The following is a 144,179-nucleotide window of genomic DNA, read 5'->3' as shown; positions in this document are numbered from 1 at the left end:
CTGATAGAACCAAGGAAAGAATCTGACGTCGACTTGATCAAGTCATTTACAGCGGTTGAAATAGAATTGGAATTTCGTATAACTGACACAATCATAATAAATAATAATCAATTATTCTTCCTGAATCCTCCAATTTATTAATGTATATCAAAAATATTCATGGCTGTGTGTGCAATCATGAATTAGTACTGTGTGTACTAATTTATAAAAAATATATTATAATGTAATTGAAAATTGTGACAGAGGGAAAAATAATAGATTACAGAGAAGCAAGTAGTAATTGTTATTAAATAGTATAAATGTTTACTGCAGTAAAACATATTATGCTTATTACATTTATTATGTTTATTACATATATATTTATTTATATATTATGTAATTTACATGAATCACCTTATCCAAGGTCAGCACAGATGAACTAACATTACTATAACTTCTTTCCATCATTTTTCATAATTCTTCACATCTCTAGTAATAACCCTTTTTCTTTCTTTATTATCTTTCTTTTCACTTCTCTAATATTCTTCTTTCTCTAGTCTATTATTCTTCATTCTTTCTCTAGTATTCCTCTTTCTTTCTTCCTTTCTCTAGTAGGCTATTCTTCTCTCTTTCTCTAGTGATCATCTTTCTTCTTTCTCTAGTCCAGTATTATTCTTTCTTTCTTTCTTTCTCTAGTATTCATCTTTCTTCTTTCACTAGTATTCTTCTTTCTCTGATATTCTTCTCTCTCTAGTCTAGTATTCTTCTTTCTCCAGTATTCTTCGTTCTCTAGTCTAGTATTTTTCTTTCTCTAGTCTTGTATTCTTCTTTCTTTCTCTCTCTAGTATTCTTCTTTCTTTCTCTCTCTAGTATTCTTCTCTCTGCAGTCCAGTATTCCTCTCTCTGCGGTCTAGTATTCTTCTTTCTCTAGTATTCTTCTATCTCTAGTCTAGTATTCTTCTTTCTCTAGTATTCTCCTTTCTCTAGTATTCTTCTTTCTCTAGTATTCTTCTTTCTCTAGTATTCTTCTTTCTTCTTTCTCTAGTCTAGTATTCTTCTTTCTCCTTTCTCTAGTATTCTTCTTTCTCCTTTCTCTAGTATTCTTCTTTCTCCTTTCTCTAGTATTCTTCTTTCTCCTTTCTCTAGTATTCTTCTTTCTCCTTTCTCTAGAATTCTTCTTTCTTCTTTCTCTAGTGTAGAATTCTTCTTTCTCTAGTCTAGTATTTTTCTTTCTCTAGTATTCTTCTTTCTTCTTTCTCTAGTGTAGCCTTATTCTTTCTCTAGTCTAGTATTCTTCTTTCTTTCTTCCTTTCTCTAGTATTCGTCTCTCTTTCTCTAGTAATCATCTTTCTTCTTTCTCTAGTCCAGTATTATTCTTTCTTTCCATCTTTCTCTCGTATTCATTTTTCTTCTTTATTTTTCTTTCTCTAGTATTCTTCTTTCTTCAGTATTCTTCGTTCTCTAGTCTAGTATTTTTCTTTCTCTAGTCTTGTATTCTTCTTTCTCTAGTATTCTTCTTTCTTTCTCTCTCTAGTATTCTTCTTTCTTTCTCTCTCTAGTATTCTTCTCTCTGCAGTCCAGTATTCCTCTCTCTGCAGTCTAGTATTCTTCTTTCTCTAGTATTCTTCTTTCTTTCCTTAACTAGTATTCTTCTAACTCTAGTCTAGTATTCTTATTTCTCTAGTCATGTATTCTTCTTTCGTTCTATCTCTAGTATTCTTCTACCTCTAGTATTCTTCTTTCTCTAGTACTCTTCTTTCTCTCTCTAGTATTCTTCTTGCTTTCTAGTATTCTTCTCTCTTTCTCTAGTATTCTTCTTTCTCCAGTCTAGTACTCTTCTTTCTTTCTAGTATTCTTCTCTTCTTCTCTAGTATTCTTCTTTCTCCAGTCTAGTACTCTTCTTTCTCAAGTAATCTTTCTTTCTTCCTTTCTCTAGTATTCGTATTCTTCTTTCCGTATTCTTCTTTCTCTAGTGTAGTATTCTTCTTTCTCTAGTATTCTTCTTTCTCTAGTCTAGTATTCTTCTTTCTTCCTCTAGTATTCCTCTTTCTTTCTTCCTTTCTCTAGTACTCTTCTCTCTTTCTCTAGTAATCATCTTTCTTCTTTTTCTAGTCCAGTATTATTCTTTCTTTCTATCTTTCTTTCTCTCTCTCTAGTATTCATCTTTCTTCATTCACTAGTATTCTTCTTTCTCTGATATTCTTCTCTCTCTAGTCTTGTATTCTTCTTTCTCTAGTATTCTTCAATCTTCTTTCTCTAGTATAGTATTCTTCTTTCTCTAGTATTCTTCTTTCTCCTTTCTCTAGTATTCTTCTTTCTCCAGTATTCTTCGTTCTCTAGTCTAGTATTTTTCTTTCTCTAGTCTTGTATTCTTCTTTCTCTAGTATTCTTCTTTCTTTCTTTAACTAGTATTCTTCTATCTCTAGTCTAGTATTCTTATTTCTCTAGTATTTTATTCTTCTTTCGTTCTATCTCTAGTATTCTTCTTCTCTAGTATTCTTCTTTCTCTAGTGTAGTATTCTTCTTTCTCTAGTATTCTTCTTTCTCTAGTATTCTCCTTTCTCTTGTTCTCCTTTCTCTAGTATTCTTCTTCTCTAGTATTCTTCTTTCTCTAGTATTTTTCTTTCTCTAGTCTTGTATTCTTCTTTCTCTAGTATTCTTCTTTCTTTCTCTCTCTAGTATTCTTCTTTCTTTCTCTCTCTAGTATTCTTCTCTCTGCAGTCCAGTATTCCTCTCTCTGCAGTCTAGTATTCTTCTTTCTCTAGTATTCTTCTTTCTTTCCTTAACTAGTATTCTTCTAACTCTAGTCTAGTATTCTTATTCTCTAGTCATGTATTCTTCTTTCGTTCTATCTCTAGTATTCTTCTACCTCTAGTATTCTTCTTTCTCTAGTACTCTTCTTTCTCTCTCTAGTATTCTTCTTTCTTCTCTAGTATTCTTCTTTCTCTCTCTCTAGTATTCTTCTTTCTCCAGTCTAGTACTCTTCTTTCTTTCTAGTATTCTTCTCTTCTTCTCTAGTATTCTTCTTTCTCCAGTCTAGTATTCTTCTTCTCTAGTATTCTTCTTTCTCCTTTCTCTAGTATTCGTATTCTTCTTTCCGTATTCTTCTTTCTCTAGTGTAGTATTCTTCTTTCTCTAGTATTCTTCTTTCTCTAGTCTAGTATTCTTCTTTCTTCCTCTAGTATTCTTCTTCCTCTAGTATTCTTCTTTCTCCTTTCTCTAGTACTCTTCTCTCTTTCTCTAGTAATCATCTTTCTTCTTTCTCTAGTATTCTCCTTTCTCTAGTATTCGTATTCTTCTTTCTCTATATTCTTCTTTCTTTCTCTCTCTCTAGTATTCTTCTTTCTCCAGTCTAGTATTCTTCTTTCTCTGATATTCTTCTCTCTCTAGTCTTGTATTCTTCTTTCTCTAGTATTCTTCAATCTTCTTTCTCTAGTATAGTATTCTTCTTTCTCTAGTATTCTTCTTTCTCCTTTCTCTAGTATTCTTCTTTCTCCAGTATTCTTCGTTCTCTAGTCTAGTATTTTTCTTTCTCTAGTCTTGTATTCTTCTTTCTCTAGTATTCTTCTTTCTTTCTTTAACTAGTATTCTTCTATCTCTAGTCTAGTATTCTTATTTCTCTAGTATTTTATTCTTCTTTCGTTCTATCTCTAGTATTCTTCTTCTCTAGTATTCTTCTTTCTCTAGTGTAGTATTCTTCTTTCTCTAGTATTCTTCTTTCTCTAGTATTCTCCTTTCTCTTGTTCTCCTTTCTCTAGTATTCTTCTTTCTCTAGTATTCTTCTTTCTCTAGTATTCTTCTTTCTCTAGTGTAGTAGTCTTCTTTCTCTAGTATTCTTCTTTCTCTAGTATTCTCCTTCTCTAGAATTCTTCTTTCTCTAGTATTCTCCTTTCTCTAGTATTCTTCTTTCTCTAGTATTCTTCTTTCTCTAGTATTCTTCTTTTTTCTTTCTCTAGTGTAGTATTATTCTTTCTCTAGTCTAGTATTCTTCTTTCTCTAGTATTCTTCTTTCTCTAGTGTAGTATTCTTCTTTCTCTAGTGTAGTATTCTTCTTTCTCTAGTATTCTCTTTCTCTAGTATTCTCTTTCTCTAGTCTAGTATTCTCTTTCTCTAGTCTAGTATTCTTCTTTCTCTAGTGTAGTATTCTTCTTCTTCTTTCTCTAGTGTAGTATTCTTTCTTTCTCTAGTATTCCTCTTTCTTTATTCCTTTCTCTAGTATTCGTATTCTTCGTTCTCTAGTCTAGTATTTTTCTTTCTCTAGTCTTGTATTCTTCTATCTCTAGTATTCTTCTCTCTTTCTTTAACTAGTATTCTTCTATCTCTAGTCTAGTATTCTTATTTCTCTAGTATTTTATTCTTCTTTCGTTCTATCTCTAGTATTCTTCTTCCTCTAGTATTCTTCTTTCTCTAGTGTAGTATTCTTCTTTCTCTAGTATTCTCCTTCTCTAGAATTCTTCTTTCTCTAGTATTCTCCTTTCTCTAGTATTCTTCTATCTCTAGTCTAGTATTCTTATTTCTCTAGTATTTTATTCTTCTTTCGTTCTATCTCTAGTATTCTTCTTTCTCTAGTATTCTCCTTTCTCTAGTATTCTCCTTTCTCTAGTATTCTTCTTTCTCTAGTATTCTTCTTTCTCTAGTATTCTTCTTTCTCTAGTATTCTTCTTTCTCTAGTCTAGTATTCTTCTTTCTCTAGTATTCTTCTTTCTTCTTTCTCTAGTGTAGTATTCTTCTTTCTCTAGTATTCTTCTTCTTCTTTCTCTAGTGTAGTATTCTTCTTTCTCCAGTCTAGTATTCTTCTTTCTCTAGTGTAGTATTCTTCTTTCTCTAGTCTAGTATTTTTCTTTCTCTAGTATTCTTCTTTCTCTAGTATTCTTCTTTCTCTAGTATTCTTCTTTCTTCTTTCTCTAGTGTAGTATTCTTCTTTCTCTAGTATTCTTCTTTTTCTAGTATTCTTCTTTCTCTAGTATTCTTCTTTTTCTAGTATTCTTCTTTCTCTAGTATTCTTCTTTCTCTAGTCTAGTATTCTTCTTTCTCTAGTATTCTTCTTTCTCTAGTCTAGTATTCTTCTTTCTCTAGTATTCTTCTTTCTCTAGTCTAGTATTCTTCTTTCTCTAGTATTCTTCTTTCTTCTTTCTCTAGTGTAGTATTCTTCTTTCTCCAGTCTAGTATTCTTCTTTCTCTAGTGTAGTATTCTTCTTTCTCTAGTGTAGTATTTTTCTTTCTCTAGTATTCTTCTTTCTCTAGTATTCTTCTTTCTCTAGTATTCTTCTTCTTCTTTCTCTAGTGTAGTATTCTTCTTTCTCTAGTATTCTTCTTTCTCTAGTATTCTTCTTTTTCTAGTATTCTTCTTTCTCTAGTATTCTTCTTTCTCTAGTCTAGTATTCTTCTTTCTTTCTCTAGTATTCCTCTTTCTCAATTCCTTTCTCTAGTATTCGTATTCTTCTTTCTCTAGTCTAGTATTCTTCTTTCTCTAGTCTAGTATTCTTCTTTCTTTCTCTAGTATTCCTCTTTCTCAATTCCTTTCTCTAGTATTCGTATTCTTCTTTCTCTAGTCTAGTATTCTTCTTTCTCTAGTATTCTCCTTTCTTCTTTCTCTAGTGTAGTATTCTCCTTTCTCTAGTATTCTTCTTTCTCTAGTGTAGTATTCTTCTTTCTCTAGTATACTTCTTTCTCTAGTCTAGTATTCTTCTTTCTCTAGTATTCTTCTTTCTTCTTTCTCTAGTGTAGTATTCTTCTTTCTCCAGTCTAGTATTCTTCTTTCTCTAGTGTAGTATTCTTCTTTCTCTAGTGTAGTATTTTTCTTTCTCTAGTATTCTTCTTTCTCTAGTATTCTTCTTTCTCTAGTATTCTTCTTTCTTCTTTCTCTAGTGTAGTATTCTTCTTTCTCTAGTATTCTTCTTTCTCTAGTATTCTTCTTTTTCTAGTATTCTTCTTTCTCTAGTATTCTTCTTTCTCTAGTCTAGTATTCTTCTTTCTTTCTCTAGTATTCCTCTTTCTCAATTCCTTTCTCTAGTATTCGTATTCTTCTTTCTCTAGTCTAGTATTCTTCTTTCTCTAGTCTAGTATTCTTCTTTCTTTCTCTAGTATTCCTCTTTCTCAATTCCTTTCTCTAGTATTCGTATTCTTCTTTCTCTAGTCTAGTATTCTTCTTTCTCTAGTATTCTCCTTTCTTCTTTCTCTAGTGTAGTATTCTCCTTTCTCTAGTATTCTTCTTTCTCTAGTGTAGTATTCTTCTTTCTCTAGTATACTTCTTTCTCTAGTCTAGTATTCTTCTTTCTCTAGTATTCTTCTTTCTTCTTTCTCTAGTGTAGTATTCTTCTTTCTCCAGTCTAGTATTCTTCTTTCTCTAGTGTAGTATTCTTCTTTCTCTAGTGTAGTATTTTTCTTTCTCTAGTATTCTTCTTTCTCTAGTATTCTTCTTTCTCTAGTATTCTTCTTTCTTCTTTCTCTAGTGTAGTATTCTCCTTTCTCTAGTATTCTTCTTTCTCTAGTGTAGTATTCTTCTTTCTCTAGTATTCCTTTCTCTAGTATTCTCCTTTCTTCTTTCTCTAGTGTAGTATTCTCCTTTCTCTAGTATTCTTCTTTCTCTAGTGTAGTATTCTTCTTTCTCTAGTATTCTCCTTTCTTCTTTCTCTAGTGTAGTATTCTTCTTTCTCTAGTATTCCTCTTTCTTTATTCCTTTCTCTAGTATTCGTAATTCTTCTTTCTCTAGTCTAGTATTCTTCTTTCTCTAGTATTCTTCTTTCTTCTTTCTCTAGGTCTAGTATTCTCCTTTCTCTAGTATTCTTCTTTCTCTAGTCTAGTATTTTTCTTTCTCTAGTATTCTTCTTTCTCTTGTGTAGTATTCTTTTTCTCTAGTCTAGTATTCCTCTTTCTTTCTTCCTTTCTCTAGTATTCTTCTCTCTTTTTCTCTTTCCCCTTTCTCTAGTATTCTCTAGGATATAGGTAGCAATAAGTACATATAAATATATATTATTATTATATTAGTATAAATATATATTTATTTTGCATATTGTATATGAAAGACCAATAAAGATTGCTTTTAATATTATACATTGCTTTTTATTTCTAAAAAATTCTAAATAATTTCTAAAAAAATTTCTAAATAATATATATATATATTATTTATACATTTACCATATATATTTAGCCAACCAAAATCCCAATTTTTTTTTTTTTTTTTATTTTCCCTTCTTGTTCTAGATTCAGGTTTACAGTGAAACGTTCACTGTCGGATAGGCCCACAAAAAAAACCGGGCACTAACCTCAACGTCCAATACTGGCACCTGGTTCCTGTGGTCCTGGCCCCCCCCAATGTAGCGAGTGGTCCCACCCACGCCAAAGGGCGCATTGAGCCTTCACTGGACCACTGGAGCCAGGTGACAGTTTTCCCTCCCCAGAAGGGAGAGGGACAAATCCCCCAAAGGGGGCTTTCCTTCCCCCTCGAAAGGGAGAGGGACAGTTCCCCTGAGGGGGCAAAAAAGAGTGGTTCCCCCACTAGTGGGGGGGGGTCCAAGCGAGAAGGGTGATTGCAAGTCTAGACTACTGGCCAAAAATTGGGGAAGAAAAAAATTAATTCTAAAAAATCCAATCCTAATGCAAGAGTGCTGTCACACACAAAAGTATTGCTGTTGCATCTGTCAAAATACGTCTGCATTCCAATTACCAAAAATAATTTTACAAAATGTGTCTAATTGTCTCATGAATCTAAGGGGATCATTTCTATATTGAATAATCAAGTAGCCTAGTCCTATGGAAATTTCATTAGAAAATCACAGAAATTTGTAAAAAAGAAACAAAAACAGGTAATGTATGAGAGAGAGAGAGAGAGAGAGAGAGAGAGAGAGAGAGAGAGAGAGAGAGAGAGAGAGAGAGAGAGAGAGAGAGAGAGTGATAGTGAGTGAGAATGAAATGGTGTGTTTGTGTGTGTATGTGTGAGAGAGAAAGAGACTGAAATGGTGTGTGTGTGAGAAAAGGAGAGAGTGACTGAAAATATGTGTGTATAAGAGAGAGAGAGAGAGAGAGAAAAGGTGTGTGCATGAGAGAAAGAGAGAGAGTGACTGAAAAGGTGTGTGTATAAGAGAGAGAGAGAGTGATTGAAGGTATGTGTGAGAGAGCGAGAGTGATTGAAAAGGTGTGTGTGATAGAGAGAAAGAGTGAGAGCGGCTGAAAAGGTGTGTGTATGAGAGAGAGAGTGATTGAAAAGGTGTGTGTGTGAGAGAGTGTGATTGAATTGTGTGTTTGTGTGTGTAAGAGAGAGAGAGACTGAAATGGGGGTGTGTGTGAGAGAAAGATTAAAAGTTACTGAAGAGGTGTGTGTGTGTGAGAAAGAGAGTGAGTGACTGAAAATGTGTGTGTATGTGTGTGTGTGTGTGTGAGAGAGAGAGATACCATAGGAAGTGATAAGATGGTAAGAGATCATCATAATAGATTGAAATTGTGTGTGTGTGTGTGTGTGTAAGAGTAGAGAGAGAGAGACTGAAATGGTGTGTGTGTGTGTGAGAGTAGGATTGAAAGCTACTGGAGAGGTGTGTGTGTGAGAGAAAGAGAGTGAGTGACTGAAAATGTGTGTGTGAGAGAGAGAGATACCATAGGAAGTGATAAGATAGTAAGAGATCATCATAATAGATTGAAATTGTGTGTTTGTGTGTGTGTGTGTGTGTGTAAGAGGAGAGAGAGAGCGACTGCAATGGTGTGTGTGTGTGTGTGTGTGAGAAGATTAAAAGTTACTGAAGAGGTGTGTGTGTGAGAGAAGGAGAGTGAGTGACTGAAAATGTGTGTGTGAGAAAGAGAGATACCATAGGAAGTGATAAGATGGTAAGAGATCATCATAATAGATTGAAATTGTGTGTTTGTGTGTGTGTGTGTGTGTAAAAGGAGAGAGAGAGTGACTGAAATGGTGTGTGTATTAGAGAAAGATTAAAAGTTACTGAGGAGGTGTGTGTGAGAGATAAAGAGAGTGAGTGACTGAAAATGTGTGTGAGAGAGAGAGATACCATAGGAAGTGATAAGATGGTAAGAGATCATCATAATAGCAAGGAGCTAGAAGAGAAGAAGAATAAGTGAAGAGAAGAAGAATTCATGGAAAGAAGGCGTGATACGTAATCTATGAGGAATAAGAATAGTGCTGGGAGTAATGGAGGTTATAAAGAATAATAAGAGCTAGAAGATTCTGGAAAACAGTGATGTTAAAATAAACAGAGAATAAAGTCAAAATTTCACTTTATTAGTGAACATGTCAGATAGTGAGAATATAATCCCCATAAGTTCCAATTGGACTCTTCATACTAGCTCGGCTGGGCTGAGTGAGAACTGTCCCATTACAACTTATGGGAATTATATTTTCACTGTACCGGATATGTTCACTTATACTGATATGTGGGAACGAGTCTTGAAAAAGAATTTCGGACAAAAACTATTGAGTGAAAAAATGATAAGGAAGATGATGAACAAAGCGCCGGTTGCACAACAGCCGGTTAAATTTTAACTGTCTTTAATTCTACGAGAACCATTCAGAGAAGCCGTCTTTTCAAAAACGCCTTCTCTGATTGGTTCTCGTGAAATTGATCACGGTTAAAATTTAACCGGCTGTTGTGCCACCGGGCCAAAGAGTGATAAAGATGGTGAATTGGAGCAACCGGAGAAGCTACAAAATGATTTAATAACAGCAATTACAAGAAAATATGCAGAGAATTGATGAAAAATTAGTGAAAAAAGAGATAGGAATAAATGAAGATGAGAATGATTGATAGGAATGAAAAAGATGAGGATACTTCAAAAAGTAAGTGTATTATTATTTATTTTTACCTAGGAGGGCAGAGTTAGGGCGCAGCCGGCCCTCTCTTACACTCAACCCTCCAAACCAGTGAGAGAGAGAGAGAGAGAGAGAGAGTGAGAGAGAGGGAAGGAGAGAGAGTGAGAGGGTGACTGGACAGGTGTGTGTGTGTGTGTAAGAGAAAGAGAGTGTGACTAGAAAGGTGTGTGTGTGTGTGTATAAAAGAGAGAGAGAGAGAGAGAGAGAGAGGGGGAGTGAGACTGGAAAGGTGTGTGTGTGTGTGTGTGTGTGTGAAAGAGAGAGAGTGACTGGAAAGGTGTGTGTGTGAAAGAGAGAGAGTGACTGGAAAGGTGTGTGTGTGAAAGAGAGAGAGACAGAGTGACTTGACAAGTCTGAGTGTGTGTGTATGTGTAAAAGAGAGAGATAGAGTAAATGACACTGGAAAGGTGTGTGTGTGTGAAAGAGAGAGAGAGAGACTGGAAAGGTGTGTGTGTGTGAGAAAGAGAGAGAATGAGAGGGTGAGAGAGTGTGACTGGAAAGGTGTAAGTGTGTGTGTGAAAGAGAAAGAAAGGTGTGTGTGTGAAAGATAGAGAGAGAGGACTGGAAAGGTGTGTGAGTAAGAGAGAGAGAGAGAAAAAATATTTTGTGAAGACAAATAAAAATGAAAAGATAGTGAGTGACTACAGAGGTGTGTGTGTGTGAGAGAGAGAGAGAGAAAGCGACTGAAAAGGAGTGTGAGTAAGAGAGAGAGTGAGAAAGTATTTCGCTAAGAGAAATAAAAATGAAAGGAGTGGACTGAAGAGGTTTAAGAGAGAGTGAGAAAGTATTTTGTGAAGACAAATTAATAGAAAAGAAAGGAGTGATGTATAGATAGGGAATGCAGTACATATTCAATATTTGAAGTTAGGTTACAATACATTTGACAATAATTGAAAAATCTAGCCCTAAAAAATAACAGTACTAAGACAATAAAATATCCAAAACTTCGCTAACAATATTTTGAGAAATGCAACAACACACAATAAACAAGACACAAGAATAATACACAAAAATAAAACAATTTCCTCCTGAAAAACAATAAACAATACACAAAAATAAAACAATTTCCACCTGAAAAAGAAAATAAAAGTGGGACAGCACTCATAAAAAGTTAATAATTCTCAATATTATGGTACTATTAATCATCTACATCGTAACTGTAATAATATGAATAATATTGGGAAAAATTTATTAATTGAAAATTATTATTATTTCATTGTATAAAATACTATAATCATAATACAATTATGACATTGGAGGAAAAACTAGGCTGAGCCTGTACTATTTCTCTCAAAAAATTTTGATAAAATGTTAATGTTGTCCAAAAGATAATTCAGTATTGAATTTGAACTGAAGGTCCGGTTCTAAAGCTAGTAATAAACGTAATAAATTTGTAATCAAGTAAATAGAAAGTAATAACAAATTTAAAAGACAATCAAATAAACAAAATTAACTATATACTTCAAGAAAAACATTTCTAAGAGAAGAAGAGAGGTGGCCTATAGTCTAGTTATGCAATCATACATCTTACTTGGAGTAGCCCAGGACCAAATTAAACAGTTCAACAAGACATTATTAAAAAACGTGACAATTTGATATAATTGTTTTCAATTATTAATAATGATTTTTCACTAAACTTAGAATAAAACTAGTCAAGTACAACCAACAAAGCTATAAAGTTTTCAGGTTACATCAAAAGATGCTACCTGTGAGGAGAGATAGAATTAAAATTATTACTCAATAAAAATTATGAAATTATTATAAGTGAATTAACCATTTAAAATCAAAATGGAGAATGAAATCGAGTTAGAAACTTGGAAAAGAGAACTTAATTGAACTGTTGAAATCGGTCCTAAGCTATTTTACCTTGATTGAAGTTCTGCGAAGTCCATCCGTCCAGCTGCCTCCGTTGTCTCTACCCTCCCACCCCATGAGCATTTATTATTTACAGCAAAACATGAACATTATCAACAACATCACAAACAAAATATGAATCAATTCAACGTCTTTTGAGAATGAAAGTAAATTCGAGTCCTTTCACTATCACTTCACATCAATAATTCACTGTTTTCAATGTCTATGTTTGTAGTTTTCACGAAACCTGAAAATACCCCAAATAGGACACCCACCCCATGCTCATTTATTATTCACAATTTACAACAAAATTCACAAAAGTAAACAATGAAAAATCAGTAAATCAATTCAATGTCCTTAGTGATTGAAACCAGATGGAAGTCCTTTCTAAATCTCACTGTATACTTAACACTAGTCAAGTCCATTATCACTAACACTTAACACTAGTCAAGTCCTAACCTTATCACTTATCAAGTTAACATGAAAACTTGGACTTCAAGTTTACATTAAACTTATCACTAGTCAAGTCTATTATTTTTTGAGTGAAACCGATTTGAGTCCTTTCATCTCACTTTTCACTTAAAATCACTTGTTTTTTATATTCTCAACAGATCTTCTTTCTTCTTTTTGCTCCAATTGAGTGGCTAGTGTGAGGCGATGTATCGTTCCTCCAAATCCTGAAAAAAAGAAAATAAAATTTATTATGACAGTCCCAATTAAACAAGGTTCATCATCAGCTTCACTTCAGGGATTAGGTTTATCAATTTATTAGGTTATATTATCAGGTTATAATTTATTGATTTATTTCGTTATTATTAAACACAGATAAACATAAATCATAATCATTTTATTATGATTCTTTGCAATCATAATTTGCAATGCCAAACAAGTTCAGTAAAGAGTAAAGACATTGGCTGGCCAATAACGGTAGAACATGCATAGGTTGGAACATCAGCAAGAGGCTTCTAATATATACTATAATCAAAGACCTTAAAGAGATATAGACCCACAATGCCTATGCATTCCCAATGATAGTTGTTACTTGAAATTGAAGGCCGCCATTGGGGTATTTTAGCAAGAGATATTTTATACATATATTCTATAGATTATAGAAAGGTAATGTAATAATCTTATGGGTTGCCCCCTCAATGGCCGATTTCAATTCCAAGTAAGACACTAGCGCTGCATGTGAGTCTATGCATCTTTAAGTTCTGATTTCTATTGTGTTACGGTACCTTCATTGTATGTTGTTCCTTGTCATAGTATATTTGTGTGTTGTGAATAAATTGAATGGATGGAAACTACTGAGATATTGCAATTATTCAAATGCTAATAATGAATTACTAATAATGCTCATTATTACTAGTAGTTCTGTGAACAGTAGACCTCGCGCAGTTATAAACCACAGCCTCTTCTTATACTGTCGATCAGAATAAATCCTGTCTGTACGTCGTGTCGGCGAGATGGCTGTTGGGGTTGGTGTATCAAAAATGCTAACATCAAAAGCTAATCTCCTTCAAGACATACTGGCAACAGGACAGCCCGAGTTCAAAGCAGAGAAAGGTCGAGAGACAATACTTTGTTATTTTGGTTATTAATTGCTTGCGTTATTGCATACAATCAATAGTTCATTTAATAGTGCATAAAAATTGCATTCAATGAGGCATGCAATTAATAGTCCACACAGCAGCTGATTTTTCAAGTTACATTGAGATATTGAATTGCATGCGTATGGCATGCAATTTATAATCCACTCGACAGCTGATTTATGATGAATAATTCTATAGTCTGTAATATTCATAAGAAGACATATAATTCTATAGTCTGATATTTACTCTAATATTGGCGTATGAAGGAGGCTTCTTTTCCTTTTATATTAATTATTTATATTATACACATTGAGTGTATAATGTGAGTGTGAGCGCTGTTATCAGGTCTGGCTGCAACTGTCTACAACGTTGATGGAAAGATACATTTTCAAGATGTTCGATGTTTTTGAACGGGTAGTAATATAGTCAACTGTCGTCTACTAACGTTGATGGAAAGATACATTTTTAAGATGTTCGATGTTTTTGAACGGGTAGTATTATAGTCCACTAAACAGCTGATTTATGATGAATAATAAATTATATAGTCTGATTTTTACTCTAATATTGGCGTATGAAGGAGGCTTCTTTTTCCTTGAAATGCAAAATTTCCAAAAACCTCATATATACGTCGACGCGCAATTTAAGAAGGAACATACCTGTCAAATTTCATGAAAATCTATTACCGCGTTTCGCCGTAAATGCGCAACATATAAACAATTAAGCATTAAGATAAATGCCAAACCGTCGACTTGAATCTTAGACCTCACTTCACTTGGTCAATTAAACGAAAATCCAAATTAAATGCATTTCTGATTTATAGCATTTAATTTGGAGTTTGGTTTAATAATAATTATTAAATTGAATGGAAATGAATTAGAAGAGTGATAAATTTGAAACACTCACCACATACAGTAGTACAGTCCTCAACGTTGAACAGCGAGCGGAAAAATGATCCAAGGAATGAGCCTCATTCTCCTCCTCCTCCTCCACCGAATCAAGCCTCCTCCTCTTTATCCCACTCATCTCTCTGCTTTTCGTTGATCCTCTCCAGTAGCACAGTCTGCAAATAAATAAGACAATATCAAAACATTGTCAATAATACACAAAATCTACAATAAACACACAATATAATTTTAGAAAATTGAAATCATATTATTATTATTTCGGAAACTATTTATCAAAATTTGGGAGAGAGACAGTTTGATCACAACTTGTTGAGTTCGCCCGATCATTATTATTGTAAAATATTATGATTTATAGCTCTGGTAATCTATGATATAATAAAGGAAAGAACTGGCTTATACACGTACGGGATAGGAGAATTATGTTTGACGCATCATCACGTCTGAACTACTGGACTGATCAACTTGAAATTTTGCAAATAGATTCTTATAATTAACCGGGGATGGTTATAGGCATATTTTCAATTCTTCAAGATTTCATTACGTCAAGTTTTCAGTTTGTCAAGTTTCAAAATAGGCCCTTGCGGAGCACGGGTTACCTGCTAGTCTACAATGAACACACAATATAATTTTATAAAAGTGAAATCATATTTTTATTGTTTTGGATACTATATATATTTACCTCATAGAATTGTTTGAATATAAATGTTACCAAAACCAAGGTTCTACATATATAACCACATCCTACATGAATTGAATTGAATCGCTGCCTTTATTAAAAACCTAGGAGGGTGAAGTTAGGGCGCAGCCGGCCCTCTCTTACACTCAACCCTCCATACAATTCTAAGTTACAAACTTACAACTGAAACAAACATCATAAGAGACTTGGAGAAGCCAAAATTAAGCACCATTGCAAGAGCAAGAAATTTTCTTATGTACAAGAGATTGTCGTCAGCTCATATCAAATTGTATAAATTATAAGTATATTTAGGAGTAACAGAGTCGACAGTCATTTTGTAAGCAAGATGTGACACTTCTACTAATTATGTAAAAGGGGAATGAAAAATGATAACAAAAAGAGAACAGAATAACTAGTATATCAATTAATTGGTACTTTCGGTTAAATATGATAATATTAATTTTGACTATTCAAAAATTGAAATATAAATATATAAAAAAACACAGTATTAAAATGCAATAAATAGGGAAGCTACTCGCTTGCTGCTAATGATTCAATCTTTGTGGTTATGAAAATTAAAAAAAAAGATCTTATCCAATAAACAGCTACCTTCCGAAGATGGCTTCCCCCTTGGCATTCACTGGTTGAAACGCGACTTTACAGTTAGTATTAAGAAACAAAATCAACTGAACCAATGAATAGGTTCAGAACCTGTCTCCCTTAATTTTAAACTGCCCGATCTGTGACAGAACAACTGTATTATAAAACGAAACAAGTCTATCCTCTTTCACTGGATCAGCCGGACTTTACTCACAGTCCTAACGAACAAGCTCTCCCCAAAAGATACATTTTGGGTATTAATATGAACTCAGTCAATGCCAAACATGAAAGTAAATATTTCTATCTATCGCACAAGCGCACGTTTGTTATTAAAAATAGAAAGATGCTAACGTTAATATTGTGAACAAATAAAACAAACAATCTTTCTGTCGATGACAAAAGATTGTTCAAAGACAAAATACTGTTCATTGAATTTTTAATCAAAAATACTCTAAAATCCTGATCAATATGAGATATGATTAATATAATATATGTCCTCAGTCATCGATACAAATAAATAGAGACAACTTATATTTACTCAATGATATTACTAAGCCGTCTTTGCATTCCTTCACATTTATTTTTAACCAATAATCAGGTGTCAATTTAGGCGGATTCCCAGATATCAGTATCAGTGAAGATGTCCGGTACAGTGAGAATATAATTCCCATAAGTTCAAATGGGACTATTCATACTCGCTCGACCGGACTGAGTGTGAATACTCCCATCAGAACTAATGGCAATTATATTTTCACTGTACCGGACACGTTCAATGATAAATGGAGTCCAGATTCATACTTTCACCATGAACACAAAAATTTCAGCAAAAAATATTTAGTCCAGCCTGTTTACGAGCTGAAAGACCCAAACCTTTGTCCAAACATACTTGGAATTCAATGAAATTTAATCATTTATTTATTAAGTCAAGACACTATAATCATAATAATATTATTTATGATCATGGAGAAAAAACTAGGCTGATCCTATACAATTTCAAATTCAGTTATTTGAAATGGTAAAGGCTTATTATTTCCCATTTATTACCCCATCTATTTTTGAGGCTCATTCATTTCTCATAAAAGTAATTCTATACAATTATTTATTAATATAATATAATTATAGTACCCTTTAAAATTGTTAAAATATAAAAAAACAAGAATACAAATTGTAACGTAACTACTAGTTTCGGTGATCACACCATCGTCAGGTTATAAAAATAAATCTATAATTATTTCTAAATAAATATAGATTTTATTTATTTATTTTAATATTCATTTTTAAATAAATATAGATTTATTTAAAAATAAATCTATAATTATTTCTAAATAAATATAGATTTTATTTATTTATTTTAATATTCATTTTTAAATAAATATAGATTTATTTAAAAATAAATCTATAATTATTTCTAAATAAATATAGATTTTATTTATTTATTTTAATATTCATTTTTAAATAAATATAGATTTATTTTTATAACCTGACGATGGTGTGATCACCGAAACTAGTAGTTACGTTACAATTTGTATTCTTGTTTTTTTATATTTTAACAATATTTTAAAGGGTAATATAATTCTATTTTATAAATACAAAAAAGTAGCCCTGAATTCATGTACATTTTAAAAAATATATACAAATTAATAAAATAAATGTTTTCAATTAAAATATGACACTTTATTCATTCATTTATTATTTATACAATAAGTAGCCTACATCATCAAAATGATAGGGAGAGGAAAAATAAGGTAACCTACTTGTGCTATTCCTCTCCCAATCCGAAATGATATTGATTTTTCCTCTCCCTATCATTTTGATGATGTAGGCTACTTATTGTATAAATCATAAATGGATGAATAAAGTGTCATATTTTAATTGAAAACATTTATTTTATTAATTTGTAAATATTTTTTTAAATGTATGAATTCAGGGCTACTTTTTTGTATTTATAAAATAGAATTATATTACCCTAACTTTGCAAATTCACAAAAAAATTATATCATACGTCTATTAAACTATATTTAATGCTGTACCTGAGAGAGATAATTAGACATTTTCCACTATTTATTTAACTAGTTTTGCCCATGTAGACCATTTCCTAAAGATTTATTTGGCTTAGTGCATTCATAAGGTTTGTTTGTATTCTTTGTTGTTGTTTTATATTGAAAATGAGTACCTACATAAGATTTTTACATTGTAAATTGCACTTTTTTTAATAAATATCTTTTGTCTGTCTGTCATTGTGAATGCGGTACCTGAGAGAATTAGACATTTGTCACTAAATTAATTTTTGAGAACAATTAAAAACTTTCTGTAGTTGAATCATTATTATGAGGTGAAAGAATTTAAAGGAAATGTTAATACTGTGACAATTTAGTCCATTTTGATTTCTATTTATTAACTGTCAGTGATTTTTTAACTATTTAATGTTTTGAATGTACCGTAGTTGAATTTCAACTATTTTTATACTCTTGACGATCTCAAAACTTTTCTGCAATAAAATGATTTGATTTGTCTATGACTATGGAGAAATATTATAATAAACTACCAAAATTATCTCAATTATGATTTCTTATTAGATCTAGGGAAAATATATTTTATTGACTAATATTATAATAATAAGAAATAGGATTGATCATTATTGACAATAATTAACAATAAATATTAGACCGGATCTAATTAGCTTCAATCACAGCTATGTACCTTAGAAGGCGGTGGAAACGAGAAAGTCGCAACAATGCCTTCATATTATTTCAACTGATTCCATAACGTGAATAGGATTGGCTACCGGGCTGGCGACCCTATAACGTGCTAAAAAATCAGTGAAAATAATAGGGCGGCATGGTTGCCAATTCTTTTTTTCCACCGCTTTCAATAGTTGATGGCTGTGATTCAAGTCAACGCGGTGTATCTGGTATAATAATAATTGTTTATTCATGTTAATTAATAAAGAACAATCATATCTAAAATAGGGTAATCTACATTCTATAGACCAGGAAGATATATTTTTCATGATTTGATAGCCTAAAATTTTTTTTTCATAATATTGAGATCAGATAGTTTATTATATTAATTTCTTCATAGTAAACAAACTATTATTCAGCCTATTACATTGGAAACCATAGTTGACTAGGGTTTTTCCTCCTCTCTTTCTTTTCAGCACACCCCACCATGAAGCTTGTTCAAGTATTTTTTCTAGAAATTTGTAATTTGATGGTGTTGCATTTGTATATCTTGTGTTGATTTGAATAAAATTATTGATTAATTCAGCAACAATGTAGAGCTAGGAAATGATTGAGCTATCTTCTTTTTCTAATGACAGTCAAGTATATTGTACCATTGTTAATTAAGAGCTGACTTTACAACTTGAATCTTATTATAAATTGAATGCTATAGTAGTGACATTTCAACTGTAGCTCTGTGGTCGCGCTGAGTCATTCAGACAAGTTAAGAGAAATGCATTTGTAACCCTCGTCGGACGGGTGACCATTTGTTGAGTAGACTCCGCTAAATACAGGGTGGAGCAAAGCCGACGATTGACGAGTTTGGAAGGGTTATAAGTAATAACTTGGAAAAAAATTATTCAATGAGTTCAATTCAGTTTGAAATGTGGTTTTTATTGTTAATATTTGAAAATTTTATCAGTTAAATGGCGGCCATCAGAAGCAATACACTGATGTAGCGTATTTTTGAAGATTTAAAACGCATTTTGGCACACTGCGATCTCTTTAAGGCCTGGATATCTTCTCTGATTCGCTCCTTTAGTTCTTCCAAGGTGTGTGGGCGAAGTTTAATAACTTTATTTTTGAATTAATAATTATTATTAAACGAAAATCCAAATTAAATGCTGTAATTCACCCCGAAGACTTCTGCTACTGCAAATATTGACAACATGGTAAACAGCTAGATGGAAATTCGATAAGGTAACCCCATAGAGAAATATCGCATATGCTTAAATCGGGTGAGTAGTTCTTTGAGAATGGCAACATCACCGTCAATGTCACCTCCCAGCATTAGGTGACAATGCTACAAACGTTTCTGCGCCCCAAATTGGAAGAACATGCTGAGGAACATGACTTGGGAGAAATATGGTTTCAACAGGATGAAGCTACAGCCCACACAGGGCGCATTTCAATGAATGTGTTGGGACTAATGTTCCCAGGGCGGCTTATCTCACTAAGGGTGGACTTGAGGTGGCCGGCACGCTTACCCTATTTAAGCTTATGCGATATTTTCCTATGGAGTTACCCCAGAAATAAAGTTTTTAAAGATCGCCCACACACCTTTGAAGAACTGAAGGAGCGAATCAGAGAAGAGATCCACGCCTTAAAGAGATCGCAGTGTGCCAAAATGCGTTTTAAAACTTCAAAAATACGCTACATCAGTGTATTGCTTCCGATGGCCGCCATTCAACTGATATAAATTTTCAAATATTAACAATAAAAACTATATTTCAAACTGAATTGAACCCATTAGAGATTTTTTCCAAGTTGAACGGTTCATTACTCTTATAACCCTTCCAAACTCGTCAATCGGCTCTGCCCCATTCTGTAGATAGAAAAATGAGATATAAATGTTTATATTACACCGGCTAAGAGCGTTGATTCAGCGTCAATGACTGTCAACGTCACGTCAACAGTTCCCCGGAATCGTTTCTAAAAACGAACCAACTGAAAACTGCAACAGAGCAGTTTTGTACAATCATGGAAAGAAGTCACTTGTCAACAGAGTGAAGAGAGAGAAAGAATGAATAAGCGGAAAAGGAGTTGGAGAGTGCAGGTTGGAGATCAATCAGCTGAAGAGATGTTTTCTTCAGCATCTTCAACAACACAGAAGATTAAATCATCAGCTTCAAATACAATGCAACCAGCATCGTCTATAAGTAGCAATAAAAGTATTCACCACCGAATTGGGAGGAAGAAGAGAAAATGGTGGCATCAGAGACTGCATGGATTCTCCCTAAACAAAAGAAGAGAAAAATCCGTGACTCACCAGAAAAAATAAGGCCTGCAACTGAGTCTACAAGTATGAAACCGACAGAAAAGAAAAACAAGCTCCACCAGTCATATAAGCAATGTTCAAGAGTATTCGAAGATTAAAGAGGCATTGAAATCAAAAAATCTCAATTTCAGTGCCAACATGATGAACAACAACCAGCTAAAATTGAATGTTGAAACTGAACAAGAATAAGAGATTTAACTAAGATGTTGAATGAAGCTAAATATGAATGGCACACGTACGAAAACAAACAAACTCGTCCAATTCGTATCATGCTAAAGAGCTTCATCCATCATGCGATCCAGAGGATAAAGAACGATCTTCTAAGCAGAGGCTTTCAAATAATCAGTGCTGTCAACAAAATGAAAAAAGTGAAGAAGGATGGAAAAGAACACATATCAGACTCCCAATGTTCATGTAACATTCAAGAATACTGAAGATACAAAAAAATATGAATTAAACATATTTGCTATATGAAAGTGAAAATTGAATCAATTGGAAGCAATAAAATGATTCCGCAGTGTAAACGTTGTCAGCGGTTTGGTCATACTCAGGCATACTGTCAACATGAACCTGTGTGTGTAAAGTGTGCTAAAACATGGACGATATCGTGTACTAAGGCTAAAGAAACCCCAGCCAAATGTTTCAATTGTGCTGAGGCTCACCCAGCTAACTACAGAGGCTGTCTTATCGCTAAAGACTTCAGAGAAGAAGAACTGAAAAGACAACATAGTTAGAAGAAGTAGCGGAGTACACATACAACCCAACAGAGGAAATTCACTTCTAGAAAGTACACTGGAGAAATATCCTATTCTCAAGACAACATTGAAAAACACTGAAAAAACATTGAAAAACCTTGAGAAACATGACACAACACTAAAAAACATTGAAAATTATCAAAAAACACAGGAAAAACATTGAAAAACATCGAAAAACATTAAGAAACATCGAGAAACATTGGAGAAACATTGAAAAACACTGAAAAACATTGGAAAACATCGAAAAACATTGAAAAACATTGAAAAACACTGAAAAACATTGAAAAACACTGAAAAACATTGAAAAACATTGAAAAACATTGAAGAACATCAGAAAAACATTGAAAAACACTGAAAAAACATTGAAAAACGTTGAAAAACATTGAAAAACACTAGAAAACATTGAAAACATTGAAAAACCTTGGGAAACATTGAAAAACACTGAAAAACATTGAAAAACACTGAAAACATTGAAAAACACTGAATAATCATTGAAAAACATTGAAAAACATTGAAAAACATCGAAAAACATTGAAAACCCTTGAAAAACATTGAAAAACACTGAAAAACACTAAAAAACATTGAGAAACACTGAAAAAACATTGAAAAACACTGAAAAACATTGAAAAACATTGAAAAACCTTGAAAAACACTGAAAAACATTGAAAAACACTGAAAAAACATTGAAAAATTAAAAAAAAAACACTGAAAAAACATTGAAATTTATCGAAAAACACTGAAAAACATTGAAAAACACTAAGAAACATCAAGAAACATCGGAAAAACAATGAAAAACACTGAAAACATCGGAAAACATCAAAAAATTTGAGAAACCTTGAAAACATCAAAAAACACTGAAAAACTTGAAAGACACTGAAAAAACATTGAAAAAACACTGAAAAACATGAAAAACATTGAAAAACATTGAAAAACATGAAAAACATTGAAGAACATCAGAAAAACATTGAAAAACACTGAAAAAAACATTGAAAAACGTTGAAAAACATTGAAAAAACACTAGAAAACATGAAAAACATTGAAAAAACATTGAAAAACATTGAAAACATCGAAAAACATTGAAGAACATTGGAAAAATATTGAAAAACATTGAAAAACATTGAAAAAACACTGAAAAAACATTAAAAACCTTGAAAAATATGAAAAACACTGAAAAAACAATGAAAAAATCAAAAAACACTGAAAAAACAATAAAAAACATTGAAAATTATTGAAAAACACTGAAAAAACATTGAAAAACATTGGAAAACACTGAAAAAACATTGAAAAACAATGAAAAACATTAAAAATTATTGAAAAACACTGAAAAAAAATTGAAAAACATCGAAGAACATTGAAAAACATTGAAAAACGTTGAAAAACATTGAAAAAATCGAAAAACATGAAAAACATCGAAAAAACAATGAAAACATTGAAAATTATGAAAACCACTGAAAAGACTTGAAAAACATTGAAAAGCACTGAAAAAACATTAAAAACATTGAAAAACACTGAAAAAACATTAAAAAACTTCGAAAATGATTGAAAAAACACTAAAAAACATTGAAAGACATCGAAAAACATTGAAAATAGTTATTTGTGCATCTAGGGACTAAAGTGCAACTTTTTTCCCTGAGGGAACTGTTGTCGCCCGATGGCATAGCCGAGGGCGACAATTTCCCTGAGGGAGAATAAGTACTTTAGTCCCGTGATGCACACAACATTTTTCCTCCACCTACACCAATACCTATAACAATGAATATTTTACTACATCTTCACGCTTTCACACTATTTCAGCTCTATTTCGATTGTTAGGTTATGTTCAACCGTTGGTGGATATGAAAAAGTACACACCTCTAACGTCATTAGAGGTGTGTACTTTTCATATCCACCAAAGGTTGAACATAACCTAACAATTGAAATAGAGCTACTTATTTTAGAGCTAAAATATTCCAAAGATCGAAATAGAGCTTTTACTTTTCCTCTACCGACCACGACAGTGTTGCCACATTCCTCATTCTTCAATCGCGGCGTTGTCGGACTTCTTCCCATGTTAATCTTATGGGTTATTTTACTCCTTGGGAGTAAAAGTGATCACTTTTCCCGCTGGGAATTATTTTAGTCCCATGGGAGGAAAAGTAGTACTTTAGTATTCGATTCCAGGGTGTAAAATGAGACTTTGATAGTAGGTGGAGGAAAAAACAATTTTTCAATGTTATTGATGTATCTCGATTTTTCAATGTTTTTCAGTGTTTTTTAATGTTTTTCGATGTTTTTCAATGTTTTTCAATGTTTTTCGATGTTTTTCAATGTTTTTCGATGTTTTTCAATGTTTTTTCAGTGTTTTACAATCATTTCGAAGTTTTCAATGTTTTTTCAGTGTTTTTCAATGTTTTTTAATGTTTTTTTCAGTGCTTTTCAATGTTTTTCAATTTTTTTCGATTTTTCCCGATGTTTTTCAATTTTTTCCAGTTTTTCAATGTTTTTCAATGTTTTTCATGTTTATCGATGTATCTCGATGTTTTTCAAAGTTTTCAATGTTTTTTCAGTGTTTTTTAATGTTTTTCAATGTTTTTCGATGTTTTTCAATGTTTTTCAATGTTTTGGTTTTTTTTTTCAATGTTTTTCAGTGTTTTTCAATAATTTTTGAAGTTTTTTAATGTTTTTCAATGTTTTTTTAGTGTTTTTCAATGTTTTTTTCTATGTTTCTCGATGTTTTCTAGTGTTTTTCGATGTTTTTCAATGTTTTTCAATTTTCTTCAGTGTTCTTCAATGTTTTTCAATGTTTTTTAATGTTTTTCGATGTTTCTCGATGTTTATCAATGTTTTTCAATGTTTTTTAATGTTTTTCAATGTCTTTTCAATGTTTTTCAATGTTTTTTAATGTTTTTCAATGTTTTTTCTGTGTTTTTCTTTGTATTTCAATGTTTTTTTTCGATGTTTTCCTATGTTTTTTTCATGTTTTTCCATGTTTTTCACTGTTTTCCAATTTATTTCAATGTTTTTCCAATGTTTTTCAATGTTTTCCAATGTTTTTCAATGTTTTTTCAATGTTGTTCAATGTTTTCCAATGTTTTTCAATGTTTTTCCAAGTTTTCCTTGTCTTCCAATGTTTTTCTATGTTTTTCAACGTTTTCTCTATGTTTTTCAATGTTTTTCAATGTATTTCTATGTTTTTTATGGTCTTCCATGTTTTTCTATGTTTTTTCTATGTTTTCTCTATGTTTTTTCTATGTTTTTCTACTTTTTCCTATTTTTTCTGTTTTTTTCATGTTTCTCCATGTTTTTCTATGTTTTCTGTGTTTTTCTATGTTTTTCTATGTTTCTCTATGTTTTTCTATGTGTTTCCCATGTTTTTCTACGTTTTTCTACAACTTATTGAGTGAACACGGTTTGAAGAACTGCATTAAAAAGGCTACCAGCGTAACAGCGGGAACGTCTTCTTGTTTGGATCATATGTTGACCAACTGTAAAAGTAAAATCCATCCAATCGTATATCACTTGAGTATCACAGACCACTTCATTACAATTCTTGGACTGGAAGAACATCAGTTAGACAGAACAAATGGGGATGAACAGAGCTCAACTAACTGTCAACTCTCAACTAACTGTAAATCTGTCAACTTGAACGGCTTGAGGAGAGGACTGCGAGTGGAACAATGGAAGGAGGTTTTTGAGTCAAATAACACAGACTCAGCTTGCTTACGAAAAATTCCTAGAAATTCTACAAAAACATATGGAGAGCAATACACATCATTACATACAAAAGAAGAGGATCAAGAGCATAAAACCATGGATAACACGAGGACTTATCTCAGCTATAAGAACAAGGGATTCTCTAAATAGAAGAAGGAAGCTGGACCCAGAGAACGGAGAACTTGCTAACTACTACCGAAGATACAGAAATACACTGACATCACTCATCCAAACTACAAAAGAAAACTATTTCAAGATGCAACTAAATGAAGCGAACAATGATGTAAGGAAGACATGGAAAATAATCAAGGATGCTACAGATTCAAATCAGAAAAAGGATATACAACTGAATGCTTTGAAAATTAATGGTGACATAGTCACACTGTAATATAATCCTAGAGAACTATTGAGTCATGTAAATAATTTCTTTGTTAATATTGGAGTATGGCTAACAAAATATCTGAGAGTCTGAATAAAAATATTAACCAAATTATAGCAGATAATGTACCAGAATTGCATGTACCAAATAATATGTTTCTTTTCCCCATAGATGAGAAGGAAATAATAAACACAATTGATTCTTTACACAGCAATAGTGCACCAGGCCTAGATGGATTAGATAACAGGACCTTGAATGGAATAAAAGATTTAATTTCTAAACCTTTAACTCATATTTTCAATCTGAGCTTGTTATATATGGTACTTTTCCAAGAGCAATGAAGCAAATCTGTGTCAGACCTATACATAAAGCAGGCGATAAACTAATTATTAGTAATTATATACCTATTTCACTGATTAGCAATGTATCAAAAATTTTAGAAAAACTAGTTAAATCAAGATTAATAAGCTTTTTAGAAATTAATAGTATTCTTTCTCCTAACCAATTTGGCTTCCGCAAAGGTATAAGTACAGAATTAGCTGTACTAGAATTATCAAAATTTGTAACTAGCAATTTAGAGGAAAAGAATAAATGTCTAGCAGTATTTTTAGATTAAGCAAAGGCCTTCGACTCTGTTTCCCATGACTTATTAATAAAAAAGCTTGAGGCAATAGGTATAAGAGGAGTGCCACTTGAATGGTTCAGATCCTACCTCAGCAATTGACAGCAAAAAACAAAGGTTGAAAACCAAATGAGTGCAGAGGGTTCCATGAAGTTTGGAATACCCCAAGGAACAGTTTTAGGACCAATTTTGTATTCGATCTTTGCAAATGAGTTGTGCTCCATTCAAATTCAAGGTAGAGTTATAGCCTTTGCTGACGATACAGCACTCCTTTTTCAAGGAAAAACTGGGAAGAAGTGTCCAAACAGCAGAGATAGAACTCAAAAATCACTAGTTGGTTAAGAAATAACTTATTGTCATTAAATTCAGAAAAAAACAAAATGTTTAGCTTTTTCTTTAACAAATAGCACAAAACCACACATGACAACAATGAAGCTTCATAATTGTGATAGAAATAGTAACCTAACAATAATTGTAATTGCCCACTAATAGAACGCTCTGACAATATAAAGTATTTAGGAATAATAGTAGATGATTCATTGAAATGGAACAAGCACATAACATATACAACTGCCAAAATAAGGAAGCTTATATACAAATTCTATCAATTAAGGCGTATCATAGACAAAGAAATGTTAAAAACTGTATACTTAACAAAAGTATTTGTTGAATCTCGTTTAAGGTACGGTCTGTTAGTTTGGGGTGCAGCTAACTTCAGTTTTATAGATCCATTATTTAAAACTCAAAAACGCAATTTGAAAATAATGGGAAACAGGGAAATCCGGTTTCCAACTGTAGAATTATTTATATAAAATACAGTACTCAGCGTTAGGCAATTGTATATATTGTTGTTATTAGGGTATATGATAAAAACATCAAAATAGGAACCATATCATAAATCATAGCCATAATACTAGAATAAGAGAACGTTACAATCAAGAAGTACCAAGAATGAATACAGCATTTTGGCAAAGATCACTAGGATATTTAGGGCCTACAATATCTAATAGAATACCATTAGAAATCAAAGGAGAGGAAAATTTCAATAGCTTCAAAAGAAAAATTAGACATTGGTTATTTATTGTGATATGTTATACAATAGTGAGGAACTAATAGTAAGTAGGATTTAGATTTAAGTAGTATTCTTTTTAAATAAGGTAATTTATAGGTAGAAAATAGTACCTCGGTTTAGTATCTTTGTACTAGGTGATGCTTAGGGTAATAGATATAGTTTTAGATTTTTTGGAATTTTTGTATTATCTGTTGTAGCATAAATTAGTATTAATTTGATGATAACCTCGACACATATATATTATATGAGGTATCATTTTGTAAACCTTGAATATTGTTATATATTATTGAAAATGTATGAAAAAATATGTAATGTATGAATTATGAATAAACTCCTCTGGATGTGTCGTCCAACATCCAGAGAAAATTAATTCTCGTTAGCTGAAAATTGGTTCAAGTGATAAAACTATTCTAATCAGTCTAATACTCTAAAAATACGGGCAGGCTTTTTAAATTGAAGAGTGACCTCAGAAACATACAACGAAATGAGAGAAGAAACATTTGAAATGAAGAATGATAAACGTATTAAATGTCTTGAAATGTACTGCAAATGTTTAAAAAATAAAGTAACATGAATTGATATTTATTAAGATTAAAGTAACATTAAACGGCGTTTTTTTAAGCGTTTCAGAGTCGGCAGGCCAGGAAGCTCTCCAATTTGCAGATTTGTTGGCGCCTGGAAAACGCCCAATATGGTCTCGCCCTGAGGCGAACACACACAGCAGCCGTTTTCCCCTCCTCTATGCTGCTGTTGTGTTTCGCCTCAGGCGAGACCATATTGGGCGTTTTCCAGGCGCCAACCAAATCTGCAAATTGGAGAGCTTCCTGGCCTGCCGACTCTGAAAACGCTTAAAAAAACGCCGTTTAATGTTACTTTAATCTTATAAATATCAATTCATGTTACTTTATTTTTTAAACATTTGCAGTACATTTCAAGACATTTAATACGTTATCATTCTTCATTTCAATGTTTCTTCTCTCATTCGTTGTATGTTTCTGAGGTCACTCTTCATTTAAAAGCCTGCCCGTATTTTTAGAGTATTAGACTTGATTTAGAATTAGTTTTATCACTTGAACCAATTTTTCAGCTAACGAAATTAATTTTCTCTGGATGTTGGACGACACATCCAGAGGAGTTTATTCATAAATTCATACATTACATATTTTTTCATACATTTTCAATAATATAACAATATTCAAGGTTTACAAAATGATACCTCACTATATAATATGTATGTGTCGAGGTTATCATCAATTAATACTAATTTATGCTACAACAGATAATACAAAAATTCCAAAAAATCTAAAACTTTATCTATTACCCTAAGCATCACCTAGTACAAAGATACTAAACCGAGGTACTATTTTCTACCTATAATTACCTTATTTAAAAAGAATACTACTTAAATCTAAATCCTACTTACTATTATTCCCCTACTTTGTAGTAACATTGGTTATCAGCAATATTGAATAAAAAAATAAATATATTCTCATATAAAAGTCTTTCTTGATGTCTATCCTAGTTGTAATTGTAATAATAAAAAATACTGTTCAAATACAAAATAAGTAGTTTGCCTAACACAAAAATGATCAAACTTAACATACTTTTAACACAAGAAATGTATTTTATTAATACTACTAACAATATTCATTTCTGATTAGTACAACCAGATTAACAAATGTTCAACTATTATTGAATTTATATACTAATAGAAACACTAAAATACCAGCTACATCATTTATTGCATGACTAAAATAATTAAATTAAATAAAGCGGCATAAAGGTAGGGTGTATAACAGATTCAATAAAAGCAAATTATTTGTATTTCCATATACAAGTTAAAAAATCATAATACTGTAAAGTAATAAATTTCTATTAGCAATTTTACACTATTATGCAATGTTACGGATTTAACACTAGTTAAACATTTAGAGAACTGGACAAACTCTCATATTTTCCAATATTCTAGTCTCATTTGAGACTTCAGGCACATCACAGATTTTACCAATTCTATTCACAGAAATTGGAATTTCCTCAATCTATAAATTATTGCAAGAACAAATATTATTGAATTGAATTTGCAAAGAAAAAAAATTGATAAACTGAGGAGATATCAAATATATAGACAGATTTTGTATCAACTACGGTATCGTATCTTATCCGTTCATAAATAATTAAGATAGTTAAAAGTGTATAAAATGAATATGGTACTTATGATTTACATTACAGAAGATATTATCAATCTACAGATGCAAAAGTGCAAAGTATAAAAGGTTAAAAAAGTAAAAAAATCCATAAATTTCGGACCAATAGAACGACAAATTCAAAATTTAATTTTGAATTCAATTAAAACCGAATACATTTAGGCCGGCACAAAAAAAATCGCCTAATTCACAGCACTACTAGTTACACAGAGATAGACAAATTTATCCTCAATCCAACTAGAATCCATAGCAATTTATGTGATTGTTAGAGATTGTAATTACGTCTAGAGGAAAAGCTCATTGGTGTGATTAACGAATAACTTTAGTTCTTCTCTATGTTTAATCTTAAGTTCGAATTCCATTAGTTTTTTTATACCTCTAAGACGCTACTCTCGACACACTTACTCAGATTTATTAAAAATAGTTTACTTTTAATTATTTCAGGGCTCAAATTTTTATACAAAAATCACTCAATTACTTTCAGATTAATTTATCATTCATACCTGGTTCGATAAACATTTGACAGCTTTCAATCAAAGTTCAGATATTCTTTCAAAGATCAACAGTAACGCCTAGTTGTACAAACGCCGATCAAAGTTAAAGTTAATTGATAAATTGTTGTATATTTGGCCGGTTGATAAGAGTACAGATCAATAATTATTCAAGACTCCTTGGATTCGATAAATTATAAAAACAATAGTTTAAATAACAGTTCTTATAGTAAATCTGGAACAGAATTGTAGTGAGATAATACATTCAGTAATATTGTGCTGGCTTTATATAGCTGAAATCTAATTATTTAGAAACGTCAATTGCTATTGAGACTATATATCATACAATAAGCTTATTATTAGTCTTATCTCATCAATGCGTCTATGAGCTTCTCGATAATGTTTTCTCAATCTGACAGTCTTTACAATTTTATTTGATTATTTTCTGATGAATGTAAGTTCTGCTCTCAACTTTTGGGCACAATTTTACTCTATTGCCTTGAATGTAATGAACATAGTAATGAACATAGTGTTGTAATGATCATCTATTAGCAATAGATAACACTTGGAAATAAATCTAGAGTTCGAAAAAAAAGCGTTATTATATTATCTATTGCATTTGGTTAACTGTAGTATTTTTACCTTACAAAATATTTTCATCAAGCCATATTAGATAGGAAAATTGACTGAAAATACTGAAATCACAGAGAAAATAAAACCAAAAGCTGTAAGCAGAACTATGACAATTCGAAAAAGTGAAATAATAACGTACATTTTCAATGAGATTACCTTCTACATTTTTAGTGATAAAATGTAAATCGTATTCCAATCTACACCGGGATCAGTTTGCTTATCTTCAAAATACATTTCTTCTAAAGAAGAATTAATAGAATGCATTCACACACGTGATGAAAATCCTTTCATTAAAAATAAAAAGGTTTTCGTTTGAATGGCAATCAGTATTGCTAATGATGAGATTGCTTATTGCTAATTATAATTGAAAATTCCTAGTTACTTGTCTAGCAAGACTAGAAGATATGCATGGAGTATCAGTTTTCATGTCAAACGAATTCGACTATTTCAGATCATTTACAGAGCTATTATAAATTGATAGATGAGTCAGTAACGTTAAAAATGATATGAGTTGATATTAATGCTCAAGTGTTGCAAAAGTAACTTGAAATTGAAAAATCATAAAAGTTGAAGTTTCTTTTAAAGGATTCACTGAAAAAATGAGTTTTCACATCTTTCCTTTGGAAAATAAATATCACTAGAAACTTCCAAGATAGAGCATGATTATTCTCAAGTTTATTCAAGATTTCCTTGAAAATTAATGAGATTTTCAAATTTTTTAACCAAGATTTCAAGGTTTTTGAGATTCAAATTCTACAGAATCGATCTAATAGAACAATTTTGCAGACACATCTGCTGAATATTAATTATTGGATTTAATAAAATCCATTAAATAAATATTATTCCACACCTATCCATCATGTTTTCTTCTTATTCTCTGCAATGAAAAATTCCTATTTATGATCATTTCAAAATAAAGTTTACTTAGATGCATGATTCTTGTACAACTCATTGAGAAAATCTCTAGATGAAATGGAGAATATGAAATACCAAGTGCCAGTTGCACAAAAGCCGGTTAAATTTTAACCGTGACTAATTTCATAAGAACCAATCAGAGAACATCTTTATGATGAGACGGCTTCTCTGGTTGGTTCTCTTAGAATTAATCACGATATAAATTTAACCCGCTTTTGTGCAACTGGCACTTACAGCTATATTATATGTATTCAGAAACTGTATATTACAGAAACCAATTTCATTAGTTTACCACGAACAATGATGTTTCACAATTTTCTTAGTCAACTAATGAATACAATAAAATTAGTTCTTATTAAAACAAATTATTTTAAATGAAGTAAATAAATAATATTTCTAATTAACTAGACTATTATCTCTAGATATTGTCTATTGTTAACTCATATCATTTCCAATACTACTGGCCTCCATTAAATAATACATTCAAGTGTAAATTTTCAGTTTCTAAATCAGTTCTGCGTTGTAGATTTTACCAAAAATTAGAGATAATTAAAACGAGCGGCTATAAGGTGAGACTCTGATACGTTAACACTGAACACATCAATATTCAATTAAAATTTTAATTGAGAATAAATAGATTTTGAGCCGCTGACATCATTAGCGATAATTCGAATAACGTACTTACAATAATAATTGCTTAGTTTAGTAGCCGAGAGCTTTAAAACCGAACATGAAAATTGCACTGAGAAGAGCGGTGGCAGGCACGGTCACCACCCAAGCGTAGATTATATTTCTGAAAAATACAAGAAAATTGCAAGTTTCAATAATTTAAACAAAACTAATACTAAAGAATAGAATGTATTAGATAACTGTATGGAAGAAAGAAAGAAAAAGAGAGCATGGGTCATTTGGATGGAATCAACATGAAAACGGCAACAGTGTGCTCCTTTTCTATAGTGAGGTCCACGTTATAATGGCAGTGTTTGATTAGCAATTGTATTGCTATCCTTGTCTGTCAATCAACAAAGCGGATAGCGCTATCTCTTAGCTCTATTGTCAGATAGTTTTTTAACAATGTAAACATCTAATTATTTAACAAAATATTTAATCTTGATTATGAAATCAATGAGAAATATAATTTCTTGTTTGATAAAATGTAACTGATTATTTTAAATGAGAATGAACAGTTAATATTACATCAATAAACCGGTATCAGCTACCCTCGAAAGAAGGTATTGACAAGACAGAGGATCGGCAACGTTGTTTTCCTATCTGTCTCCACTGCCATAATAACGTGGACCTAACTATAGTGAGAAATAACATTGACCACTAAGCCCCGTGCTGCAAACTAAGGGCGAGACCATATTAGGCGGTTTTTCAGGCTATTTCAGAGTCGGCAGGCCATGAAGCTCTCCGATTGGCTGATTGGGTTCCAATAGTACAAAAATATCTCGTTCAGAAACCATACAGAATTACATGGCACTAATTTTGTGTAGAAAAATAGACCCACAAATGGGTGAAAGTACCCAATGAAACCTACTATCAAATTATTCTTTTAAATTAATAATAATCTGTTTCCATAATTTTCACCAATTCTGTATATACCAGTTCGTAATCGATAAAGAAATAGAAGACTTGAAAACATTGTCATTTTTTATTATTTTCAAGTGATTTTGATGAGTAATTTAACCATACAAACGATCAATTGTATGGAATTATTTGTATTGTAAAGTACATTTGGACTGTAAGTTTTTGTGTTTTTGAAAAAAGTGTTTACATAACCTCTTTTGACTATTTTCATCAAGATTAGGGAGAGAAACCGTTTTGGGTTTACCCTGTTGATTCTCTCACAATCTCTCCCAATTTGATATTGTGGTTGTGGAAAAAATAATATGACTTGCCTGTTGCTCTTGCATCCTCAAAATGGATCTTAAATCTTATATCTTGAATCTTCTATCTTCAATCTTTAATTTTCTATCTTCAATCTTCTTGAACATAAAATCTTAAATCTTCTTGAATATAAAATCTTCAATCTTCTTGAATATAAAATCTTCAATTTTGAAATTTGATAAAAATTTAGAACCGTGATGTAACTTGAAAAATGTATGGGTTAGCGAGACCTGAAGTGGCCCTACCTCCATGACGCGGACAAACGGTTTGAACTTACAGTTAAAGGTTTTCAGAGCACACCACACAATATACTGGCATACTAATTCTACCAAGCTAAGTGTACTCTATTATTTGGTTGAGTAACTGTTTTCACTACAATTGAGAATAGTAGGTAAAGTGTGTTGTCTAGTGACCAGAACTAACCTTAAAATGTCAATACTTTTTAATAAATTAACACTTTTAAATAAATAACACTACTTCATAAATTTGATAGCCTACAGCACGACTCTACCCCACTAGCAGGAAACTGTTTTCATTAGCATAGTAGTGGTAGAGTACAGTGAGCAGGATTGGTGGGGGAAGGCAAGTGGTAGAGTACTCTCCCACGGTGCTATCCCACTCTACTCTACTAAAAACTAGAACTTTACCATGACCGTTTACATTGGGAGAGTTCACAAAATAGTTAGTACCTGCCCAGGGAGCTCCACCACTAACTCTACTAATGAAAACCAGGCTATAGTCCCATTTGCACCATCTCAGTTTAAATGGAGATGAATCAGCTGTTCGTTTAAACCAGGTAAATAAAACACTAGAATAAAAGCGACAATATCAACAAGTAGATGTAGTTTAGCGATCAACCATACAGAAAAGATGGCATTTTAAGCTATCAACTCTCTATCAAACATGCAATATATGTTCTCCTGTTTTAACATAGATAATGCATATGGAGTTAGAGAAAGAAAGCATAAGAAGATATCCCATGGTATAAGTCGTTCATGTTCCAAATTTCAAGCCGATTTTTGTTAACTGAAGCCGATTAATGTCTATTGGTACTGGTTAGGCCGTGTAAGAGTGTAAGAACGGCACAGTATGAGAGACAACTACCAGCATCACATAGCTGCACCAAAAACAACTGCTAGAACTATCGGCTTGTGTTAACAGTAAAATTTGTAACATAAACGGGAATGATTTAGATCTCCAAATTTTGCATTTCAGATTCTAAAAATATCAATCTCTTGCAACTCGTAGCCCAAATTTCGATTATCCTTCTAGATTTTCCAGAATTAATGTTCAAATTTCATTCATGGGACATGAATACATACCATATTATGTTAATAATAGAGAGACTACCTCTTTGAAACAGATGGTTAAAATTGGTAACTAAATTAATAACCAGTCCAATTTTGTCAGGTTGGCATTAAGTTGAGGAAGGTTTCTAAACAAGATTTGAGTTCTGTGACTTTATTATGTTAGTACCAAGTTGAAGAACTTATTTATACTGTAATAAAGGAAAGAACTGGCTTATACACGTAAGGGATAGGAAAATTATGTTTGACACATCATCACGTCTAAAATACTGGACTGAAATTAACATGAAATTTTGCATATAGATTCTTAATTAATTAACCGAGAATGTTTCTAGGCCTACTTCAAACTCTTCAAGAATACACTTGGTCAAGTTTTCAGTTTGTCAAGTTTTAAAATAGAAATCCTAGCGGAGCACGGGTTACCTGCTAGTAAAGATGGCAAAACCGTCGACTTGAATGTTGGACCTCACTTCGCTCAGCCAACTAATGGCTAGAGATAATTAAAACGAGCGGCTATAAGGTGAGACTCTGATACGTTAACACTGAACACATCAATATTCAATTAAAATTTTAATTGAGAATAAATAGATTTTGAGCCGCTGACATCATTAGCGATAATTCGAATAACGTACTTACAATAATAATTGCTTAGTTTAGTAGCCGAGAGCTTTAAAACCGAACATGAAAATTGCACTGAGAAGAGCGGTGGCAGGCACGGTCACCACCCAAGCGTAGATTATTTTCTGAAAAATAAAAAATTGCAAGTTTCAATAATTTAAAACAAACTAATACTAAAGAATAGAATGTATTAGTAACTGTTTGGAAAAAGAAAGAAAAAGAGCATGGGTCATTTGGATGGAATCAACATGAAAACGGCAACAGTGTGCTCCTTTTCTATAGTGAGGTCCACGTTATAATGGCAGTGTTTGATTAGCAATTGTATTGCTATCCTTGTCTGTCAATCAACAAAGCGGATAGCGCTATCTCTTAGCTCTATTGTCAGATAGTTTTTTAACAATGTAAATTTAATTATTTAACAAAATATTTAATCTTGATTATGAAATCAATGAGAAATATAATTTCTTGTTTGATAAAATGTAACTGATTATTTTAAATGAGAATGAACAGTTAATATTACATCAATAACCGTATCAGCTACCCTCGAAAGAAGTATTGACAAACAGAGGATCGGCAACGTTGTTTTCCTATCTGTCTCCACTGCCATAATACGTGGACCTAACTATAGTGAGAAATAACATTGACCACTAAGCCCCGTGCTGCAAACTAAAGGCGAGACCATATTAGGCGGTTTTTCAGGCTATTTCAGAGTCGGCAGGCCATGAAGCTCTCCGATTGGCTGATTGGGTTCCAATAGTACAAAAATATCTCGTTCAGAAACCATACAGAATTACATGGCACTAATTTTGTGTAGAAAAATAGACCCACAAATGGGTGAAAGTACCCAATGAAACCTACTATCAAATTATTCTTGTAAAATAATTATTAAGCTGTTTCCATAATTTTCACCAATTCTGTATATACCAGTTCGTAATCGATAAAGAAATACAAGACTTGAAAACATTGTCATTTTTTTATTATTTTCAAGTGATTTTGATGAGTATTTAACCATACAAACGATCAATTGTATGGAAAATTATTTGTATTGTAAAGTACATTTGGACTGTAAGTTTTTGTGTTTTTGAAAAAAGTGTTTAAATAACCTCTTTTGACTATTTTCATCAAGATTAGGGAGAGAAACCGTTTTGGGTTTACCCTGTTGATTCTCTCCCAATCTCTCCCAATTTGATATTGTGGTTGTGGAAAAAAATAATATGACTTGCCTGTTGCTCTTGCATCCTCAAAATGGATCTTAAATCTTATATCTTCAATCTTTAATTTTCTATCTTCAATCTTCTTGAACATAAAATCTTAAATCTTCTTGAATATAAAATCTTTAATCTTCTTGAATATAAAATCTTCAATTTTGAAATTTGATAAAAATTTAGAACCGTGATGTAACTTGAAAAATGTATGGATGGGTTAGCGAGCACGGGTTACCGCTAGTAAAGATGGCAAAACCGTCGACTTGAATGTTGGACCTCACTTCGCTCAGCCAACTAATGGCTAATTTTTATCGAATCACCCATTATCGTTTTCATTTCAGGTTTTTTCGTTGTAATTGTTTGCAACTGACCTGAAGAGCTTCCTCGACGCCCGACTTGCTGGATCGTGTGAATCCGACAAACACGACCGATCCGACTTTGCAGTGGGTCGTACTGATGGGCAATCCGATCTTGGAAGCCAACAACACTGTCAGCGCAGCGCCTATCTCGATCGTGAACCCACTAACACAAAACAAAACACAAACAATTAATACAAAATAGAATCAACTAAAGCACAACACACTAATAAATACACATCTGAACCCACTATACTAGTAGTTCTGTGAACAGTAGACCTCACGCAGTATTCTCATCCACAAGTACCTGATTGAAACTATAGACCCCTTATGAAAATACCAAAGACCTTAAAGATGCAAAGACTCACATGCAGCGCTAGTGTCGTACTTGGAATTGAAATCGGCCATTAAGGGGGCAACCTATAAGATTATTATATACCAATGCCTTTGTAATCTATAGTATTACAATTATATAGATATAATATCTCGTGCTAAAATACCCCAATGGCGGACTTCAATTTCAAGTAAGAGCTATCATTGGGAAGGCCTAGGCATTGTGGGTCTATATCCCTTTAAGGTCTTTGGAAAATACAGCAACAGACTGGCTTCTCCACACATCTGTGTAATCACTTGTCAGCTGATTTATGATGAATAATTCTATAGTCTGATTTTTACTTTCCTTGCCCTATTACCATGGGTAAGGAAAGTAATGCTATCCGAAAAAAATTAAGGTACCCCAATTTCTAAATTTCTATACGTTTCAAGGTCCCCTGAGTCCAAAAAAGTGGTTTTTGGGATTGGTGTCTGTAGTGTGTGTGTGTGTGTGTGTGTGTGTGTATGTGCGTCTGTGTACACGATATCTCATCTCCAATCAACGGATTGAATTGAAATTGGAACGTAAGGTCCTTACAATATAAGGATCCAACACGAACAATTTCAATCAAATGCGATTCAAGATGGCGGCTGAAATGGCGAAAATGTTGTCAAAAACAGGGTTTTCGCGATTTTCTCGAAAACAGCTCCAACGATTTTGATTTAAGTTAGGGGGAAAGTGAGAGTACTGAAGGCTGCCCCAAAGCTGCCCCCAAATCTACCCCAAAGCTGATTTTATATTATCCTTGAAATGCAAAATTTCCAAGAACCTTGTATATACGTCGACAGGTATTAAAAAAGGAAAATACCTGTCAAATTTCATGAAAATCTATTACCGCGTTTCGCCGTAAATGCGCAACATATAAACATTTAAACGTTAAGAGAAATGCCAACCGTCGACTTGAATCTTAGACCTCACTTCGCTCGGTCAAAAACAGAACCACACCAATAAAACAAAGACAAGACATTCACTTTTGTAATAAATACAATGTGGAATAACATTGAGATGAACTATTCAATAGAGCTATAGTGAGGTCCACGTTATAATGGCAGTGGAGGAAGATAGGAGAACAACGTTGCCGATCCTCTGTCTTGTCAATGCCGTCTTTAGACGGAAGCTGATACAGGTTTATTGATGTAATATTGACTGTTCATTCTCGTTTAAAATAATCAATTATATTTTATCATGCAAGAAATTTTATTTTTCAATAATTTCATAATTAGGATAGAATATTTTGTTAATTAATTATTAATTCTACATTATTAGAAGACGATCTAGCAACAGAGCAATACGAGAAAGAGATAGCGCTATCCGCTTTGTTGAATAATAGACAAGGATAGCGATACAATTGCTAATCAAACACTGCCATTATGATGCGGACCTCACTATAGATTCCAGCGTGAACCTGTCCGGTACTGTGAGAATATTATATTCCATAATTTTTAATGGAACTATTCACACTTTCTCGGCCGGCGAGTATGAATTGTCCGATCAGAACTCATGAAAATAATGTTGTCAATGTACCGGTCACTGATATGTGGGTAATCCAGCTTGAAAGTACGTTGCAACAAAAAACACACAATCCATGCAATTTGCAGTCAACCAACTATTCAATAACAAATAGCTAACAAATTATAATAATGCTATTTTATATACAAAATATCAGCGGCATTTCAAGTGAGTTCTCCAGTGTGATGAGATGATCAAACGTCCATGCCTACCGGCGGGATTCGAGCCCACGACCAGGTAGTGCTAGCATACTGAAGGATGACACGACAACACCTTAGTCGTCACTGCTAACTAGGCCGGCACTATACTATAATAAGGTACTGGCCTTACTATAGCTGTTTTTCAAGAAATTCAACATTTATTCATTGCCATATCATCATCAAAATGATTACTGTATGATTTTGCGTGTGTAGAGTAGAGTTACCAACTTGGTGCGACAAAACAGTATTTTCCTTCATTAGAAAGAAATTGCCGCATACTTTGTCCCGGCTACACGAAAACTTTTAAAGAAGACTTAATAAAAAAACGGCTTCTCTGATAGGTTCTTGAGGAATTAATCACAATTAAAATTTAACCGGCTTTTGTGAAACCGGGCCTTAAAATTTGGTAACAGGACTAAAAAATCACACTGTTTGATATTGACTACTACATAGTTCATCAATTTATTCTGTGTGATACGTTTTTGTCTCGATGATGTCACTAATAACTGTCTTTCTGTTGAATTATACTACACTATGGAATTGATTGATATTTTAATCATATTATTTCTCTGTAGATTGATAGGTATTATCGCTCTTTTTCTACAAATAGGTGTAATTTATAATGGTAAATGATATTAAAAATCCTTGTTTTGTAGGTATGTGCGAGCTTGCACTCAATCATCTTCATTACATCATACTTAAATTTCTAAATCTTTCTTCTTGCCAACACCTTTTCCTAGACCTACTAAATCTTCAACTATATCAAGTTATAAAATGAATAATCTTACTTATAACACTTTGGATCTGATTCCTATTCGCGGACAAAGTCCAGTAACATACTGTACTTTTTGTGAGTAGTATCTTGTTCACTTGTAACTTGTCGTGTTATACTTTTGCTAATTTGTTGTATGAATTTCGAGTGAATAAAATTTGATTTGATTTTTCGTTATTGTTATGTATGACTATTGTCAATTTAGTTGTGTTACTATTTATTTGATAAATAATTGGATTGAGGTGACTGACGTGGAAGCAGTGATCTTAGTGAGATCCTCTCCGATGGTCTGAATGACGCGACGTCCCCACAGCCAGAGTCCCAATGATATTCCCACTCCGCCGTACAGCAGAATATAGAGGGGCGTCTCAGATTTCTGCAGCACTGAGCCCTCAGTGAAGATCAGCCAAACTGCTATCAACGGCCCTATTGCATTGCTGAAAACAAAACAATTACAAATCAAATTTTAATTAAAAATTAACCATCATCAAACGCTGATTAATTAAGTCATTGCATTGTGTTCACTTAAGGGTGTGATCACATTGAATGCGTATATTAGATATTTTTGATAATTGTTTCTAATTCTGTGAGATTTGGTTATTCATGATATCTATTTTTTATTAAAGATTTGTTAGTTTTTTCAAGTGTAGATTGTCATTTTAATATGTGATAGTAGCTTAAACTATAAATATCGAATATCGGGGACCGAGCTTCGCTCTGGAGTACAAAAGCATAAAAAATTGATTACGAAAGAAGAAATTATAATAATATTTATAGTTCGTACAGAAATGTTCTATCTAATCACAGTGAATTGAGATAAATTCCCAGAGGAATGAAAAAATTTCCCTCACAAAGACCCGGTTGCACAAAAGCCGGTTAAATTTCAATCCTTATTAATTTCACGTGAACCAGATCAGGGAAGACCATTTCAAAAAGATGGTTCTACTGGAATCAATCAGGATTGAAATTTAACCGGCTTTTTTGCAACTGGCACTAAGTACCTGATTGGATGATTACAACAGTTGAGTCATAATTTTGACACAGTCCCACACACATGAACTCGCTCACTCACTTCCATCATCAACAGACGACGAAATAATTATTATCAGCTGCTTTTCCAAGGATGAGATATAGTTATCCTTTTAATGTCCTTCAGCGAGTTTTCCAAGGGATGAGACCTAGTGCAATCGATTTTTTATATTATAAACCTACTATGTTCTGAATTTCGTGAGAATCGTTAGAGCCGTTTGCGAGATCCGGTGAAATACAAACATATAAATATATAAAAATAAATTGCTCGTTTAATAGTATAGGATTTAATTTGGACTGTAGTAAAAATTTGAGAAGGGACAGTTTTGGCCATAAGCATGTTGTTCCTTCTCACATAAGTGTAATAATTCTGCATTACTCAATAAATAAATGAATATGATCATGCATGAGCCGATAGACAAATCAGTAAAGTGCTATTCAAACACGTTGTGACTTGTCTGTTGTAGCTGCTCACACTGAAAATTTTTAAAATAATAAAATTGTTTGAATTGAGACATTTATTATTAACTAGCAGATAACTCGAGCTCCGCTAGGGTCTATTTTAAAACTTGACAAACTGTAAACTTGAAGTAATTAAATCTTGAAGAATTGAAAATAGGCCTATAACCATCCTCGGTCAATTTAAAATCTATATGCAAAATTTCATCATTCCAGTAGTTCAGACGTGATGAAGCGGAAATAGTTATTTGTGCAACTAGTGCGCAAAGTAACAGTTTGCTGCACCGAAAGAAACGTTTACGCCCGAGCCGTAGGCGAGGGATGAATGGTTTGTTGAGTGCAGCAGAGGAACTTTGCGCACGTATTTCACATTAAGTTTTTCCTACAGTTACCATTGAATATGAAAAGTGGGTAATTATGGGTAAAATTGCCTGAAATGCATCAAATGTTTTTCTGTGTAATTTTATTATTGATGAAAACCTTAATCCTAAAATCCTAAAGTCCTCGTTGTCCTTGGTTATAATATATTCTTAATAATTAGCGCGTTGTGCTTGGTTGCACCTCTGCTCACTATAGCAGCCACAGCAGTCACTGTTACCAACTTCATTTTGATTTTGCTGCACTGTTGCTCCATATAACCTACTAAGTATTTTTCGTTGTCATGTTGCAAATCTGGAGTGCAGAATAGTATATTTCGCACCTAGGGCCGAAAATGAGACTTTTCTGGCTCGAAATCGGTTTTCAAGTCCGAGGCCGTAGGCCGAGGACTAGAAAAGATTGAGAGCCGGAAAAACATTTTTGCCCATGGTGAGAACGTAATTTTTCGCCATACAGAAAAATAAACAATATATATATGAGAATAATAATTATTCTCATTGTCTATTATAAGCACTTCCGAAAGCAAAAGTGGAAGGTCATAGCTCTAGCAAATCTGAATATCAAGAAATTGTCCAAGTATTTTTATTTTTTATTCTGATTTGTCTAAATAACCTAAAAGATTATGTTCAATTATGTAAGAGGTTGAGTTTATACTTTTTATTCTTCCAAATGACAATAAGATGATATTATTATAAATGCTTTAATTATTGAATGATAAACACAAATAATGAAAAGTTTTTGATCAGCTGGTTTATCACACTTGAAAAAGTTTTTGATCAGCTGGTTTATCACACTTGAAAAAGTTTTTGATCAGCTGTTTTAGCACACTTGAAATTCGGCCAATCTGATGTGATCTGAATCTGAATGTCAATGGAAGTTAAGGTTAGAAGTTCTATTCTTCTATGAAAATCGAATTATTTGAATAGTTTATAATATATATCTTATCTGTATTTTATTCATTTAAATAAAATGATAGTATATTATTACAGAATACTTTCTTGAATTCTAGAAGCATAAATGATTCCGTTTATCCACCATGTTCCGTGATAAACGCTTTACTAGGAGGTTTGAGGTTAGATTCTATTATACTCTGAAAATTGAATTTGAATAGTTTATAATATCTCATTTGTATTTCATTCATCCAAATAAAATGATAGTATCTTATTGCAAAAACTTTATTCAATTCTAGAAGCATAAACTGATTCCGTTTCATAAACTATTTTGTAAACACGTTCACATCAAATCAGAATCAGCTGACTTCAAGGTTATTTTACAGCCCTAGGGCCGTAAAAATTTTACCGGCCTGGTCAGAAAACAATCACTTTCGGCCTCCATATGACGCACGTAAACCAGCTCATTACATCCAAGTGGGGCGAAAAAATTTTTCCCGCACTAGAGCGGAAAAGTGATTCTTTGCGTTCTGTAATCAGTGCAGCAATGGCCACTTCTCAAGGTAACTGTAGGAAAACAAAATTTTCCTATCCCGTACGTGTATAGGCAGGTTATTCCTATATTATAGAGATTACTCTGTATAGCCATAGAGAGAATATAGCATAAGATATCCCATGGTATAGGGCGTTTATGTTCCAATCTTCAATGTTAACTCAGACCGATAGTTCTAGTAGTTCTTTTTGGTGAAGCTATGAGAATGTGACAATGGGAAGTCTCTCATACCGTGCCGTTCTTACACTCTCACCCCAACAAAACAGTAATAATAGACAGTAATCGGCTAGAATTAAACAAAAATCGGCTTGAATTTACAACATGGACGACCTATACAATGGGATATCTACACTATGGTTATACAGAGTAATTCAAAATAAATGTCTCAATTTCAAACAATTTTATCTATTTCAAAAATCATGTTTTTGGACTCAGGGGACTTTGAAACGTATAGAAAACGAAGCACACAGACCAATTTCACATCAAATTACTTGAACAAGCATCAAGTATATGATGGTGTATTTTAGGTGGTATATATGTGCCTTCCTTTTCAGTCTTGATTTCTTTATGTTAAATCTGGGTGATTTGCATTTTTTCATGAAATCCTTGATTTTTGAAAAAATGGTCGAAAATTAAAATCGCTCAAACTCTCAGGAATAATAGTGCTTGACGAGAGGAACAATAAAATGTCATCACATTGGCGAAATTCACTCCTATTCTTGGATTATAAGCATTTGAAGATGAGTGATTTCTGTGATCTGTGAGTGGTGGAAAGATTCTATGTTTTAGTGAATAACTCGTCTTGTATTATTAACGAAATGTCTCATTTTATAGCACAAGGCCTGTTAGGTCAACCTCTATCCATAGCCCATAGTCCTATGATGAGAAAAATATGAGACTAATGTAATTAGATGATACCTGACATCATTGCCTCCATGTGCAAACGATCCAAAGCAAGCCGTGAGCACCTGAAGAATTGAAAAGATGCTGTTGATTTCTGGCTGCTCCTGTAATTCATCCCTCGCCAGAGTTGCTGGGTCGTTATGCTGCAATTTCAACAACCAATTAAAATTCATTAATTCATTTATTTATGTAGACAACAAGTAACACCATTTAATGGGGTTACCTGTATTTGTGTATATTTCGTATTTTAGTGATAATAATGTGAAAGATATCTTCTATGTTTGGTTTTGAAGCATCTAAATTGAGGACTAAAATTTTGTGGAATGAACAACTACAAGACTTAACGTATTTCGGACTATGTGTAACCTTATCAAAATTTGGGAGAGGAATAGTACAAGGTTACCTTATTTTTTCTCCCTAGCATTTTGATGATGTACTTATTGTATGAATCAATGGAGAATAAATATAAAATTGTTAATTCAATTTTAATTTGTCCACTTCACAAATACACTAGACAATTGAATACAAAATACGAAAAGGATACAGTCTTAAAAAGACTTTAAATAGTCTTTACAATCACACTTGACGAGTTAAATTCATTCATTTATTGGATGAAATTAAATTGAATAAATCATAGCCGGCCAGTAGGCCTACAGCCGAGACAACTAATGCGTTGCACCCTTCAGTCTGTCCACGTTATAATGACAGTATTTGAATAACATTGGTGTTGCTATCCTTGTCTATCATTCGACAAAGCAGATAGCGCTATCCTTTTCTAGCTGCTCAACACCAATGTTAATCAAATACTGACATTATAATGTGAAGCTCACTATAGTTGTAAGTTCGAATAGCGCCGATATTCGAAAGAAAAATGTAAGCTGAAAATCTTATTTAATTAAGAATACAGTCCCAAGAGCTCAGTAGAGATATGAAATAAAACAAAAGATTGTTTTATTTGTTGGTGAAAAATGAACAGTTTCTATAAATTAAATAGTATAAATCCAAATAATGATATACGTTACTGTTGAGTCAATGTTAGATAAACCTTAGAATAATATGAATAGATAAAAACTTACATTTGGCTCAACCGATCCGTCTTTGATCAGCGGGACAGCACTGCTATTTGGTGACAGACCTGCAAGTTGAAAATAATTCAATAATTTTCGGAAATAATCATAAATTTAATATTTAAACGTCGAATAGTAAAAAAAAAACTCTGGAGGAGCTTACTGAGTATTTGTTTGGAAGGCTTTCAAGGTTATTATACAAGGTAAATAATCAATGACTGAAAATGTTGTGAAGTGAACAGCTAAAAGACTCAAGCTACTTCGGACTATGAAATAGTCGTGTGAACGTCCTATAACATGGGATATCTACGCTATTGTTTCTCTATGGTTGAGGTTACAAATAAAATTTAACGCAACTTTATCTAAATTTGGGAGAGAAATAGCACAGGGTTACCTCTTTTTTTCTCTCCCTATCATTTTGATGATGTACTGATTGTATGAATCAATAAAAAAGTGAATATGCCTTCTATAGCCATTGATTAACATTACATCTAATTTGAAAAAGCGTGGTGACTGAGTTCAGGCATAGAGGAAAAATAGCATAGAATAGAATAACTTTTTATTTGAGCATAAGAAGATATCCTTATCCGTACAGGGCGTTCATGTTCTGAATTTCAATTGTCAACTCAAGCCGATAATCCTAGTAGTTGTTTTTAGTGAAGCTATGTGACGCTGGTAGTCTCTCATACTGTGCCATTCTTACACTCTCACCCCAACAAAACAGTAAAAATTGACAATAATCGGCTTGAGTTAACAGTAAAAGTTGCGACATAAACGTCCTATACCATGGGATATCTACGCTATTGTTTCTCTATGGTTGAGGTTACAAATAAAATTTAAGCGTGTGTGTACACAGAGAGCATATGTCTTAAGAGCATATGGATATATATATCTATATCTTCCTTAGACCGCTCTCTGTGTGCATACACCTTGAAAACTATCTCTAGAGATGACACTTCTATTTTTATCAGCGTACGTTGTTTCTCAATTCTAACTTCTACCGCATGAGGTTATAATAAAATAAAATCATATACACTGAAAAAAATGGAAAATAAAAATAAATAAATAATTACCAGCGGCAGGAGAAACCTGTCCATTAAGCTCAGGCAGAGGCAATCTCTCAGCTGTACCATTAGTTCCATTTTGGCCCACTCCGTTGTCTTTATTCTGAAAAATATTCATCAAAAATACAATATCATGCTGAAAATTCGGTTCTTGTAGTAAAAATTGACTGTGTTTACACAGAAAATTTATGATAACCAACAATAATGAAACCATAAATAATGATCAAAAATATAATTGACCGAGCGAAGTGAGGTCTAAGATTCAAGTCGACGGTTTGGCATTTCTCTTAATGTTTAAATGTTTGTATGTTTAAATGTTTGTATGTTTACATGTTTGTATGTTTAAATGTTTGTATGTTTAAATGTTTGTATGTTTAAATGTTTGTATGTTTAAATGTTTGTATGTTTAAATGTTCATATGTTTATATGTTGCGCATTTACGGCGAAACGCGGTAATAGATATTCATGAAATTTGACAGGTATGTTCCTTTTTAAATTGCGCGTCGACGTATATACAAGGTTTTTGGAAATTTTGCATTTCAAGGATAATATAAAAGGAAAAAGGAGCCTCCTTCATACGCCTATATTAGAGTAAAAATCAGACTATAGAATTGTTCATCATAAATCAGCTGTCTAGTGGACTACAATACTACCCGTTCAAAAACATCGAACATCTTGAAAATTGTAGACAGTTGCAGCCCGACCTGATAACAGCGCTCACACTCACATTCCGGGACGACACGTCACGGTACGATAGGACTAAAAGCTCTATGTTTATTTAGGATTTTTTCTAGATATTTTAAATTGATAAATTATTTATTAATTTTTGAGAAAACATAACAACAGGTCAACGTAACTTACTGAGCGCGAGGTCTACTGTTCACAGAATTACTAGTATAAAATTAATTGGTAACAACATAATGGAACAATCTAAAAGCAATTGTAAGGCCTGATAGCATGCTAGCACTGCCTGGTCGTGGGTTCGAGTCCCGATCCTTTCTCAAATGAATAGATAGTTACATAAAGTAAATAACTCACATGTGTGCCATTCTTAGCGTCGGCTCGAGTATCCTTGGCATCTTTGACCGGTTCGGATTCGGCTTGAAAGTGTTTGTTGAGAACACCTCCAGCACTTGATGACAACTCAGTTGAAGCCTTGCCTTTCTCGGCAGCACCGACAGCATCTCCAGCTCCACTCACCGTCACAACACCGGCACCCTTCAGGCTTTCTTCTTTCGATAGATCTGCACCACAAAACACACAACAAATTGTTTGTAATTCGTGTCAATTATTAACAGGAAAAAACTTATGTTCTCCTGACCGAAAACTGCACATCTCAAAGAATTTGGATATATACAGTGTATATCTAGGCATTTGAGACTCATGAGCTATATATTTGTTGTGTATCTGCCATACGCTAAATAAATTAACAGGAAACACATGATATTCAGAGTAGACTATTCTTTGAACTACACTATAACTTTATTCATTTGACTTTATTTGATCCTAACTTTAATTCTTTCTTTTTTGAACTAAAGTTGAATCTAAAAGTTTAATGTTTCATTTATAGTCGACTTGCTACTGGACCTCACGCACAGATTTGAAAATAAATCCTGTATCTACTGGTGTATTTTGGAAGTGAAACTTGAATAATCAATTTGAATCAACAAAACTTGAAGAAGCTATATTGGTATAGTGATTTGTCCTCAAGTTTGCAAAATAAATTCACTTCACACAAAACTTGAATTCAAGGAAACTTGACTAATGTAAACGCCCCTAACGCGACGACTGTAGCCGCGTTGTTCTAACCACTGTAGTATATTACTATATGCTACATGCTATTTGTAGTCTACAGAAGTAAATTACTGAGATATTGCAATTATTCAAATGCTAATGAATTAATTATTATTATTATTAAACGAAAATCCAAATTAAATGCTGTAATTCACCCCGAAGACTACTGCTATTGTAGCCTATAAAACCGCTAATACAGCACGGCTAGAGTCGTTACGTCGTCGCTTGGGAATTGCACATTGAATTGCAAAAGTGGAGCACTTATTTGATAAAAATGTTAATGAACACTAAGTCAATGAGTTGATGAATTAAGTTAAAGAATAAGTCAATACTAAAGTGATCCGTGATCTAGTGGATAGAGTGCTTAGAGATCCCGGGTTCAAACCCTCTCATTACCGAAAGTTTTTCAACCAGATCACTCCCGTGTTATCGGATGAACACGTTAAACTGTGGGTCCCGGCTGAAGTATGACAGTCGTAAGGCCCATTGACGGCTTAAATTATATATTCAGGCGGTGGGACCTTCCCGCAAGGGACTCCCCATCAACAAAAGCTATACGAATTTACTTTACTTTTCAGTCAACACTTATATGAATGACTAGCCGTCAGGCTCGCTTCGCTCGCAATATCCGTCTAGCCAGGGGGCTCCGCCCCCTGGACCCCCCACTGGATCGTCCAGGAGTGAGATAAGCAGGATCGCTTCGCTCGCCTGCATTTTTCATTTGAGCATTTTTATCATATGTTAGGACAATCCAATCAATTTTTCCGCGATAAATGCATTTAAATCTTCAACTTGGTGCCAACCTAACAAAGTCAACTCAACTTAATGCCAACCTGACAAAATTATTAATTTAGTTGCCAGTTAACAACTGTTTCGAAGAGGTACTCTATCTAGATTATAGTTCTATAGTAACATATGATATGGAAATTTCAACTATAATTAAGAGATTGAGAGAAGAATATACATGCTAAAAGACGAACTTTAAACCCTTAAAAATAACCCTTAGAGTTAAAATATTGCCAAAAGATTTCTTAGTGCGCCTCTATAGGGCCAACTGAACATACCTACCAAATTTGAACGTTTTTGGTCCGGTAGATTTTTAGTTCTGCGAGTGAGTGAGTGAGTGAGTCAGTCAGTCAGTCAGTGAGTGCCATTTCGCTTTTATATAGATTATGATAACAGATTCATCTACAGTAGTTCTATTGCCAAACGAGATTCCATTATTGAAACAATAATTATACCACCAAATTATCAATTATCATAACACCAGATTATTAATTAATATACCACATAATCATCAATTATACCACCAAAGAACAAGCACCGTCAACCATCATAAATCTCGCAAAATTGAGTTGATATTAGAGTAGAAAAAAGTGCTATCGAAAAATCGAAGTTTCAAAATGTTATTATAAGAAGAAATTCCCATTGAAATTATGATGGGAAAATTGTGTTCTAGAAAAATCAAATTAGAACGTGGATCATTCTTTAATATCAAAACGTTAAAACTGTAAGGCTGGATTCCCTTATAACAGAGACAGTGAAAATATAATTCCTTTAATTTGTAATTGGACTATTCACATTGAGTCTGACCGACCCGTATGAATAATCCCATTAGAACATATGGAAATTATATCTTCACTGTTCACTGTCGTGTGTGAATCAAGCTCAATACAGTAATGTCGATATCTAGGTATTACCTTGATTTTAATTTTCAAATGTTTTAGAGGAAAAACATTCAAATTGTAATACAATCTTCATTGAAAAGGTGTTTTAGCTGTGCTGACTACAGCCTTGAAATAATAATCTAATTTATCGTAAATTTAGACTCAACACATGCTCATTGCCAAAAAATGTTCTTTAAAATACTTCTAAATCTTTTTTATAGAAAGTTCACAAGAGCTTCTACATTGCCAGGAGCTTCTAAATGAGATTTTAAAAGAGCTTCTAAAATGTGCCAGACTAATATCTATGTGCGATTTAAGTATCATTGAAGTTTTTTGAGTGTATTCGAGTGAAAACTAACATTGAGTGAGTTTCAAGCACTGCACAGGTCGGGGAAACAAGCTTAGAGTATGTACTTCAGAGTACATATAATATGTATAAACTTCTTGAAGTAAGTATTTCATTAATAGAGAGTGCAAGTGAAAGTATAATTTTGTCTCTTGGTTCCGTTAAATTCCTCCAATTTCCTTCTATTTTCAAAAAAATACATACACGATTCTATTATTGGTTTCATGATTCGTTTGCATAACGGTACAGGTACCGTAGGCCTAAAGTGAGGTCCACGTTATAATCACAGTGGATAAATATAAAAGAACAGCGTTGCCGATTCCCTGCCTCGATTAATTATATTTCTACATTGTCGAAAACAGATCGTTGCGGAGCTAGAAAAGAATAGAATAGAATAGAAATGATTCAACAAAACAATTCAAACAGTTCTCAATCTAGAAAACAAAGAAACAAATTGAAATAATAGACCGTAAATCAGAAGCTAGAAAAGGATAGTGCTACCAGCTTTGTCGAAAGACAGACAAGGATAGCAACATCAATGTTAATCAAATACTGCCATTTTAACGTGGACCTCACTATAAACAAAAGACAAGCCAAGCTTTTCATAAGGAGCCGCTAACAATACTCCACAGTTTATATTTGCCTACATTTGCATTCCATTCTCTAAATACTGGATGTGATTCTAATCATGAATTTCGATAATTCGGAATTTTCTTCAACAGCTCAAGCAGTCAAAATGAAATCGAGATAACTGGGAAGAATTTATTTTTCTAAAGTCGAAAATAATATAGTAGGATACATAGATGAGTCTTTATTCATTATTTGTCCACATCTTGATTTTACATTCATTCAAGAGATTTTATGCTTTATTTGTCTGACATGGTGATTTTTGTACCATGGATGATTAATAATTATTACATTTTTTACCGAACTTTGTCATTAGTATATATATTCTAATTTTTCTCTACCGTAATTAACGATTGCTCGCCGTACTTCATTTTTACTGCAATAATTGAATATTTTTATCGTCCTTCTATCATATTTTATACAACAATAGTTTATTTATTCTCAGTTAGACTCTTACCTGAAGAGCTACCACAGGAGAATTGTACCATTATTCTAGGAGCCAAAGCTTCTTCTGAAAAAAATAAATAGAAATGCCGCCATCCATCCAGCGTTATTAGCAGTGGAAGAAAAAAGATCGTAACCCTCAAGATACATTTTACAAAAATTTAGCACTTTGGACTATAAACAAGCATTAAAAATTAGTTTTATGATGATTATATTTTATTCAATTTCTTTATTCTTCATGTAAATTTCTTTATTCTGCAATATGCCGGCTTAAATTCTTGTTTTTTTTTTAATATTTATTAGCAATGTAACTGGTTATTCAATGAATTTTACAAGGTATGAACTCTATAATTACTCAACAATAGATTATTATTAATGCAATTTGATAGTAGGTAATATAAATTTGTGTATTTGTTAAGGTGCGTACAGATATAGGCACCGCGAATATTAGCAATTCACTTTTAATCAGCTGACTATATCTGTATTTTTACAGAAACGCTAAGATACAGATATAAAAAGCTTGGCATCAGCTGATTAAAAGTGAATTGCTCATGTTCGCGGCGCGTATATCTGTACGCACCTTTATATCTACTTTAATAAATCGTAAGTGCCGGTTGCACAACAGCCGGTTGAATTTGAATCGACCAATCAGAGAAACTGTCTTATCAAAAAGGCCTTCTCTAAATTGGTTCTCGTGAAATTAATCACGGTTAAAATTTATGCAACCGGGCTAAAAAAGTTGGATCTCCATGAGGATGTCTTAAAATTAAACAGGTATTCTTAGTGCATGATTTGAAATTGTATTGATTCCCTACAAAATAATTTGTTAATCTGAAGGGACGTTTAGCACACTGTCAACCTAAATTGCTACTTACTAAAAACACCAGTTATCTTCTTCTACTTTTAATAATATTTTCTCATTCTTTTTAAATTTTCCTCATAAACAACATTCGAGTATGTCTTAATTTTTAACCACATTGATAAAAATACACAAACACTGAACAAACATTTGGTCATGGGCATGTTGTTATAATTTCTTAATTCACGATCATTAACACATAACCATGCTATTATTTATTTAAATGTTATGTACTAGTTATTCAAAACTATCACTTCATTTTTTCAAACGGGTATTAGACCTATGACGGTTTTTCAACATGTTTATGTTTATATTTTACGTTTAATTCAAACGATTGAGCACCGAATATAGTTCATATATAATTTAATTAAAGAGCACCGCAAAATCTGTTAGTCTATACTATAATAAAGGAAAGAAGTGGCTTACACGTACGGTACAGGAGAATTTTGTTTGACGCATCATCACGTCTGAACTACTGGACTGAATAGCTTAACATTTTGCATATAGATTCTTAATTTACCGAGGTTGGTTATAGGCCTATTTTCAATTCTTCAAGTTTTCAGTTAGTCGAGTTTTAAAATAGACCCTAGCGGAGCACGGGTTTCTTGCTAGTCGAGTTTTTATTGGTGATGCCCACAAAAGTCAAAGACTTGTGCATGCCATGTAATGGGAGGAACGCAGATGATGAAGAGATGTGATTGAATAATGACCCCAAAAACCCGTTTTTTGTTTGTAAAAATGGTTTTTCAAGAGAAGAACATGCATTTAATGAATTAATGTGAAAGCATAACTTTGATAAGTTAGCTGTCATGCAGTAAGGCCATTCGTTAGTAGATTTCAGCATAGAGCTAAATAGAGAACTGGAGGTAGCAGTGGCTATAGAGAGGTCCACGAGCTGATGTCGGTAAATCTGATGTTGAAAATACTTATAAAAAAAATAGCCAGTCAACTGTTCTCTCAATAAGTGCTACCTCCAGTTGAATATATTCAGCTCTATGGCTCTCTCCCTTGGGTTGAGGTCTCTTTCCACTTGGCTGAAATTCATCCTATCTCCCAATGGTAAATCGAAGCTACGAATCTGTGCCGTTCACATTCATAGCTTGCATTTAACATTGGGAGATGGGACATATTTCAGCAAAGTGTGAACAGACCCCAAGTTGAGAAGCTTCTATAGTGTGGTCCACGTTATAATAGCAGTTTGATTATAAATGGTAATGCTATCCTTGTCTATCATTCAACAAAGCGGATAGCGCTATCTCTTACTCGCTTTGCTCTGTTGCCAGATAGTCTTTTAACAATGTATACATCTAATTGATTAACAAAATATTTCATCTTGATTATCGAAAACTCATTAAAAAATATTATTGAAAAATAATGATCTCTTGCTTAATAAAATGAAATTGATTATTTTAAACGAGAATGAACAGTTAATATTACATCAATAAGCATGTATCCCCAATTACCCTTCATAGAGGGCATTGAAAAGACAGAGGATCGACAACGTTTTTCTCCTATCTTTCTCCACTGCTATTATTATAACGTGGACCTCACAATAGCTAAGCTACGCTGAAATACCTCCTGTCTTCCAATGTTAAATCCAAGCTACGAATCTGTCCCGTTCATTCATTCAAAGCTTGCATTTAACATTGGCAGAATTATTTATTTATTTATTCACAATCACAAATCATAATTAAAATATGATTGGGAGATGACAACAGGCATAGCCCAAAACTGACTTCTCCCAAATTTTTACAAATATAAGAATGAGGTTAGATTTCACTTTTCACTTCAAAAAGTCCAATTTACACTTCAAAACTAATGACTAAACTGAGATAGGACGTATTTCAGCAAGTTGAGCAAATTTCTATAGTAATATTCACTTAAAACTGTGAACATTGCTTGAATGGGAAGCATCTAAAACAAATCCTGACAGTTTAGAGTGAGCATAATTTATGTTAGTTGAAGTTGTAATGTAATGCACACCATGCTTTGGCCCATGCAGTTGTTTCACGTGATTTTTGTGATGATTTATTTTGTAAGTAAATTGACTGCAAACTCACCTAATATCTTCTTTCTGAGCATAGGAACCAGCAGGAACTGCACTAGGAGGGCACTGACTATACCAATCAGTATTGACAGAAGTATAGCGCCCCACAGCGGGATTCTATCGAAGGCCAACACTGTAAAACAAAAATTCAATATTGAAACAACAGACTTACATATTTAATGAGTAAATTCATTATAATCTATACTATAATAAAGGAAAGAACTGGCTTATACGGGATAGGACATTTATGTTTGACGCATCATCACGTCTGAACGACTCAAATGATTAACTTGAAATTTTGCATATTGATTGTTAACTAACCAAGGATGGTTCTAGGCCTACTTCAAACTCGGTCAAGTATTCAGAGCACAGGTTACCTGCTAGTCTATAATAAAGGAAAGAATTGGCTTATACATGTACGGGATAGAAGATTCACGAATGACGCATCATCGCGTCTCAACTACTCAACTGATCAACTTGAAATTTTCCATATAAATTCTTGAATTAAACGGGGATGATTGAAGGCCTATTAGAAATTCTTCAAGATTTCAGTAGGTCAAGTTTTCAATGAGACCCTTGCAGAGCTCGGGTTACATGCTATTAGACAGTAAGTATATTCACCATAAATCAATTATTGCAGTATCATTGATTATTCTAGTATCAATGATCTCAATAAAAGCTTAAAAATACTTCGGTAAATACAAAACGAGCAACTCCAGTATATTTACAACAAATTATTGAAATATTAGTAATAATAATATCGAGTGACATGGCTGGATCAACTCTGGTCTCAGTTTTTAGGTCGCAACTGATCAATTTCAGGGCCTCTGACATTAACTAACGACTGCTTTTCAGACAGCCGGGACCGACAGCTTAACGTGTATAAATAGTGCGACATGTATATTAGTGCGACAATATAATGTGCTGTATTGAGAAATGTTCCTTGGACATTTCTGAATAATTGTTGGATCAACTAGCATGAGATTTCATGTCTAAATAAATTTGATGATTGAAGCACAGGGAAAAATGAATATTTCCTATGTTTACACAAAAGATTAAAAAATTGGATTCAAGTGACTTGAGTATTACTCAGTGGTCAACTAGCCTATAAGTGGAATAAATTAATTTCTAAGCTCCAATTTTGTAGTGTCAATTTTAGAAGTCAGCGCTCTATGCACAAAGCAAAAACCTTGAATGTATGAACTTATGAAGTGTAAACATAACCTATTTTTGGACAATTTCTATCCAAATTTGGGAAAGGAACAGTTTACGGTTTTATGCCTGTTGTTCCTTTCCCAATCATTCATAGTTGAGAATTATATTGTATCTATCAATGTAGAAATAAATTTACACTTGCATTCAACGAGTGACTTGATAAAAAAGTTTGGTGATAACCGGGTTTGAACCCAGGATCTCTAGGTTGCTACCCTAATAAACAAAGTGAGATGTACTGACACTCGGACCCATCGTGCAGGATGGAGAATATGTTGACGATGACAGTGAGGCCGTAGATGTAGGGCAGAATGCGGAATCCGACGTGCAGTGGATCGGCGGCTCGCAGAATATAGTTCTTGATGAGCAGGAAAAGCACCACTGATATCAGACCCGACAGAATTGGCGAGACGAACCACGACAAAACTGCAAACATAAACAAAACTATCTCTGCAAATATACGAATATCTATCTATATCAGGATAGCAAAGATTAATGTAGGAAATTGTTCACAAATAGTTATTTGTGCAACTAGTGCGCAAAGTGTCAGTTTGCTGCACCGAAAGAAACGTTTACGCCCGAGCCGTAGGCGAGGGCGGAATGGTTTCTTAAGTGCAGCAGAGGAACTTTGCGCACGTATTTCACATTAAGTTTTTCCTACAGTTACCATTGAATATGAAAAGTGGGTAATTATGGGTAAAATTGCCTGAAATCTATCAAATGTTTTTCTGTGTAATTTTATTATTGATAAAAACCTTAATCCTAAAATCCTAAAGTCCTCGTTGTCCTTGGTTATAATATATAATGAATAATAATTAGCGCGTTGTGCTTGGTTGCACCTCTGCTCACTATAGCAGCCACATCAGTCACTGTTACCAACTTCATTTTGATTTTGCTGCACTGTTGCTCCATATAACCTACTAAGTATTTTGCGTTGCCATGTTGCAAATCTGGAGTGCAGAAAAATTTTTCCCGCACTAGAGCGGAAAAGTGATTCTTTGCGTTCTGTAATCAGTGCAGCAATGGCCACTTTTCAACGTAACTGTAGGAAAAATAAATAACCGTTTTCACACACAGAAATTAAGAGAACACTTATTAAGAAAATGAATGACTTTATTAAGGCTGTGCAAAGGCTAAAAATAAATTTTCTACTGGTGATATTCTTCCAAGTTATTCGATTTGTATATCATCAAGCTATTAAAATGGAAAAGTTTTCTTGGGAAAACATTTTTTTCCGATCATTACTTTTTGAGATATGAGCGCCTGAAGTTTGAATTTTTGGGACAGAGCATTTCAAATTCGGTAAATATATCTATGAGATTTAGAGGATAGATTCTTCATGGTATTGTTGATCTAGTAGAATAAAAATTTTCTGAAAATATCAATTTTTGTAAAAGTTATTCAATTTACCAAAAATAACTCAACTAAAAGTTATTTTTAGTAAATTGAATAACTATCTTGAAAATTGATATTTTCAGAAATTTTTTGTTTTACTAGATCAACAAGACCATGAAGAATCTATCCTCTAGATCTCATGGATTTATCTCTTACCGAATTTGAAATGTTCTGTCCCAAAAATTCAAACTTTAGGCGCTCATATCTCAAAAAGTAATGATCAGAAAAAAATGTTTTCCTGAGAAAACCTTTTCAATTTGATAGCTTGATGATATACAAATCGAAAAACTTTGAAAAATATCACCAGTAAAAAGTTATTTTTTAGCCTTTGCACAGCCTTTGTACAACAGGTACACACTTGGTATCCCAGTGCAACATTATAGGCAAGCCTGCACACTATAGTGAGGTCCACGTTATAATGACAGTGGAGAGAGATAGGAGAAAAAAGGTTGCCGATCCTCTGTCTTGTCAATGCCTTCTATAGATGGTAGCTGATACAGGTTTATTGATGTAATATTAGAACCGTTGATATTATGGAAAGCTACCAAGTTTCTCTATTTAACCACGCAAATGAATAAATAAAACACACAGAGATTCAACTATAGTGAGGTCCAAGTTATAATGACAGTGGAGAGAGATAGGAGAAAAAAGGTTGCCGATCCTCTGTCTTGTCAATGCCTCCTATACACGGTAGCTGATACAAGTTTATTGCTGTAATATTAACGGTTAATTCTCGTTTAAAATGATCAATTACATTTTATCATGCAAGAAATTATATTTTTCAATAATTGCATAATGAATTATCAAAATTAAGATAAAATATTTTGTTAATCAATTATTAATTCTACATTGTTAAAAGACGATCTGGCAACAGAGCAAACTGAGAAAGAAATAGCGCTATCAGCTTTGTTGAATGATAGACAAGGATAGCAATACCATTGCTAATCAAACACTGCCATTATAACATGGACCTCACTGTGGGACATTGGTAGCAGCTATGGGAACACGGAATTGGAAATGTACAAAATAGTTATTTGTGCAACTAGTGCGCAAAGTGACAGTTTACTGCACCGAAAGAAACGTTTACGCCCGAGCCGTAGGCGAGGGCGGAATGGTTTCTTAAGTGCAGCAGAGGAACTTTGCGCACGTATTTCACATTAAGTTTTTCCTACAGTTACCATTGAATATGAAAAGTGGGTAATTATGGGTAAAATTGCCTGAAATCTATCAAATGTTTTTCTGTGTAATTTTATTATTGATAAAAACCTTAATCCTAAAATCCTAAAGTCCTCGTTGTCCTTGGTTATAATATATAATGAATAATAATTAGCGCGTTGTGCTTGGTTGCACCTCTGCTCACTATAGCAGCCACATCAGTCACTGTTACCAACTTCATTTTGATTTTGCTGCACTGTTGCTCCATATAACCTACTAAGTATTTTGCGTTGCCATGTTGCAAATCTGGAGTGCAGAAAAATTTTTCCCGCACTAGAGCGGAAAAGTGATTCTTTGCGTTCTGTAATCAGTGCAGCAATGGCCACTTTTCAACGTAACTGTAGGAAAAATAAATAACCGTTTTCACACACAGAAATTAAGAGAACACTTATTAAGAAAATGAATGACTTTATTAAGGCTGTGCAAAGGCTAAAAATAAATTTTCTACTGGTGATATTCTTCCAAGTTATTCGATTTGTATATCATCAAGCTATTAAAATGGAAAAGTTTTCTTGGGAAAACATTTTTTTCCGATCATTACTTTTTGAGATATGAGCGCCTGAAGTTTGAATTTTTGGGACAGAGCATTTCAAATTCGGTAAATATATCTATGAGATTTAGAGGATAGATTCTTCATGGTATTGTTGATCTAGTAGAATAAAAATTTTCTGAAAATATCAATTTTGTAAAAGTTATTCAATTTACAAAAATAACTCAACTAAAAGTTATTTTTAGTAAATTGAATAACTATCTTGAAAATTGATATTTTCAGAAATTTTTTGTTTTACTAGATCAATAAGACCATGAAGAATCTATCCTCTAGATCTCATGGATTTATCTCTTACCGAATTTGTAATGTTCTGTCCCAAAAATTCAAACTTTAGGCGCTCATATCTCAAAAAGTAATGATCAGAAAAAAATGTTTTCCTGAGAAAACCTTTTCATTTTGATAGCTTGATGATATACAAATCAAAAAACTTTGAAAAATATCACCAGTAAAAAGTTCTATTTTAGCCTTTGCACAGCCTTTGTACAACAGGTACACACTTGGTGTCCCAGTGCAATATTATAGGGAAGCCTGCACACTATAGTGGGGTCCACGTTATAATGACAGTGGAGAGAGATAGGAGAAAAAAGGTTGCCGATCCTCTGTCTTGTCAATGCCTTCTATAGATGGTAGCTGATACAGGTTTATTGATGTAATATTAGAACCGTTGATATTATGGAAAGCTACCAAGTTTCTCTATTTAACCACGCAAATGAATAAATAAAACACACAGAGATTCAACTATAGTGAGGTCCAAGTTATAATGACAGTGGAGAGAGATAGGAGAAAAAAGGTTGCCGATCCTCTGTCTTGTCAATGCCTTCTATAGATGGTAGCTGATACAGGTTTATTGATGTAATATTAGAACCGTTGATATTATGGAAAGCTACCAAGTTTCTCTATTTAACCACGCAAATGAATAAATAAAACACACAGAGATTCAACTATAGTGAGGTCCAAGTTATAATGACAGTGGAGAGAGATAGGAGAAAAAAGGTTGCCGATCCTCTGTCTTGTCAATGCCTCCTATACACGGTAGCTGATACAAGTTTATTGCTGTAATATTAACGGTTAATTCTCGTTTAAAATGATCAATTACATTTTATCATGCAAGAAATTATATTTTTTAATAATTGCATAATGAATTATCAAATTTAAGATAAAATATTTTGTTAATAAATTATTATTAATTCTACATTGTTAAAAGACGATCTGGCAACAGAGCAAACTGAGAAAGAAATAGCGCTATCAGCTTTGTTGAATGATAGACAAGGATAGCAATACCATTGCTAATCAAACACTGCCATTATAACATGGACCTCACTGTGGGACATTGGTAGCAGCTATGGGAACACGGAGTTGGAAATGTACACAAAATTATTTCCGACTCCGTTTTGCCGCGACGCTTAGTAGACCTTAGTAGACATCAATTTTGGAAAAAATGTCACGTTTTTGGAAAAAATGTCACGTTTTTTGGAAAAAATGTCACGTTTTTGGAAAAAATGTCACGTTTTTGTCCCTGTGTGAAGGCCCCTGCCCCTGTCTATGAGTTCATGGATCCATTTACTGGATTTTCAATAGTAAAAGTATTTTTGGATAATAATTTGAGTGTATAACCATAGAGAAACAATAGTGTAAGTAGATATCCCATGGTATAGGGCATTTATGTCGCAACTTCTACTGTTATCTCAAGCCGATTATTGTTTATTATTGTCGAATTTTACTGTTTTGTTGGGGGTGAGAGTGTATGAACGGCACAATATGAGAGACTACCAGTGTCACACAGCTTCACGGGAAAGAGTATTACATGAACTATCGGCTTGAGATAACAGTAAAAGTTGCGACATAAATGCCCTATACCATGGGATATCTACTCATGTTATTGTTTCTCTATGGTATAACTTACTGATAAATTCGAGATAACCCCAGCCTGGTTTCCTAGTGTGAAGTTATAGTGAGGTATATATGTTATAATGGCAGTATTTTGATTAATATTGGTGTTGCTATCCTTGTCTATCATTCGACAATGCAGATAGCGCTATCCTTTCCCACCTCTACAACGTTCCAGATCGTTTTTCAAAAATGTAGAACATAATTCATTAAAAAAAAGTCAATCTCAATTATGAAAATTTATCATTTAATCATTCAAAAAAATATTTTTGTCATAGTCATTCAATTCCAGCTGTTTTCCATGCATGAAATCAATCCGGTAAACAGCTGTTTACAGAACAAATAAACATAAATGATTCTTATTACAGCATACTCTACTGTAATGAAACCATATGTTTTCTTTACAGTCGAGTATGGTACCTAGTTCCGAAATAGAAACAGCAAAACTGCTACAGAAAAACCACCATCAGGGCTCCAGGTGAAAGTTTTGTTAACTTTCGCAAAATTCCTGATTCGGAATTTGTAAACTAGATTATGTTTATAGAATGCATGTAGTAACTTCAGCAGAAGGAGGTAGGTAATGTTTTCTATTTCTCAATTATTCTTCTTTAGATTATTATGACAAAAAATAGTGTAAGTTACTTGCACGTGAATTTCTTTTGCAGTGCTCGAATGAAATTCAAGTCTCGGCTAACGCCTCGACTAGAAACATCATTCTCGCCTGCAAAAGGCCCCTTCCCGTCCTTGTGACGTAAGATACTATTCCTTAACGCATAAAATAAAATCGACTATTTCAACCAAGAATGAACAGTTAATATTACATCAATAAACCTGTATCAGCTACCGTCTATAGAAGGTATCGACAAGACAGAGGATCGGCAACGTTGTTCTTCTATCTTTCACCACTGCCATTATAACGTGGACCTCACTACAGTGTAATACGGACCAAAGTCTATGAGTTAATGGAAAAGTAAACAAGGGTTTTTAGAGTATTGAAATGATAATTTGAGCGAATATCTCACTGATAAATCCGAGAGTGCCCCATCTAAGTCCGGCAGCCCCCCTGCAGACAAGTGAGAAGCCGACGGTTGCACCAACTATGGAATGAGTCCCCGAAATCGGCAACTTCAGATAAGTTGCCACAATCAGCCACACAGCGCTGCCAGCTACAAACACAACAAATCCATTACATCAAACTGAAACTATTACAGTTTATAGGAAAATGATCATCTATAATCTATATAATTATTCTATCTTATCTATAAATATAAAAGCGAAATGGCACACACTCACTGACTGACTGACTCACTCACTCACTCACTCACTCACTCATTCGCAGAACTAAAAATCTACCGGACCTAAAACGTTCAAATTTGGCAGGTATGTTCAGTTGGCCCTTTAGAGGCGCACTAAGAAATCTTTTGGCGATATTTTAACTCTAAGGGTGGTTTTTAAGGGTTTAAAGTTCTTTTAGCATGTATATTCTTCTTATTCCAATATCTTAAAATTATAATTGAAATGTCCATACCATATGTTAATATAGAACTATAATCTAGAGAGAGTACCTCTTCGAAACAGTGGTTCTGGTAACTAAATTAAAAATTTTGTCAGGTTGGCATTAAGTTGAGTTGACTTTGTTAGGTTGGCACCAAGTTGAAAATTGAAATGCATTTATCCAGGACCTCCTAAATACCAATTTATCCAATTAGCCAAAATTAGCGTTTTCTCAGCTTTTCTGCGTTTCCTCACCTTTTCCAATAATTGATGGAAATATATTTAAAAAAAATTCAGTACACAGGTTTAGCTGAATTTTGTTCGCCAAAGATACGCCGATATAGTAACAGGTGTTTTTTGAGATCAAATCGACATAATACGTTCAAATTCGGTACAGAGGTTCCGCTGAGGTCTACATGCAGGCGAGCGAAGCGAGCCCGTTGATCTCATTCTTGGACGATCCAGCTGGCTAGACGGATATGGCGAGCGAAGCGAGCCTGACGGCTAGTAATATTATAAAGGAAACAATTGGCTTACACACGTACGGGATAGGAAATTCACGAATGACGCATCAAACACAACAAATCCATTACATCAAACTGAAATTATTACAGTTTATAGAAAAATGTTCATCTATAATCTATATATATTCTATAATATAATAAAGGAAACAAATGGCTTTCACACGTAGGGGATAGAAAATTCACGAATGACGCATCATCACGTCTGAACTACTATACTGATCAACTTTAAATTCTCCTCTTTCTTCACTGTCATTAAATATGGACTTCACTATAGCTTATTGCATTGCAATTATTATGTACTGAAATTCTCAAATGGGATATTCTGAACAGTGGGGAATCTTATCAAAATATTTATTCATAATAATTATTATATATTTTTTATGTATTTCAAACGCAAAATGCAACGAATTGGATGATAATGTATGATAATTTTCATGAATTGAAGAGATTCCGTGTAAGTAAATTTAAAAATCTACGTTGTGAAAATAATTAAGGACTGAACATTTTGTGAAGTGAAAAACTACAAGACTTGACCTATTTTGGACTATGTGTAGCCTTATCTAAATATGGCAGAGGAATAGCACAAGGTTACCTTATTTATTCATTCCCTATTATTTTGATAATGTAATTATTGTATCAATCAGCTGAGCTTTAGTGTTTACGAGTTTGTGTTTCTTGAATAGTTCCACATTTCTTAAATAACTCAATATTATTCGTTAAAAGTGGTAATTGAGTGGAATATTTCTAATTAATTAATCAATTTAAGCCATCTAAATTCAAAATTTATAGTTTTAATGTTTATTTTGGACCAAAATTTTATAAAAATTGTACACGTGAAATTCTAACCTTATCTTAGACTTAGTCATCTATAAATTTGGAAGAAAAATAGCACAAGGCGTACCTTATTATTTTATCTTTCAATGTTATTACATTATTGTTATTTGCATTGTAAATAAATCAGTTACGGTATTGTATCAATATTTGTTTCAGATAAAAATGGAATCTAAAATAATAGAATATTATCATTTGTTATCCTTCCATTCTCCTTCATTTTTTATCTTTCCTCTGAAAGAATTGTTTGGATTTGTCAAATCGTTAGTCGAATATAAAGTGAATTTATTCTCTTAAGGCTCGTAAGTTGGCCTCCAGTGTACTATTCGAGTATAACATTTTCTATTGTAGTTTATGGGAATTAAATTTCACTCGTTACTTATGAACAGAGGAGCATCAATTATTATAACATTTTTTTGTAATCTAATCAAAATATTCAACCTATCTTATCTATGATACACTTATATCCAGGAACTGAGTTGATAAGTGATAAGGTAATCACTCCAGTCGTCACCAATAAAATATTATTTGTGTTAATTAGAACATGAGTCAATAAGCTGATACAATATTTCTAGTAAAATATACACTGTACAGTTAAGCACTGGTTTCCAATGAGATTCCGCTCTGCTGTACAGAAAAAGAATTCCATTGGTTCTTATGGCAGTGTTCAAACATTGTCGGTGTGAAAGGTCCCATAAGAACTAATAGTATATATTTTTAGCAGAGCAGATTTTCATAAAAAAGCAGGGATTTACTCGTAAAAAAATTGTTATACTGTGATTTCCAACCGTTTTAGAGCATGATTCAATAGAAAACTAAACATTTCAATTCCGTTTAAAAGTTATTCTCATTTCATTACATTGATTAGATGCAGTATATTACCGTATGTATACCTGCAGATTTATTTTCAATTTTGTGAAAAATATTTATATTTATTTGGGATATCCTGTCCCTTCCTGTAATTTTATTCATTACTCTCTAATATCATAGAGAAAAAATAGCATAAAAAGATATCCCATGGTATAGGTAGTTTATGTTACAAATTTCAAGCCGATTACTGTCGACTACTGTCCATTGTTAGGGTGAGAGTGTAAGAACGGCACAATATGAGAGACTATCAGCGTCACATAGCTTCACCAAAAACAACTACTAGGACTATCAGCTTGAGTTAACAGTGGACTTTGCAACATAAACGCCCTATACCATGGAATATCTCCTTATGCTATCTTTTCTCTATGCTAATATCCTACTCCCTACTTTATTAGATGAATATGATAATTAATTTAATATGAATGGTTCTGCATAACATTCAATGTACACTCTCATCTTAAAACCTCAACTCATATCTATTTGAAGACCATACCGGTTATTGCATTACAATTCAGGGTTTTCCTTATACCTTTAACAGCATCATAGACTAAACAAGAATTCGTCCAATCTCTAGTTGATTTGTCAGAAGCTAAAAACATTTCTAAATGTTCTGGGTATTCCCCAATCTCTTCTAATTTCTGAGAAACATCTCATTACTTTTCATTCTACTCGGAACCAGTTTATGGGTGAATAATGACTCGTCAAGACCTTGAAATGATTATAGGTTTAGTTTTTACGATTGCTTTTTTCCTCAAGAGGATCGGCTTGGAAAATATAATCAACGATTTACAATCCTCTTACATTGAACGAAGGAATTTTGCAACACAAATTAAAGTTATTTCAAGGGTCATACGCAACATCTACGTTTATCTATAATATAATGAAGGAAAGAATTGGCTTATACACGTACAGGATAGGAAATTCACGAATGACACATCATCGCATCTGAACTACTGGACTGTTTAACTTGAAATTTTGCACATTGAATCGTAATTTACCGAGGAAAGTTATAGTCCTATTTTAAACTCTTCAAGATTTCAGTACGTCAAGTTTTCAATCAGATCCTTGCTGAGCACGGGTTATCATGATTTCATGTTTAAAGATTAGGCTGAAAGATGTTATCCTTTCTCTATGATAAAGTTAAGCTTGAGATGAACTGATAATGTGGACACAGGTTAAATATAAACGTTTTATTTTCACTGAATTTACCTTTAAATTATCTTTTTCCCCTAAAAGAGTACTTCAACATAACCTACATAATTTATACCTCTGCTTTTCAGAGAATTTCTGCTCTGCTAGTTGAGAAAAACCATTGATTCTTATGGCAGCGTTCACACTACGTATGTGTGAACCCTCTCATAAGAATGCATCAGTTTTATTTAATTGTTAATGCTTACCTAAGCAACAGAAGCAACCAGCCATTAGTTCTTCCTCTGCTCCTTCATACAGCGACACATCTAGAATGCCTTTTCTCATAGTATCAGAGACTCGGAAACCTGAAAAAAGAGGAAAAAACTAAATTAGTAAATGAATAAACATAATTTTATTGCAAAGAAACAATACATGTCATAAGGAACGTCAGAGCAATTCACAAGTTGTATTATAATCTCAAATGAATTTATATTATTACCTAACAATTTAATGTTTTCACCAAATATTCCATCTAAATGGAATTTCCAAATTATTTTCTAAGAAACAATTTATACTTCAACTTGAGAATTATATATATTTTGTATGAACATCTTTGGTGATGAATTCAAGTAATACAAATTCATTCTTACAAGTCAAACAAATTCTAATAATAAATAAATAAATAAAATGTTTATTTCCCAAAAAAACTAAAACTACAACATCAATTACACAAAATATTAGATAAATTACAATATTGCATACAATAGTTAGTTACAAAAAAAATTTTATAATGTGTCCTCTACTTGTTTAGTTTTCTGTGTGGAAATTGACCTACTCCACTATGGCGTAACATGTTCTAGAGTAGGTTTTGTTAGTTTTTTTGTGCGTATTATTAATTGGTTAGTGTTTGGTAAGTCATTAGGCGGTTAGTTGTTATTTGAAATAATGTTTTCTATGTTCTGTCTTCCTTTGCTCATCAACCAATTGTGTACTATTGTTTTGAACTTTCTAGGATGATTAATCTGTTTAAAGTTTGCAGGAAGTAGATTATATAATTTTGGTGCTAAATGATTGAAATTAATAGAAAAGGCCTTCTTTCAAGCAGACCAATTTCATGCTGTCTTTATTTCCAAGTACAAAAGAAAACATTCTTGCCGAATAAAGTATAATTGATTATCTTTAACAAGAATGAACAGTTAATATTACATCAGCTATATTCTATAGAAGGCAGTGGCAAGCCAGAGAATCGGCAAAGCTGTTCTCGTATCTTTCTCCACTGCCATTATAACGTGGACCTCACTATTTAGTGCCTAATAAAGCGAATGTGAACGTGATTTATATGAGTCAATCTAGTTTTATATGGGTCAATAAGATTGCTCTCAAATCTGTACTCAATTTTTATGGCTTGTAGTTTCATTAAAAAGGCATGCATGAATCATCTGTCAATTTATTGAGGCAGCGAATTTATTTGAACAATACTCGGTACCATAAGAAGCTTTACTTCAGAGAAATTTTTATACTTAAACAGTTAAACAATGAATACTGTTTTTATCCTGAATAATGATAAAATTTCACAGAACTTCTTATAAGGTTCTCATTTTAATGAATAATTACTGCGTTTCCTTGAATCTAAATGAATAACCATAGGTCAGACTATTTTAATGATGAAAATCTACTCTGTTAAAATAATATTGAGGACTGAAAATGTTGTTACGTGAACAATTACAAGACTGAACCTATTTCAAACTATGTGTAACCTTATCTAAATTTGGGAGAGGAATAGCACAAGGTTACCTTATTTTTTCTCACCCTATCATTTCGATGATGTACTTATTGTGTGAATCAAAAAACAAAAATAATGGATTCCTTACTGATAAGATTAATTTATTTATTCCAATACTTGAAATATTAAACACTATTTAATAGTATTTCGCCTTAGATAATAGGGCGGAATTATACCTATACTTCACTTAGACAATATTTTTAATATTTTGTGGTTTCATTAGGTTTAGAGAATGTTAAGATTGTTAGCAAAATTTGCCAAGGTTGGAGAATGTGATCAAATTTTGATTTCTTCTGCTGAATCATCAAACAACCAAATACGCTTCGGGATTCGAACCCACAGCCTCGTGAAACGATAACAGACAGAAGATAACCACCTGACTACAAATAAGTTGGGAGATAATAATTTTGTAGTTGCAGGTTACAGACATACAGTTATAAGTTCTTGTAACTTGTATTACTATGGTTATAGATTATACAGTAGTTAAAGTCTTCATCTCTTCCATCTCCCATCCGACTCTCCCTCTCACTCACTCACTCACTCTTACTCTCACACACTACCAATATTCTCTCTTGCTCCCTCTTTATCGACTGAATTTCTGCAACAGGCTCGATAGTCTCTAACAAAACTCTAGCAGTTTTGCAAAAGACGCGCCAATCCGGTTATCCTTTTATTCTTCTTCTTCTTCTCTTCTTCTTCTTCTTCTTCTTCTTCTTCTTCATCATCGTTGCCTTTTCTCCTTCTTCTTCCTTCTCCTTCGTCTACTTTTTCTTCTTTTTCTTCTTCTTCTCTTCTGTAGACATTCTTTTTGCAACTCTTTGTGAACTCCAAGGTATTTTCTTCCTTCCCCACTTCTGCCGCCTTCTACTTCATCACTTGTCCACTCCTTCACCGCTCTTATTCTTCTTCTCCTTCTTCTTCTTCTTCTTCTTCTTCTTCTTCCTTTCCTTCGTCTACTTTTTCTTCGCCTTCTCTTCAGTAAATACTCTTTTGCTACTCCTCTTGTGATCTTCCCCACTTCAGCCATCTTCTTTCCTCTCCTTCTCTTTCTTACTTTCCTTCTTGTTATTAATCTCACTGTAGATTGAATGAGAAGCATTTGATGTCCTTTATAAGGAACGCTGCAAATTCCAAGTGAATGTAGCTAGAGATAAATGGTAGAACCACTATGATAGGACTACTTTTAGTCAGCACTGGCCTATGACTATACACTTTCCATTAGGCTAGCCCCACAACAATCTTCTAAAGAAAATGCAGGATTTGGCCTTTGCGAGAAAGTAGTCTAGAATGGCGAAATAAAATGTGGAACAAGATGGATAACTATTATTATTTCAAACACGCTCACTGCCCTACCTTCAAATAGATGTCTGCTCTGCTGGAGACAAAAGTAACATCATTGGTTCTTATGGAAGTGTTCACACATTTGCATCCTGCCAATGTGTGGACACTCCCGTAAGAATTAATAGTATTCTTTTTCTATCCAGCAGAGATGAAATTCATCAGAGAGCAAGGGCATTAGGGACAACAAAAAAATACGAAAAAATAATAATATTAGAAATATATGTATAAAAATACAAATTATCAAATCAAATCAATCAAATAGTTTTATTATTTGTTCTTGAGCAAGTAGGCTACTCATACAAATAGGAGTTGCTATCCTAATCAGATACGTAATACATTCTTGATAAAAATTACTGATAGTACATGACCGATAATCTAATAAATCGATCGACTCCAGTAGATTATTCAGTTTTTTATCGGGCACTATCATTGACCAGTATTATTCATTCATTTATTTATTATAAGCACCAGAGGAGAGGTGAATGAAAATGCAAAGAAGAGCAGCATATTCTCGTGACTGGCAACATTTTCTAGTTGAAGTTGTGCTTTTCCGAATCCAAGGATTGCATGCAGCCATTTGCAAACATTGGAAAACTCCTCGAGATTTTCAGACAAAGTTTACTAACGTTACTAGCTCATGGCTCATGATACATTGATTTTTCAGTAACGATTTACAACCCACCATAACTCATCTGTAAAATAATTTCCTTCGAATTTGGTCATAGCTAAACTTGTATCTACTCATTTTACAATATGTGTTTTACACATTTATCTCTATTCTGCATACTGTATTCTATCATAGAGGAAAGAAGATAGCATAAGAAGATATCCCATGGTATAGGTCGTTTATGTTCCAAATTTCAAGCCGATTCTTTGTTAACTCAAACCGATTACTGTCGACTACTGCTTACTGTCGCTTACTGCCGATTACAGTCGACTACTGCTTACTGTCGCTTACTGCCGATTACAGTCGACTACTGCTTACTGTCGCTTACTGCCGTTTACTGTCGGCTACTGTTTACTGTCGCTGTCGATCACTGTCTAGCATTGCTGTTTAGTTGGGGTGAGTGTGAGAACAGCACAGTATGAGAGACTACCAGCGTCACATAGCTTCATCAAAATCAACTACTAGGACTATCAACTTGTATTAACATCTTTTCTCTATGTTATCTTTTGTCTGTGATTTTATTTAGTTATCTTAGTTATTCAATATTATTATTGAATTGGAGGTTTATTTCGCCTCCAAGTTCTTATATTAATCCTTAAGTTGAAGTAAAGATATAAAAAATTGTACCATGAGATATCTTTTTGTGCTATCTTTTCTCTATGGCAATACCATAGCCACCTCTAATACAAGGCCCCAACCTACGATATTCCAACGTCGCAGTGTAGGTCTAGAATCTAAACATGATTGGTGAAAGAATTTAAAAAATACCAGTTGATATTTTTCACCAATCATGTATTAGATCTAGGCCTACACTGCGACGTTGCAATATCGTAGGCCAGGGCCTTGTATTAGAGATGGCTATTATAATACCCAATACTCACTAAATCAGATGAACGAAAAATGAAGTCAAGGTAATTGAATGAAATATTTTTGTATAAAAAACACAAATAATATTTGAAAAGCACTCACCAATCAAAACAGATCCAGCAATCTCGAATACAGTGGCCAGACAGCATGCCTGGAATATGGTGAGCACCTTAGCTCCCACAGAGGTGCCAAACGAGTTGGCAACGTCGTTCGCACCGATTCCAAACGCCAACAGGAAGGAAACTCCGAAGCAGGCAATCACCAGTGCCAACACGTTGTCGTCATATGGCTCCATGCTGCAGCTGGTTACTCACAACACAGTCCTAACCTCAAAAGTTGCTTACAATCACCTCCTAACCTAAACTAACCTCAAATCTTGTGTCCTAATCTCGTAATAGCCACCTACAGATACCAACCTAACCATACAATCACGTTCTGAATCACTGATACCAACCTAACCTCAAACGTGTCCTTCTACCCTAAACACTATTGGTACCAACCTAACCTCAAAGGTCACTTAAAGTCAATTCCTAACCTCAAAATAATCAGTCACTCAAAATACCTTTTCGATCTCAAATGTGGACACAAACTAAAGCCTCAAAAATAGACTCTCCTCGTCTCCTTGGAATCACAACTGAATCAGTTTGGTCCTATCCTCAAATGTCCAGTTTTTCACAGTCAAAAAGTTCTCGATATATAATAGTCTAGGTATAAAAATATGTAAAGGTTGTAAGTACCTTTCAGTTGACCTTGAAGGTTATGGGTTTTCAATTGAAGCCCAGTTAAAGCAATGGTGGTTTGAGAATCACCGGTTTTGAGATACTTTTAGAGAACAATTGACCTTCAGTAATGTTAATAATATCCCTTTAACGTAGCACTACTCTTTCAGAGTATTTTTCAAACTTATCAACAAATACAACTTTAGCCAAGATGCTTGTAATTGAAAACTAGTTTTTCTTGGAAGATACAATACAATATCAATGGAGAAGCTTAAAATAAAGCTGATGGTGTTTAATAAATGAAGGAAATGTCAATTAAAAGTTAGCATTAAAACAATAAATATTGAATGAATATCTTTAAGCTGCAAAATGGTTTTGGAAACCTTCATCAATGTAAATTAAGTACAACTGAATCACTGGGGGTTGGAGCCTTACTATGCCTAATATCACAGTTGGTATTGGAACTAAAATGTGGTGGATAATTTTTTGCTGAATTTGAAGATTCAACTGGACATCATACAACCACCGCCTTTCTTTTTGCTCGGTAGACAGCGCTGTCTGGCGTTGTTGAGTAACATTTTGACCTTGATTTCGACCTTAAGGTGTGACCTTGACTTGACCTTAAGACACGTCGTCAATTGACCTTGTAAACCTGAAGAGGTTGATCAGTCAGGTCAAATCCTTGACCTTGAAAAGTTGAACAAATTTCTATAGTTTTGAAGAGCACAGGTATTGTGAGTTATCAACAAGTTGCTGAGAGATGTTGAAGAAAAATGTTGCTGGCACTTGTTGATGAGTGTTGGACGTATCTGAAACAAAGAGAGAACGATTTCGTTAGTCAAAGATCAAAATTACTGAGAATGCAAATGAAAATATGAGAATGAAGATGCAAGACTGATTAACCAGAAATTGTAAACATATATAAAACATTTTGTATGGAAAATAATTTTATATTTTTGCGCTTATTAAAATTTTCAAATAATTCATAATTAAACTACAAAATTACAAATTACACAAACACTAACAGAGTGTTTGAAGTTATGGAAGCGTACATGAAAAAGTATATAGCTGCGTTTACATCAAAGTTATTAACAAAATGTTAATAACTTAATCCTTATAGATTCTATTAGATTGAACATAACTTAACATACACATGATGAACATGTGTTTGTCGAGTTCCGTTCAATCTAATAGAATCGATAAGGATTAAGTTATCAACATTTTGTTAATAACTTTGGTATAAACACAGCTTATGAAAGTTATGATATTTAAATCTATGAAAGTGAGCTTATGAAACTTTGGATTTGTTATACATGATCCAATAAGTCTTCTCACCCCACAGTAAAAAACAAAAAATCATGATTTGATATTGTAATCCTAGACCACACTATTCCCTCATTCCTGTATATAACTGTTCCACAGGAATTGCACTTTATTTTATTCTATTTGTCAAGAAATCCTTCACTGTCCAATGATTGACAACTATTTTCACGATTCACTGACGTCGTCTGACAATTATTATTATTATTATTATTATTATTATTATTATTACTATACTGTGAGACTCACTTCATTGGTTGAATGGCAAGCAAGAAGCCAGTTGGTGCAAGGTAACGTGATGACAATAATTTGATACACTTAATTAATAAGGATCATGATCAGAATCTTTCATTTCTAACATCTTAATTTATTATCAAGTTGAATTACATAACAAGCTTGCCATTCCTTACACAAGAGCCCAACCATTCTATGTATTACACAATAAATCTATCTACAGTAGGCCTATTATGATTGTGAAAAGAAACATTATTTTCCTTACAAACTTTTCATAGGTTTTATTCTGCCTGGCAACAAGAAAACCATTGGTTCTTATGGGAGTATTCACACATCAGTAGACTTCTGTAGTGAGGTCCACGTTATAAAAGCAGAATTTGATTAGCAATGGTGTTGCTATCCTTGTCTATCATTCAACAGACCGGATAACGCTGTCTCTTTCTCGCTTAGCTCTGTTGCCAGATCGTCTTTTAACAATGTAGATTTAATCATTAATTAAAAAAAAATATTTCATCTTAATTATGAAATTATTGAAAAATATAATTTTTTGCTACATAAAAAATAATTGATTAAACGAGAATGAACAGTTAATAATGCATCAATAAATCTGTATCAGCTACCGTCTATAGAAGGCATTGACAAGACAGAGGATCGGCAACGTTGTTCTCCTATCTTTCTCCACTAACGTGAACCTCAATATAATGTCTGACATCAAAATTGTAGTACTGTATTATAATGAATCAAACCTTGATGAATAAAAAAGATGACCCAAATATTTAATTTTTGGCAAGGAGCTTGAATCGAGGTTAGAAAACTGCTATTAACTTCAAGCTGTCAGCACATGTAGAATGGAAAGCATCAATTAAATTAACAAGGAATGCTGACAATTTAAAGTTAATCTGACTACAGTAAAGAAAACAGAACGCTGAGGCTTGTGAAAAAAATACAAAAATTAATTACTTTCACACACAATTGCACAATAATTAATTGCGAAAAAATAGGAGAGTTCAAAGTTTGAGTTGAAATGAAAAAAAAATTGCTGGCAAAATTGAGCGTGTCATTTGTTGGAATGAGAATAGAAAATGGTTGAATTTGCAATTTTAAATGGGCCAAAAAATTGAATGCATCAATAATAGCAGTGGGCTCTTCTATATTCTACTATCAGAACGAAAACGTGCTAAGGACAAGTTTACTACGCGGGTTTTTTATAGAAAAAAATGTGAAGAAGAGAGAGAAAAGGAGGAAAGAGATGTAGGATAGAGAGAGAGAGACAAAAAGAAAGTTAGAGAGAGAAAAAGAATAGACAGAGTGATACATGTGGTGGGTAAACCTGTGGAGACAAGAGAGAGCTCAACTAATGAGAGAATAGATTGTGGAGAAAGAGGAAGAAGAAGAAGGAGGAGAAGAAGAAGAAGAAGAAGAAGAAGAAGAAGAAAAAGAAGGAAAGGAAGAAGTGGAATACAGTAGAAGAAGAAAAAGAAGAAGGAAAAATAATGAAAGAGAAGCGAGAGAGAACAAAAAATTATGAGCAGAGAGGTTGACGGTGAATTAAAAGAGGAGCAAAAATTACTAAAAATGTATTTATGGAAATCAATTTGGCCTAGAACAGTTGAAAATTCAAGAATAACTCAAAGCAGGAGAAGAAAGGAAGGAATAAAACAAGAATACGATGAAGAGGATAGTATCATAAGGAACAAGATGGACATGAGAGAAAGAAATAGACAATAATCTGGGAAAGGAAATAGCAAAGTAAGAAACAGGTGGAAGAAAATAATAAGATAGAAACAGGAAGAACGCGATAAGAGACAAAAGACAGTGAGTGTAAGAGAGAGACAAAGAGTAGGAGGTAAAAATAAAGAGAGAGTGTGAGGGGCACAGAGAGAGAGAGAGAGATATAGAGAAAGAGTGTGGGAGAGAGAGTGAGTGAAAAGCAGTGAGACTAGAGATTTTGGCAATAGGTTCATGTGTCTATTTTTATAACCCATTTTCTTTTTATATAGGATGTATTCCAACTAGACTATGCTATTCCTGAAAGACGGACAGAGTTCAAAAATATTGATACACATACTATAGACCTACGGATGTCAAGCTAAATTAAAACACTACACTAAAATACCACATTGCTCAAGTGAGAACCCCGTTATAATGGCTGTATATATTATTAACATTGGTGTTGCTATCCTAGTCTATCATTCAACAGAGCAGATAGAGCTATCCTTTTCTAGCTTCACAACGTTGCAAGTTGGCTTCTACAGAGGATAGCTAATACCCTTTATCTCATGATTAAAATTAACTGATCATTCTTGTTTAAAATAATCAATTACATTTTAATCGTCAAGAAAAAATATTTTACAATGATTTAATAATGAATTTTCATAATTGAGATTAAATATTTTGTTGATTAATTATATTTCTACATTGCTAAAGCATGATCTAGCAACGTTGCAGAGCTAGAAAAGGATAGCGCTATCTGCTTTGTCGAATGACAGACAAGGATAGCAACACCAATGTTAGTCTAATCAAATACTGCCACTATAACGTGGACCTCACTATAGGTGGAAACTAAGGGTAGCTGTAAGGGTAGTAGCTATAAATTTCTGTCACATAAACCCTTTTCATTACGCCGTAAATTTGCGTCATACGTGTTGTCTTTTTATTCACATCTACAACCTCTCAGACTGACTAGCCTCAGGGAATTTATTTGCTGAATTATTCATTTATTTACCCTTCTACACTCACTTTAACATGATGCTATTGAAACATTGATGTTATTTATATGGAAAACTGAATGCTTGAGGTGAATCACACTTGAAAAATAAAGACATTATTGATTTTGTTGTCAATGACTTTATAAAAGTATGGAGCCTGCTTGTGCGTAGCTAATGAGGCGTATACATTGTGAAGATAAAAGAAAAGATAACGAAAAGGAAGAGTGGTGAGTGAAAGGATAGGAGAGAGGAAGGAAAAAGGGGAGGATAATAGAAGATGAGGAGAAGGAGGAGGAGGAGGTGAAAGGAAACATACGAAGAGCAGGTTTTATCTTTCATGTGCAGAATGTTTCTTCAATTATGTTGATTACAAATATGCAACTGACATACTAATCTATATATAAAAGCGAAATGGCACTCACTCACTGACTGACTGACTCACTCACTCGCAGAACTAAATCTACCGGACCAAAAACGTTCAAATTTGGTAGGTATGTTCAATTGGCCCTTTAGAGGTGCACTAAGAAATCTTTTGGCAATATTTCAACTCTAAGGGTTGTTTTTAAGGGTTTAAAGTTCGTCTTTTAGCATGTATATTCTTCTTCTCCCAATCTCTTAATTATAATTGAAATTTCCATATCATATGTTACTATAGAACTACAATCTAGATAGAGTACCTCTTCGAAACAGTTGTTAACTGGCAACTAAATTAATAATTTTGTCAGGTTGGCATTAAGTTGAGTTGACTTTGTTAGGTTGGCACCAAGTTGAAGATTTAAATGCATTTATCGCGGAAAAATTGATTGGGCACTGCTACTTCAATCCTGGGAATATTATATTACTAGCCGTCAGGCTCGCTTCGCTCGCCAAATCCGTTTAGCCAGACGTTTAGTCTTGACCCCCGACTGGATTGTCCTAACATATGATAAAAATGCTCAATGAAAAATGCAGGCGAGCGAAGCGAGCCTGCTGATCTCATTCTCGGACGATCCAGTCGGGGGTCCAGGGGGCGGAGCCCCCTGGCTAGACGGATATGGCAAGCGAAGCGAGCCTGACGGCTAGTATTATAATAAAGTAAAGAACTGACTTAAACACGTACGGGATACGAAAATTATATGTTTGACACATCATCACGTCTCAACTACTGGACAGATTAATTTTGAATATAGATTCTTAATTAACCGAGGATGGTTATAGGCCTATTTAAATTCTTCAAGATTTCAGTAGGTCAAGCTTTAATAAATTAGACTCTTGCGTAGCACGGGTTACATGCTAGTCAGTAACAAATGATTAGAGAATGAGAACTAGAAATGGGAGAATCAAAACATATTTTTCAAAGCAATTCACACAATCTTCCCACCAATTATTATATTATGAATTTTTCGAAGGTATGAAATTCATATTTCTAAACGTTCAAACGCAATAAATTCTTGTATGAGACTTGTCCCAATTAGAGGTGTGCGAAATAAGTATCAAGAACGGAAAATTGGACGTATTCATCCCCAATTATTACCCGAAGTAGAATAACAACCCCAACTGCTATTGTGGTGACAAAGTATTTTTGTGAAATAGATATTGTCGAGCAACGTTTTTGAAGTATTAAATTTTGATCTGCAATTACTGATGTGTTGAGATGTCAAAGCATTGAGAAATGAGTAATTGGAGGTATTACATTTTGATCTGCAAATATTTTCCATTGATACAATTGGAGGTATTACATTTTGTTATGAAACAGGTCAACTAGTATTGTGCTCGAGAAATGCTGAGTTGAAAGTATAAATTGAGACGTCTGGTTCGAGATGTTGACACTCCAAAATCAACAAATAATTGCTAGAATTTCAAAAGATTCCTATCAAAGTACCTACACCTACAATATTGAATAGAATATTATTCTGAATACTGAAAAACAAGTTCACTTCTATAGTGAGGTCCACGTTATAATGGCAGTGTTTGATCAACATTGGAGTTGCTATCCTTGTCTATCATTCGACAAGCAGATAGCGCTATCCTCCTCCTCCATCTCCACAACGTAGCCAGATCGTTTTTAAGAATTTAGAAATAAAATAATCCAACAAACATTTTTAATCTCAATTATAAAAATTCATTGAAAATATATTTTCTTGGTGAATAAAATATAATTGATTATTTTAAACTAGAATGAACAGTTAATAGTCTATTACATCAGATATACTGGTATCAGCTATCCTCTATTGAAGGCAGTGGCAAGCAGAGAATCGGCAACACTGTTCTCCTACCTTTCTCTATTGCCATTATAACGTGGACCTCACTACACAATATTTGGCGAGTACTCTAGGGAAATGAGAGCAAAATCTTGGAAGAGGAGAAAGAGAGATGAAATTCTGTGCACAGTGAGAGAGAGAGAGAGAGTGTGTGTGTGTATGTATGTGTGTGTGAGAGAGAGACGGACAGGGAGTGAGAAAGAATCGATAAAGTCAATTTGGATGAATCCCAATTGAATAACGCAAATGGGAAAATGAGCTTGCTTATTTAAGCTGTATCACAATTTTTTATTACCAATACTGAATCTTGAAGATTATAAAGTAGGAGATGATGCACAGAACGGTATACGTTCCTATATTGTTATATTTTAGATATTCGGGATGTATTTCAGATATATTTTATGTATCTTGTTGAAGATACATACTACTGATGCAGTGTGAAGTGAGTCACTAACAAGAATTAAAGTGAGGTCCATGTTATAATGGCAGTGGAGAAAGATAGGAGAAAAACGTTGCCGAACCTCTGTATTTTCAATGCCTTCTATAGACGGTAGCAGATACAGGTTTATTTATGTAGTCTAATGTTAACTGTTCATTCTCGTTTAAAATAATCAATATTATAATTTATTAAGCAAGAAATTATATTTTTAAATAATGAATTTACATAATAATTAAGATGAAATATTTTGTTAATTGATTATTGTTAAAAGACGATCTGGCAACAGAGCAAAGCGAGAAAGAGATAGCGCTATCCGCTTTGTTGAATGCTAGACAAGGATAGCAATACCATTGCTAATCAAACACTGCTATTATAACGTGGACCTCGCAATAGGCATGTAACAGTTTTCGTTTAAAATTAACATGGGGAAAATTACAACTTCCGGAGTTAGGAGCTACCCAGCCCGCCATTGTCATCTGATAATACTCCGACAAATCGATGCCTAAGTCTGAATTTATATCGTGGATTTGACTACAGCACGAATGACCTACAATTAGACTCACTTTGAGTCACTATTTTTGGTGAGAATGGGTGATGGCTCATATTGCAACGATTCTTATGAAACATAAAATACTTTCGCAATGAAGATAGGTATTTCCTGCTATGAGTCATAGGATATACCAAGTTGGCCAGTAGGTCCAAGGAAAACAGGCTCTTTCTAAGAACTGTCAAAATGCACAGACATTCATTCTTGTTCAGCAAAGTCCACATTTGGATTATGCTTCTTGCATTTCAAGTACATTAGTAGGCCCTAAATTTATACTGGGGTTTCTAGAAGATTCTTTCACTAGTAAAACCATTTTATTTCAACCGCTCTTGAATTGATCAAATGTGTATCTATACTATTGTAATTCAAAGTAAATTGTTATTCTAATAAGTGTAGCTTAACCTACATTTTGATTTGGTCTGTAGTATAAATTTGAGAAGGGACAGTTTTGCTGTATCTTTTCACATACCGTAAGTGTAATAATCCTATTAAACGAGCAACTTCTGTATTTTTATATCTGGTTATTTATATTTATATCTGGTTATTTATGTCCAACGGATCTCGAAAACGGCTCTAACGATTTTCACGAAATTTGGAACATAGTCAGTTTATGATATAAAAATTCTATTGCACTAGGTCTCATCCTTGGGAAAACTCGCTGAACGACATTAATAATTCATCCTTGGCTGGAACAGCTGTGGATAGTTGACCGAGCGAAGTGAGGTCTAAGATTCAAGTCGACGGTTTGGCATTTCTCTTAATGTTTAAATGTTTATATGTTGCGCATTTACGGCGAAACGCGGTAAAAGATTTTCATGAAATTTGACAGATATGTTCCTTTTTTAATTGCGCGTCGACGTATATACAAGGTTTTTTGGAAATTTTGCATTTCAATGATAATATAAAATGAAAAAGGAGCCTCCTTCATACGCCAATATTAGAGTAAAAATCAGACTATAGAATTATTCATCATAAATCAGCTGACAAGTGATTACACAGATGTGTGGAGAAGCCAGTCTATAGCTGTATTTCCATAAGGTCTATATAGTTTCAATCAGGTACTTGTAGATGAGAATACTGCGTGAGGTCTACTGTTCACAGAACTACTAGTAAAAAAGTGAGTGAGCGAGTGAGTATGTGAAAAATCAAAATATCGCATCCCCGAAATTCATAAGATGACATACAGCCAGCTGTGAAATATAAACAAGCTCATTTTAGAGAATATTGTGTTCTGTTTATCAATAAATAAAAATAACGAGCGAAGCTCGGTGACCCGATATTTGTACATAACTGAATAAATAAAAAAAGTCAGCCTCATATAATAATTGGGTACATTACTTTGAGAAATGTGACATTAATACCTTTGATTCCCGAATACAGTTTTCCTTATACTTTGTGAGGGAGCGAGTCTACTTCTACTACATTATATAATTGCGGATAAAATGTGCGCATCAGGGGCAATTAGTGACTGAAGTTCACGTTATATGTCAGCATGCCTTCAATGCTGCTTCCCACTCGAACGATGTTCATTGAAAAGTGATGTGATAATAATTTGAATGGAGTTTGGTTGCCATGGTTACCCCGCAATACGAAATCATTACTGCAACAAATAATAAAGTTTGGTCGGTGACCTCCTAGACAAGGATAGACTATATTCACTTTAAACTGTCAACATTTCTTGCTAGCAACATCAGAGCTGTCCATTCGAGGTCCACGTTATAATGGCAGTGGAGAAAGATATGAGAACAGTGTGGCCGATTCTCTGTCTTGCCACTGCATTCTATAGAGGATAGCTGATACCGGCACATCTGATGTAATATCAACTGTTCATTCTTGTTTGAAATAACTAATAATTATATTTTATTCACTAGAAAATATATTTTTCAATAAGTAGATTATTGATTTTTATAATTGAGATAAAAACTTCTGTTGATTAATTACATTGTTAAAAACCGATCTAGCACGTTGCGGAACTAGAAAACGATAGCGCTATCTGCTTTGTCGAATGATAGACAAGGATAGAAACACCAATGTCAATCAAATACTGCCAATACAAAATGGACCTCACTGTTATATGCAGACAGATTGGAGTGGGTAGGAAGACCTACGATAGATTTTTGTCTCTTGCAGAGTTGAAAAGGAATTCTATTTTTGATTTCTGATCTTCTTGGCGTTTGAAGATGCGGGTTTTATGCTGGTTTGATCGTCTATTTATTCTCCTCTTCCGCTTCGTCTATTTGTTTCTTGCACTTTATTGCTACTTCCACATTATTCTCTTCAACTCTCAAATTTCTCACCAAATCGCATTCTAGTCATTCTTCTTCCCCTACTAGATTCGCCCACTGAGCTCTAAATAATACCCGGAGACAACATTAACATTGGCTATCCTTGTTTGTCATTTGACAAAGCAGATATTAGCAATAATGCAGTCATTAGCAATTAATGTGGTCTTTGCATCAGTTCAAATCATATATAGTGAGATTCAAGTTATAAAGTCAACACCTGATTAACATTGGTGTTGCTATCCTTGTCTGTCATTTGAAAAAACAGATAGCTTCATCATTTTCTAGCTCCACACCGTTGCCAAATTGTTTGCAGGCTATATAGAAATATATCATAATTATCATGCTCTAGTCGAGTCAATTCTGCAGTATGGCATAGTTGTTTGGGGGGCTGTTTCAACTGTCATATTGCTGAATTATTTGTAGCACAAAAACTGATAATTAAAACTATATTAAGCAAACCAAGGCTCTATCCAACGGATATGGTTTTTAGTGATTTTGAGGTCATGACTATACGTCAATTATACATAAAAACCGTAATTGAGTACTTAATAAAATATAGATGGACAATAAGATCAGCGGAAAAATTAAACTGGATATAAAAAACTGGACATACAGTAATTTCTTCTTCCATTTAGATAATATATGACTCGAGATTTCTGCTCCAGCATTGTTTTTTCATTAGTTTTTTATTTTCAGTGGACTCGCTTACCTTTATTTTGAGTACCTATTCCTCTGTTTTCTTCCTTCCCCCCATTTCTCCCTTCCTTTTTTTCCTAATTACTTCTCTTCTTTGCCTGCCTATTACATGGGAAACCATAGTTGGCTAGGTACCTTCCTCTCTTTTTTTTCTCTTCTCCAACACACCCAAACACTAAGCCCATTGTTTTTTTTATATTTGTAACATTTTATTGTGTTTTATTTGTTTCGTAAATCTTTGTAATTTTGTTTTGTCTTGTTTTGTGTGTTTTTAATAAATTGAAATTGAAAAAAATTGAAATATAATATATAAATATATATCTAATACCGATCATAAAATCATGAAAATATATTATACTTTGGGTATAAAATATACTTGAGAGAGAACAAGAAATAACAATTAAAATTAGATGAGATATACAGGGATGACTTGAATTTCAACTATCTACTATATAGAAGGCGGTGGTAACAGAGAGTTGATAACTCTGTAGTCCTACTGACTTTACAGCATGAATGTGACTAGATGATGTTGTGACGTCATGGTAGTCTGAGAGATGAGAGATGAGCTCTGGGATTGGTGATTAGTGATTAGCCAGCAATGCAATTGCTTCTACAGGAAATTGCGCCTAGGACAACAGGTGACCTTACCAAACAGCTGATTGCAAGCAGGAAACTCACGAGACGAGTTCGGGTTTATGTACCCTCTGTTGAGGGGCAGTTGAGGAAGGCAAGTTCTAACAGGGGCTCGATAAAAGAGGATAAAAAATCTATATTTAAAAAAAAAATTTTGGGACTAGCAGGTTATCCGTGTACCGCAAGAGTATAATTAAAAATTTGACTTACTAAAACCTTGAACAATTTAGAATAGGCCTATAACCATCCTCGGTAAATAAAGAATCTATATGCAAAATTTCAAGTTAATCAGTTGACTAGTTCAGACGTGATGATGCGTCATTCGTGAATTTCCTATCCCGTACGTGTAAAAGCCGATTGTTTCCTTTATTATATAATAGAATATACAGATTACCTCAACAGTTAATATTACATCAAATATACCGGTATCAGCTATACTCTCTATAGAAGGCAGTGGCAAGGCAAAGAATCGGTAACACTGTTCTCCTACCTTTTCTATTGCCATTATAATGTGGCAAGGCAAAGAAGAGAATCGGCAACGTTCACCTATCTTTCTCCACTTGGCCATTACAACGTGAACCTCACTATAGAGACTGCATGTTTACAAACAAATTGTAAGCTATTTAAATTATGATAACGAAAATAAAGTCAAAATTTCATCTCCATTTTTACCCTAATCATTTTAATCCGAGGCTCAAGTCTAAACTTATTTCAGTCGGACTTGGCGCTGAGCTTTCAGTGCAGGTCCACGCTAATCGCTCTATTGAACAGATCAAATCGAGATATTGCCTTTCCACTTTTTATTAAGACATTCTCTCCCAAGTCCGAACACGTTCTATAGCCTATTTCCTTAAACACCTTTTTCCTGATCGGGTTTTCCTTATGGCGCTCTATTCCAACTTTTTTCCCCATACATGACAATCTTTATTGAAATTCCACATCTTAAAACTTTATTGATCAACTATAACTGAAATCATCTTTCTTGAATCAATTAATTAATGATAGTCCATAACAGTTCATTAAGGCTGTGCAAAGGCTAAAAATAAACTTTTTACTCGTGATATTTTTCAAAGTTTTTTGATTTGTATATCATGAAGCTAACAAAATGAAAAAGATTTTTCAGGAAAACATTTTTTATCCGATCATTACTTTTTTAGATATGAGCGCCTAAAGTCTACATTTTTGGGACAGAATATTTAAAATTCGGTAAGAGATAAATCCATGAGATTTAGAGGATAGATTTTTCATGGTATTGTTGATCTAGTAAAACAAAAAGTTTCTGAAAATATCTATTTTCAAGATAGTTATTCAATTTACTAAGAATAACCAAAAATAACTTTTAAAGTAAATTCGTATGGCTTTTGTTGGTGGGGAGTCCCTTTCGGGAAGGTACGACTGTCATACTTCAGCCGGGACCGACAGTTTAACGTGCCCATCCGATAACACGGGAGTGATCTGGTTAAAAAACTTTTGGTAATGAGAGGGGTTCGAACCCGGGATCTCTATGCTACTAGGCAAGCACTCTATCCACTAGACCACGGATCACTCCCATAACTTAACTTTTAGTTGAGTTAACTTGATGTTAACTTTTCCAAAAATTGATAATTTCAGAAAATTTTTGTTTTACTAGATCAACAATACCATGAAGAATCCATCCTCTAAATCTCATAGATTTATATAGTACCGAATTTGAAATGTTCTGTCCCAAAAATGTAAACTTTAGGCGCTCATATCTCAAAAAGTAATGATCGGAAAAAATGTTTTTCTGAGAAAACTTTTTCATTTTGATAACTTTATACAAATCGAAAAACTTTGAAAAATATCACGAGTAGAAAGTTTATTTTTAGCCTTTGCACAGCCTTAAATCAATGAATCAAGGACAATATATAATTTTGTTCCAGTGAGGGAATACGCTACTGTCATTGGTAAAATACTATCTGAAATTTATGAAATTCTATAGGTACTCTATACTCTGTGGATTTTGGCATACCACACCTCTCTAAGGTGAAGGTGAGTCAGATCAATAACAGTATAATAACTTATACTCTTAACAAAAGAATGGCATGCTTTGTATTCACAGCTTGATAATATAATTCTATAGCAGCCCGCTACACTACATAAAGGTATCTTCTCCTCAATTCTCAGAACAGAACACAACAGAATAGATTGAAGCATGTGGAGGAACAAGAAGAAGGTGGAGGAAGAGGAGAAGAAAGCACAAGAAAAAGAAGATGATAACGATGACAATGAGGGAGAAGAAGATGAAGAAGACAGAAGTGGGAGGCAGAAGAAAAAGAGAAATTTCGCTGAACATTACCACAGCTACAGGACATCATTCATTTATCGTGAAAATGGCAACGTTACATAACTATAGTGAGGTCCACGTTATAATGGTAGTGGAGAAAGATAGGAGAAGCGTGTTGCCGATTCTCTGCCTTGCCACTGCCCTCTATAGAAGATAGTTGGTACCGGTGTATCTGATGTAATATCAACTTGTTTGAAATCACTAGATTGTATAATTATTATGTTGTATTCGTCGAGAAAATATATTTTCAAATGGTTGAGTAATGAACTCCATAGTTGCGATTGATTAATTATATTTTACATTGTTAAAAAGCGATCTGACCACGTTGTGGAGCTAGAAAAGGAAAGCGCTTTTGATTTGTGGAATGATAGACAAGGATAGCAACAACAATGTTAATCAAATATACTGCCATTATAACGTGGACCTCAATATAGGTTCAATGGTCCATCAAATTCAATAGGTGCCCAGAAACAGAACCTAATTCTTATTCCAATTGGAAGAAAACAGGAAAAACGTCCTTTTCAAATTCAAATTGGTTTGTTCATAAAATATGACATATTTACAAAATATATAAGTGTCATGAATTACATGAATAATTCTCCCTGCCTCGATTATTTGTCCGTGTGCAGGGAGGAGTCGCAAATTATCAAACAGAAGGCAAACACTAGCAATAATAAAATAAATATTACAAACTATGAATAATAATGAAATAATAATGAATAATATATTTTACAATTGTGAAGAATCTAGAGGGACGTCTCATCAACGCAGATTGCAGCGTTTTGTAATTTATGGATGATTTCTTGCTGTGGAAACGGTCTGAGATTTGAGTTTGAAGTGGCCGGTCTCTGAGTTTGAGATAGTAATTTATTAATATTTAGCGAACTGTACAGGTGTCAGCTAAGATGAAGACCTAGTACTATAGTGGGATTTATTTGAAACGGTCAGCATTCCTTATACAAAGTAACACCAACAATGCTTCCCATTCATACAGTTGATAATGAATCTCGCAACATCATATTTTAGTCAAGAGCGTAAGATTTGTAGGAAAGCAAGAAGGAAGATGTTGAGATAGGTCATTAGCCGGAAGACACCTCTCCTTCGACCTTTAAACTCCCGTCCAGTGGAATACAGTTCAAACCGTGCTTAAAGTCCATCTAGTTAAACTCCAGTCAGGTTGAATCCAGTCAGAAATACATAAGTTATGAGAGACACCGATTCTAATCACAAAATGGTTTATTGGTGAGTTGAACATCAATATCAATCTTCATTCTATAGTGAGGTCCACGTTATAATGGCAGTGGAGAAAGATAAGAGAACAACGTTGCCCATCCTCCGTCTTGACAATGCCTTCTACCAAAGACGGTAGCTGATACAGGTTTATTGATGTAATATTAACTGTTCATTCTCGTTTAAAATAATCTTCTTTTCTTCTTTTTCATACACTTTTGCCGTTAAGCGACGGGTTCCTTCAACCATTCTCTAAACGTTATACGATCCTGCGCCATTCTCTTTACTTCATTCATTGTCTTTCCTCTTGCAGCAGCTATACTCTCTACATACTGATTCCATTGCAGTGGTGGTCGTCCCCTGCCTCGTTGTTCTTCCGGTCTTGCCTCCATAACCAGCCTTGCCCTTCGTTCATCACTCATCCGAGCTACATGGCCATATAATCAATTATATTTTATTAAGCAAACTTGGAGACTCTATGAAAAAAATTGGCAAACTGTACTGCGACCAGTTGAGATACACCTCTGTTAAAAGTTTTTAGAGAGGGAAACTTTTTTATTGGGAAATTCATTTTTAACAATTTTGTTTGACCTTTGAAAAAAGAAATCCTTAAACTAAATTGAAGGATTCGTGTGCCTATAGAGATTGATCCTTGAGAAGAGAAACTGAAAAATTATCTCAATATTAAATATTGTAAGTTGATTGCAGTCTTTAAAACATTATATTAAAACATATATATATTTAATAGTGGTGAATTGTGACACAGTCCTTGAATTTATGGTTTATATTTGAAGGTTTTTTTTTTAATTTAACAGGAAGATAATGACTATTAAGCTGATACCAAAGAACAACGCTAAACATGTGCTACAGATGGTGTTAATATAATTTTCAAGATGTTTAAGACAAGTTAATCGTCCAACATTTAATTCTGCCAAAATAAAATTGGGCTGGTGACTTACATACTTTTTTTTAGCTTATTCCTATAAGTTACTGGAAAATATCTGCTAATTGGAGTAAGGCAATGGATGAGAGCCAAGCTAGAATATTTACCAGATTTTCAGCTTTGATAAAATAAATATTAACATGAATACAACTTGAGTGTCATAAAAAATATGATACTGTTCCCTTGTTCAATTCAAAGCTACAAAAAAATCAGTTGTTTAAAGTATTTCACAATAAATCAACAGTAAAATATTAAATGTCCAGAATATTATAAAATTATTCAAACGTAGAATACATTTGTATTTATTCTTAAGTTCAAAAATATATTATTAACATTACGGTATTCAAACAAATAAAACCGCCTAAATTGGTTCTTCAATAAAAGAACTGCTATGCTAGCAATTCAATACAGTATTCAAGCAATAAACTCATTCAATTCAGGAATTTTTCTGTAAATTTACTATTATCTAACGAATAAATTAAGCAAATAGTATTGCGAAATGGTATGCTTGGAACAAATAAAACGCTGACTTACAAATCAATATACGCAGAGTTCAAATTGAAAACCAAAGCAGGATCAATGCAATCAATTCTGCAAGATTGCACCATTTTGACACAAATTTCAATTGATAAATCAAGACGTAATTTGAGTGCAAGTTTTTTGAAAATAAACTGCAGGATAATAAGAGATACCACACAACAAATCCTGTAAACACGTGGTATCATTTACGATCATGTAGCTTGGAAGTTGGAAGGTAACCTATATAGACATAGATTTTGCAAAACTGTTTGCACTGTAGTGTAGTTGACTATAATGCAATTTTTTACTCACCAGTTGCGAAATTTGAGATGATCTACAGGAAATAAAGATGGTCGATTGAATCTAGATGTAATAAATGATGTGCACTAATTAAATCACTTCACAGAAAGCATGGTTTACGCCGTTACCGGTAGGATTTACTGCTGTACGCAGAGATCCTAACAGCAAGTTTGCACTTACCTACTCAATCACAAACTGTGGCTGAAGACTTGAAAGAAGACCCAGTTTCAGTTTATTGATCAGAATCAGATGGCACCAATACTTTCATGACATCTAGCGAGCAAAGCCTGAACTAACATCTATTATGCGCCGTTTTTAAACCGATTTGAATTGGTTCTCAATGGTTTTACCACTTGTTTGAATTGATTTTATTCCTTTTAATTAGACGAAATTAAAAGAATTTGATGAAACATGGGTCTTGAAAACACAATTCAATTATTTATGAGAGAAACTCAACATAAATCTGCATTACACACAGGTTTAAAACCACTTTCAATGATTTTTGATAGTTTTATACCACATTTTGGAACAAATATTTAAATAATTCTTGCCTATTATGCCATGGAATTGAAAGAATTTGGTAAAATGGACAAATTAAAAATAATTTCATCAATCACAGAGTAAACTGAACAATATAGAACGATGCGCATCGTTTTTAAAGTAGAATTTTCTTTGAAGGATCACTAAAATTACCTTGAATAGCCTCTACTACTCAAGTTTTTCCTCTTCTATGCAATAAAATTAAAATAATGTTATGTCTGATGTCATAAATAATTATTAGTACTACATAACTCAGTTACGTGGACTTCATAATTAAATTTATCACGGTTCAAATACTTATTGGTTCCCCTGAAAATCTGTACCAATTTGTGGAATTATGTAAAGCAATGACCTGCTAATTTTATGCAGTTATGCTTGATTTAACGACGTCTGTCTACTTGAGTGGATATGAAGGTCTGAGTTATTTTAAATATTTAAGAAAAAGTTTAAAAATTGGGCAGTTAATATTAGCCAGCAATAAGAGAACACATTTGGTATAGGTATTGTACACTGATTAGGTAATATATTATTTACTAAATCTAAATATTACCGTATTAAAATTTGCCAGCAATAAAAAAACACATTTGGTATATTGTGGATTGATATTTTTTACTAAATCGCATTCAAAAATACGAAAATATGAATATTTGGTATATTGTGAAGATATTTTTTACTAAATAAAAAATATGAATATATAAGTAATATATAAGTATAAAAATATGAATATTTGGTATATTGTGAAGATATTTTTTACTAAATCGCATTCAAAAATATGAAAAAAAACTGTTAAATATTGTCAATTCTACTTCTCGACTACAATTCTACTACAGTGTAAATAATATTTACCTACTGAAGTAGAATTGACAATAATATTTAACAGTTTTTTTCATATTTTTAAATTCTCGAGAATTCGTGAAATTTTCTCTATATTATTATGTTAATAAAAGAAATTTTGTTAGTTCCACAATCTTTTGTAGAATTTATTCCACATAATGATGTGACATCATTATTCTGATGTGAAACTGACAATGTTTCTTTTATACCTTAATATTATCTGTATATATTATTTCCAACATTAGTTACAATGGGATAATTCATACAATCACAACTGGCTTATAGGTTTATCCTAAAACTGTCCTGTTTTGAATTTATACTAAAATTAGTATGGAATGAATTCTTTGACTACTGATTAAGTCATACCATAGATGAAGGATAAGTAAGTAATATAATATAAAGATAATATAAATATATAATATATAAGATAATATAAATCTATATTATTCTTGTCTCTGGTCATACCCATATGACTGGTATAGTAAATTTTAGCCTATTATGAATGATGCAGTAAAATGGTTTGCTTTGATATGATGCCCACAGAGGTATTTACTTGGTATGGTAAATCGAATGAGAGATATGCTACTTACTCCTTGTTTCTACAGCTGATTAAGGATATTGGCCTCTTCATTAATCCAGATTTTCCGCTCTTTTTCTCCATTTTCTGATGTTCATCTGCCATAATTCATTGAGACATAAATCCAGCGCATTCTTGTAGGCTATTTTTCTCTCTTCTTTCTCTCTCATTTTCTTCTCACCCTGGATGAATTAAAAAAAATGTATAAGAGAGGTGAAAGTTATTTTGAATCTTTGTGTTTAAAAAGCGGCGAAAGGGAGGCGAGGTAGCTGAGAGTGTTCAAATAATTCATGTGTATAATACACGGATTGCCTTGGTATTTTATCTACCAATGTTATTACATCAGTGTCATTTGTAACATAAATAAGAATGAATTGATAATAATATCGTGTGACCTGGCTGGCTCAGTTCTGGTGTCAGAGTTTTCAGGTCGCAACTGATCAATTTCAGGGCCGCTGACATGACCTAACGAGTTTCAGGTAGCCGGGACCGAAGAAGTTACGTGTCTATCCGAAACATGTCCTCCGCTTCCTTCTACCCTACCTTCAATGGTCTCCTAGATTCTGACACATTTGAACAATATGCATTATGCATAATATTGCAACACTCTCATCTATAGTGAGTTCCATGTTATAATGGCAGTGTTTTATAAGCAATGACATTGCTATCCTTTTCTGTCATTCAACAAATCGGATAGCGCTATCTCTTTCTCGCTTTGCCCTGTTGCCAGATCGTCTTTTAACAATGTAGAATTTATAATAATTAAACAAAGTATTTCATCTTGATCATGAAAATTCATTATGAAATTATTGTAAAATATAATTTCTTGCATAATAAAATATAATTGATTGTTTTAAACGAGAATGAACAGTTAATATTACATCAATAAACCTGTATCAGCTACCGTCTATAGAAGGCATTGACATAAAAGAGGATCGGCAACGTTGTCTCCTATCTTTTTCCACTGCCATTATAACGTGGACCTCACTATACTTTCTATTATACACTCAACCTTCGCAGCTCCACTATTATATTGATGCACAGCGGGATTGAAATTCTATTTATCCCATTAGGTACTTCCTCGTAACCTATACACATTTTTCCATCAAATTTCACTTGTCAAAATTCATCACTTTTTTCTAACAACAGGGTCTCTCAAGTTATGAACATTTATGAAAATGAAAAAAAAAATTATTTGGCGGTGTTAGGACTTCAAGGCAAATTTGTTATGCTATTTTGGAAAATAAATTATTATTATAAGTAATCGGATACATTACACTACCGAACTATAAATTAACTGGTTTCTTTTCAATTATTTTGGAATCAAGATGAAATTCAAAATGATTCAAGTTGGTAGATTTAAAAAGCAATTAATTTAGCAGAATTTCAGAAATCGAAACAAACACACATAGATCTAAACAAACTTTATTGGAAAATCTATTGTTATTCACATATTCATTAAAAAATAATAAAGATACAGCACTGTATTCAGTATAAAACTTTAATAATTAATGAAGCTTTTAAAATGTGCATGGTATGCATTTTCTTCAAAAATAAAAAATAGATAATTTATCAATAATTTTCCACCTTTCCTTCTCTATTCTATTCATGAGAAACGTGAAGCATACATTACATTAACATTATTTCTTGCATCATATTTTGCAGATGAAGATAAATTATAATACAATTTTCTATTCACCCCAATAATTCCATTAATACTGTATGAATACATTGATAAGCCTTAATTTACACAGTAACATTCCAAAAATCCAACGACATTACAACTAAACAAGACAAACATAATATTAAAAAAATATATATCACAGCTTAAACATTAAATCTGTACAAATATAATAGTGGTTTTATTAAAAACATGAAGTGTTACTTAGATTATTTGTAGACTAATACTGTTATAATTTGATCTTACTTGAAACAATGATCATACTTTAAAAATAAAATAGACATAGAAAATAGATAATTTAATTGATTATCAATCAGCATGTTTATAAGATTTATTCATTTTTATGAAACATAAGTGATGTCTAAATTATAACATTTTCAATAAATAAGAGGTAATATCAATTATAATAGAACTATGCTACTCTCTGCTAATGTTCTAAATGCCTGATATTTATTCAACATAATTTCTCAGAGTAACGTCCATTGGACACAACTCAATTGATTGATTTAAGAGTTACTAACGGTAGAGCTCTTGAAAATACTATAAATTTTCAAAAAATTTATAGTAACAATGAATTCAGTATTGTAACCAGAAACTGATTTATGATGGAAATACTGGAATTAACCATCAGGATAAGTAATATCAATTATTGTTGTCATGTATTAACAAAAAATGGCTATGTTTGTCTAATTACAGCTTAAACATACACTGCTAAAACAACAACGCTGAAATATCCTGACTTTTCATTGGAATTCTCAAGTGTTAATACTCATGAGATATCTTCATTTTATATAGTCAACACCTGATTAACATTGGTGTTGCTATCCTTGTCTGTCACGAGACAGAGCAGATAGTTATATCCTTTTCTGAGACAGAGCAGAAAGCTCTATCCTTTTCCACCTCCGCATTCTTGAAATAGCTTGCTTACTATAAAGAAACATAATGAAATACTCGAATATTTAAACTCAATTATGAGAATGTGTTATTTATTTAACAACAAAATTATAAAATGATTGAAAACGGAGAAACAGGCTTATAGCCCTTACTTATCCATTCCCGAATTTTGATTGCATATTAGTTCAAAAGAGGTTATGAGTCTTCAACAGTTTAAATTATGGAAAGATATATATTTTTTTGATCAGTGGGCTACAATAATACTGAAGAATAAGCAGGACGGACGTCTTGTGCGACCTTGTCGTAGATGATGTTGTATAGTGAGGTCCACGTTATAATGGCAGTGGAGAAAGATAGGAGAACAACGTTGCCGATCCTTGTCAATGCCTTCAATGATAGTAGTTGATACCGGTTTATCCTATTATATTAAGCGAGCAATTTCTGTATTTTTATATCTGGTTATTTATATTTATAACTGGATATTTATGCTCAACGGATCTCGAAAACGGCTCTAATGATTTCCACGAAATTTGGAACATAGTAGGTTTATGACATAAAAATTCGATTGCGCTAGGTCTTATCCTTGGGAAAACTTGCTGAAAGACATTTAAAGGATAATTCATTCTTGGCTGAAACAGCTGTGGATTGTAAAAAAGTGAGTGAGTGAGTGAGTATGTGAAAAATCAAAATATCGTACCCCCAAAATTCATAAGATGACGTATAGCCAGCCAGCTGTGAAATATAAACACGATCATTTTAGAGAATTGTGTTCTGTTTAACAATAAATAAAAATAACGTGCGGAGCTCGGTGCCCCGATATTTGATGTAATATTAACTCAAAAAGCAATTATATTTTATTAAGCAAGAACTTATATTTTTCAATAATTTTATAACCAAGATGAAATATTTTGTTAATTAATTGATTAAATCCATATTGTTGAAAGACGATCTGGCAACAGAGCAAAGTGAGAAAGAGATAGTGCTATCCGCTTTGTTGAATGATAAACAAGGATAGCAATACTATTGCTAATCAAACACTGCCATTATAACGTGGACCTTACGGTACTATAGAAAATGTACGATGAAACGGTACATTGGTAGCTGGCCTTATCGATTCCGCCGGCTGTGTATGTAGGTCTGTATCTTTCTCCACTGCAAAAATAACATCTACATCACTAGAGTGGGCTGATAAAGACAAACATGATTGCAAATCATTTGTGTATTCAATTTGCAATTTTCAGCAGATGATTGTAAACAATTTAGACAAATAAGAGATGATGAGGTCAGGTTTGTAGCGATATTACTGAGCTTCATTACCGCCTTCAGGCGTGCTATATACCCCAGTGAACAGCACAACCTGTGCGACCTTGTCGTAGATGATGTAGACAAACGGATGGTTGCAAATGAACTGTGCCGGATCGAGCGGTCGTGACGACCTGAACGACAGAACGGCAGTCGCAGCTGCGGCGGTTGTGCCGTCCTCGTCCACCTGGAGTCGCGCCTTGTGCACGGCGTCGGTGAATCGCACACGCGGGCCGGTCGCATCGGTCAGCGACGACAGGTCGGCAGTGTCTTCGAACATGTCGATGCCGAACGAGGTCAGGATCTGCAAAACCAAACACAAAATATAGTCAATTTTTCAAATCTACAATTATATTTGGACATAAAATGTATAGAATACAATATCTATTTTCGCCATATACATAAGACAAAATGTAAATGATAATAAATCGTTGGCACAGCCAGCAAAGTGAGACTTGTGCGCTAGCTGTATAGTTCGAAAAATGTGTATGTTAAGCTTAGGCTCAACCATAGAGAAACAATAGGGTAAGTAGATATCCCATGGTATAGGGCGTTTATGTTGCAACTTTTACTGTTATCTCAAGCCGATAGTCCACGTAGTTCTTTCCTGTGAAGCTTTATGACGCTGGTAATCTCTCATATTGTATTGTTCATACACTCTCACCCCAACAAAACAGTAAAAATCGACAATAATAGACAGTAATCACAGGAGGTCACAGGATGAAATAAACCAAACTAAACTAAACATAACACAAGAGGAAGAATGATGTTGACCTCCCATACAATAGGCTGCTGAAAACGCAGAGACAGCCACAACACACAGGGTCTTTGCTTTCATGATTGCCTGCCACATGAGATAAAAAGTAGAGTCTAAACTATTCAAGCAAGTTCTAAAAAAATATCGTTCAGACAATCCACTCTATTCACTGAAGGAATTTCTTTAGTGAGGTCCACGTTATAATGGCAGTGGAGAAACATAGGAGAACAACGGTGCCGATCCTGTCTTGGCAATGCCTTCTATAGACGATAGCTGATACAGGTTTATTGATGTAATATTAACTGTTCATTCTGGTTGAAAATAATCAATTATATTTTATTAAGCAAGCAGTTATATTTTTCAATAATTTCATAATGAATTTTTATAATAAGGATGAAATATTTTGTTAATTATTAATACTACTTGTTGAAAAACAATTTGGAAACAGAGCAAAGCGAGAAAGAGATAGTGCTATCCGCTTTGTTGAATGATAGACAAGGATAGCAATACCATTGCTAATCAAACACTGCCATTATAACGTGAACCTCACTATAGTACCTATGAAATGAGACCCGTTTCATATATATAGAGGATCGCGTCGAAGGATTCACATGGAGTCCGAAGTCACAGAGCATTAATGACAACTGACAAAAGCTAATGGCTGGAAAAGAATGTTCATGTGATGGATTTGACTTCATTTTGCCGCTTTTAACAAGATATTATGAATTAGTATTGAATTAAAAAAAATTTTTTGATTTCTCATATTTTTACCAGAAGATTCGGAAAATAGAAATTTATACTATTGTTATCTACCTTTTTTCTATGATTATCATAGAATATTGATTATTGTAAGATCTTCAATGCAGAGAGTCTAATATCTTTCCAGTTTTTGTTTTTTTTCAACAAGATATGGTTCAATATTAGATTATCTCAAACGCTTGTCATCTTTACAACACTAGTGAAGAGTGTGATTGACGAGTAGTGACTTCCTTGACGTGCCCTCAACCTTGTGAAATAGAAATGCATGAATAGATCTATAAGTAGTGATAGCATACCTGGACCAACTCGATAGACTTTTCAACCTCGAACTTGGGAATGGACACCTCGACGGCACGCGGAATCATGCTGTCTTCGTCTATGATCTCGTGCAGAGTCTTCAGGGTCAACCGCTTCAGGATGTTGGTGATACCTGACGGACTGGCAAAGGGAGGAAGTAGGACAAACATGCTGACGTCATCACCTTTGTAGGGCAGCTCCAGGATGTGGGCTCCTAGTTGTTCTGATACGGCTGCAAACATCACAAAAAGTCCACTGTTAATAAAAAATATCGGGGACCGAGCTTCGCTCTGGAGTACAAAAGCATAAAAAATGTACTACGAAAGAAGAAATTATAATAATATGCATAGTTCATACAGAAATGTTCTATCTAATCACAGTGAATTAAGATTAATTCCCAGAGGAATGCAAAAATTCCCCTCACAAAGACCCGGTTGCACAAAAGCCGGTTAAATTTTAATCCTGATTAATTTCACGTGAACCAAATCAGAGAAGACCATTTCAAAAAGATGGTTCTACTGGAATTAATCAGGATTAAAAATAACCCGGCTTTTATGCAACCGGCACCAAGTACCTGATTGAATGATTACAAAATTTCAACAGCTGAGTCATAATTTTGACACAGTCCCACACACATGAACTCGCTCACTCACTTCCATCATCAACAGACGACGAAATAATTATTATCAGCTTTTTTCCAAGGATGAATAATAATTCAGCGAGTTTTCCCAGGGATGAGACCTAGTGCAATCGAATTTTTATATTATAAACTTACTGTGTTCTGAATTTCGTGATAATCGTTAGAGCCGTTTTCGAGATCCGGTGAAATACAAACAAATAAACAGGAATTGCTCGTTTAATAGTATATTAAAAATAATATAGGATAAATATCGATGTTTCGGCTAAAAACACAATAAACATTCCACAAATCATACAACTGTTTATAAATGTTGTACAATTTATAAAATTCAAATTGATATTTGGGTAAATATCGACTAAAAACATTCCATAATAGATTAAATTATCGTTTCAAAAAATCGTTTCCTATATAATATGTTATCAAATGTGACTGAAAATTGTATCAATTGGCGGTCGCCCGGCTGGAATATAGCTGTTTTGAGGCCCAACCAACCTATATGAGGTCCACGTTATAATTGCAGTGTTTGATTAGCAATGGTATTGCTATTCTTGTCTATCATTCAACAAATCGGATAGCGCTATCTCTTTATCGCTTTGCTCTGTTGCCAGATCGTCTTTTAATATTGCAGTGTTTGATTAGCAATGGTATTGCTATTCTTGTCTATCATTCAACAAATCGGATAGCGCTATCTCTTTATCGCTTTGCTCTGTTGCCAGATCGTCTTTTAATATTGCAGTGTTTGATTAGCAATGATATTGCTATTCTTGTCTATCATTCAACAAATCGGATAGCGCTATCTCTTTATCGCTTTGCTCTGATGCCAGATCGTCTTTTAATAATTTATTAATCTATTTCGGATTATGTGTAACCTTATCTAAATTTGGGAGAGGAATAGCACAAGGTTACCTTATTTTTGATAATGTTTAAGGTTCCCTATCATTTTGATAATGTACTTATTGTATAAATGAATGAATAGAATAAATAAATAAAAAATAATGTAGAATTGATGCGGTAATTAATTAACAAAATATTCCATCTTAATATTATGAAAATTCATCAAGAAATTATTGAAAAATATAATTCCATGCCTGACAAAATATAATTGATTATTTAAAACGAGAATGAACAGTTAATATTACATCAATAAACCTGTATCAGCTACCGTTCATAGAAGGCATTGCCAAGACAGGATCGGCACCGTTGTTCTCCTATGTTTCTCCACTGCCCTTATAACGTGGACCTCACTATAATAAAATTTCGTAGTATTTCTCAATTGAACTGAGAGCTGTAGCCTTTAGCTTTTGTCAGGGTCAGTTACTGTCATTTCAACTCATTACTGTCAAAACTTTGACAGTTCACTACAAAACACTGCTCAGTTTCGAATGCTATGCAGATAATGCATGACAATGGTAGGATAATTACAATAATTTCAATGAAAATTCAGATAAAAGATTCGCAAAAGAGACACGAACTATAACGGTATTTCCCAAAATCGGAATGATATTAGAATCCTCATTCAATAATTCATCTCAAATGACAAGAGATGTCTCAGATCAAGCGTTAATCGTTTGAAAATGGAAACTGAAGCTTCCATAGAAAATTTTCAATAGTTTTATTCATTCAGTTTATACTGATAATTGAAGAGAAGTAATCTGTCATTGAACAGATCATAAATCAAATATAGTTTATAGTGTGTTTGTTATTAAACGTTTGGGAAAAACAAAGATGATACTTTTAAGTCACTTTTAATCATTTTTTTATAAGAGCCAACTCCTATAGTGAGGTCCATGCTATAATGACAGTGAAGGAAGATAGGAAAACAACGTTGCCGATCCTCTGTCTTGTCAATGCCTTCTATAGACGGTAGCTGATACAGGTTTATTGATGAAATATTAACTGTTCATTTTCGTTTAAAATAATCAATTATATTTTATCAGGCATAAAATTATATTTTTCAATAATTTAATGATGAATTTTCATGATTAAATGTAATATTTTGACAATCAATTATATTTCTACATTGTTAGAGAACAATCTGGCAACAGAGCAAAGCGAGAAAGAGATAGCGCTATCCGATTTGTTGAATGATAGACAAGGATAACAATTGTAACAATTCAAACACCCCGCTCTCATAGGTTATTAATTATTAGAATAGCGGAGTCATCACACAGGCCACCAAATTGGACTTTTGAACTAGTGAGCTGAGAGAGTGATGACCGTGTAAAGGCGAAACTAGAGAGAGAGAACGTTCCGAGACGTGCTGGGCGGAGGAAGGTTGTGCGTGCGCGAGATAGCGAGATGTAGTTTTTAGTAATGTGATTGAGGAGTGATTATGTTTAGAGAGAGAGAGTATAAATGTTTGTTATGGGATTTTTCAATAGAGTGAGATTGTTTTGGTGAATTTGCGTATTTATTTAATAATATGTAAACATTTAAAAGTAGCAGGGCCCAGGACCCTAAAAACCTGGCGGTGGCAGCACTACTGGAGAGCACTGTCATGCTCGCTACGCACGCCACACAATACAATCGCCAATCAAACACTGCCATTATAATAAGAACCTTAATATAGCATTCATTATCAGATTTTATTTCTTCACTTTTAAGCATAATAATATTCATTACAGGCTCATGTACCAACAAATAATAACTAACAAAATATAGCTGCATAATCAATGAATTTTTCCAAGTATGAAACGAAGAATTATACAAGAATGTGGGATTGTAAACAAGGAGCAATGTAAGTACAAGGAACAATGTAAGCTATACTATAATAAAGGAAACAACTGTCTTATACACGTACGGGATAGGAAATTCACGAATGACGCATCATCACGTCTGAACTACTGGACTGATTAACTTGAAATTTTGCATATAGATTCTTGATTTATTAAACAAGGATGGTTGTAGGCCTATTTTTAATTCTTGAAGATTTCATTACGTCAAGTTTTCAGTTTTTTCAATATCAAAAAAGATCCTTGAGGAGCACGGGTTTCCTGCTAGTATGATATAATTTAGCCGACCGGGTTTGTCTAGTGGTAAGGAGCGTTACAAACTTTGGTCTGCTAGCACCGACTGGTTCGTGGGTTCGAATCCCGCTGATGTCATGGACGTTTTTTATCATCTCATCAATTCACCAACGCACTTTCCATTAGCCACGCACAAGCAAAAAGCTCAGGTGGTCATCACCCGCAGGAAAAAATTAATAATTTATGTTGTTGAAAATATAAATAACTTACCATGATTGAATGTTCCCTTCTGTCTCATCATGGTAACAAAAGCGTTTTTAGAACTGTTAATGTAGAAGATCTCCTTTCGGGAGTTGGATTTCAAGAACTTTGACTTCCACAGTCCCTTGAAGTAGGCCGCGTTTGTCTGCAATAAAAAAATAATATAAAAGCTTCAGGTTTATACAATCACACATTTTTGTTGATTATTTTAAACAAGAATGAACAGTTAATATTACATCAATAAATCTGTATCAGCTACCGTCTATAGAAGGCATTGACAAGACAGAGGATCGGCAACGATGTTGATTATAACGTGGACCTCACTATTGTAGTTCTGTGAGCAGTAGACCTCGCGCAGTTATAAACCACATCCTCCTCTGTCCATCAGAGTAAATTCTGTACTGTCCTGTCGTGTCGGCGAGAAATCGGTGTGAAAAAGACTAATGGCTGTTGGGGTTGGTGTATCAAAAATGCTAACACAAGCTAATCTCCTTCAAGACATACTGGCAACAGGTCAGCCCGAGTTGAAAGCAGAGAAAGGTCGAGAGACAATTATGTTACTTTCAGCATAGAGAAAAGATGACATCTTTCTCTATCTTTTCTCCATGCTTTCAGTTATTAATTACATGCGTTATGTTATTATGTATTGCATCCAACTAATATTCCACACAACAGTTGATTTTTACCAAGTTAAATTCACTCGACAGCTGATTTATGATGAATAGTCTGATTTTTTCGGTAATATTGGCGTTCGAAGGAGTCTCATTTTTCTTTTGTATTATTCTTAAAATGCAACATTTCAAAAAACCTTTCATAAATGTGATGTGGAAAGCAAATAGGGACCAGTTGTCTCAAAAAATCTAACTTGATATATCATTTTTCCCCAATAGTGGAGACTATAAAGAACAATTAGAAAAAAAATCAGATTGATATCTTGAAAAATGACTGAGTTATGCCTATTCAAACATAAAAACAGGGCAATGTTATAACTCCATAACGACAACTGGTCCCTTTCTACAACATTACATGTGTTCATAAATAATCGACGAAAAAGTCGACTATTCAATCGATTCTGACCAACAAAGGAAATGTTACTGCATGATAATCAATTGAAAACTCGAAATCGATATTTTTGACCCTAATATCTATTATTGTCTGCCCTGAACATTCTACTCTTCCAACAACTGGTCCCTTTTCGCTTTCCACATCACATATGTCGACGCGCCTTGTTTTAAAGTACTTGTATACCAAATTTCATGCAAATCGGACAATAACTGCGACTGTAACTGAGGTACAAACAAACAGGCAAAAGCCGATCGAGTCGAAACTTGGAACTCAGCTTCGCTTCGGTCAACTAAGGAATGCTGATATTATAAAGGCCCTATGAGGCAGCTATAAAACCGATTCAGAATACTGTGAAATGAGGTGAACTTGTGCACTCACCAGTATGAGCTGTGTTGTCTCGCTAATACTGCCTTCAGGTATCAACTCCTTAATGTTGTTCTTGGTCTGGTTGGCCACCCACTGGTTGATCACTTGCGCCGATTCTGCTGACTTGGCGAAATCCACCTGCTGCACCTCGTCCTTGAACAGCTCCAGCATGCACTCCTTCACCTAAACACATTCAAATCAAAAATATCAAATATTTCTTCAACATGCACTCTTCCACCTGAATACATTCAAATCAAATTAGCTATTTGCGCATCTTGTGTGCAAAATCAGTTAATATTCCAATTGAAATTGTACAAACGATAATATACATAAAATAATATTCAATTCAATTTTACGAGGGTAGGCTGATAAGTAATGCACACATGCTTGTAGAGCACAAACCAAATAACCCCCAGAAGCGAGCCTGGTGGCATGTGGAAGTTCTATTTATCCTCTACACGGCTGCGTAGTTTGAAGGTGTTGTGTTCATCCAGTTTGGTTTGGTTAGTGAAAGAATGGCGTCGTGTTCTGGTGTTATGTAAACGCGAATTAAACAACGCGCTGTTATCGAATTTGTGACTGCTGAGAAAGTGAATCCCGGTGAAATTCATCGTCGTTTAAAGGTTATTTAATTCTTGATTCTTCTCAATAATGTTCTATGAAGTCGTCTCCTTCCTAACGGTAGCACTTCAAATTGTTCCCAGCATTCCAATCAACGCTGTTTATTCTCGTCTGTCAGACGGCGTGGTACCCATCGTGCACAGATTTTATGGTATCCCAATTGTTCAATAATGAGGCCGACATGTTACTTGGATATTCCAACTTGGTTTGCGATATGCTGTTGAGTGATTCGCCGGTCATTTTGAATCAAGTCTTCGACGAGTTTATGATGATTATCGTCTGTGGCAGTGATTGGACGTACGCTGGGTGTTTCATCAACAATTGAGGCTTTTCCAGGTTGGCAATCTCGAAATTTTATAACCAATCGATTCACGGTAGACCTATCAACAGTATCGTCACAATAAACAGCCTTTAAACGACGATGAATCTGACTAGGATTCGCTTTCTCAGCAGTTAAAAATTCGATAACAGCGCGTTGTTTAATTCGCGTTGACATAACACCAAAACACGACACCATACTTTCACTAACCAAACCAAACTGGATGAGCACAACGCCTTCAAACTGCGCAGCCGTGTAGAGGAGAAATAGTACTTCTACATGCCACCAGGCGCGCTTCTGAAGTTTATTTAGTTTGTGCTCTACAAGCATGTGTGCATTAGTTATCAGCCTACCCTCGTATTAAGCCAAAACACTTTACAACTGGCCATGTCAACAGGTAGGTATTGAAAAATTCAGAAAATAAAAATAATAACAGCAGCTTACACAAATATAGCACATGTCACATAAAATTATAACATTCTTCTACACTTCACATACAAATAACTGTCATTTTACAGCTGAACAAATTATAACACCCTATCATTTAATAACTCTTCAACAATATAATTAAGCCTTGTCAACCAGAAATGCATACAAATCTCTCTAACAATTAGGTCTACATGACTTTGACATATGTTTAGGCAGCCTGCTGAAAAGTTGCAAGCCATAAACAATCGGACTCTTATCTGAAAATTTTAACTGATGATGTTCAATGAATGGATTTCTACTACCACGTGTAAAATAGTTATGCACTTTTGAATTATTTTTTCAGGTGCCAATTCTATCTGCAGTGAGAAGTAGGACGCGATAGTTACGGTAACTAAATAAAACTCCAGAACTCTTATAAATCACCGTGAACAGTTCTGCTACTAAAAATAGTCTTTAGGGCGGTTGGTAGCAAATAATATTCGTTAAATTATAATTATAATCACTACGACTGTTATATTATCATAATAAAATCTGATTCTAATTGAAAAACTGACGCGACACAACCTATTAGGAAAGGGAACAGTTTTTGGCTAGGCCTGTTGGTCCCTTTCTGATCATGTATATGATTTGTGTATTAGCATAAGGAAAATATAACATAAGAGGATAACCCATATTATTATTAATCAACGAGAATCCAAATTAAATGCTGTAATTCACCCCGAAGACTTCTGCTACTGCAAATATTGACAACAGGGTTAACAGCAAGATGGAAATTCGATGAGCGCTACTATTAAAAAATTATTTGTCAGCCCGGGAATCGAACCCAGTACCTCCTAATTACCGGTCAGGAATGCTTACCCTTACACCAAACTGACAATCTCTGGATAGCAGCGCTCATTTTATACAAAGCCATAGCGGCCAGCCAGTCTACAGATGGAAATTACTGTAATGTCGACCAGTACATTCCTGTCGACAACAACACATGTCGACAGTAATTTCCATCTTTAGATATCCCATAGTATAGATCGTTTATGTTTCAAATTTCAAGCAGATTTTTTGTCATCTGAAGCCGATTACTTATTCATGTTTTGTTGGAAGTGTAAGAGTGTAAGAACGGCACAGTATGAGAGACTACCAGCGTCACATAGCTTCACCAAAAACAACTACTAGGACTATCGGCTTGAGTTAACATTGAAATTTGCAACATAAATGCTCTAGACCATGCGACATCATCTTATGCTATCGTTAGGTTCTATGGTATTATGAAATGTGAAATATATAAATAAATAAATAGTTGACCTTCTGCTGTTGTGAGACAAATAGTCGGTTAGCACTGCGCAGTTCATAGCTGTCAGATCCGTTGACCAATCGCATGCTTTGGAAGAATTTCTCCAACCTGTAAGCCTGCATAGTACTCAACTTATCCTGCAAGGTCGGTTAGCACTGCGCAGTTCATAGCTGTCAGATCCGTTGACCAATCGCATGCTTTGGAAGAATTTCTCCAACCTGTAAGCCTGCATAGTACTCAACTTATCCTGCAAAAAAAACACAATTAATCAAATAACTTGCAAATATATTAATGTTCATTAAGCATCTTCCACACACTTGCCAAGCTGGTAAGCTTGGCGACGTTGGTCTTGACATGATTGTGACCGTTTGTGGATGCTCGGCTGGCCACTCGACACAAATCGGAGCAATGGCAAGCGAAGGCCAGTGAAGGCGAGCGCTGGCAAACCACCCGTCCACACTCTCGCGTTTGTCGTCATTTCTACGCATTGGGCGAGAGTGTGGATGCGGCAATAAGCAATGCTAGGTCCGTCAGGTGATAATACTATACAGTTGAATGAAAAAAGACTAAGAAATTGTCAAAAAACCACTGATTTAAAAATATGAATAATTAAAATAAGAATAATTACCACAATATCAACTTCTCAACTACACAAAAAGTGATACTATACAGTTGACTCAATCCAAACTTAGTAGACAGTCTACTAACGTTGGACTCAATCTACTGCAGTAGCATAATTTTATTATTTGTGTTTGTTAAATAAGTGAATTAATTCATTCATTATATCTGTATCTTACTGTTTTTGTACAAATACAGATGAAATAAGCATAGCATCAGCTGATGAAGAGTGGAATGTGCGTGTTTGGGACGCATTAGTCTGTACGCACCTTAGAAATAGAATAGAATAAGTATAGTCTTTATTCATCAGATGTAATAAATACATTGGAACAGTGTCAATAAATTAAATATAAATAACTAGGCTTGCCTAGCCTAGTACAAAAACGTTTTGTCAAAAATCAATGTTAAACTCCTGAAAAGAATATAGCGACAATTTGACCAGATATTTTAGATTCTTTGTAAACATTCTTGGATCTTCTAATATTTGGAGACTGCTTGGTAACTTTTCAAAACACTTCTTACCTCTTTTCGTAAAAAGATCTAATCTGCGCCTCTCTATTATACGACCAAACCTTGCATTATAACCGTGAGTGTTATTTCTCAAGTTTGTGTCACCAAAGTTTTTGAAAAAGACTATAACATTTTATGTATTGTCGTCCATATATGGATACTTTACACCTTAACGTTCACATGCACGATACGACTGTACAGTCGAAAGCTTGAACGATATTGGCGTCTGTTGAGACATGGGTGTGCAGTAGTTTGTGTGCTCTTGCAGGTCACCTGTCACACAACTTTGTTCACCTGTCACTATAATGAGGTCCACGTTATAATGCAGGGGAAAAAGATAGGAGAACAACGTTGCCGATCCTCTGTCTTGTCAATGCCTTCTATAGACGGTAGCTGATACAGGTTTATTGATGTAGTCTAATATTAACTGTTCATGCTTCTTTAAAATAATCAATCATATTTTATTAAGCAAGAAATTATATTACTCAAGAATTTCATAATGAATTTCCATAATTAAGATGATTATTGTTAATTGATTATTAATTCTAAATTGTTAAAAGACGATCTGGCAACAGAGCAAATGCGAGGAAGAGATAGCGCTATCTGCTTTGTTGGATGATAGAGAAGGATAGCAATACAGACACTGCCATTATAAAGTGGACCTCACTATAGCAAATTTTGTTGTCTCTTTAGTGAAACATTTTATAATGGCAGTCGAGAAAAATAGGAGAGCGGCGGTACCGATTCTCAGCTATAGAAGGTAGCTGATACCGGTATCCTATTATATTAAGCGAGCAATTTCTGTATATCTGTTTATATTTTTGTATCTGGTTATTATTTATGTTCAACGGATCTCGAAAACGGCTCTAACGATCTTCACGAAATTTGGAACATAGTAGGTTTATGATATAAAAATTCGATTGCACTAGGTCTCATCCTTGGGAAAACTCGCTGAACGACATTAAAAGGATAATTCCTCCTTGGCTGAAACAGCTGAGACTTTCGTCGTCTGTGGATAGTAAAAAGTGAGTGAGTGATTCTGGGGAAAATCAAAATAACGCATCCCCGAAATCCATAAGCTGACGTATAGCCAGCTGTGAAATATAAACACGATCATTTTAGAGAATTGTGTTCTGTTTATCAATAAATAAAAATAACGAGCGAAGCTCGGTGCCCCGATATTGTACGATGAAACGTTAAATTGGTAGCTAGCCGATAGATTTCGCCAGATGTGTAGGTCTGTATCTTTGCCCACTGCAATTATAACATCGACATCACTATAGTGGGCTGATTGCTGACAAACATGATTGCTATTTAGCGTATTATTTGTGTATGATTGAATGTGTAGATGAATGAATACCTGTTGCTTGGGCAGGAAGATGGCCTTCTTAATGGAGGCTTCGGTCTGGTTGGCCACCCACTGGTTGATCACTTGCGCCGATTCTGCTGACTTGGCGAAATCCACCTGCTGCACCTCGTCCTTGAACAGCTCCAGCATGCACTCCTTCACCTAAACACATTCAAATCAAAAATATCAAATATTTCTTCAACATGCACTCTTCCACCTAAACACATTCAAATCAAAAATATCAAATATTTCTTCAACATGCACTCTTTCACCTAAACACATTCAAATCAAAAATATCAAATATTTCTTCAACATGCACTCCTTCACCTAAACACATTCAAATCAAAAATATCAAATATTTCTTCAACATGCACTCTTCCACCTGAATACATTCAAATCAAATTAGCTATTTGCGCATCTTGTGTGCAAAATCAGTTAATATTCCAATTGAAATTGTACAAACGATAATATACATAAAATAGTATTCAATTCAATTTTATTAAGCCAAAACACTTTACAACTGGCCATGTCAACAGGTAGGTATTGAAAAATTCAGAAAATAAAAATAATAACAGCAGCTTACACAAATATAGCACACGTCACATAAAATTATAACATTCTTCTACACTTCACATACAAATAACTGTCATTTTACAGCTGAACAAATTATAACACCCTATCATTTAATAACTCTTCAACAATAGAATTATGCCTTGTCAACCAGAAATGCATACAAATCTCTCTAACAATTAGGTCTACATGACTTTGACATATGTTTAGGCAGCCTGCTGAAAAGTTGCAAGCCATAAACAATCGGACTCTTATCTGAAAATTTTAACTGATGATGTTCAATGAATGGATTTCTACTACCACGTGTAAAATAGTTATGCACTTTTGAATTATTTTTTCAGGTGCCAATTCTATCTGCAGTGAGAAGTAGGACGCGATAGTTACGGTAACTAAATAAAACTCCAGAACTCTTATAAATCACCGTGAACAGTTCTGCTACTAAAAATAGTCTTTAGGGCGGTTGGTAGCAAATAATATTCGTTAAATTATAATTATAATCACTACGACTGTTATATTATCATAATAAAATCTGATTCTAATTGAAAAACTGACGCGACACAACCTATTAGGAAAGGGAACAGTTTTTGGCTAGGCCTGTTGGTCCCTTTCTGATCATGTATATGATTTGTGTATTAGCATAAGGAAAATATAACATAAGAGGATAACCCATATTATTATTAATCAACGAGAATCCAAATTAAATGCTGTAATTCACCCCGAAGACTTCTGCTACTGCAAATATTGACAACAGGGTTAACAGCAAGATGGAAATTCGATGAGCGCTACTATTAAAAAATTATTTGTCAGCCCGGGAATCGAACCCAGTACCTCCTAATTACCGGTCAGGAATGCTTACCCTTACACCAAACTGACAATCTCTGGATAGCAGCGCTCATTTTATACAAAGCCATAGCGGCCAGCCAGTCTACAGATGGAAATTACTGTAATGTCGACAGTAATTTCCATCTTTAGATATCCCATAGTATAGATCGTTTATGTTTCAAATTTCAAGCAGATTTTTTGTCATCTGAAGCCGATTACTTATTCATGTTTTGTTGGAAGTGTAAGAGTGTAAGAACGGCACAGTATGAGACTACCAGCGTCACATAGCTTCACCAAAAACAACTACTAGGACTATCGGCTTGAGTTAACATTGAAATTTGCAACATAAATGCTCTAGACCATGCGACATCATCTTATGCTATCGTTAGGTTCTATGGTATTATGAAATGTGAAATATATAAAGAAATAAATAGTTGACCTTCTGCTGTTGTGAGACAAACAGTCGGTTAGCACTGCGCAGTTCATAGCTGTCAGATCCGTTGACCAATCGCATGCTTTGGAAGAATTTCTCCAACCTGTAAGCCTGCATAGTACTCAACTTATCCTGCAAGAAAAAACACAATAAATCAAATAACTTGCAAATATATCAATGTTCATTAAGCCTCTTCCACACACTTGCCAAGCTGGTAAGCTTGGCGACGTTGGTCTTGACATGTGACCGTTTGTGGATGCTCGGCTGGCCACTCGACACAAATCGGAGCAATGGCAAGCGAAGGCCAGTGAAGGCGAGCGCTGGCAAACCACCCATCCACACTCTCGCGTTTGTCGTCATTTCTACGCATTGGGCGAGAGTGTGGATGCGGCAATAAGCAATGCTAGGTCCGTCAGGTGATAATACTATACAGTTGACTCAATCCAAACTTAGTAGACAGTCTACAACTAACGTTGACTCAATCTACTGCAGTAGCATAATTTTATTATTTGTGTTTGTTAAATAAGTGAATTAATTCATTCATTATATCTGTATCTTACTGTTTCTGTACAAATACAGATGGAATAAGCATAGCATCAGCTGATGAAGAGTGGAATGTGCGTGTTTGGGACGCATTAGTCTGTACGCACCTTAGAAATAGAATAGAATAAGAATAGTCTTTATTCATCAGATGTAATAAATAAATTGCAACAGTGTCAATAAATTAAATATAAATAACTAGGCTTGCCTAGCCTAGTACAAAAACGTTTTGTCAAAAATCAATGTTAAACTCCTGAAAAGAATACAGCGACAATTTGACCAGATATTCCTTTAGATTCTTTGTAAACATTCTTGGATCTTCTAATATTTGGAGACTGCTTGGTAACTTTTCAAAACACTTCTTACTCTGTATATGGTTTTTTCGTAAAAAGATCTAATCTGCGCCTCTCTATTATACGACCAAACCTTGCATTATAACCGTGAGTGTTATTTCTCAAGTTTGTGTCGCCAAAGTTTTTGAAAAAGACTATAACATTATATATGTATTGTCGTCCATATATGGATATTTTACACCTTAACGTTCACAAGTACGATACGACTGTACAGTCGAAAGCTTGAACGATATTGGCGTCTGTTGAGACATGGGTGTGCAGTAGTTTGTGTGCTCTTGCAGGTCACCTGTCACACAACTTTGTTCACCTGTCACTATAATGAGGTCCACGTTATAATGCAAGGGAAAAAGATAGGAGAACAACGTTGCCGATCCTCTGTCTTGTCAATGCCTTCTATAGACGGTAGCTGATACAGGTTTATTGATGTAGTCTAATATTAACTGTTCATGCTTCTTTAAAATAATCAATTATATTTTATTAAGCAAGAAATTATATTACTCAATAATTTCATAATGAATTTCCATAATCAAGATGAAATATATTGTTAATTGATTATTAATTCTAAATTATTAAAAGACGATCTGGCAACAGAGCAAATGCGAGGAAGAGATAGCGCTATCTGCTTTGTTGGATGATAGACAAGGATAGCAAATACCTTTGCCAATCAAACACTGCCATTATAAAGTGGACCTCACTATGGCAAATTTTGTTGTTTCTTTAGTGAAACACTTTATAATGGCAGTCGAGAAAAATAGGAGAGCGGCGGTACCGATTCTCAGCTATAGAAGGTAGCTGATACCGGTATCCTATTATATTAAGCGACCAATTTCTGTATATCTGTTTATATTTTTGTATCTGGTTATTTATGTTCAACGGATCTCGAAAACGGCTCTAACGATCTTCACGAAATTTGGAACATAGCAGGTTTATTATATAAAGATTCGATTGCACTAGGTCTCATCCTTGGGAAAACTCGCTGAACGACATTAAAAGGATAATTCATCCTTGACTGAAACAGCTGAGACTTTCGTCGTCTGTGGATAGTGAAAAGTGAGCGAGTGATTCTGGGGAAAATCAAAATATCGCATCCCCGAAATCCATAAGCTGACGTATAGCCAGCTGTAAAATATATAAACACGATCATTTTAGATAATTGTGTTCTGTTTATCAATAAATAAAAATAACGAGCGAAGCTCGGTGCCCCGATATTGTACGATGAAACGTTAAATTCGTTCAAATTCGAGTGTAGGTCTGTATCTTTGCCCACTGCAATTATAACATCGACATCACTATAGTGGGCTGATTGCTGACAAACATGATTGCTATTTAGCGTATTATTTGTGTATGATTGAATGTGTACCTGTTGCTTGGGCAGGAAGATGGCCTTCTTAATGGAGGCTTCGGTGTGATTGGCGGCGACAAAGTAGGACAACAACATTGCCTGGTAGATGCTGTGAGGCGAGAAGAAGATGTTCTGGTTCGGGTACATGTGGTTCACCGTCTGCAGCATTGCCAAGCTGAACTCCTGTTGGCCTGAAAACAAAACAAACCATTATTCAATAACACACTCTTCTAATAAAGCAGGAAGACTGTTTGCAACGTTGACAAACTGAACTTCAGTTGTTCTGGAAACAAATCAACATAATAATTATTAAGTTGTATGATCAATATATAACTTATGTCATACAATTTAATAATATAATATTCCTAAACTTATAATAAAATGATAAGAAAGCGGTTGGCTCCGTGGTCTGATTAAACGATCATAGCGAGTTATTACTATAACTATTGTATTTTAATATAACTTTAAAGTGAAAAAACACTCACATTCTTTGGTGTGGCGACGACCGTTTCGTGCTGGTATTGCACATTCTCAAGCCCGACAGAAACTTTCAAGTTATATTAAAATACAATAGTTATTATATAATAATAGTGAAAACAAGATGGATAACCAACACGGAGTTATTACTTTTAATTGGAAACACAGTTTCATTTTGTCACATCCACATTTATTAGACATTAATACAGGACTGTGACAAAATACAAAACTGTGTTTTTTCAATATGGAAAAATTCCACAATATCAATTGTCATTCAACAAATTTTATTAGTGTTAAGTAGAGCCTCTAGTCGTTGTCAGGTTGTGGGTTTGTTTTACAAAATAGCCACCTTTAAAAGAAAATTATAAAAACCCTAAAGATGGGCCCCAGGACTTTGAAACGCGCACAAAATTTACAAAAATGTACGAGTAAAATACTATTTTATAGAACCACCGCTGTGGCGAAAGCCGCCCACAATTTCCTAATCGTCGAATTGTACCATACAGAAAAAATACCTAGCATAAAAAGATATCCATATCCCATATAGGTCGTTTATGTTTCAAATTTCAAGCCGATTTTTTGTTAACTCAAGCAGATTACTGTCTATTTACTGTTTTGTTGGGAGTGCAAGAGTGTAAGAACGACACAGTATGAGAGACTACCAGAGTCATATAAATTCACGAAAAAAACTACTAGAACTATCGGCTTGAGTTAACAGTGAAATTTGTAACATCAACGCCCTATACCTGGGGATATCTTATGCTATCTTTACTCTATGATTTTATATACTTTTCTATTTTCTCTATCTTATTATGCGGTGCTTCCACGGTGTTAGTCCTTTCTGCTTGCTTTTAATTTTAGATTTTATCAATTTCTACTGATGTTTGCGCTTAAAATGATGTGAATCAAGAGAACAAAGTGATAGATATATTATGAAAATACAATTATACAGCAGTGCTTTTGGAATATTAAGTTTGTTTTGTGGTCCTGCAAAATTATTTCTTTAATATGCGAATATTTCGTATTTTAGTGATAATAATGTGAAATATTTCTTCTATGTTTGGTTTTGAAGCATCAATTTAAAAATCTACTTAGTAAAATAAATATGGACTGAAAATTTCAAGTGTAACTTATCTAAATTTAGGAGAAGAATAGCACAAGGTTGCCTTATTTTTTCTCTCCCTATCATTTTGATGATGTACTTATTGTATGAATCAATGAAGAATAAAGAATAGATTTACCTCTGAACAGAGCCAGCCTTGCTTGCGGGTCGGTTGAAGGCTTCGAGTCATCTTTGGTGAGACATTGCTGGTTGGTGAAAACTGGTAGAGTAACCGCAACTACACACATCCACAGTATCATCATCTGTAACACAAAACATTCAAAATTCACCAAATTTGCCAATAATAATCATTGAAATTCACTAAATTTGCCAATAATAATCATTCAAATTCACTTCAGCCTACACAAACAACAATAAAAAACTGAACTCTAAAAGCTACAATAAAAAACAATACTACAAAAAATTAAATTGTTTCGGTAGTCACACCGTTATTAATCTCTCTATGGTGAAGTCCACGTTATAATGGCAGTGGAGAAAGATAGAAGAACAACGTTGCCGATCCTCTGTCTTGTCAATGCCTTCTAAGGAGGGTAACTGATACCGGTTCATTGATGTAATATTAAGGCTCAACTCACACATACGCTAGTCAGGTACAGAAGAGACTCGACTCCAGTCGAGAGCATGTGTTTTCAAATGGTGACAGTCACGGAGACTAGGATCGACTGATCTGAGTGTCACCATTTGGAAACACATGCTCTCGACTAGAGTCGAGTCTCTGCTCGACCTGAGTCGTGTAAGTGTGAGTTGAGCTTAACTGTTCATTCTCGTTTAAAATAATCAATTATATTCTATCAAGCAAAAATTATATTTTTCAGTGATTTCATAATAAACTTTCATAATCAAGTGTAAATATTTTGCTAATCAAACACTGCCATTATAACGTGAACCTCACTATAGTAAATTGATTATGGTAAGAGTAGCATTTTAAAAATTGTGATATTTATATTAATTTGAGACATTTTCATTAATAACAAATTATTATTAACAAAGAGTCTTACGAATCTCTTGTAAGAATAGAATATTGGAATAGTTATCGACTATTCAATTGAATTAATTAAATTAACTTGTGATTTTTATTAGATATGGACTCAATATTTTTCCTATTTTAATGTTACCTTATTAGGGAAGAGTGGGGTACATTCGGCACATTTCATAATTTTATATAATTTTCAGTGTTTTTGAAAATTTTATACATCTTATTTTTATTAATTCATATATGTCAACATGTCTGTTAACTATTACCAGAGGTTGAACTTTTCAAAAAAGTTTTTCTTCAAGTAAATGGGCATATTAGAGTGTTTATACAAAGTGCCGAATGTACCCCACCAGTGGGGGTAGTTAAGTCACGCATGTGGGAAGTTTCGGCATGTTGAATGAAACTCATCCATAACTGAGAAATTAACTGTACTTTTATTATATTGAAAAATTATATTATTAAATGTATTAAAATGTTTGGAAAAAGAATGTAATGAATTGATAACTGTCCATATTAACACTATATACACATATTATACACTAGGCCTATAGCCTAATTATGTAAATTTAGACAGGGTCATGTTCCAACCCATTAATTTACCGTATATCTTTATAAAGTGACTTCACTTTATATCTTTAGATGTATGTTGTGTGTTTGGTATTGAATTTGAATTTCGAATTTGTTGTGTGTTGAATTAGAATTAGAATATGACGTTGTCTGTAACTATGATCAGTTGAATGACAATAAAATTATATTTATTTAAGTATATCGAATTGTTTTTTTTAAACAAGTAATTCTGATAATAATTTCAAGTAGTTTCATCAATGGTTATTTTAGAATATCAGCTCCACAACAACGCATAAAATTAATACATAAATGAATAATGAATGATTTTAGACGAATGTATCTATAAATCTAGAGCAGGTAGTTTCATCAATGGTTATTTTAGAATATCAGCTCCACAACAACGCATAAAATTAATACATAAATGAAAAATGAATGATTTTAGACGAATGTATCTATAAATCTAGAGCAGGTAAAAAGGGTCAAGGTAATGAGTAGGAGCTATGACACTATGGTGAGGTCCACGTTATAATGGCGCTACCTGCTTTGTCTGCAGATAGACAAGGATAGCAACACCAATACTGACATTATATTGTGGACTCACTGTAGCTGGTCAATGTGAGTATGACTAGTCAATGACTGTGACTAATTCATTGTATCAAGTCCGGAAAGAATAGGGCAACTTTCACTTGAATCCAATAACGTCCATCTTATGCAACACACGACTGCGTCCTCCCATACCGTGGCCTACTATACATTACATAGTCTGCTCTGTATCCGTTAATGAATCATATTTTCAAACAGTTTTTTATGGATTCTATAAAGTGAACACCTAATTAACTTCAAATTTTATTTGTTCCTTGTAAAAATTCATACATGCCATTTTAGTGATAATAATGTAAATAATTATTATTTAACGAAAATCCTATGAACGAAACGAAAAAGCTATGGCTTCGTATAAAATGAGCGCTGCTATCCAGAGATTGTCAGTTTGGTGTAAGGGTAAGCATTCCTGACTAGCAATTGGGAGGTACCGGGTCGATTCCCGGGCTGGCAACAAATTTTTGGATAGTAGTTCTCATCGAATTTTCCATCTAGCTGTAAACCCTGTTGTCAATGTCTGCAGTAGCAGAGGTCTTCGGGGTGATTTGCAGCATTTATTTAGGATTTTCGTTAAATAATAATTATATATTAATTAGCATTTGAATAAATGCATTCTCTATTTAATTCCATCTAATAATGTAAATATTTCATCTATGTTTGGTTTTGAAGCATCTAAATTTAAAAATCTACTTGGTGAAAATAATTAAGGACTGAAAATTTTCTTAAGTGAACAACTACAAGACTCGACCTATTTTGGACTATGAGTAACCTTATCTAAATTTGGGAGAGGAATAGCACAATGTTTGCTCTCCCTATCATTTTGATGATGTACTTATTGTAAGAATCAATAGAGAATAAGGTGCACCTCAGTGTCCTGGATAGACCTAGAGAATATACTTCCTCTATTATGAATTTTAGAATATTATGAATAATTTTTCATGGATTAGGAATTTTTCAGATTATTTGGGAACTTGAAATGAATACACGATTCCTGAGTGGCAAGGCAAATAATCGGCAACGCGGTTCTTCTATCTTGCTTATCTTCCTCCACTGCCATTATAACGTGGATCTCACTATACATTATATCTATAGCACAGGTTACATCACTGGATGACATTGGATCAGCTGATTGCCAAACTGATGTATTGTATTCAAATGATTGAGATTGAGAACGACTGTATTGCAGACATGGATCAAGATTGACCTACTAGCTATAATTAATAATGGATGACATAAACTCATTGACAACTTGCTTATCTAAAACTCATTCCATTAATGAATGAGAATGGATGACACACACCATTTCTATATCAACCAAACTGCAGTAGGCCTACCTAGTCTAACGCTCTTAACTGATTCTTTATTCATAGAGTTACTAATATTGTGGAGGGTAGATCCGTTGAAACTATTTTGAACATGGAAAAAATAACATGATAATTTAAAATACTATAGTGAGGTCCACATTATTATTATTTATTTATTTGACAATCACAACTAATAATAATATCATAGAGAAACGATAGCGTAAGTAGATATCCCATGTTATAGGGCGTTTATGTCGCAACTTTTACTGTTATCCCAAGCAGATAGTTCACGTAGTTCTTTCCCATGCAGCTGTGTGACGCTGGTAGTTTCTCAAATTGTGCCGTTCCTACACCCTCACCCCAACAAAACAGTAAAAATTGACAATAATCGACACTAATCGGCTTGAGATAACAGTAGAAGTTGCGACATAAATTCCCTATACCATGGGATATCTACTTACGCTATTGTTTCTCTATGATAATATATAATATGATTGGGAGAAGACAACAGGCGCAGCCCAAAACTGTCTTCTCCCAAATTTTTACAAATAAAAGTTTCAAAAAAGAAAAGCAGTGTATTATAATAGCAGTGTATGATTAGCAATGGTATTGCTATGATTCAACAAATCGGATAGCGCTATCTCTTTCTCGCTCTGCTCTGTTGCCAGATCGTCTTTCAACAATGTACAATTAATAAATTATTGACAAAAATTTGATCTAAATTATGAAAATTCATTATGATATTATTGAAAAATATAATTTCTTGCTTAATAAAATATAATTGATTATTTTAAACAAGAATGAACAGTTAATATTACATCAATAAACCGGTATCAGCTACCGTCTATAGAAAGCATTGACAAGACAGAGGATCGGCAGCGTTGTTCTTCTATCTTTCTCCACTGCCATTATAACGTGGACCTCACTATAGAGAGAGTTCTTTGTAATAGATTTTTAAACTGATGTTTTCTGTATTATTAATTTCGTTGTTGTAGCATTTTAATGTTGTGTGACAATAAATTATTTGATTTGAATAACGGTGTAACTACCAAACCATTTTAATTTTTTTGTAGTTCAGTTTCTTATTTGTGTAGCTATTAGAGTACAGTTTTCTATTGTTGTTTGTGTAGGTTTTGTGAATTTGAATGATTATTATTGGCAAAAAACACAGCTTTATTTTTGTCATGTCCACATGTTTATTAGATTTGTACTTAGAACTCCTGTGTACAAATCTAATGAATTTGGATGTGACAAAATTCACCGGGATCCTGTTTACAAATCTAATAAATGTGAATGTGACGACAAAATAAAACTGTGTTTATTTCAATTAGGGAGGTAAAGTTCATTGAAAAGCAGGTCTATTTTATCTTTTGTAATCATAGTTCTTGATAAATTATAAAAGGTTTATTGAAAATATCGGGGCACCGAGCTTCGCTCGTTATTTTTATTAAATTTATTGATAAACAGAACAAAATTTTCTCAAATGATCGTGTTTATATTTTACAGCTGGCTATACGTCAGCTTATGAATTTCGGGGATGCGATATTTTGGTTCTCCACAGAATCACTCGCTCACTTTTTACTATCCACAGACAACGAAAGTCTCAGCTGTTTCAGCCAAGGATGAATTATCCCCCTAATGTCGTTCAGCGAGTTTTCCCAAGGATGAGACCTAGTGCAATCGAATCTTTATATAATAAACCTGCTATGTTCCAAATTTCGTGAAAATCGTTAGAGCCGTTTTCGAGTTCCGTTGAACATAAATAAACAGATATAAAAATATAAACAGATATACAGAAATTGCTCGCTCAATATAATAGGATATGAACATGATAACATACTTTGTAGGATGTTTATTTAAACAGAATCATTTATCAAAGTAATGGGAAACTGTAGGGATATGACAGTTGAATTAAAAACAAATAAATCGTTAGAGCACATCATGATGTGTCGGATAAAAGTCACATAGTTTTCCGTTGTGATACACAAAAAAACGGCGCTTTTTGCTAGACAGGGTCAGTCTAGTGATATTATCTCATCTAGTTAGTCACGCTTGTAGATACCTCTAAACTAATTCAACTATTTATTTTTGCATTGATCATTTTGTTAGAAACGCCGTCTCCAATAGTAACGGTTCAACTGGCAAATTAGGTACTGTAATTGCTTTGACATTTTGTAAAAGCCAAGTTTGAATCGAGGCTGAACAATTTTCCCGGTTTCCTGGTTTCTGAAACTGAAATTGGGCCGGATGATGAAAAGCGTCAGCTATGTTGTCACTAAATGTATTTTCCTTACAAAAGTGAGGAGGAAAACGGTAAGCTTTTCTTACAAGAATTGCGAGGTTCACGCAATAAATTTGGAGGAAATAATGAGACTGAATGTTTGCCTATTATTCTCCTTCAATACTCTTCATCTTCTTCTTATTATTATTCTTCCTCCTCTTCTTCTTCTTCTTTTTCTTTCTGTTCTTCATCTCCTTCTTCTTTTTGTAGGTGGTAAATATTCAAGTCATCTCGGTATATCTGATCTAAAATGATAAATTACAACTCAGATATTTTTTATTCGACAAGAAATTTCTTTTTTCATGATTTCAAATTTAATACTTTGTATCCTCATATTTCTTTACAGCGTACAAATGATTCTGCAACGATGCGGAGGTAGAAGAGGGGCGATGTCAAGATACACCACCGTCAAAGTCAGACACATCCATCCTAGCACTAAAAATCAGTCTTGTTTTGGCGGTTTAGAGGATAGAGCTATCTGCTTTGTCTGATGACAGACAAGGATAGCAACACCAATGTTAATCAGGTGCTGACCTCATAACGTAAATTTTACTACAGATCATTTCAAACTATCAGAATCTGTTGAATGGGAAGCAGTTGAATCAAATCAAATAGCTAGTGCCGCATTCATAAATGCATTCATATGATAAATAGAAAAATATAAAATTATATGGCTCAAATTATATATATATTCAGGCGGTGGGACCTTCCCGAAAGGGACTCCCCACCAACAAAAACCATACGAATTTAATTTTTTTAATTTGTAGTTGGTTATCCATCTTGTTTCCACTATTATTATTAATATTGAATTTTGTAAAACTTTAAAGTGAAAAAACACTCACATTCTTTGATGTGGCGACGTCCGTTTCGTGCTGGTATCGCACATTTTGCGATACCAGCATGAAACGGACGTCGCCACATCAAAGAATGTGAGTGTAATTTTTTTAATGATAAATAGAAGTGCTATTATTTATGCTAACAGTTTTGAGTCAATGTAAGATCGTCTGATTGTTATAGGAATGATCGTTTTGCAATACTGTCTATAGTGAGATCCACGTTGTAATGGCAGTGGAAAAATATAAAAGAACAGCGTTGTCGATTCTCTGCCTTGCCACTGCCTTCAACAGAGGATAGCTGATACCGGTATATCAGATGCAATATCAACTGTTCCTTCTTGTTCAAAGTAATCAACTATATTTCATTAGTCAAGAAAAAATATTTTTCAATGATTTAATAATACATTTTTATGATTGAGATTGAATATTTTGTTAATTAATTATATTTCTACATAGTTGAAAACCGTTCTGGCAACATTACGGAGCTGTAGAAGGATAGCACTATCTGCTTTGTCCAATGATAGACAAGGATAGCAGGACCAATGTTAATCAAATACTGCCATTATAACTTGGGCCTCACTATAAGGGTGAAAACATAGTGGAGTAGCTTCAAGTTTGTGTCTGTGTCGTGTCTGCCACGTGTCTGTCTTGTGTCTGTGTCGTGTCTGCCATGTGTCAGTCTTGTGTCTGTGTTATGTTTGTGTCGTGTCTGTCTTGTGTCTGTGTCATGTCTGTCTTGTGTCTGTGTCGTGTCTGCCATGTGTATGTAACATGTCTGTGACAAAGACTGAAATAGAAGACAGTTGCCGTAACTTGGTCACAGGTTTTGCGCAACAGCAGTGTAACAAGATTCTAGGAAGTGACAAGAAGAATTCTACCCATCATTTCATCACAAATATGTTAATGAACACAGGTCGGAAATTCCGCTTCTCTCAAGCACTTCCAACCGTTAGCATTCCTTATCAATGCTTCCCATTCCACAAAATAGAAACTTTTATGTAGGATCTCTGATGACTGAAGCCGGCAAACGGACGTTCTTACATTATCAATGACTCAATTTTCGGTGACATTATTTTTCGACACTAGATTTCCATCGCTAATTGAGTTGTATTCCATTCAAATACATTGGGAAAAAATCTGACACCGTTGATATTATTTATGAAGCATCTGTTCTCCTCCTTTAGGTTTGTTTGTTTGTTTTTGAAAGCTTCCCAGAGACTCTTATAGGTATTGTCAAAGGCCCACCTTATAAAGGCAGTATTTTATTAACCTTCCGGTAGTCGCGCCCTACTCAATCACATGAGCAGTCGCGTGTTGTATTTTGTACAACATCCAATTTTCCAAGTGTTATGAACTCTGTTTACAATCAAAACATATTAATTAATTGTATAATTACTTTTACAATCTTCTTGGATTATTTTACGCCTATGAACATTTGGACAATAACCATTTCATAGCCCAACAAGGTACATCAAGCAAAGCCATCAATTCTGTGTTATTGGTTTGTTTACAGTCCCCGTATACAGTCTTTCCCTATCTTATGCACAGTGTGACTTATACACTGTCGCGACTAAATGGCACCTAAAGACTGAACCATTGCTTGGTTGATATTGCAACTCAGTGGAGTGATGGGGGGAGGTTTTGAAATGCATAGGTGACTCATTCACTGACACTAACCCATTCAATAGTTTTGTGCAGCAAAAAACTGACACTGTTGTACTTTTTACAACAGCGCGACTGCCGGAAGGATAATGACAATTGACCAATTGGGTCTAAGGATTTTTTATAAAAACTTTGCCAAAAATTGCTACTTAAATAATAATTTTCATGAACAAGAAATAGTAATATTATTATTTTGAAAATTGCAGACGAAGTAAGAACCGGAACCTACAGACAGCTTTTCCACCCAGAACAATTGATAACAGGAAAAGAGGACGCCGCCAATAACTATGCACGAGGACACTACACAGCCGGCAAAGAAATCGTGGATCTGGTTTTGGATAGAATCAGGAAGCTTGCAGACCAATGCACAGGCCTGCAAGGATTCTTGATATTTCACTCGTTCGGTGGTGGAACTGGGTCTGGCTTTGCATCCCTCCTCATGGAACGTCTCTCTGTCGATTACGGCAAGAAGAGCAAACTGGAGTATGCTATCTACCCTGCTCCTCAAGTATGTATTTTGTATAGATATTTTGATCTTATATTAAGAAATATATTTAGACAAAGCAGATAGCGTTATCCTTTTCTAGCTCCAAAACGTTGCCAGACCTTTTTTAACAATTTAGAAATATAATTACTTAACAAATTATTCAAACTCAATTAAGGAAATTTATTATTTGAATATTGTTTGTCTTTTCGGTCTCAAAATTTTATAGTTTTTTCAAAGTTTGGAATTTTCCAATTATTTGTAATTAATTTAATTCAATTTAGAAATATTTTTTCAATTTATAAATGATTTTTGTGTGTTTTGAATTGTAAATTGAGTGTGTAGCCTAATATTGAAGAATGATGAAGTGAAACATAATTTATTTATTTATTTATTCAATCATTCAGAATTACACAACTTACACAAAAGTACCAGATGCTTACGCTCAAAACGGTTCCAATTCTAATTTATACAACACTCCAAATGTAGCTATAGTGAGGTCCACGTTATAATGGCAGTGGAAAAGGATAGGAGAACAGCGTTGCTGATTCTCTGACTTGCCAGATTATAATTCTACATTGTTAAATAACGATCTGGTAGCGTTGCGGAGCTAGAAAAGTATAGCGCTATCTACTTTGTCGAATGATAGACAAGGATAGCAAGTCCAATGTTGATCGAATACTGACATTATAACGTGGACCGCACAATAGCTGCATTTGGAGTGTTGTATAAATTAGAATTGGAACCGTTTTGAGCGTAAGCATGTGGTACTTTTGTGTAAGTTGTGTAATTCTGAATGATTGAATAAATAAATAAATTGGGAAATATATTTTCTTGACAAATAGAATGCAATCGACTATTTTATACAAGAATGAAAAGTCAATATTACTTCAGATATACCAGTATCAGTAACATCCAAAAGGATTACATGCTCATGCTCCATGGAGCATGTAATTATTTACATGATTACATTACATGCTCCATCACAAAGGAAAGATCATATTATAACAAAGGGTTCCTTCTTGTGCTCCTCTATGGAAGGCAGTGGCAAGGCAGAGAATCGGCACGCTGTTTTTCTCATCATTACAATTACAACTCTTGTAGCCGACAACTGATGATGATGTCGTGAGCATTTTTATTTATTTTTTATTGATTCATAGAATAAGTACATTATCAAAAATTATAGGGGGAGAAAAAATAAGGTAACCTTGTGCTATTCCTCTCCCAAATTTAGATAAGATTACACAAATTGAAACCCAAGTTTTGTGTAGATGAATATAATAATCTGCGTAGGAAAGACAACATAGTGTTTTCATTTTTTTTTTTTTTTAGTTTGTGTTAAAAAATCTCTAATAAGTGAATATTCTCTATTTTAAAAATAGCTGAGTGTTATAAATTATTATTATTATTCTGGAACATCTAAATTCAAAAGAATGGTTCGAAATGGAAATATTAATATTTTTGGCCAGAAAACGTTGTGGAAATCTAGAAGACATAACCTCATTTGGAGTTTTAATGTTAGGTACCTAAATTTGTGAGAGAAATAGTACCTACAAAGTATTCTAAGTATTTCTCTCTCAATCTGTGCTTCATTGTAAAGAAAGAATAAATAAAGAATTTCATTATGGAACAATCATTCTACAAGATATCTGACAACAGTGCTCAATTTATTGCAACTTTTCTTCTCACTGGTATGTAGTGGTCCAACCAGTTTCTCTAGTTGACTTGTGAGTTCATCAGCGCTTTTTCTACTAGCAAATGTTGTTGTTTCTATAGTGATGTCCACTTTATAATGGCAGTGGAGAAAGATAGGAGAACAACGTTGCCGAATCTCAGCTATAGAAGGTAGCTGATACTGGTAATATAAATACTTTATTCATCAATATACTTCCTCATAATTTAATTGGGCAACCAATTTTCATAATACAGAGTTATCATAAAAGAATGGTGCGGCTTCGAACATGGTTTAAAGAAAAACCAAATTACTTACAGTTGATGTTGTTTATTCATCTAATTTGTCGTTTCAGGCAGTTTTTCACATAATTGATAAATTTAAATATGTGCGCCTTTAGTCGTTCGACAAAATATCCAAACGATAATCAATTTCTCTCCAAACATTCGCTAAAATTTCATTGGTTATGGTTGTCATTGCTTCATTAATCCTGTTTTTAAGTGGTTCAGGTAGATTTTTTCTTGTAAATCTACATCAAAAACATTGTTTATTCACAAGAAATCGCGAACTGAACCACTTTAAAACAGGATTAAAGAACCAATGACAACCATAATCGAAGAAATGTTATCGAATGTTAAGAGAGATATTTATTATCGTTTGGACATTTGTCGAGCGACTAAGGGCGCACTTATTGAAAGTTATTAATCATGTAAAAAAACTGTTTCAGACGACAAATTAGGTGAATAAAAAACATTAACTGTAAGTAATTTTGGTTTTTCTTTAAACAATGTTCGAAACCGCACCATTCTTTTATGATAACCCTGTATTGTGATACAATATTTTGGGTGGTTCTAGTTCATCATAATTTTTTCATAGTGAACAAACGATTCGGCAACAGTGCTGAGGTAGTAAAGGATAGAACTATCTGCTTTGTCTAATGATAGACAAGGATAGCAACACCAATAAGGTAGTGACTTTATAACGTGAATCTCACTGTAGGCTTTACGGATTGAAGAATAATGGTTATTGAGAACTGGGGAAAGCCAGAGTTAAAATAGTATTTGAATTGAAAGAGAGAGAGAGTGAGAGAGAAGCCTAAGATGCATTGCCATGAAGGCTATTGCTGCGGCGACCTTAGGCTGTGGTTCACTTTGAAATGTCAGCATTTCTAATACATGAATAGAATCAATGCTTGCCATTGAACCGATGCTGGAAGGTTGAGAGTGACACTGCATTTTCGAGGCAGAACATTTTTAGTGGTCTGAAAAATTGTCTGACAATTTCAAGGAGAAAGCGATTTATGCTAATAGTATTAGTATAGCGCCAGCATTGCCTCAATTATATATCTATCTATTTATTCATAGATAATAGATACAATCCAGGTGAAAACAACAGACATTCGCCCAAAACCTCTATAGAGTTCTGAGAGTTTATTGAATGTAATCATTCTGTGATATTTGGTTTTTAATCAAATCAAATTCAAAATTTCTAGTTTATTTTTATTTCTTGACTGAAAAGTGGACTCAAATCGATTCAAGTGAATAGCATAACCTATAATTGTTATTCATTCATAACTCTACCTTCATTGTATTATCATTCATCACCTAGGCTTAAAATACTTCTAGAAAGTCGCCTTTGTAAAATAATAAATAATAAAAAATAAATATTTAAAACTAGCCGGTGACCCGTGCTCCGCAAGGGTCGATTTCAGAACTTGACATAATGAGATTTTGAAGAATTGAAAATAGGCCTATAACCATCCTCGGTTAATGATGAATCTATATGCAAAATTTCAAGTTAATCAGTCCAGTAGTTCAGACGTAATGATGCGTCAAACATAATTTCCCTATCCCATACGTTTATGAACCAGTATTTCCTTTATTATAGCGTAGATTCAAGTTTTTTGAATAATTGTTTTTAATTATGTGGAATTTTTATGATATATATTTTTTAATTGAAGAGTTGTTTGTTTTTTGAAGTGTAAATTGTTATTTTAATGAGTACGGTAGCTCAACTTTGATTTTGATTTGGACTGTAGTATAAATTTGAAAAGGGACAATTTTGGGCATAAGCCTGTGTTCTTTACTTTATTATTATAATAAATAGTCTAGAGGTTATGTTTCTTCATGATTAATTCAATTTTGTTTCAAAATGTGATGCCTCTGTTGTATTGTATTTCAGTATATATTACTACAATTATCATATTCAATTGAAGGAAAATTTCTTCTAAAATCATTTTTAAAGACTTAAACTCTGCTAATTTATTTATTTATTTGTGAACAAATACTTGATATGGGGAAAACAACTTTTACACATTATTTTTACAAGAGTTGTGGAGCAGGAAAATGGGAGAAGTTAGGACAGTAATTTTGTAGCAAAAGCGCAAGAATATTGTGAATGGATAAATAATATGCAATCAAGGCCACGCGGTAGGCCCCGGCCCCAGGAATGCGATGAGGCACCAACCAGTCGAAACCAGTTTACTTGATTGTATTTTCAGAGTATTATACACTGACTAGGTACCTATCAATATAAGGAGAGGCTTTTCCATGAGATCCAGTTTTTGTTACTTTATAGTGAGTTCCACGTTATAAGGCAGTATTTGATTAACATTGATGTTGCTATCCTTATCTGTCATTAGACAAAGCAGATAGCTTCATCCTTTTCTACCTCCACACCATTACAAACCGTTTGCTGACTATGTAGAAGTATGATAAACTACCAAAATGTTTTATCTCAATTATGAAAACAGACTGAATAATATCGAATGAAAGAGAGGACCGACTGTTCCCTAACTTCGCCATTCAAGGAAATCATTGAAGACAGTACCTAGCCAATCAATCACTACGGTATTGAAAAATAGAATGGATGAACCAAGCTAAATTAAAGATAATCACCTCAATTTATTGTTCATTTCATCTTCTATAACCTTGGAATTATTCGTGTTTTTTTCTCAAATTACAAACAGCAGTTTTTCTTTACTTACTGGTCACATGGTAAAATGCAGCTTTACAATAATTATTTGACTATTCAAATATTGGAAACTTACTATGTTTCAAAGACTGACTATTCTTCTTTCTTCAACTAAATATTTTATTAATTTTGTGCTGTATATTTCAGATATTTCTAATTGTGTAAGAGGTGATTCATTTGAATAATTTATTATTCATTGAATGAAGCACAGAGATACAGAACGATTTATGATTTATGAGGATATTTCATCTAGAAAAATTGTCAAAATCCACTCCGAAAACTTATTTGAATTTTCAAATTGAGAACTTATTTCCAAAATACTATTCTTTAAATTTTGAAAACTGATAATGTGTTGCATATCCATACTTTGCACTACAGTGAGGTCCACGTTATAATGGCAGAGGAGAAAGATAGCAGAACAACGTTACCGATCCTCAGTCTTTTCAATGCCTTCTATGGACGGTAGTTGATACAGGGATTATCGATGTAATATTAACTGTTCATTCTCGTTTAAGAAATGATCAATTACATTTTATTAAGCAAGGAATTATATTTTTCAATAATTTCATAATGAATTTTCATAAATAAGATGAAATATTTTGTTAGTTAATTATTAATTCTACATTGTTAGAAGACGATCTGGCAACAGAGTAAAGCGAGAAAGAGATAGCGCTATCCGATTCGTTGAATGTTAGACAAGGATAGCAATACCATTGCTAATCAAACACTACCATTATAACGTGCACTATAGTAAGTGCATTTTTCAATTTATACGTGTATTCAAATTTCAGTTTTACTAATATATATATTTTTTTTGTTATGTATTTTTCAATTTTTTTTCAAGTAATCTTGAGTCATAAATGAGGTATTATTGTCATAGGGTGAGGCAGCACTATACAGTAGTACCCATAAGACCGCTTACTGCCAGCTAAATGTGGCGTGGGTTGAAATGGTAGCGCCTTAGGTCCTTTGACTTTCAATAGGACTACTTTCTCCATACACTTTCTTAATACAGCACTCTCAAGTTGGTATCTCTCCTATTACGCAGCATTTGTTATGAAACGAACAGTGCATTCAAATAAACAAATGATTTCAAATATAGAAAAACTTTTTCTATTTCTATGAACTTAAAATGTTAAGTGGTGCTAATTGTTTATTTCTTGAATTGAGAATATAATTGAATTTACAAGTAAAACCTACTAATCCCATCATCTATAGTGAGGTCCACGTTATAATGACAGTCTTTGATTAGCAATGGTATTGCTATCCTTATCTACCATTCAACAAAGCGGATGTAGCACTATCTCTTTCTCGCTTTGCTCTGTAGCCAGATCGTCATCTAACAATGTGTACTTGATAATTAATTAAGAAAATATTTCATCTTAATTATTAAAATTGATTATGAAAATATTGAAAAATATAATTTCTTGCTTAATAAAATGTAATTGATTATTTTAAACGTGAGTTAACATTTAATATTACATCAGATATACCTCTTACAGCTATCCTCTATAGAAGGCATTGACAAATCAAAGGATCGGTAACGTTGTTCTCCTATATTTTTCCACTGCCATTAGAACGTGGACCTTTAAATTAATAATGAAAATAGTGAAAAATATAATTTCTTGCTTAATAAAATATAGTTGATCATTTTAAATGAGAATGAAACGTTAATAAGACATCAATAAACCTGTATCAGCTACCGTCTATAGAAGGCATTTACAAGACAAAGTTGTCGGCAACGTTGTTCTCCTATCTTTCTCAATGCCATTGAAACGTGGACCTTTTTATTGATTCAATAATAAACTTCACTATAGTATGTTTATTAACTAGCTGAATTTATCGATTTTACCAAAGCTTATTAGGCAATAGCGTTCGATGACATATAGGCATGTATATAGGCCCCTACCAGCATGTATGTCTATTAGGTTTGCCTTGCCTGTCATAGCCTTATCTCGAAAGGCTGAAGACCCAATATAGGTGGGTGTCCTATTGCTCAACTTGACTGTCAACGCAATGATAAATTTCAGCTAATTTGTGAAATTCCAACTTATATTTTAAAGAAATATTTGTCTAGCACAAAAACTGCACTAGCTTTCTATAGTGAGGTCCACGTTATAATGGCAGTGGAGAAAGACAGACGTCCAGCGTTGCCGATTATCTGCCTTGTCAATGCCTTCTATAGACGGTAGCTGATACAGGCGGTTTATTGATGTAATATTAACTGTATATTCTCGTTTAAAATAATCAATTATATTTCATCATGCAAGAAATTATATTTTTCAATAATTATGATGAAATATTATTTTTGTTAATTATTTTTTCTACATTTTTTTCGGACGACTAGCAACCGAGCAAAGCGAGAAAGAGATAGCGCTATCCGCTTTGTTGAATGATAGACAAGGATAGCAATACAATAATTGCGAATCAAACACTGCAATTATAATGCGGACCTCACTATAGATTCCATTAGTGAACCTTTCCGGTACTGTTTCCGATTATCTGCCTTGCAACTTCCTTCTATATAGGATAGCTGATACCGGAATATCTTATCAAATGGTTCCTATATAGGCTATTAATGTTTCAACTGTTTCAAAAATAACTATAGTGAGGTTCACGTTATAATCGCAGTGGAGAAAGATAGTAGAAAAACCTTGCCGATCCTCTGTCTTGTCAATGCCTTCTATAGACGGTAGCTGATACCGGTATATCTTAAGTTATATAAACTGTTCATTCTAGTTTAAAATAATCAACTATATTAGTCAGGAAAATATATTTTTCAATGATCAAATAATACATATCTGTGATTGATATGGAATATTTTGTTTATTGATTATATTTCTAAATTGATAGAAAACGATCTGGCAACATTTCGGAGCTAGAAAATTATAGAGCTATCGATGTATCGATGTAATTTTAAGCTTTTAAGTTTAAGAGGTTTGATTTTAAACCTCTCGTTTAAAAAAATCGATTATATTTTATTAAGCAAGAAATTATATTTTCAGTGATTTCATAATGAATTCTCATAATCAAGTGTAAATATCTTGTTAATTAATTATATTTCTACATTGTTAAAAGACGATCTGGCAACAGTGCAAAGCGAGAAAGAGATAGCGATATCCACTTTGTTGAATGATAGACAAGCATAGTAACATCAATGTTAATCAAATACTACCATTATAACGTGGACCTCACTATAGTATTTCGATCTTTCATAAGAAATTTCAAGTCTGAAAAATTGACCACCAATCTATTGACAGCGATTTGTGGTATTATTCAAGGCTATTTCCCCAAATACTAACTCTTCCGACGCTGACTTTTCCTCAATAATTCTGAGACTGTAATGATGTTCAATAATTTAGTTACAATTGGAGAATAATAGCAAAATTTGATGGGCTCTGTGGGGAGTATTACCGTACAGATTCAATAGAGCTAAGTTTTATTACGACTCAAGTGAGTGATGGCATAATAAAGTATAATCAAGTGGTATCAACTCCATGTAAAAACATGTAATCTTACAATTTTGGAGAATTGCGCATCTCAGACCTATGAGATGACTTACCGTACTAGGAAATAATCAAATCTAACCCTGCCCAGTTTTAGATAATTTTATTTGAATGGAAAAGCAGTACCCAATTACTTGATTTTTTTTTTACTGAGGGTGGTGCTCACATGAACTCTAGGCTTGTGCGTAGACGGATGATAAAGAGAGATAAATGGACTTAGATCTATGTAGAATCACTTGATAATGGCATCATGTTGTGAGTAAACAATTTTTAATGAGGACACTTGGATTTATATTTAAATTTCTTTGGACTTACAGTTGAAGGTGGGTTCCGTACCACTGAGAAGCGATTATTATTCAACTGGGGGAATTCTTTCGATGGAGACTACAGTATAAAATAAAGTGAAGTTTTACAAATAAATATGCGGAATAAAAATTGAATTCTAAGATATCAGTATATAAGAATATTATTCTCATAAGTTGCAATGGGACTGTTCATACTAGCTCGACCGGGTTGAGTGTGAATAGTCCCATTATAACACATTGGATTTATATCTTCACTGTACCTTCCACGGCCACTGATCATTGATATGTGGGAATCTATCTCAAGAAATCCACTGATTCTTTCACCCTTACGCATTGAAGATGATAATGCATAGAGCTATTGTTTGAGTGGGTTCCTAACCAACGGTGATTGGTTTCAGAAGCATCAGCCTATACGGTTCAAAAAGTTACAGAGCAGCTGGTCATCAAGCGGTCGCCCTTCCAACGGAAGCACTGAGCGTGAGTCGCCTACCTGAATCTACCAGCATTGAACAAATATAGAAATATTTCTATCTCTATATGTTATTAAATACAACGATAGGTATATTTGTAAAAAAATTAGGCTACTACCATAGCCACCTCTAATACAAGGCCCCGGCCTACGATATTGTAACGTCACAGTGTAGGCCTAGAATCTAATACATGATTGGTTAAAAAGATTTTAAAAAATACCAGCTGATCTTTTTCACCAATCATGTATTAGATTCTAGTCCAACACTGCGACGTTGCAATATCGTAGGCAAGGGCCTTGTATTAGAGGTGGCTATGCTACTACCTATCCATTCGGATGGGCACGTTGACTGTCAGTCCCGACTGAAGTTTGGACAATCGATGGCTAACATTCGGGCCAGGGGGGTGCTTACCGCAAGGAACTCCCCAAAAACAAAAATCAATACGGATTTACTTTACTTACTTAGCCTAATATGATATACATACCATATTAATTTCAATTTTAAATAAGTTATTTTGAATTTTGTTAATAATTTATAATGGCAATAAACCGCAGTATTATTTGTCTTTTTTCTTTAGGGATAATTTTTATATAAATAGAATTATAAATCTTAAGTACCCTTTTAAATTAGATATTAATTACTATTTTAGATTTACAGTATTAGTATTATTTATACACTTCTACTATTTACCAATAATATTATTGTTACACAATAATTCTGCTCTTCAATTTTTTTCCATTCGTCAAATTTTTACTCACCTTTAACAATTATTTTACAACACTAAAAAATTTTTTTTTGCAACTTAAGGGCCCTGGTTGCATGAGAAAATACAAGCAAATATTTTAGTACGGTAGTCTAATTTTGTATTCTAATAACCAGCTGACTACTAATTTTATTATGTCTTATTTTCTCATGCGATGGACCCCAGAAAACAAAATAAAATTTTAAAATGGTACAACTAGAAACTTACACTGAATATTTAAGTAAAGCTGTCCTTCACACAAGATTTTTCCAAACTTTACCCCGCAAAACTGCAAAATATCTAACAACTTATGTGCAGATTGTATTTTTGCAAGAACTTTTGGAGATTATACACTACAAAACTTATTTTAGCCGTAGCGCACAAAGTAATTCAAACTTCAAACAAAAGTTTGTCAAATTGAAGGTTATGTTTTGTCAGCGTACTAAGATAGACGAAAACTTTCACTAGAGAAGTCAAAAACTGACTGAGTGAACAAACGAGACAAGCTGCTTGCAAAGGTTGAAAAGATTGTGGCCACTCTACTAGCGCCGTCTGGCGGGAAATTCAAAAACCCTCACTATTATGCCGGGGAATTTCCAGGTATTAAGACGTACGCAATAATTTGCACAATCTTTTATCGATTATTCTGGATTTTACCAGCAACCTTACACTTTAAAAAAGATTAAAGTAAGTAGGTATCAATGAACTTTGGGTAGTGTACGTGTCTTTTGTCATCGGTTGTTAATTATTATTATCAATCACAAGTGAAAAAATGCCATAATATTATTCATATTTTATTCCTCATAAATTACAAAAAAATCAATAAACTTTACAATACATACACTGCAATGATAAAATAATTATTCTAATACCTCTTTCATGCTATGGTCTCCCTCAAGGCACTGTCTTATCACCTATCCTCTTCCTGTTATATGTGAATGAAGTACTTAGATTAGAGTTGAATGGAGGGGAAGTATATTCATTTGCAGATGACACAGTGTTGTTGTATGGGGGTGAAACATGGAATGAGACCTATGAGACGGCCTCTAAATGCGTCTCTACACTAAAAAGATGGCTGGATTTCAACTCCCTTAGTTTAAATATTAAAAAACAAAGTATATTGCTTTTTCGAGGAGTATTGCTGGAAGAGAAGAAACGAACTGTGTACTTAAACTGCACATTAATTGTGAGAATTATAACAATAATTTAGCTGCATGTAACTGCCCTGAAATAGCAAAAACCAGCCACATCAAATACCTAGGTATAATTATTGATGAAGGATTTAAATGGAAAAGACACATTGATTATTTGTGTGAGCGATTAGAGTTTGTATCCTATAACTTCTATAAATTGCGGCCCATACTCCAGATACCAATGTTAAAAATGGTTTACTTTGCAATTGTACAGTCCCTACTGCAATATGGATTAGTGGTTTGGGGGGGAGCATTCAACTCTCATCTATTAGCTCTATTTGTAATACAAAAAATGATTATAAAAACAATACTAAATAGACCCATGATATACCCTTCTATTCAAGCCTTCAATGAAATTAAAGTGATGACAATCCGCCAGCTGTATGTATTGGACGTCTTTAAATACTTTCAGAGTAACAAAAAAAATTTTTTTAAATAAATAATGAACATCAACGAACCAGATACAATATAAATAAATATAAATGTTATGACTCAGACCTGACAATCATTCGTAAGCAGCTTATTTATATAGCACCAAAAATAATCAATAAATTACCTTCAGATCTCATTGATTTCCATGTATCAAAACTGTCCCTAATAACATAAGAGATTGGATTTGCCAGAATTTTTATTTTGATTTGAATATTTTGTGATTTTTTTCGTATAGGAATTGCGATTTGCCAAGATTTTTTTTTTCAATTTGAATACCGTATTTTGTGTTTTTTTCGTATAAGTATTACGATTTGCCAAAATTTTTATTCCAATTTGAATATTTTGTTATTTTTTTCGTATGGGAATTACGATTTGCCAGAGTTTTTTATTTTCAATTTAAATATTTTGTGAATTTTTTTCGATTCTTCGTTTCATAATTTACTATTCTATAAAAATATTTGCTTCTGTGCTAAATCAATTTCAATCAGGTTAAGCGTATTATAATAATATTTCATCTCCTACTCCCACTGGCGAACAAGAGTCATCTTATGCCAGTGGTTTTTTCACTTACCGTTTATTATTATTACACTTTGGTTGGATTGTATTGTCATGTTGAGCTTTGTTTGATTCATGTACGTATATGTAGTTATGAGTGTGGAATAAATAAATTTGAATTTGAATTTGAAACAATTATTAAAATACTTCTCCAAAAGAGCAATCTCGATCTTGGGGAAGGAATAAATGAAAATAATTTCAATTTATTGAAGTGTGTGTGTGTGTGTGTGTGTGTGTGTGTGTGTGTGTGTGTGTGTGTGTGTGTGTGTGTGTGTGGTGTGTGTGTGTGTGTTGTGTGTGTGTGTGTGTGTGTGTGTGTGTGTGTGTGTGTGTGTGTGTGTGGTGTGTGTGTGTGTGTGTGTGTGTGTATGTGTGTGTATGAGTGTGTGTATTTGAAACAATACTAAATAGACCCATATGATATACCCTATGTATGTGCGTCTGTGTACACGATATCTCATCTCCCATTCAACGGAATGACTTGAAATTTGGAACTTGAGGTCCTTACACTATAATGATCCGACACGAACAATTTCGATGGCGGCTAAAATGGAGAAAATGTTGTCAAAAACCGGTTTTTTGCGATTTTCTCGAAAACGACTCCAACGATTTTGATTAAATTTATACCTAAAATAGTCATTGATAAGCTCTATCAACTGCCACAAGTTTCATATCTGTAAAAATTTCAAGAGCTCCGCCCCATCTATGCAAAGTTTGATTTTAGATTCCTAAATCATTCACTAAGAAGAGATAGCAGACCTCGTATGTCTCCAGCGTTATTGTCCTGTCACCAGCTGGCTCAGATCTTTTTTTATAAGTAGACTTGAGATGATGCGCTTGTACACTAGCGTCAGGTGATCAATTTTCATAACGTCAAGGAAAGTTGTGTGAGTGTTACACAGCTATTTTATAGTTTTATTACCTATATTATAAATTCTGAAATCACAATAGCCTTCTATTTTATTTCATGCACTGTAACCAAAAACAAACAAATTCAATAGAGAGATTTATTTATTGGAAAACAAGAAGCAACAGATATAAGATCAATTTTGCTTCTATTACATTAATAGATTGAAAATGCAAAGAAAATTTGAAATGCAACTAGAAAAATTAGAAATAAGAAAATTAAATGTAGAAAAATGTATGATAATGATTAAAGAGATGTACAGTACTTCAAACTATCAGAAATAAATGTAAATAATAACGTCAATCAATTATTTATACACAGTTGAATACTTTTGATAGTTTTTTTTTTAATATTACTGTTACTAGAAGCCTTTTATTTCATTTTTTGTATGATCTAACCAAAAACAGAACAAATTAAATAGTTAGATGATATACTTTTAACGGTCAGCATTCATTTTTTTTCATAAATAATAATAAGTATTCATAAAAATATTATTCCTACACTGCTGAATTATAGTTTTATTGTATTCTACATTCTAGAATAACACTAATAGTAGAGTTTTTCATTTTATTTGATGCATCCTATATAACCAAAACCAAAACAATTTAAGCTGGATTGCCTCAACATTTTGATGTAATCTGATTACTAGTGGTATTAGCAGAAATATTTCTTCTATGTTTAGTTCTGAAGCATCCAAATTTAAAAATTTACTTTGTGAAAATAATTAAAAACTGAAAATTTAGTGAAGTGAACAACTAAGAGACTACTATTTTGGACTATGTGTAACCTTATCTAAATTTGGGAGAGGAATAGCACAAGGTTACCTTATTTTTTCTCTCCCTATCATTTTTTATGATGTACGGTACTTATTGTATGAATCAATAAAGAATTAGCTTAGAAATTGGAAGAGATTTATTATCATTGAACGAAACCCCTGTATTCTGTGAACCATTCATTTTGAATATCTATTGAATATTGAATTTGCTAATTCAATAATTATGATTAATGAATTATTGGTAATAGAATTAGAAAAACAAATATTGTTTGAGTATTTATCATAATTTATTTTTCTGTTGTCTTTTCTCTTAATAATATGTACTGTACGGTATTGTAAAAAAATCCTTGCTGGTAATAATCAGATATATATATACTGTAATTTATTTGGTGTGAGACTCGCTTTGAACTGTCTGTATCGGTTGGATGGAAAGAGCAGATATTATCTATAATAATTATAATAAAGAAAAGAGTCAGCTTATACACTCACGGGATAGGAAATTCTCAAATGACGCATCATCATGTCTCAACTACTCAACTGATCAACTTGAAATTTTGCATATTGATTCTTAATTTACCGAGGATGGTTGTAGACCTATTTCAAATCCGATAAGTTTTCAGTTTGTCAAGTTCTTAATTGGACCCGTCTTGTAGAGCACAGGATACCATCTAGTCGGCTAATGAATATTTATATTTCTATAGAATAGTAATTATTTATCAATGACTAGGTCATGACTTGGTTGTCAATGACTGAGTCATATCTACAGTCACGATCCTTTTATTCAAAGAATACTTGACTGCATTTCGTGCTTTAGATCACACTTAAGATAACAAACTCTAAGTCTTAGCTGGAAGAATGGAAACAACCTTGTCTGGGACTATTTCCTTACCTTGTGCATTGATATCTTTGAAGCTTATAGATTTTTCATTGTTTTCGGTTCAGTGGATTATTTATAGCTGTATTATAGAGATTCACTTTCAACGTTCAGCATTAAAAGAATGGGAAGCCTTGGTGTTCCAATCTATCTATAAGGAATGAATTTTGACAATTTAAAGCAAATAACTCTGTATATGTTATGTAGATAGTATCTCCATCTTTCTACATACATAATCTAATCTCTATTGTGTGAGTGAATATAAAATTATTCTACCATGGGACTATATCTATTCATATCCAAGGAAGGCTTCTCTATTGTTAAGTGGTCTCGTATATCGTGCTTGTCAATTTTTATATGGCAAGATTTTATATTGATAATCATGTAGGCCTACTTCGATTTGTGGGGAAAATAGGTAGACCTTGGTAGGTATTTAAAGTACGTAGACGGGATTACCCATTGGTTATTTTCTTGTAAATAAACTGTAGAAATTTTATGAGAGTGGAAGTGAGAATAGTCGATGACTTACTTATTCTGAGAATGAGGAGTTTGAGGATTTCTTCGGATTTACTTGACACAGTTTGTGTGACAGATAAAATTGATTGAGAACTGGGTCACACAAGTTGAGAAGAATGACCTTGCTAAAATCTGGATGAGATTAAGGTCTCTGTATTTTCAAGGTCTGTGGTGACAATCGTAAGCATTCTTCATAGATAACTAGCAGGTAACCCGTGCTCCACAAGGGTCCAATAAAGATCTTGACAAACTGAAAACTTATCGAATTGAAAATAAGCCTATAACCATCCTTGATTAATTAAAAATCAATATACAAAATTTCAAATTGATCAGTTGAGTAGTTCAGACATGCGATGATGCATTAGTCGTGAATTTTCTATCCCGTACGTGTATAAGCTGACTCTTTTCTCTACTATATCTATATATAAAAGCGAAATGGCACTCACTCACTGACTGACTGACTCACTCACTCACTCACTCGCATAACTAAAAATCTACCGGACCAAAAACGTTCAAATTTGGTAGGTATGTTCAGTTGGCCCTTTAGAGGCGCACTAAGAAATCTTTTGGCAATATTTTAACTCTAAGGGTTGTTTTTAAGGGTTTAAAGTTCGTCTTTTAGCATGTATATTCTTCTTCTCCCAATCTCTTAATTATAATTGAAATTTCCATATCATATGTTACTATAGAACTATAATCTAGATTGAGTACCTCTTCGAAACAGTTGTTAACTGGCAACTAAATTAATAATTTTGTCAGGTTGGCATTAAGTTGAGTTGACTTTGTTAGGTTGGCACCAAGTTGAAGATTCAAATGCATTTATCGCGGAAAAATGATTGGGCACTGCTACTTCAATCCTGGGAATATTATATTTCTAGCCGTCTGGCTCGCTTCGCTCGCCATATCCGTTTAGCCAGACGTTTAGTCTGGACCCCCGACTGGATTGTCCTAACATTTATGATAAAAATGCTCAAATGAAAAATGCAGGCGAGCGAAGCGAGCCTGCTGATCTCATTCTTCGCCCCCTGGCTAGACGGATATGGCGAGCGAAGCGAGCCTGACGGCTAGTTATAGATAATTATTAGCTCTTTCCATCCAACCAATACAGATAGTTCAAAGCTAATCTCACACAAAAGAAATTATACCTCCAATTATTATCAGCAAGGAATTTTTTACAATACAGTACAATATTAAGAGAAAAAACAACAGAAAAATGAAGTAAGATAGGTATACTATAATAATAGCCTAGTCTTGACTGTTCCTTGACTCAATTGTTAAAAATGTTACTGGTGACAGAGGTTTATCTATTTATTTATTCGTTTTATGTTATATATTATTTACTGTATAATGGTTTAGTACTTCGAAGAATTTTATATTTCGTTTTTTCAGGTTTTATTTATTTTTTGTTCTTTACTATTGCTCTATTCCTGTTTGTGTGAAATTGACAAAGACGTTTTTTTAGTTATCAAAATTGAGTGACTGTCTCGTAGATATTATTATGTACAATAGTGTAGAACTTCAACCACAGCTGTTAAGCTATTTTTTTTCATCATGATACTGTTTTCTCTAATAATTGCATTGTAAAAACATTTGTAAAACATGTTGTGAATAAATTTCAATTTCAAATTATATTGCTCCCGAAATTTCAATTTCTTGTTAGATTCTAAACTACTTGAAAATTATTTCAATTTTAAGGCTATACCATACAGCGTTTATAACAACTGTAACAGCTATTTGTGATATTAGGTACTGTATTGCTTCTCCTATTAGTCTTATTTCAATCCATTTTTATCCTTTCTTTTAATTAATTTAATACCTGAAATTAAAAACCGTACATTCCTTTTTAATTTTTTTATTGAATAACACTCATTAATAAAAACTAAACTCTTTAGCTTATGCACAGGTAATATGTTGCCTATCTAAGCTTTCCCCTTTATTATAAAAGTATTCTATTTATTTATTAATGGAGAAAACATAGAAACCCTTCTCGCTTCTTCTCACAAAAATAATTTTGAACATAATACAATTTATTTAATACAATTGAAACTTTCGGATTGTTTAGTGTTATTTCCGGCTCTTATCAACCCTTTGAAATTCAAAATTCATCAGTCATATCTCGAATACGTATTCTCTGAGTGTTAATCTTTGGTGAAAACAGAAATTTTAAACTTAACCTCACTTTGGACTATTTATGTGCCAAAATCAAGGAATTGAAGAAGTTTTGGGCAATTGCCTGTTTCTCTTTCCAAATATCGTGTTTGTGACTTTTCTAATAAATTTTCAATAAAAAGGAGATGAAAAATGTGGAAAAAGAAGAACTATGCAACTAATCATAAAATTGATTACTCTGTTGTATATCCATACTTTTTCACTGTTATAATTCAACTTGAATTTTAAAAAACACTTTTGAAGTGAAAATACACTTACTTACTCACAAAAAAGCAGAAAACTCAATGTATTGGAACAATACGAAATTTACAACCACACAAAACAATTTCCCAACAGTCTCCTAAAAGATCAAGTAAATTTCTCTTTCCACACACTCTTTGACAAAATAGTCCACAGTTCAAAATTACCGCCTCACTATGTATCCACCAGCCCAACCACCACAACATCCTATTCCACCACCTTCATCCCTTACCACACATAGCCTTGTCATCTGAGTAAATTCCCACAGTCTGATGATGACCAACAACAGGTCGAAACGATCGTCACTACAAAAGTAAGTGTATTTTCACTTCAAAAGTGTTTTTTAAAATTCAAGTTGTATAAAATAGAAGATATATTCAGTCATATAAAAGAAAATAAAAATACAGTAACTGAGTTTAATATTAAAAATGCTCAATAATACCTTAGTAAAGTATAATGATCACTAGTATATTAAAGACAACAGGAAAGCATTTAATCCATAAACCTTGTATTAGACCATCATAATTGAGCTACTAAAATTTTTATATTAATAAGTGCAATAAAGTTTTCAATTATCAATGCACCTATAATTTAAATAACTTACTGATCTTCTTAAAATGTATACTAAAACATTTAAGAAGATCCTCTATCTTATCAATGACTTCTATGGACGGTAACTGATATCGGTTTATTGATGTAATATTAACTGTTCATTCTCGTTTAAAATGATCAATTATATTTCATCAAGCAAAAAATTATATTTTTTAATGATTTCATAATGAATTTTCATTATTAATACAATAGTTATTTGTGCAACTAGTGCGCAAAGTGACAGTTTGCTGCACCGAAAGAAACGTTTACGCCCGAGCCGTAGGCGAGGGTGGAATGGCTTCTTGAGTGCAGCAGAGGAACTTTGCTCACATATTTCACATTTAACTTTTCCTACAGTTACCATTGAATATGAGAAGTGGTTGATTAAATGATTATGGGCAAAATGATGGCTGAAATCCATCAAATGTTTGTGTGTGTGATGCTGTTATTAATAACAACCTTAATTCATTTAAAAATTAATAATCCAATTGAAGTTGAAAATTCTCAGCCAAAGTTCTCATTTTTATTCATTCAAGAATCAGAAAAAATACAGATAGAACACAAAATTTGCATTCAAAATACATGCCAACACCTGATTGGGATGGCTGCAAGATGGCTGAACCGACAAGCGCGCGACTTAGCGGGAAGAATCGTACCTTAGTTTGTTTCATCCAGCTAAAAATTACTGAAACACGATTCAGAAATTTAGACTTTTGCTCAAATTACCGAGAAAAATGCTCAAAGTGAACTGAAAAATATTTATAAAAATAACAGACAACAGAGAATTGTAGTATTGCTGTTTTTTATTATTTTTATTTATATGAATATCAAACAGTAATCATTTAACCTCAAAATTCGAATTCTATAATGTAGGCTATATTTGCTAATTTGCTCATTTCTTGCAGTTGAAATAATAATTATTATCAATAGAAAAGAACTATTATTTATTATTAAATGATGAGAATTCGTAAATGATGATTATTCAATTATGATTTAGATGAACATTATTCTTGTTTTGGATTTCTAGATTGGGATTTTATCATAAATGTAGGGTAGCCATTGAAATGATTCTTATATAAATCTAACCACAGTCATTGTTACCAACTTAATTTTTGTTTTCGTGCACTAATCCTCCATATAACCCACCAACTATTTTGTGTTGCCATGTTGCAAATCTGGAGTGCAGAAAAAAATTTCCCCGCACTAGAGCGGAAAAGTGAATCTTTGGGTATTGTAATCAGTACAGGAACAGCAACTTTCCGAGGTAGCTGTAGGAAGATTATTTTGTTAATTAATTATTAATTCTACATTGTTAAAAAACGATTAGGCAACAGGAATAAGCGAGAAAGAGATAGCGCTATTTGCTTCGTTGAATGATAGACAAGGATAGAAATACAATTGCTAAATCAACACTGTCATTATAATGTGTGGATCTCACTATATAGGAGGTTGGCCACCTATATGTCTACATTTATTTATTTATTCAGAATTACACAAATTTCAGGAAAGTACAAATATAGCGTGTTTGCAAACATTATCATGTCTATTTTTACACAATCCCTGTCATCAACCGAAAATCATTAAAAAACAAAACTATACTACAAAAACGAAGTAAAACTATGATCCGTGTATATTATGCTCCAATGACAATCAAGAAGTTAATCATGATCAGCTCAGTATTCACAGAAAACCTGCGTTTATTTTCCAATTCGAGTTGCAGTGCTATTTTTTCAAATGCAAATAAACACACCGCTATTCAAACAATGCGGTGGAGATTTAGCCTGCCGATAAGTTAACTATTTTCAAACCTACTTCCATTCAGATATAAATTAACTTCAAATTCCAATAACAATATGCTGCCCATCCAAACGATGCTGATCGTTTGAATTGAATATCTGAATATCTCACACACTATACGGCACACCGGATATAATTTCCGAAATTGGGCTACTTTCATTTCTAATTAGATACTACAAACTTTTCCCAGAGAATTACCGTAACTATTGTAATGTAAGTTATCTGATTTATTGGTTCAAATGCTGCTATTGATGAATATACATTGTTGGGTGTTTTGAAATACTCAACTGAAAATTGTTGACCAATAATACTATAGTGAGGTCCACGTTATAATGGCAGTGTTTGATTAGCAATGCTATCATTGTCTATCATTTTTTAACAAAGTGAATAGCGCTATATCTCTTTCTCGCTTTGCTCTGTTGCCAGATCGCTTTTTATAATTAATTAACAAAATATTTAATCTTGATTATGATAATTCATTATGAAATTATTGGAAAATATAATCTATTGCTTGATAAAATATAATTGATTATTTTGAACGAGAATGAATAACATTTAAATATTACATCAATAAACCGGTATCAGTTACCCTCCATAGAAGGCATTGACAAGACTAAGCAACGGCAACGTTGCTCTACTATCTTTCTCCACTGCCATTATAACGTGGTCTCACTATAGTGAGTAATTATAGAAAATCATTAGTACCCTTGTAAAATATTTAAATTTAACACGACTAGTTTAAAAATTCATGTTATTCTCAAGTGTCCTTTTTCCAATATTATGTTGAATTACATTTTTCCCTCAAGTTGAGCTATTCTTCTAACATTCTATCAATCATATTCATCTCATTTCCATTTCTTATTGCAAAACGTTCTATATTTATGTTTCATACTCATTGGTATATTTATTAATCTGAATATTAGTATTTTGTATTTTGCAATTTTATGTGTCCAAAAATGATTGGATTTAATGAGACTAGCAGGTAACCCGTGCTCCGCAAAGGTCAAATTGAGAAACTTGACCTACTGAAATCTTGGGGAATTTAAAATAGGCCTATAACCATCCTGGGTAAATTAAGAAAATTTATAGAAACAAAGTTTCAAGTTAATCAGTCTAGTAGTTCAGACGTGATGATGCGTCAAACATAATTTTCCTACCCCGTAGGTACTTGTATAAGCCAATTCTTATACAATAGATAATTATGTGAGTTTGTGTTGTTTTTCTATAAATAGTGAAGCCATAGATTTTAAAAAGTACACTCGAGAATGACATATATTGTCGTGTTTAATTTAAAAAAAAACATTGGTTTCTGTGATTATCTGTAAATAAACATTCAAGTAGGTACACTATTAAAATACTTTATTAGAGTAGGCCTATTACTGAATTTACTTAAGGTTTCAAGTGAAACACGCTATATTATATGATAATATATTAATTTATTATATTAATTAGATAATATTATATTATTATACAATAGATAATTATGTGAGTTTGTGTTGTTTTTCTATAATAGTGAAGCCATAGATTTTAAAAAGTACACTCGAGAATGACATATATTGTCGTGTTTAATTTAAAAAAAAAACATTGGTTTCTGTGATTATCTATAAATAAACATTCAAGTAGGTACCGTACACTATTAAAATACTTTATTAGAGTAGGCTTATTACTGAATTTACTTAAGGTTTCAAGTGAAACACGCTATATTATATGGTTTTGAATATGATTCACACATATTTGGACTACAAGCCTATTTCTGTTGAATGGATAGGTATCTAATTTTATCGCCTTTACGTTTTATAATTTATGTGAATGATCTTCTAAATTTAAAGCTTTAAAATTCAAATATATTATGCTTTGCTGATGATACAGCTGCTATTTTCTCAGAAAGAACGTGGCCTGAGGCTCATGAAATTGCAGAGCACAACTTTTTGAGCATAAAAAAGTGGCCTTGATGAAAATACTTTGAGCTCACATACGAAAAACTAATCCTATTACCTTTTATTTCAATAAGTTTAGAAAGAACAGGCACCAATGACACAGGACGATAGCTCTCTGGTTTATCTTTAGACCCCTTTTTGAAAATAGGGCACACCTTTGATATTTTAAGTTCCTCAGGGAATTTCCCCTCTTGCAATATTCTGTTTATGCATGCGGTCAGTGGTTGCACAATGTGAGGTATTATTTTTTTCAAAAAATTGTTCGACATGTTATAATAATCATAGCTGTAAGAGTTATTTAACTGTTTTGCTGCCTTTAAAACATCAATTATTGTGACAGGTCTCCACTCGAAACACCTATTTAGCCTAACATTAACTTTATTAATACAATCTTTTACTGATATATCAGGTTTGACAATCTCTCTTTTAACCCTATCAACGGACTCAACACAGTAACTGTTAAATGAATTTGGGGATATCAGTGTTTCAACGCCTTTTGATATATTACAACTTTTTTTTATGAGAGCCCATGCAGTCTTACATTTATTATTGCTAGATTCGATAAGTTTACTATTATGAGTAACTTTGGCATTAGTCACCTCTCTGATATAGACTTTTTTCAATGCAGTCAACTGGTTCTTAATTTCGACACTGCCTGTGCTTTTATGTAATAAATGAAGTGAAATTATCCTATCCTTTTCCTTGGCTAAATCCTGAGTATACCAATTTTTCTTTTTTACTTTGTTTATGATTCTACAAGGCTTAAGAACCAAGAAAACCTGTATTATATTGGTCAAGATCATAAAAAAGAAACTGAACATTGCCATTGCATCACGAAAGTGATGATGTGATAACATACTCCAATCAGTAAATCTCAACTTTTCAATAAGTCGTGGAAAGCTTCTCTCTGGGAAAACATGTTTAAAACTACTTCTAGTCAGATCATTCGGCTCACTTATCAGAGTTATATTAGATATCTTAGGTTTTACTAATCTTACAACTAAACCATCATGGTCTGTGAACGGAAAGTCCTTTACTACCCTACTCTCTATGCTACCCTATAATTTATGTGAATGATCTTCTAAATTTAAAACTTTAAAATTCAAATATATATGCTTTGCTGATGATACAGCTGCTATTTTCTCAGAAAGAACGTGGCCTGAGGCCTGAGTCTCATGAAATTGCAGAGCACAACTTTTTGAGCATAAAAAAGTGGCCTTGATGAAAATACTTTGAGCTTACATACGAAAAACTAATCCTATTACCTTTTATTTCAATAAATTAGGATAGTCATACAGAGAATTGAACTTGAAACTGCATTCAAGCTGCAACCATACTCCTGCTTGTGTCCTATCGGCAGTAGCCTAAAGTTAAAAATTGTAAATATCTAGGTGGCTATATAGAAGGAAACTTAAAATGGGATGTTCATTTTAAATTCATTCGCAGAAGGATGAAATACCTCTCTTACAAATTTTACGCAGCTAGAAAAATTCTGAATCTAACTCACCTAGATTTATTCTGCTATTATAATAATTAGAGTAAATTAAATTTACGGTATATAGTGCAGTCGATAATGCAATACGGAGTATGGAGTATGGGGATGGTGTTACAATTCCCATTTTGAAGAACTGTTCATTATGCAGAAATTAATAATTGAATTTATTTCAAATAACCCCACATTCTTCCGGACAAATCGTATATTTGATGAATTTAATGTTTCAACAATTAGACAGTTATGTTGATAATGTTATTAAATATTTAATAAGAAATAAAACCAATTTTCCATGCACCAACAACTCATTGAATAGACATTAAAGCTTGAGACCCACTTCAAGTAATTATAAATGATAATATCATTTATATCCAATAATGGATTTCTTGCTCCATTTTCATTGTAATTTTAGCATTGTTTAGATGATGATACGGACTTTTATTGATTATTATAGTACTTGGATAAATAAGTTGCCGTCTAATTGTTAAAATATTAGTATTATATAATATATACTATAATATAAGTACTATAATAATCAATAAAATTCCGTATCATCATCTAAGCTTCTCATCATCTATTATATATTATAGAAAGAAAAATAAAAATCTTAGTAACCTTTTTGAAATATTTAATCACGATTAAATATTTAATATTTAATTAAATATTTCGAAAAGGGTACTAAGATTTTTCTTTTTCTTTCTATTTCTATATAATACTAATATTGAAACAATTAGACGGCAACTTATTTATCCAAGTACTAAATAATCAATAAAATTCCGTATCATCATCTAAACAATGCTAAAATTACAATGAAAATGAAGCAAGAAATCCATTATTGGATAAAAAGCAACTATTTTTTAATCTTTGAATTATTGTAACTGTTACCTGGATCCTTATTTCCTAGATCCTATCTACCTTCTTCCAACCCTGCCTATCTACCACCTTTTTCACTTTCCTGTCACACCTTTCCCTTTCTATTGTACCTTACCTGCCTATTACATGGGAAACCATAGTTGGCAAGGTATTTTCCCCCTTTTTTTCTAGCACACAACATCTTTTTAGCAATATTTATTTTTATGTGTTATTGTAATTGTTTTATTGCTTTTCATCATTGTATTTTTGTGTGTTGTGAATGAATTGAAATTGAAAAATTATTCCTCTCACATACAAAAATACGATTTTAAAAGCAGATATGATTGATGGTAGACTATGCAGTTGCTCAAATACAGTTAATATTAGATGACTCATCAGTTTTGTTCAATGTCCCTAACAACGATCCAAGCTCGGTACCGTACCAATGATACCACGTTACAATATAATTGTACCAATTATTGGTATTGTAAATAGTACGGTATATTATATAATATTGTATTATAAATTATAAGCTACCAATGCTGCACTAACATAAGGTGACACAAATCCAGTCAAAACAATATTACACTATAGTGAGGTCCACATTATAATGGCAGTGGAGAAAGATGGGAGGTCAGCATGGCTGATACCGGTATTTTGGGTGTGATATTAACTTTCATTCTTGTTCAAAATAATAAATTCGATTTTATTTGTCATGAAAAAATTTCCAATCATTTAATAATACATTTTCCTCGTTGAAATTAGATACATATTTGTTATTTATACATCGATTGCAAATTGTTAAAGCGATCAGGCACTGTTTCAAAGCTAGAGAAGGATAGTGCTATCGATTTTTGAAAAATTATGAAAGTGGAAATTGTAGGCAAACGTGTTTTTTTTTTAATTTCGCACATTCAAGAGCGGGTATCTCAAAAACTAGACAATTTAGAAAAATATTTTTCGTATCAATATTGTGGGAAATTTTGTCAGCTTCAATTTTTATTTAAATAGTTGTGTCCGTATGATGCATAGTTCTTGAGTTATATGCAAGAAACTAAGAAATGGTAATTTTGAACCTCCCCCAACTTCTTGGCAGAGTGGTTAGGGGTGGGAACTTTTGATATACCTCCTTAACACCCTAAACAAAACTGCGGGATCGAAAATTGTTCTCCAAACTTTCCTCTCTGAACCCTTTTTTGAGCATTCATTACCTGGACTAAAAACTTTATTCTGATAAATCGAGAATTTGAAATTAGCGCTCTCCAACTCGTCATGCTTCTTCACAGGGAATTTGTGAGGGAAATTTATATTTACCTAT

General features: G+C 33.3%; 2 protein-coding genes across 3 annotated transcripts; both read right to left on the bottom strand.

Moving 5' to 3' along the window:
- Positions 1-34,867: 34,867 nt before the first annotated feature.
- Positions 34,868-86,631, bottom strand: LOC111056877 (sodium-dependent phosphate transporter 2). Its single transcript, XM_039440337.1, has 14 exons — positions 86,434-86,631; positions 69,406-70,831; positions 64,912-65,010; positions 60,818-60,961; positions 54,992-55,174; positions 53,550-53,669; positions 50,644-50,697; positions 46,791-46,996; positions 45,762-45,855; positions 44,698-44,756; positions 43,637-43,764; positions 39,661-39,846; positions 36,571-36,721; positions 34,868-35,119 (listed from the first exon to the last, which is right to left on the bottom strand). The coding sequence occupies exons 2-14, from the start codon at positions 69,596-69,598 to the stop codon at positions 35,030-35,032; spliced, it is 1,707 nt and encodes a 568-aa protein (XP_039296271.1). The 5' UTR covers positions 69,599-70,831; positions 86,434-86,631; the 3' UTR covers positions 34,868-35,029.
- Positions 86,632-89,781: 3,150 nt separating this feature from the next.
- LOC111056876 (serine protease inhibitor 88Ea) lies at positions 89,782-129,027 on the bottom strand. 2 transcript variants are annotated; one of them, XM_039439693.1, is made up of 8 exons: positions 128,760-129,027; positions 110,272-110,395; positions 108,572-108,744; positions 106,325-106,450; positions 99,373-99,543; positions 97,939-98,074; positions 94,062-94,294; positions 89,782-92,553 (listed from the first exon to the last, which is right to left on the bottom strand). In XM_039439693.1, the coding sequence occupies exons 2-8, from the start codon at positions 110,393-110,395 to the stop codon at positions 92,248-92,250; spliced, it is 1,269 nt and encodes a 422-aa protein (XP_039295627.1). In that variant the 5' UTR covers positions 128,760-129,027; the 3' UTR covers positions 89,782-92,247. The 2 variants fall into 2 exon arrangements, with proteins under 2 accessions (XP_039295627.1, XP_039295628.1); XM_039439694.1 differs by lacking the exon at positions 106,325-106,450 and adding an exon at positions 102,029-102,154 and having other exon boundaries at positions 128,760-129,018.
- Positions 129,028-144,179: the final 15,152 nt, after the last annotated feature.

The sequence above is a fragment of the Nilaparvata lugens genome, chromosome 13 (genome assembly GCF_014356525.2).
Source record: "Nilaparvata lugens isolate BPH chromosome 13, ASM1435652v1, whole genome shotgun sequence".
NCBI lineage: Eukaryota > Metazoa > Arthropoda > Insecta > Hemiptera > Delphacidae > Nilaparvata > Nilaparvata lugens.
Note: the sequence above shows the minus strand (reverse complement) of the source record. Positions and strands in the feature narration are given on the sequence as shown.

Bases quoted from the DNA above. Each gene is read 5' to 3' on its own strand.
- LOC111056877 (XM_039440337.1), bottom strand. From the start codon at position 69,598: ATGGAGCCATATGACGACAACGTGTTGGCACTGGTGATTGCCTGCTTC. The intron at 55,175-60,817 runs GTGAGATATTCG...TTATGTTTGCAG, and splicing joins GGGCACTCTCGGATTTATCA to TTTTGTCGTGGTTCGTCTCG. The intron at 45,856-46,790 runs GTGAGTTATTTA...AATATTTTTCAG, and splicing joins ACGCTAAGAATGGCACACAT to AATAAAGACAACGGAGTGGG.
- LOC111056876 (XM_039439693.1), bottom strand. From the start codon at position 110,395: ATGATGATACTGTGGATGTGTGTAGTTGCGGTTACTCTACCAGTTTTC. The intron at 108,745-110,271 runs GTAAATCTATTC...TTTTGTTTTCAG, and splicing joins AAGGCTGGCTCTGTTCAGAG to GCCAACAGGAGTTCAGCTTG. The intron at 92,554-94,061 runs GTATGCTATCAC...TTGGTTTTGCAG, and splicing joins AGTCTATCGAGTTGGTCCAG to ATCCTGACCTCGTTCGGCAT.